General features: G+C 58.0%; 4 protein-coding genes, 1 long non-coding RNA gene and 1 other non-coding gene across 8 annotated transcripts; 2 read left to right on the top strand and 4 right to left on the bottom strand.

Moving 5' to 3' along the window:
* Positions 1-415: 415 nt before the first annotated feature.
* ZFR2 (zinc finger RNA binding protein 2) lies at positions 416-37,165 on the bottom strand. Of its 2 annotated transcripts, none has more exons than XM_044254558.1 (19): positions 37,087-37,165; positions 21,652-21,865; positions 20,595-20,712; positions 19,951-20,175; positions 19,558-19,847; positions 16,528-16,710; positions 15,203-15,431; positions 13,988-14,145; positions 13,028-13,147; positions 11,617-11,741; positions 10,866-10,998; positions 9,997-10,187; positions 7,496-7,667; positions 5,049-5,187; positions 4,066-4,163; positions 3,537-3,632; positions 2,815-2,926; positions 2,201-2,298; positions 416-1,427 (listed from the first exon to the last, which is right to left on the bottom strand). In XM_044254558.1, the coding sequence occupies exons 1-19, from the start codon at positions 37,137-37,139 to the stop codon at positions 1,248-1,250; spliced, it is 2,934 nt and encodes a 977-aa protein (XP_044110493.1). In that variant the 5' UTR covers positions 37,140-37,165; the 3' UTR covers positions 416-1,247. The 2 variants fall into 2 exon arrangements, with proteins under 2 accessions (XP_044110493.1, XP_044110494.1); XM_044254559.1 differs by lacking the exon at positions 37,087-37,165 and adding an exon at positions 36,915-36,997.
* On the top strand, positions 18,614-20,410 carry LOC122909878. The gene is made up of 2 exons (XR_006385187.1): positions 18,614-18,918; positions 20,229-20,410. It is a non-coding gene; the product is annotated as an uncharacterized LOC122909878 (long non-coding RNA).
* Positions 37,166-43,739: 6,574 nt separating the features above from the next.
* ATCAY (ATCAY kinesin light chain interacting caytaxin) lies at positions 43,740-71,070 on the top strand. Its single transcript, XM_044254557.1, has 13 exons — positions 43,740-43,859; positions 46,444-46,561; positions 56,312-56,370; positions 58,880-59,101; positions 60,310-60,495; positions 60,797-60,899; positions 61,732-61,863; positions 62,148-62,234; positions 64,683-64,781; positions 65,420-65,455; positions 66,643-66,711; positions 67,634-67,666; positions 69,927-71,070. The coding sequence occupies exons 2-13, from the start codon at positions 46,485-46,487 to the stop codon at positions 69,934-69,936; spliced, it is 1,113 nt and encodes a 370-aa protein (XP_044110492.1). The 5' UTR covers positions 43,740-43,859; positions 46,444-46,484; the 3' UTR covers positions 69,937-71,070.
* A 5,675-nt stretch (positions 71,071-76,745) lies between these two features.
* On the bottom strand, positions 76,746-90,149 carry DAPK3 (death associated protein kinase 3). 2 transcript variants are annotated; one of them, XM_044254556.1, is made up of 9 exons: positions 90,086-90,149; positions 88,135-88,291; positions 82,964-83,324; positions 82,677-82,806; positions 82,377-82,425; positions 81,541-81,567; positions 79,457-79,609; positions 78,713-78,758; positions 76,746-78,356 (listed from the first exon to the last, which is right to left on the bottom strand). In XM_044254556.1, the coding sequence occupies exons 2-9, from the start codon at positions 88,194-88,196 to the stop codon at positions 77,820-77,822; spliced, it is 1,365 nt and encodes a 454-aa protein (XP_044110491.1). In that variant the 5' UTR covers positions 88,197-88,291; positions 90,086-90,149; the 3' UTR covers positions 76,746-77,819. The 2 variants fall into 2 exon arrangements, with proteins under 2 accessions (XP_044110491.1, XP_044110490.1); XM_044254555.1 differs by lacking the exon at positions 90,086-90,149 and adding an exon at positions 89,167-89,267.
* A 3,097-nt stretch (positions 90,150-93,246) lies between these two features.
* EEF2 (eukaryotic translation elongation factor 2) lies at positions 93,247-102,712 on the bottom strand. Its single transcript, XM_044254554.1, has 15 exons — positions 102,615-102,712; positions 101,461-101,675; positions 100,445-100,626; positions 100,158-100,369; positions 99,516-99,694; positions 99,235-99,340; positions 98,665-98,778; positions 98,379-98,517; positions 98,045-98,240; positions 97,174-97,432; positions 96,407-96,514; positions 95,642-95,995; positions 95,164-95,346; positions 94,950-95,082; positions 93,247-93,984 (listed from the first exon to the last, which is right to left on the bottom strand). Exons 1-15 carry the CDS (start codon positions 102,615-102,617, stop codon positions 93,791-93,793), a joined length of 2,577 nt encoding a protein of 858 aa, XP_044110489.1. The 5' UTR covers positions 102,618-102,712; the 3' UTR covers positions 93,247-93,790.
* Positions 99,766-99,830, bottom strand: LOC122911067. The gene has a single exon (XR_006385392.1). It is a non-coding gene; the product is annotated as a small nucleolar RNA SNORD37 (small nucleolar RNA).
* Positions 102,713-119,662: the final 16,950 nt, after the last annotated feature.

Raw genomic sequence — 119,662 nt, 5'->3', positions numbered from 1 at the left:
CTCCCTCCTGAGGTTTGCAATGAGCATTTGGGAAAACTCCAAGGAACCCTCCATAGGGGCCCTGCTGGTGGAAAACCCCCAACCCCAATTCAGCTAAACCACCACCTCCTCCTCCGGGAAGCCCTCCAGGCCCCCCACCTTCCCACTCAGGGGCCCACTGTTCATTTCAGGGACCAGGCCAAAATGGGTTCCTTGAGCAGCCGTGGGGCACTTGCGAGATGACTGCTTCTCGGGTGGGGTCCCCAGGGCACACTGGTGTGGGGAGGGCCCGAGGGACCCACATGTCGGGGTGCAGCCTCCGGGCAGCCCAGCTCCTCGGCCTTCTCCTCAATGCTCACACCTGTGGCCCCGAGGCTCAGAGAGAGAGGCGGGAGGGCCTGCAGGGGTACCTGCACCCTGAGGGAAGAGAGCACAGTCCACGCCAACAGACACGATTTATTTGCCCCCGCCCCTGCGAGCTCTCGGGCGGCTCCAGCAGCACATGAGACGCGGAGCCACGCTCCCGCCATCCCCTAAACACAGAAATGGAACCGAAGGGATCGATGGAGCCCAGATGGGCTCTTCTTCAGGGTCACCCGGCAGCTGGGCAAAACACCGCGGCAGAGAGGGAGTCTGGCCGCATCGGGGCGGAGGCTGGGGGTGCCCCCACGCCCATCAGGCCCAGCCCTGGGCCTGCATCGGCCGCACCCGAGTGGGAACGAGGGCAGAGCCCAGGCCTGAATGCAAAGTGGCAGACAGCGGTGTTAGAAGGCGCTCGTCGGTACGGGGTCAGGGCAGGCTGTGGGTCACGGACATCTCTGGGGGGCGAGGGGAGCGCCCAGCCCGCGGCCTCACCACCGCTGGGCTCCAGCACCCTCCCTGAGGGTCCAAGAGCGGGAGAGACACCACCCAGCTCAGGCCCTGCAGACCTCTGGCAGCTGGGGGGGTCTCTAGGCTGGGGGCCTGGCTGTGCCCTCAGGGTGGGCCCCCAGCCCCCTGCTCTCCCTGGCCTGCCTCCCCAGCCAGAAAGGCCCTTCGGCAGGATTTCAAGGGCATGAACAGTGCGGGATCCAAAGGAAACACTTCGGAAACCCACACAGGCAGGGGCTGCGGGGTGGGGAGGGGGCGGCCCCCCGTGGCTCTCACGCCCTGATAACAGGGTTTCACCGAGGACTGAAACACAAGTGTTTTTAAAGAAACCCATGGAGAAAACACGACGGTCCGACGTCAGGATGAATCCAGGGACTCACACGCAGGGGTGAGGCTGCTCACGCGGGCCCCTCTTCGCCCGGCCGGCCCTGCTTCCTCTGGACGTCACCCTCGGGGGCCGCACTCGCCTCCCGCAGCCTCTTGCGGAAACGCGGCCCCGGCCGGCTTCTGGGGGGCGGCAGAGGCTCCGTGCCCAGGACCGCGTGGATCTGCCGGAAGGCCAGCAAGCGCAGGGCGTGCTGGGGGCAGACAGCGGGTCAGCAACCCCCACCCCTTGGCACCCCACATCGCCGCCTGGGCTCTGGGCGCTTCCCACGACCGCAGAAGAGAGGTAGGGGGCTTCCCTGGGGTCAGCGGAGGGCAGGACACTGCCAGGTCACCCCTCGGGGCATCAGCCCCTGCCCGCCCCTCTACGGGGACCCCAAACCCTGCATCTTCCGTTTGCCTCAGAGCCCAGTCAGATCCCAAGCAACCTGGTGCTTCCGGTCTGGGGCGCGTCGTGAGCGTCAGGCCCGCTCTGGGTTCCGGGCCGCTGGGAGAGCTAACACCCCCGCAACAAAAGGGACCCCACAGCCGGGCGCTCGGGGCTGGCGGGCCAGTCGCGCTGGAGGCCACGGCTGGGTGTTGGCACAGCACGGGCAGGTGGGCCTCGGGGGGCGCCTCGGGGGGGCACAGGGGAAAAGTGCCAGCCAGCGGGGCCCCGGGTGCGCGGCCCTGAGCTGGGCCCCCCACCCCCTGAGCTGGGCCCCCCCCCCCGCCCCCTGAGCTGGGCCCCCCCGCCCCCTGAGCTGGGCCCCCCCCCCCCGCCCCCGAGCTGGGCCCCCCGCCCCCTGATCTGGGCCCCCCGCCTCCTGATCTGGGCCCCCCCGCCCCCTGAGCTGGGCCCCCCCCCCCCGCCCCCAGGAGTAGTCGTGTCACCCACAGGCTGCCCAATGCTGCAGGGGGGCGGGGGGGGGACAGGGGGCCACCCCCCGCGCCCACTCCTGCAGAGTCACCGGGGCTGCTGTCCCACCTGGGCACTGGCCGTGAGGTCCTCGCGCTGCTGCCGTGTCATGGCCCCAAGGGCGTCCCTCTGGTCTCTCTCGCAGGGATCCTGGAGCCCGGGCCCGTCTTGGCCAGGGGCGGTGGGAGCAGCAAAGGAGAGAGCAGCCCGTGAGAGGCGGCCGCGACCGCGGGGTCCCTGCACCCCTGACACTGTGTGACCACACGGATGGGTCACTGCTTCGCTTCCACTCTCTTAGCCTGCTACCATCCTGCGTCACTGAAACAACCCGGGAACTCCCTTTCTGCATCGAACATTTCAACCGCGGGGCGGTGTGGGGTCTCCCCTTGGCGGTGGAAAATACACGGCGTGAACACCCCTGCCTGCGGCCCTTTATCCGCATTACCCCGGCCCTTTCCTTCGCCAAGATTCCCGGGGCGCTCCAGAAAGGACAGGAGGGCCCCCCGAAAACCAGGGCCGTGCTGCCCCAGGGCGGGCCCCTGCCCACGCCCCGCTCTCCTCCGTGGGTGCGTCCACGTGCCTCCCCTGGAGCCTGTGGGTCTGTCCGCCAGTCCTCCTGTCTGCCTTGAACGGGGCTCCCAAGTGCGCTCTCGTGCTCTGGGCTCCCCGGCCGGGGGACTGACCTGCCAGGAGTGTCCCTGAGGCCACACACTCCAGGACACGCCTCATGCCGTCCCCAGGACTGAGGGGCCCCGACGCACTGCTCAGAGCCTTCTCCGCCAGCAGCTCCATGGCCTGGGCAGTGTGGGGACAGGAGAGACACCGTGACTTGGGGGAGAGCTGAACCGGAGTGAGAGCAGCAAGGATGGGCTGGGCAGGGTCTCCAGGGGACCCCGAGCTCCTTCCCTCACGGCCACTCCCCCTTGAATTTCTGCAACAAAGGGGGACCCTTGGAGCCTCCCCTCCCCGGGGCCTGGCTGAGCACAGATGACCTCGCTCTCCACTTCTCCGACTCCTCAGCTAATCCCAGGCATGCAAACACCGCGGGCCAGCATCCCAAGGGTTAAAAGAACCGCTCTCTGGGACCCTCGTGCATTTAGCTGGGGATCCCAATGACCCACCGAGCTGCTCTGGTGTGCCCCCCGCCCCAGGGAGCCGCCCTGCCTGGAGGGGTCCTGCAGGGACACGCATGGTCTTGGGGGCGCTTCTAGACTTAGAGGGAAACCACTCCTCTCGGTGTCAGCATGGACCTCGTGTCAAGACCCTGTCCCCGCTGCACACGGGGCAGGGAGTGGAGGCTGGGAGGGGGGCACTAGGAGCCGCTGCTCAGGCGCTTGGACAGCCCAGCCATGGGAAGCGGGGGGCATGTGTCTCGGGCTAAACAAGGCCCGCGTTGGTGCCTTACCCAGTGCGGAAGGGCCCCCCAGGCGGGCACACGCCGGCAGAGGTCACGGAGGACCCTGAGCACAATCACGCACGGCTGCAGGCCGCTGGCACGAGCCTTTGGGAGAAAAAGTACAGCATCGGGTCAGGGAATCACGTGTACGGGGCCCCGGGCACAAGGGCGGACGCTCAGGGCTGTGAGCCAGGCCCAGGAGGGACTCCGGTGGGTGGGGGGGGCACCGACCGGCTGGCCTCCAGCGTGGCAGCTGGGAGCCGAGTCCTTTCCCCAAGAGACCCCACACCGACCGAACGGGCCCCATCGGAGCCCCCAGTAGCCGCCATCGGGTGGATCCGGGGCCGCGGAAGCCCCAGCCCCGAGCCGCGAGCTCTCTGGCCACGCTCCTGACACGAGTGTCGGTTCATGCTGGGCAGGGCGACACAGGCCAGCCGGGGACATGCCGTGCAGATGGCTGCCCTTCCCGGCTGTATGCCGAGCCCACTCCCCTGAGCAACAGGGCAGAGCCCCCATGCCACCGCCCCTGTCCCCTGACCTGGAACCACTTGGCGTGGCGGAGGGCGGCCAGCGCCCGGAGGCTCTTCTCCCGGCTCAGGACGTCGCCTGGGTCGGGCGGAGGCACCTGCATTCCCTCTAGGAGGAAAGAGGATGTGGGCACGGCGCCCTTCCCCCCTCCTCCTCCCGCCTCACTGGGCCGTGTGGCCCCAGCCCTTGGGTCTCTGGAAGGTCCAGGGCTCCGGACTGCCTTTCCTCCAGGACACCGCAAGGACCAGAGAAGTTATTTCTCTGCAAATCCTCTCCCTCTGCCGTCCCGTGGTGAGCAAGTTACGGTTCAGGTGGAAAGCTATGGATGAAGCCAGGTTTCCAGGCACTTCCAAGTGCATCACGGCAAGGGAGAAAGTGGGTCAGATGCTAACAGGTGTCATCGTTGACGGAGAAGGCCCCAAGTCTGGGAGCGACTCACGCACCTTCTCCTGCCTCCTTACCATGACCGCACACCCACCTCCTTGCTCCAGGAGGCCCTGGAGCACAGACAGAGGTCAGGCGATGGAACGGAGTGGCCCTTGTGCATAAATGTCCCGGACCAACCCCTCCTTCAGGCTGAGATGGGGCCAGCAGGGGTGTGTCTGCGAGAAGGGGCTTTCGAAGCTCCCTTCCAGTGACAGCCAGCCCTGGACCCTCCCGGGGGAGGGACACAGCGGGGGTTCCCTCCGGCCAGCCCCGTTCAGCGGCCTCGGACCACTCACATTTCCCCACGTGCCCAGTCTGCCCCTTGTTCATGTGTCTGAGCAAAGCCTAACGGGGCTTTCAACTAGAATTTAACAATGTTTTTCTATCCCCGGTATTTTTTTTTTTATATATAACTATGACAACTGGTAACCTTTTCCACCAATGGTTCAAGGGTGCTCCTCTTGAAAAATTTAAGTGACAAAAATGAACTGACTTAAAGAATGTTAGACAAAACAATCGTGAAGAAAGTTCGAGAATGACAAGTTTGGAAGACAGGCCTGGCTGCACCTTGTTCCATGGAAGGGTCCTCCCGCATCAGGGGCGAGGTGACTGACACAGAGACCCTCATTCCAGGCTCCTCACAGGAGGAAATGATGATGTTGTCTTCGGAGTCAGAGGAGACCTCGTACTTGTCTTCTGTCACCATCTGTGAAGGGCGAATGCAACCTGAGTCCATGTCACCCCAGCTGAGAACCACGGGTAAACGAGCAAGGATACAGTCGAGGGCTGGGCCCTGTGCTGGGGGCCTGGAACTGGCAAAGGATTTACATGTAGCCCCGACCCTGCAGGAGCACACCTACACAGCAACGTGCACAGATAACAAACCCAGTATGTAGGGGCCTTCATATGTAAAGTACGCCCACAGATCAACAACAAGGCCAGCAATCCAATTAAAAAAATAAACTGGTGTGCGACATAACAGGTAGCTTGAGGAAAAGAAATAGAAATGACCCTCTTTATGCAACAACACAAATTTCTCCCATGGTAAGAGAGAACCAATTAAAACTATAACGAGGTACCACTGTCCCCTGGGAGAACAGACATCAGCAGTCTGGGGGCACAGCTGGGCTGGCGAACCCAGCCATCTATAATCTGCTGGTGGAGGCTGATCTGGCAACATTTACCAGAAGCATCTGGCCTCAGGTCTTTGGCCAGCAATTCTGCTCCTGGAATAAGCTCTCACATGTGTACAAGGTTACCTGCTCACTGGAAATGACCTGAATGTCCAACTACACAGAGGGGTGCCTCAAGTTCTGGATGGACAGCAATGAAATGTTCGTCAGTCACATAACGCAATGAGGCTCCTTAAATATGCACAGGGGGTTGAACCCTAGAGACGCTAAGTGAAAACAGCAAGGTGACTTTGCCAGTGGAACAAGCTATTATTTGGGCACAGCAGGGGAGAATGGGGAAAACCCATTCAGCGATTGGCCTCCAGGCAAGACCCAGGCCCCCTCCATCACCTGCCACAGGGGCCCAGGAACACCCCGGCCCTCACTGGGGGTACCCTTCAGGGGTCACCCTCACAGGCAGGCCCTTCCAGGAGACTTTAGAACCAAGGCACATGGTCCAGTGCCCACTGCTCAGAGAGGCCTTATGGCGTACCTTGCCTTATTTTGAAGTCTCTGAGATGCCTGGCCAGGGCGCCCCCGAGCTGCGTGGAGCTCTAGGCAGCTGTCGCTACACCCCTAGAAATGCTCTCTGCCCTGGCTAAGCCATCTTTCCCCACCTGGCCGGCATGGGGGTGCCTAAGTCAGACTCTGGGGTGAAATGCTTCCTGCCACTGGGGGGGTGGGGCACTGGCAGCTCAGCCACAGCCTGGCCTGCCTTTGTGAGGCTGCGTCTGAGCCACACACAGAGCCCTGCCGTAGCTAGCGGAAACCACCGTGCCATGCGTGCGAAGGAAACAGGTGCTTACTGATTTATTTAAATCGATTTTTAGTGATTTTTCTCTCAAATAAATAAAGAGCTGATGCACACATCTGCGAGCGTGGGGGTGGGAGGAGCAGCAGGGGCGGGAGAGGAAGTGAGCCTCAAGCTGTCTCCCCATTGAGCATGGAGCCCGTCGTGGCGCTCCATCCCCTGACCCCAAGATCATGACCTGAACCAATATCAAGAGTCCAGGGTTAACCAACTGAGCCATGAAAAGGGGTATTTAAATCAGCCAAGTGGGGGTGTGTCACTCCTCTGCTCAAAACCCTCCTGCCTTCCCACTTCCCTGAGAAACGCAGGCCTACCTGCCTATATGGCCTTCAGGCCTGGTGTGATCCAGGCCCCCACAAATGCAGGTCCTTCTACATGGACCACTGCTCCCCCATCTTTCAAGGCCTCCCCCAGTCTCTAGCTCCCACCTAGAGGGCCCCATTCCTATCAGGACACGCGGCTCCCCCCATCCTGTCTGATGTGCCTCCCCTGTCCCTGCCAGTGCTCCTGTCTTGGCATCTGACTTCCATTTCTTCACTAGTGGCACATTGGATGTCAGCTTGCTCGTGACCAGAGTGGGGGCCCTGGGGGGGGGGGACTTGGGTCTGTGCGGCCCCCAGTGCTGGATTTTCTGGGGATGCAGAAAAAGACTCACCAGGAAGGAGAACGCACGGCCACCCCCCCTGCCCCAGGAAACTGCCAATCACGGTCTCTGCTGAGATCGTCCCAGAACAGTCCAGAGAAAAGGAGCCCAGGTCTCTCCCACAGTCCCCAAACGGGTCTTCACAGGGCTGGGCTCAGCTCCACTCACCCCTGTAACGACTGGTAAGTCGGCATCTGCAGAGACGGGAAAGTTTCCTCCTTTCTTTTACCCTAGACTCGCTTTATAAAGGAACCCCGGAGTTCGCTATCTCGGGAACTTTTCTATAAAACAACCCAGTCTGGGTCCAACAGCCCAACTCTTGTTTCTTCGAGTCACCTGGAAACAAGGCCATCCCATCTGGCGGCCGCCTGGGCCACGCGGCTCTTACCGGGAGCTGCTGGGGCAGGTGCTCCGAGATTCTCTGCAGCAGGGCACGCGTGGGCTTCTGCGAGCACAGCAGGGTCAGCCGCACCTTCCTGTCCCCCCGCAGCAGAAGGCCCTTTGCCAGAAGGCCAACCCGCATCACGCCCTTCAGGACCCGCGCAGAGGGGGAGCCACCACTGTCAAGACAAGCAAATGTGTGAGACTCGTAGGGGAAAGGGGTCGGGAGAAGGGGCCGCCACCAGGGTCCCCCTGCTCCTGCGCTCACAGGCTCCTTGCGGGGCCTCTGCCTCAGTTTCCCCATCTGTGAAATGGGCCTACGCCCCTGGGGACAAGCCCACCAAGTTGCACATGCCCAGTAAGGACTGCTGGTTTTTACTCCTTCCTGATAATCTACATTCTGAGGAAGGCCACCAATGGCCATCCCCGTGGCCCCTGGTCTCAGCCAGCTGGGGCCCTGGGCTCTGTGTCCTCCTTAGCGTCTCCAAGGTCACTGTGCCCCGCACCTCAGCTCCTTGGCCGGGAACCTGCCCGCTCCCCTCAGGCCCTGCCCCACAGCACCCTGACCCGGGCCCCTGCTTGCCCTTCTGAAGCCCAGGCCAGCTCGCCGCAGTGGGAGCCTGAGCTTGCCTCTGCCCCATGGCCCCTCCCGGTGCTGCCCCTCTGCAGGGGGGAGGTGGGGGCCACCCCAGCTTCTCTCAACCTGACCCCCAGTCTCCCTTGGTCCCTGTGCTCCAGCCCCATGAGGCTGCTCCCTCGCTGGGCCCTCTGCCTGGGGACGTTCACCCTGCGGCTCCAGGAGTGGCTGCTGCTCGCTTTGTGACACTCCTGGGGAGAGGAGGAGCTGTTTTTGGTTTGGGGTTTTTTTTGTTTTAAAATTCATTTATGTATTTCTCTTTCTTTTTTCTTTTTAGGTAGGCTGCACGTGAGGAGCTTTGGGGTTTGAACCCACGACCCTGAAATGATCAAGACTCAGATGCTTAACCCACGGAGCCCCCGAAGAGCCCCCATTTATGCATTTCTTGTCGGCCTCTGCACCATGTGTGCTGGAGCCCAGTGCCCCCCCAGAGGACCGGGCCAGGAGGTCACCGGCATCACGCAGACGGGAGACGGCTGGACTGGGGCAAGGACCAGGGAGGGCAGAGGGCAGGGGGCGGGAGTGGGGGGCGGGCTGCCGACGGGACACTCAGAGGCTATCGATCAACCTGGATCTCAATTCACACCCACTGTGAAACCAAACAGCCCCGAACCCACAGTCTGATCCTGGTGGAGCCTGCTTTCCTGGCGCCGGTGCGGGCTGCTCCAGCGTGACCGTGCCGCGGTTCTCTCATGTCAGAACAGGGGCCCGCGCTCTCTGGGGCCAGCTCCTGGCCTCTGGGCCGCCACCACACACGTGATGGGATGGAAACGTCACGGGAAAGCTGGGGGAAGGAGGCCGGTTTTGTTTCTCCGAGCACACGGCATTCGGGAGGTTTTGGGGAGGGGCCGTGTGGGGCCGTGAAGGGGCGGCTCTGGGATGCGCCTCGTGGAGGCCGACCTGTGGTCACCGGACCGCAGGAGTCTGCAGGGGCTGGGCTGAGCGCCGTGGGCGTGCACACACAACACCCGCGACTGGCTGGCACGGGACCCTGCACCTTGCGCGAGGGCGCCGGTGGGGGCTGGGTGCACCCCCGCTTCTATGACCGCGCAGGTGGAGGAGGGGCCCTCTCCCAGGGAAGGCCAGGGGAGCTCGCACCCGAGGGCACACGTGCGCTCCCCCAGGGCGCAGACACTGTGCTAACAAGAAGGAGCTGAGTGGCACCAGCCGGCTGCGAAAGGAGGGTCGTAGCAGGACCCCTCTGGCCTACGCGTGCGCTGTCCAGCACAGGTGGGGCCCCGGGGACGGGCAGTGCGGGATGGGGGTGCCAGGCAGGGGCAGGGGCGCACGGACTGTAGCAGGACGGATCTCCGCCAGCAGCGGAGGCCGACCGGGGTGATGGGCACACAAGGTCGTCCGTGCCCCAGAACGGTCCCCACCAGCGTGGCTGAGACGTAAGCTGCACAGCGTGTTCGAGCATCATACAAGGGCGGCCACCCAGAGAGAAAGGACTTGGAAAACAGACTTTGTCCAGATCCCAGGTGGAGAGGCCTCCGCGCCCCAACAGCCACAGTGACTGTAACAGTGACTCACGCGGGCGCTCAGGGGCTCTCCCACTCGGGGACCTCACTGACCCTCAGAAGAAGAGAATCACCCTCGGTCTCCCATTCGCAGATGAGAAACAGCCCGGTTCCCCCTTCACAAGGAACATTTCTAGATGCACCTTCGATAGGAAGCGTCCATTTGGGGAATGTTCTGCCCGCAGGCTGGGAAGTCCCAGGGACCTCGGAGAGCTCAAAGCCGATCAGAGTGAGGCGCCTCGCCCCCCGCCAGCCACGTCCTGTCCAGAACCCCAACCCTCCACCCGGGGGGCCTCCCTGCCCCGCTCAGTCGGCCTGGGGCCTGGGGAACGGAGAGTGACCCCCCAATACCTGTGCTCACCGCCCGCGTGCACTGGGCTTCCAGAGTTCTCCTCGGCCAGCACGTCGGACACCAGCTTGAGGGCGCGCTCCGAGTGGGAGACGGCCTTCTGCACGGCCAGGAGCTCTTCCTCCGTGGGGTAGATGGCCGCGTGCTTCCACAGGACGTGCCGGTCATCGCTGGACTCCGGCCGCCGTGCGGACTGCAGGAAAAGGCGGGCTGGTCGTGAGCAGGCGGCGAGGCCGCGGGCACCGGGCGCGCAGGGGACAAGGTGAGCGTCAGCCCCGCTGAGGCATGGCACATGCAGCAGGGGGCCCTGTGAAGCCCCCAGAGTCAGGCTGGCTTTGGGGGTGACAGGCAAGGGGCAGCAGAGAGCCAGGCGAAGGAAGGACGGGGACCCACGAGGCAGTGGACTGGCGAGAATGTGGGGCCGCGTGGGGCTTGCGGGCTCCCCTTTGGTGACGTCCTTCCATTTCGGAGCCAGAAGCTTTGCAGCCAATTCAACGGGGCGCCTCCCCCCAGCAAGGTGGGAACGGGAGGCTCCCATCCAGTCCCGGGCCCAGCCTGCACGGACGGATGCCGAGGGCTCCGGAGGGAAGTGGTGACCTGGGCCTGGGAGCCAAGGGAACTCCAGTGGCCGGTGACGGGGCCCGGGCCTGGGATTCCTACTGGTGACCAGTGACAGGGCTGGGCTGTGACCCTCAGGCCCCGCCAGCGCCCACCCCCGGGCACCTCTCGGGGGTCGTGGCTCAGAGCCATGTTCCTCGCTCCTGGAGGAGTCAGGGATTTGGGTCCTTCTAGGGAGGGCCCGAGAAGGCTGCTGCCCGTGGGGCCTCCACAGCGGGAGGCATTCTGGCCCGAGGACAAGGCCACCACCCACCAGAGGTGAGCCGGGCGGTGCCCCCGGCCTGCTGGCGAGGGAAGGAGAGTGCTGGTCGGGCGAAGAGGGTCCAGGCTGCTCATCGGGGGCCTGAGGCCCCTCCTCCAGTCGCCTCCTGCACAGCTCCTGGCGCCTGCAGGGACCCAGGGGGAAAAGCTGCTCGAAGCGGCTGCGGGACCCCTGGGCTTGTCGCATCAGAAGCGTGCCTCGTCCAGAGGCTGAGCGAGGCTGGGGCTCCAGGACCACCAGAGAGCGCTGCCTCCACCTGACGGGGCCCCCAGGGCCCATGACACGGGCCTGCCCCAACACCCACCATGGCCCAGGGAGACTGAGGCGATGCGGGCCCGGGGGACAGAGGCCAAGGGCAACAGGTGGGGAAGGAGCGGGTGACGGCAGCCCCAGGTCTGTCCTGAGCTTTGTTCCCCAGCTCAGACGCTGCCCAGGTCTTCCGTCGATCAGACACGGCATCGGAAAACGCTTTCCAACTGCTCCAGAGGGTGGAGGAAGGCGTGACAGATATGCCGGTGGTCAGGGGACGCCGGGGTCAGGGCGCACAGACACCCGGGGCTTCCCTGTGAACGGGAGCCCAGAGCCCTGCTCCACGGCTGCGGGCTTGTGCTGTCCTGCGTGACCGTCTCCCCCGAGGGCGGTGTCCCTGCCCACACTGCAGGGGCGAGCTCCTGGGTCCTCAAGCCCGAAAGCGAGCGGAGGGTGGGGGCAGCCCGGCAGGGACCCCTAATTCCCCGCATACCAGCGCCGCATCTCCTCCAGCTGCTGCCTGCTCAGCTGCCTCTGCTTCCTCAGCCTGGCTTCCAGAAGCTTCCGAGCTCTGTGGCTGGGCTTCACTGCGATCGGGAGGTCTGGGTTCACTTTTTTCTGGAAAGGGCAGGAAGGGCTGTGAGATGGGAGACCTTCCTTTCGACAAGTGCCAGGAGCCTCAGGAGCCCCCAGCGCCCACGGCCTCCTGCCGGCTGACTCCACAACGGGGCTCCATCCCCCAGAGCCTGGCCGCTCCAGGGACCCACGAAACAGGGAGCTCCCGCGGGGGGGCGCGGCCGCAACACAGCAGCCCGGAAAGAAGGAAATCCAGCCCCACTGTGGACGCCCTCGCTGGCCACGGATGGGTCGCTGTAGAGCCAACGTCAAGCGCGTATTTCGAATCAAGCCAACTCAGCGGAAACGCGGTGAGACCCAGCGATCCACATTTTCAAGGGCGTCGCAGATTCTCCCGTGGAACGTAGTTTACGGTGAGTCCCTCATCGTTCCCGAACGCAGCGCTGTCTAGGGGGCCTTTGCTCTTGCCAACGGCCCACGTGTCCATCGATGGAAGGACCAATACACAGTGTGCCCCCACGCACAGGAGTGTCCCTCGGCCATGAGCAGGAGCGAGGCCCCCACGCGCTCCCCAGGGGACAGACACGCAGGAAGGGAACCAGACACAGAAGGCCACACAGGGTGTGAGTCCATGCGGGTGACACGCCCAGAACAGACTGGTCTGCGGACTGGGAAGGGGGCTCGTGGGGGCCGGGGGCTGGGGGTGACTGCGAATGGGGATGAGGCTTCTCTCTGGGGTAATGGAATGTTCTGGAACTCGAGAGACGTGGGTGAACTGTGTAGCGCGTGAGTGACACCCCAACGGAGTAGCTAGAAGAGGGGTGTGCACGCGACAACTCGTCCCACCGCCCCGCGAGCCTGAGACGGGGCCGGGGGAGGCGGCTCTCAGCCCCTCCTCCGGTGCAGCCCACGGGGCCGAAGGGCCCACAGCCAACCCCGGCTGGGGAGTAGAGCAGCCCAGCCAAGGTCCTGTTGGTGCTGGGGGTCTCAGCACCCGTCTCCCGGGCCCCTCGCAGGAACAGCTCCCAGAGGACGGTCACCCTGCTGCAGCAGGGGCCCCTGGGGCATGACCTCTGGCCCCCAGGCTCCCCTGTTGCCCCCATACCCCATCTCGGCTGCATCTGTGAGCCTGTTCCGTGTGCTTAGGGACCCTCCGGCAACAGGTGGGTCCGGAGGCGAGAGACGCCATGGGGATCCCAGGCGGGGCCGGGTCTGCCACGGTCTCCAGGGAATATGGGGGCAGGCCCCCAGCACCCGGAGCTCCTGTTAGGGGCGTGGGACGGGGTGCAGGAAACCTGGCGGTCAGATCCCCCCCCAGCCCTGCACACCTTGTACTGCAGCCGGTGCCGCCGGCCCCTCACGTGCGTGTCCCTGGCGGTGGCGTTCCCGACACTGCACTCGCACAGGCTGCACTGGAACCGGACCACTTTGCCTTCCTCGTTGCGCACCTGAGACACAGCGCCCTGCTGAGCCGGCCGCCACCCACGCAGAGCGCCCGGTTCCCCAGGCAGGGGCACAGCCCCCGTCCCGTTGGGGACACCGGACCGTCCCGGGAGGCCTGCGCGCTGGTGTCCCGCCTACCAAGCGGGCTTTGGGGGAGCCAAAAGCATGTCACCAACACACCCTCCGGTGCCCCAGCTGCCCTCGGCCACTGTCCTGTCCCGCTCCTCCGCCCACTCCCCTCCCAGGGGTGCAGACACCCGCTGCCTGTCCACAGAGCGCCTGCCTCGGCTCTGTCCTGGGCTGCAGCCATCACAGGCCCTGCCGTGCCCCCTGAGGCTTCATCACTTCAACTACGAAATGCCAGGGCTTCCCCGGCGGGGCTCTTATCTGGGGGGGCAAAAGTGGCTGAACACAACCAGAAGAAGTGCTGACGCGCCCACTTCCTTTCAGCCAGTGAGGGGAGCCCAGGAAGCAGGGAAGTGGCCGGGGAGAAGGCTTCCAAATCTGGGTCTAGAAGCTCTTCCAGACAGGCCTTGCAGGCTCCGGGCTCCAGGGCGGTGGCCACGGAGGTCGCACACGGGCTCCTGATGCCCAGGGATACCAGGCCTCTATGTATCTCAGGCCTGCCTTCTAGGATCTGAAACCCAGTGCCTGGACCTTCCAGTGAGTTCCGTAAGACACCGTGGCTCACCGCGGACGGCGCGTGGACAGGTGCGTACATCTCAGATGGAGACCCGGGGCGCGATCTTGAAGCCTGACCCCTGCTGCAGTCCCTCACCACAGCCCAGAGGGGGAGTGGGGGCACGCCGACGGCCCGGGACATAGCGGAAGCCTGGCACGGTTACCTCTTCCACGTAGCCGGGGCCCACTGGCTGCGCGGCACAGCTTCCAGAAGCTTCTGCGGAGTCTCCTCGGGCAGGTGGACCTCCAAGCCCATCTGGTGCGGGGTGTGCCCGTTTGCCCTCTGGGGCCCTGCTGCCCACTGCCTGCGGCTTGGAAGGCCCTGGAAGGAAGAGCGGGGCTGCCCACAACCTGCGCCAGCCAGAAACCAGGGCCGGCTTCCCGCCCGCCTGCATGAAGGGTGGAATGAGATGCAAACCGAGGTCTCCTGCTCCCCGTTTAGTCCCTCGTGATGTCAGGCGGTCGGATCCCCTGTCCTGAAAGGCCCCTTTCACGCCAGCCTGGGTCTCAGCTGAGAGCTCCAGCCCACCACGCAGCTTTTGGTGCCCGTCTGAACGCGGCCACAGGGAGGCCCAGGTGGCAGGCCTCTCGCGGAGGAGCCTGTGGCCGCCCCACTCCTCCAGCTGGACCCAGAGTCATGGTCAAGCTAGCCCCCTTGGCAGGCCCCCCAGGGGAGACGGGTCTCTGTTACCACACCGCTCTTCGGTTTGCGGTTCGTGTCGTGTGGTGATTCCAAACACAGGGCCACTGAGACTTAAAATAAATCCTCCTCCCCCTTCCTGGGCAAAGCTGGTGGTGGAGAGCAGAGCCTGGGGCGGCCCTGGGTCTGAATCCCACCTCCACTGTGCGTGAGGTGGCCCAGCACCAGGTACGTGACCTTGCCTCACCTCTGTTTGTCCCTCTGCAAATGGGGAACCTACTTTCCAGAGTGGCGGAGGGCAAACGGGCAATGCCCTGAAGCAGTCGGCAGAGTGTATGTCTACATGGGGCCTAGCTGCTGCCCCTCGATCCGCGCCCCCAGGGCAGGCCACCCCCAGGGGAGGTGGGGCCACAGGTGGGGGACCCAGGAGCCCGCCTCAATTTCCTGAGACCCACATAATTCATCGGAGCCCACTCTGTTCACCCTGAGCACCGGGATGTGAATCCTGCCCCCACCGCCCCACGGGCTCTGTCCACGCTTCCTAAGGGTATGGCCCAAAGGCAGCCAGAATGTGGCAGAGAGGGGCTGCCTCTCCCCACCCCGGCCTCCATCCAGGGCCTGGGCCCTCTGGAGAGAGGGGATGGTTAGCACACATGCCACAAGGGAAGGGGACCAGCGCTTCTTTGAAATCCCAGCGTGAGGAGTGAGCCCGGGCGTGGCGCTGGGCTGTGACCCGTACCCGCACTCGTGGCCTTCCAAGCCGCCGGTCTCTTGGTCAGTGCTGGCTTGCTCGGGGTGCACGCGCTGGGACCGGCAGGGGCTGTGGGCTTGGCAGAGCCCGCGGGGGGACTCTCCGCGGTGAGCGGGGCCGGCTGGCTGGTGCGGGTGGCCTGGGCCGAGCTGGAGTCCCCGGGCACGGGTTCTATGGCAGGGATGGGCTTGCCCAACTTCGTGTGTAGCTTCAAGACCTGGAACAGACCCCCCCCCCCCGCAGTCAGGGCCCGATCACACCTCCGCGAGGGGCAGGAAGAGCATCTGGTGGCTGGACAGGCGGCAACGTGCGGGAGGGAGCGCGCAGGTCCCGTCCCAGGCCCCAGCAGCCCGCCCTTGGCTCGCAGGCATGGCTCCTGCTAGAACACCCTCCCTGCCTCCAGGCCCCGTTCGCTGCGCTGCGCTCCCGGAAGGACCACCTCACGGCCGCAGCATCTTCATCTTCACGGACAGCCGCCTCAGAACGGTCTCCCGGCTCCAAGTCTCTGACGCTCACAGCCCAGACCTGCCCCCGCCCAGGGCTGGCCGCAGGTTCTCCCCGGGCCCCAGAACCCCAGAACGCCCCGCGTCCTGGGTCCCAGCTCTCCTGTCGGCACCCCTGAATAGCCAGGCCCGGCCGTGCCTCCCCTTCCTCCACTTCTCCTCCTCCTGCTTGCTTCCCCTCCTCTGGGCGCCGCTCTCGCCCCTGCAGGCTCTGAGTTTGCTCAGGCTTTTGAGAGCCTGCTCTGGCTGGGCCGAAGGAGGGGACAAGACAGGCCCTTAGGAAGGTGATCTGAGGGTGGCCCAGCTCTGCAGTGGGGAGATGGAGGAGGGCCAGCCACGGGGGAGGGGGGAGCAAAGGCCTAGGGGGGGAGGGGGGAGCAAAGGCGGGGGGGGGGGGAGCAAAGGCCTGGGGGGTAGGAAGGAGCGTGGCAGGTTCTGTGTGGGGCCCTGAGACAGGGCCCTTCCTAATCCTTCTGCCATTAACTACGTGGCTTAAAGCTGGTGTCCCACCAGGCTTTCCTCCTGCCGCCAACACACACCCCTTAAGCAAGCAGTCCCTTGCAGGTTACCAATACCCTTTGGGAAGGCTGCTGCTTTTTACGAAGTTCCCGCGGGAGCGTGGCAAGGGCAGACCCTGGGCAGAGATGGAGTCTCCCTGCCTTTTCTCAGGCCATCACGCCGCTCCACACCATGGTCCAGGGGGCAGGGGGACACCCTTCGGAGGAAAGCAATGGCCCGGCGCCCCGTAGGAACAGCTTCCTGTCATTGGCGGTGGCCCCCTCGTGGCTGTGGGGCCCCGAGGGCTCCTACCTTCTGGTGCCTGGCTCCCCGGATGTGAGCGGCGTAGGCATCTGCCCCTGTGCACGACACGGCACAGAGCCCGCAGCGCGGCCTCCCCTGCACCCCGCCCAGGCCGCCACTGGCCTGGGTGCCCGACTTCTGGGCCGCCGCTTTCTTCTTGTGCTTCTGCCCCTCCAGGTGCTCACGGTAGGTCTGCAGGCAGAGCGAGAGACGCACGGGTGTGTGTGTGTGTGTGTGTGTGTGTGTGTGTGTGTACGTACGTGCCTGCACGGTTCACTCACAGGGACACCCAAACCGCCCCTGCCTCCCATCACCGGCCGCGCAGACGCTCGAGTGCCCCTTTGTTAAACCCAGTCACCGGGCCAGACGCTCAGCCTGGACCACAGGTTTCTTTTTCCTCTAAAAATGGGTGAGCTGCTTTGACTTCAGGGCCTCCCTGGAAGGAAAATGCTGGCGTTTCAGGATCTGACCTCAGAAACCACACGAGGACATCCGCTGCCTGAATCGCACGGGGCACGTTTGTCAGAAGGCGGCTGACACACGGAGGGGCCAGGCCAGAGCAGGTGCGTGCATTGCAGGCCCCGTGGGCTGCACCGCCATGCCCGAAATACCGGGTGGCATCCGGCAGGTGACCAAGCTCTTAGTGGCACCCATGCTCCTCTCCGGGAACCCTCAAGACGAGGCCAGCTGCAGTGAACACGCTCCAAGCGGGTCAGCTCAACCCACGCGCCCTGACTATGCCAAGACTCGGGCCAACACGGTGACACGGGCCAGTGACACGGGCTGGTTCTAGAGCAGACCGGGGGCGGAGACAGTACTTACTGGAACTCAGGAAACTTCTGAACATTGACCTGAGCCACAGAATGTGCGCGCGCGCACACACACACACACACACAGACCGGGTAAGAGCCCGCGGGGCAGAGAAAAGCCTGGCAGGACGGACCAGTGACGCTCACGGGAAGCTGCCGCTAGAGCCGCGAGGGAGGCAGCCCGCATCCTACACGCGCACCCATTCGACCCCACGGCTTTGACCAACCACAGTCTCATTTCGAGTCCCAGGTCCCATGTTCCGTGCTCCAGGCCTTCCCCTGACACCGGAGGCCACAGCAAGTGGCAGGGGATAACCTACGGTACGTGCAGCAGAGGGTCCTAAGCTCACAGTAAGAGGAACCGTTTGCGACGGTCTTCCTGCCCCGGGACTCCCCGCCGCCAACACGTGTTCAGCGTGTGAGAGGGAGACCAAGAGGGCGCGTTGGGAAGAGGCCCGTCTGGTGCTCCTGCAGCTCCGAGGGCTCCCCCTGGCCCCACAGGGCTGGCCTGGAGGCTACATGATCAACCGGGCTGTCCTGAGAGAGGCCACCTACACAGATAGCTCGAGAACAGGCACCAGGACTGCCAGGGGCCACGGGGAGCCCGGGGACGGACACCCTCGCACGCAGCGGGCGCAGGGCAGGGGGTGGGTGGGTCAGTGCTCGAAAGTCTCAGGGTCCCGGCGGTGGTGGCACAGTGGCAGCATCAGCAGGAGCCCGCCCGGGGGGTGAGTGCACACCGAACCAGACACACGTGCACGTGGGGACAAGTGAAACCGCACACTTGAGGGTAAGAAGGAGCCTCGATCAAGGTCAACACCCTGGCTGGGAGACTGGCTGCCACGGGGGAAGCCGGGCTGGGGACACAGGGACGTGTCTGAGTCGTGACTTCCATCTGCCCGCAACCTACAACATCCTCCACCAAAATTCCAATCTGGGGACGCCTGGGTGGCTCAGTGGGTTAAAGCCTCTGCCTTCGGCTCGGATCATGATCTCAGGGTCCTGGGATCGAGCCCCGCATCGGGCTCTCTGCTCAGCGGGGAGCCTGCTTCCTCCTCTCTCCCTGCCTGCCTCTCTGCCTACCTGTGATCTCTCTGTCTCTGCCAAATAAATAAATAAAATTTTTTTTAAAATTCCAATCTGAAGAGTGCTACAGACCTCAGCAAAAAGCTGGGAATAAGAGGTCACATTTCTGTGGTGCACTGCAGGCGTGGGGACATGCTCGGGCAAAGCCTGTCACTGCAGCTGTCCCCGAGGAGACCAGCTCAGACACCTGCTCCGGTGACAGGGAGCGCAGGGCTGGGCTCCGGCCTCTCCCACAGCACTCACGTGTCCCCTTCCTGGGGAGCATCCCGCACGCACGCAACACAGTGTTGTGAAGGCTCTAGAATCAGCAGAGGCTGGTGTTGGACCCGTGAGAGGAACCGAGAACCCAAGATGCAGCATAAAAGCCACGCAGAGAAGCCAAGACGGGAGCAGAGAAAACTAACCCCCTTTAACGAGCGCAGCCTCACTGCGGAGAAGCGCGCGTGAGGCTCAGTCAAGAGGCCTGTAGAGACGGCAGGAGACAGGAAAGGCCCTGGCCGCCTGGGTAAGTGGGGGCCGGATGGGGGCTTCCAGGGTCTCCCCACGCACCCCGATGGCCTGCGATCCTGGGGTCTAGGCACCCCTCCGGGTTCCAGCTTTCTCTCAGAAAGACGACAAAACCAGCACGTGATTCCTGTGAAGACAGGCCCTAGTGTCCTGCACCTCGTGTCCTTTCCGGAGGACGAGCTGAGTTACCTGGGAGGGTGGCTGGGGGATCTCCCTTAGCCAATTACACACGCGCGCGCACACACGCTGGCTTCCATCCACCCGGGGCACTGCATCGAGGCGCCCCCCCCCCCCAGGCACCTCCTGGAACTGTATAAGCTGTGCCTGCACCCGTCACGAGCCGAGGAAGAGGCTCAGCCCACCGCCACCCGCTCAGGCAAGGGGAGCCCCAAGACCCCGCTCCTGCCACCAGCAGGCAGTGTCGTGCCTGCCCCTCTGCCCTCCGCGAGCACGCAGGAAAGGCAAACCTGACGTGCCCTGGACGCTGCTAGTTTACTAACAGGCCTTTGGGGACAGGCAATGCCCCTGATGTCTGGTTAGCCAGGTCAGGGAAGGGGGCTCTCCCAGCCTAGGGCGGGCAGCACAGTCCCCAGGAAGGTCGTCTGGGCCTGCTCAGCAGGTGTGGAGGGCAGCTGACCTGGGGACCAGCACAGCTGATCTTACAGATGTCACAGTAGTGAAGTGGGGGCTCCCTGGGGCCACCCTTGGCTTTCTGCGCCTTGGGAGGCGCCAGAAGCTTTCCAGAGAGGCTGCCGGTGGCAGAGCTGGCCCTGAGACTGCTTCCGGGGCTGCCCCACAGGGAGCCTGGGGGTGTGGGGAGTGGGAAGGGCAGCTGGGGAGGCGGTGGCAGCTGGAGGGACAGCGGTGGGGGACCCTGAGGACCGGCTGCCGAGTGCACTGCTGCTTCATAGCTCGGGTAGGCAGGTCCTAGGAGGCAGAGAGAAAAACCAGACATAGGGAGACGGGTTGGTTCGGAGGACGTCGCGAGAGGCACGGCCTGTGCCTGCTGGTACACAGTGATGCCTCTTACCCGTGTCCGGGGCAGAGGTGGGGCTGTAGGAGGTCGGGGCACAGGAAGGCAGCGGGGAGACAGAGGCCATGGGCAGAGCGGCGGTCGCCAGCGGGTAGGTGTAGTTCCCGGCGTAGCTCAAGGCTGGGGCGTCGGGTGGCTGCCCTGCCGAGGCGGTGGCCGCGGGCTGTAGGGGCTGCGCTTGGCTGCACCCTCCACTGGGCTGGACAGAAGGTCCTTTAGTCCCTGGAGGGCAAGCAGAACCTCTCTGCAAAGCCACCCTTTACCACAACCCGCAGGCGGACAGCGGGAGCCACGCCTGCCCCATAACTGTGCCCGGGGCCTCCCCAGACCCCTGCTGGCCACGACCGCCTGCAAGTCCAGAACCCCAGGCTCTGCCATCCGGAAACTCCAGGCGCTCAGCAGAACTCACCTCCTTCCAGTGGGGAAAGCCTTCCCGGAATAAACCTGGTTAGCTCGCCTTTTCGTTCTGCTTCTTTCCTTCCCGCCCTCTCTCCCCCACCCCCACCCCCACCCAAGCCTTCCAGGCACAGTGAAGAGACCCCCAGCCCGTCTGCCGATCTGCAAACTTTGGAGTGTGACCTTGCGGGGAGGGGGGCCCTCCCTGCCCCCTGTAAAGCCCGTGGCTCCTTGCAGAAACACACCTGGCTGGCAGGCCGTGGCCGTGAGCTGAGGCTGGCTGGCAGCGGGCAGGTAATACTGTTTGTTCTCGAAGCTACTGTAGCTTCCAGCATCTGTCGGAGGTCCGTAGCTGTAACTGTCCTGCGAGGGGGTTACCAGAGCGACACGAGGGGGGGGGAGAGCCTCTCAGAGCAGGGTGTGCCCTCGCTCACCCCACGCGTGTGTGTCCCCAGGGTTCCTGGGCTCCTGCTCTGAACCGGGCCGTTCAGGAGCTGGGGACAGAGTGACCAGTGACACAGATGTGGCCGCTCTCGTGGAAATGTTACCATCTGAGAGCAGAAGCGCTCTGTGGAATGCCTAGCTCGGAGACCGCTCCTCGGAGGAGCAGTGCAGGGACCGGCGGCAGGTGCGGACGTGGGGGCGGGGCTCCGGGCAGGGACAGCGGGAGGCAGGGGCCGCCACACGGAGCTGGTTGGCGGGCTTGCGGGAGGAGCAGAGGGCTGTGAGCACAGCGGCTGCAGCCAGGAGAGGGGGCCGGGGGGGACAAATGGGGCCAGGGGCTCAGGGAGGGTCTGGGTGCCGTGCCAAGGGGCACACAGGGCGTTGCGTGGAATAGGACGACGACCGGCAGGTGAGGACAAAAGCAGAGGCCAGCCCTGGGGATGTGCGAGAGCCTGGGGTGGGCTGGAGGGGGAGTCCCAGAAGTAAGGGGGGTAGGAAGAAGGTGGAACCAGACAGCGTGAGCTTTGCCAGCTGGGCAGCCCCTGGTACACCCACTGACATTAGGGGGTCCCAGCGGTGGGGGGCAGAGGCTCAGGAGGGGTGGACCATGTCTGGCATGGGACACGCTGGCAATTCCAAGTGGAAACGCAGCGGCCAGATCTCTAGTCCCGGAGCTCGCAGAGGGGAAGTTGGCATCATCAGCACCAGAAATGCCCGATGAGCACAAGCCCATCCCCTGCTCCCTGTCGGGGCAGGGAGATAAGCCCGTGTCCCCGTCTATGTGCCTGTACGGGGCGCCCGCTGCACATGCCCCCTCAATGTTATCCGGTGCTAGCCAAAGAAAGACCAGGCTGATACCTGGTAGGAGGGAGCCATGGTGGACGCCGGGGCGGGCTCCTGGGGCGGGCTTGAGTGGAGCTGGTATCCGCCATACCCCGCTGGGGGGACAGGCCTGGGGGGCAGGGCAGCCGTGGGAAACGGTGGGGTCACAGCGGGACCCATTCCAGCAGCGGGTCCCGTTGAGAGGCTGGCTCCCGAGGTGGGGAGGGGAAAGGCCATCGGAGGCCCGGTGCTAGAACCACAAACACACACAAACGCCGGCGACATCAGATGTGCTCAGGGGCCCCCAGCCCGCGGCCTCGGCCGCTCTGGATGCCTATGGTGCATCCATTCTTTCTGTGACTGACGTTTCTTAAGACCTTGCTACAGGAGCAGGCTGGGGTTTCAGCACTTTTCACAAAATAACACAACATCCTAACAACGCGTCAGGGACCCTCCTTGTCCCCGTTTGCAGGAGAGGAAACTGAGGCACAGGACGTGGCAAAGTCAGGGCCTGAGCCCCTTGGTCTTCTCAGTCCACCTGTGCGGGCAGCAAGCTCTTCAATGGTTCTTCAAGGTTCTTCAATGGAAGCTGGACTTGAATGGCATTTTGTGACCGAGGGATGAGGGGGTCCCCCAGTTACTAAAATGCAGATCGGTGAACATGAAACTACAAACTCGTAGTCACGAGAACCCGCTTTATTGCCAGCTTGCTCTGCACGGCACGGAGGCCTCTGTCTACACCAGCGTATTCTCCCTGTACTGCCACAGTGAAGTGGTCGCCATGTCTGTCTGTCTGTCCGTCGGTCCTGTTTCTGAATGTGGAAATTCTGCAGATCAGTGACACAGGTCAAGTGCTCGATTCAGACCCAGATCTTTGCGACCCAAGCGCCCCTCACTCTCCTAAGTGTCAGCCACCAAGGAGACGGTCCTTGGGAAAGTCCCTTTGTCTGGGAAGGTACCGTCAAAGCTTTTAGCCCCATCACGGGTCCCATGAAGGTCCCGCAAACCCGGGATGACCCCAGGTGTGTGGATGGGGTTTGGGGCAGGCAGGCCTGGGGACAAAGGGACCGCAGCCAGCGGTGCTCACACACCTGGTACCTTCACACACGTTCTGGCCCAAAGCTAGCCACACAATGACAGCCAAGCTGCCCTGTCCCTCTGAGTGGCTTGCTGCCCATCTGGGACAACAAGGGGAGCGCCCTCCAGGCTGAGCAGAATGCCGAGGGTCAACCACACAGTCAAGTGCAAACGTACCTCGCAGGAGCTGGGGGCCAGCAGAGCCCGGGGCCTACCCACCCGCTCCCTGGCATGTCCGTCCCCCTGGCAACCAGAGCACAGCATACACCTGCCCGTGTCGCCCTCCTGCTTAGAACCCTCCAAGCCTCTGAGATGGCAGCTCTGACGCCAGTGCTCCCCATCCCCTCCTGGAAGTCACTGCTCGAATGTCACCTCCTCCAACAAGCCCTGTCCGAGCCCATCTAGGACAGCAGCAGCACCCTGTCCCCCTCACCCCGCTGGAGTTTTCTTCCCAGCACCACCTGATCCTCGCCAACCTGTCTGGGCCCCAGTCATCCCCTCCCCCACAGCACAAGGCCACAGGGGCACAGGATGGCAGTGTCCCGAGGTCTTTCCGGGCGCTGCAGTAGTACCCAGCACACAGCAGGTGCGCAGTGAGTAACAGCGGTGGGACCAGGCGCGTACCGGTGTCCCCAGGGGCACGTGTTTGGGAAAGGGCGGGTGGGGCATCCCCGAAGCTCCCACCTACAGCAGCTTTCCAGATGCAATCGAAGGCAGCGTCCTGGACCCCAGGGGCCACTCCCAGGTGCAAGGCCGCCGTCCGAACAACTCGAAATCTGCAGCTCTACAGTGAAATGACGACACAAAGGGAAGCCAGCCGTCCACTCTGCAACAACCCAGGATCCTTCCTCTCCCAGGTGAGACGGAAGCGGCCTGCACACTGTGCGAGCCACGGATTTCCCCAGGGAGCAGCGCGTGCGGTCGTGGCTCTCTTCTCCCCGTCTCAGAGACTTTCTTGGCCAAAAGCAGGTGGAACAGGCGGCCGGCCGGCTCTCTGAATCCCTCGGTATTAAGGCCTCTTTACTACAAAAATATTCCGAGCCTAGAACCTAACAAGGGCACACCCTGGGGTGCCCCAAGCCTTCTTATTTTGCTGTATTTGCTTCAGAACTTCTTTAAATAATGAAAACTGAATCGTCCCCCATCAGATTCCCTTCCTTCCTTCCCCGCTGCCCCCGTCTGGGGTTGGCCGTGACTGTTACTGCCTGGGAGTAAGTCTTCATGCCACACAGTGTCGTTTGTCCGCGTCAGGTTGTGTATAAAGCTACGCCCTTACTCTGCCCCTACCCCGCCTCCTGCTTCTCCAGCCCCGACACCCCCAGGCTGCCGGAAGGCACCAGCTCCATAAAACACTTGTGTTCCCTTCATTTTTATCTCTGCTGTGCCCCATGCTGCCCTTCACTTGGGCTAGAGGGCCCCAAACCTAGCCCCACATTCTAGAGCCACGTGGTCCGATACAGTGGCACCAGCCATGTGTGGCCCCTATGCACTTACAGTGTGTGGCTCTGGTGGCTGGGGAGTGGGATTCAACATTCAGTTTCATCGTAATTAATTCAGGCTTCATGAGCCACAGGTAGCTAGTGGTGACCGCGGTGGAAAGCACAGAGGGAGCATTTCCACCATCACAGAAAGACCTATGAGCCGCACGAGAAGTCCCCACCCCCCTCTCTCTCTCTCTCTCTCTCTCACACACACACACACACATTTACTGAGAAGCATACAAGCATGTAGGCCCCCTCCCTGTCTTGTGACTAAAGGGCCTCCTGCTCAGGCCCTGGAGAGACCCTTCTCCCCACCTCTTGCTCTAGAACATGACAGCGAAGTATGGTCTACACTCATACACGCATACACAATGGATTATCCGCCCTTAGAAAGAATCCGGACCCTGCCATGCTGCGGAGGGACCCGAGGACAACGGGCTGTGAGCGGAGCCGGACCCAGAAGGACACATCATGCACAGACCCCAGTGCCAGGAGGTCCCCAGAGGAGTCCCGTCCGCACAGAGAGGTGGTGGGAGCCAGGGCTGGAGCAGAAGGTGGGGAGTCCATGCTTTGTGGGGATGGAGACTCCTTTTGGGGAGATGGAAAGTTCTGGAAACAGAGGGTGGGGGTGTTCGCAGGACAGGGTGAGTGTGCTTCATGCCGCTGAGCTGTGTGTTTGGAGACGGTACATTTTATGTCCATTTTGCTATAATAAGAAGAAACCTCACAACCACTACCAGTCCCTCCCCACGCCCCCATTTTGTCTTACCGTTTGACAGACAGGTTTTAATATTTTAAGAAAGAAACTTTTAAAGATTTTATTTATTTGAGAGAGAGAATGAGAGAGAGAGAGAGCGCGCGTGAGCAGGGGGAGGGGCAGAGGGAGAAGCAGACTCCCCGCCGAGCAGGGAGCCTGGTGTGGGGCTCCGTCCGTCCCAGGACTCCAGGATCAGGACCTGAGCCGAAGGCAGTCGCTTAACCCACTGAGCCACCCAGGCGCCCAAGAAAAGAAACTTTTTAGAAACACATGAAAAATTATGTTGATTTTTCCATGTTTTACATTTGCTCAGTGTTTTTGATGCAAATACACCTGCTTTGGACACTCCAGCTGTAACTGCATTTTAAGGCAGGATCTTTTAGCTCAGCCCTGCTCAGCCTTTCTCAACAGAGAGTCGAGCAGAAAGGAAGGCCTCGCGCCCCCAGGCGTCTGTGTAGGTAAGAATTCACGTCCCTCTGAGGATCCCGGGATGGCGCCGGCTGTGGCCTGTCCCTCTAGGGACTCGGGCTCTCTGACCATCTCCTGCATTCTGCAGCTCTGAGGTGGAACCCCGATCGGGAAAGGGGCTGTGCTGGTCGGCTCCGGCTGCCGTTACAAAGTCCCGCGACGGAGCAGCGCCAACAACAGTGCTGTGCAGGCCGGAGGTCCAGGATCAGGCAGTCGGTAGGGCCGGTTCCTTCCCAGTCGTCTCTCCTGGGTGTGTAGACACCGTCATCTCCCGTGTCCTCTCAGGGTTGTCCCTGGACGCGTGTCTGTGTCCCCATCCCCCGGTTACAGGGGTGCCAGTCATACCGGATCAGGGCCCACCTTTGTGACCACATGTTAACTTCATCGCCTCTTTAAAGACCCCGTCTCCAAGCACAGTCCTATTCCGAGTGAGGTCTTGGGGGTGAGCACACCTACAGTTAAGCCTTAGGGAGGACGCAAGTCAGCCCACTGATGTCACCTGCTTCAGGTCATTATAGGAGCCAAACTCAAATGACATAGGAAAATCTTGGTCACACAAACAGCATTCACGCTGAAATAAAATAATATAAATAAATTAAAAATAAAGTTTACAGCATATACAATCATTTATGAATTTATTTTATTTAAGACACCAAACAGCACTAGTCCCTCAACGGAATGCCCAGACACGCACGATAATAGAGAAATTCAGTCATCGCTGATGTTTTGCCAAGCAGAAAAACCTTGGCCTCTGGGAAGGTTTATTTCTCAAGGCGGGTAAGATAAAACATATTGTATTTAACTTTCTGCCTGCTTGGTTTATGAAGTGTTGGTTTATGAAGCATATGGTACGCGGTCCACTGGCACTTCCGAGCTGGGCCTCCCGAACTTAGAGGCGGGTTTGAATGGGTCACAATTCCCTTGCCCAGCTTCCTACTGGTGGACACTAGTGGACATCGCGCACTGGTTACGTACTGCCGTCCAACATCATCCCCCTGCTGCGGCTTCGCATAGTGATGCTGACCATCGCGGTTTCTGCGGGTCAGGAACACAGGGGTGGCTTGGCTGGGCTCTGGGCTCCCGCTCTTCCCGAGGTCACCAGCAAGGCGGGGGCCAGGCCGGCAGCATCCGAAGGCTTGACTGGGGTGGTGGGCTGTGCTTCCTGCTCACTCCCTCAGCCAGAAGGCAGTTTGGTGCTGGTTGTTTGCAAGGGGCCTTGGAGCCTCCTAGACGGGCTATTCCCAGCACGGCTTGCGTGTTCTCAGACACAGCAACTGGCTTCTCCCAGGGGGAGAAGCGAGGAGTCGGGTGCAGAAGCCGGACTTGACCCAAACTCTGACACCAGTCACCAGGCAGAACTTTAGCCACGCGCCATTAGTTAGAAGCGAATTACCGAATCTAACCCACACCCCAGGGCAGAGGATTGGGCCTCGACTTTTGAAGGGAGGGAAGGGTCCGTGGCATCTCTTTAAACCACCAAACGTTACTGGCGAAGCTGCAAGGTACCGGCCACGTACGTTCCACACACACCTCCTGGTGCCGGCCTCCTTTCACGGCTTCCTGCCCAGCCTGGCTCCCCCAGCACTGACCACAGACCAAGCACAGCCCACAGAACGGGGCCAGGATGGCTGTCTCACCCACCGCTGTGTCCTCATGGAACCGGAATGACTTTGTTGGAGGCCCTACCTCCAGTCCCAATGGGGGCTGGGGGGGCATAATTCAGCCCAAAGCACCTTAGCATACTAAAACAGGACAAATCTTATGAGCAGGTATCTTGGTGACTCCCCATGGCTTACAGCGTAAACCCCAGCTTCTGCCTTACATCTGAGAGCCGCGACCCACCGCCTAGCCTCCTGCCACCCCCCGAATCCTCTGTCCCTCAGGACACGGCACCATTTCCTGGTCACCCCTGGGCTTTGCTCCCATGTCAATGTCCACACCAGCCCTTCTCTCGGGGCTGGGGCCGCCACAACCCAGCCCCAGCCGCCATAATCCCAGGTGCCCTTCACTGCAAGGCCTCTTCTGGCCTTGGGAGGTGGGGAAGGGCTGCTCCTCACCGTCACATCTCTTCTTTCCTCCTCAGGGCTCTCCAGACACTTAAGATAGGGCTTTGCAGGGCAGTCGAGGGCAGTCAACGCGTGATGAACAACGATCAAAGTGGTGGCGGCCCAGAAAGGGACCGCGAGACCCACCGCACCCTGACCGGCGGCTCGGGACACCATGAAAAGCACCTGCTGGTGTTTATCGTCTGGGACGGTAGAGCACTGCCTCCCTTTAAGTCAGCTAAGGGAGCTCCAGGAGGACATGGAGCGTGGGATGCCCCTCGGACTCGGGGAGGGCATGTGCTGTGCATCTCACACCCGCTCTCAAGAGAGACCTGGCACAGCAGTGCCCAGGTGGGGAGGAAAGGGGAGAAATGGGAGGGTTTTAAGCAGGGTTTGGCAAGGGACAGCCACATCTGCCCACTGCCTCCTTTTGTAAGGCCCACAGCAAAAAAATGGTTTTCCCATTTTCAAATGGCTGGAGAAAATTAAAGAACTATTTCATGACACATGAAAATTATTTGACATTCACAGATCAGAGTCAAAAACGAAGGCTTCGATGGCACATAGCCACGCCCACTTGTTTGGGTACCATTCCTGGCTGACTTTGCCCTAGCGGCAGCCCTAGCGTGGGGGAGCTCAGACGCCATATGGCCTGGTGTTAGGGAACCAATGTCCGCGTCTCCCAGAATCCAATGTTGAAGCCTTACAGCTCAGTGCGACAGTGTTAGGAGGTGGAACCTCTGGGAGGGATTAGGATTAGATGACGTCAGGAGGTCGGAGCCTTCAGGAGTGCCCTTGAGTCAAGAGGGGATTGCTCCCCTCCCCCTCCTCCACGCAAGGACACAGCGGGGAGGCGGTCAGTCTACGACCCGCCAGGGGGCTCTCACCAGAACCCACCCCCTCCACCAGCACCCTCCGCACTGTGGGGGGTATGTTCCTACTGTTGACAAGCCGCCCCCAACTACACGATACACACAAAGCTGCAAGTATTTACTCTGGCCCGTTACTGAAGAGGTTTGCAGATTCCTGGTTAAAGCAGCACTTAAAGCAGTCGGTTCCCTCAAGATTCTGCAGGCGGGGCTGCGCTGCCTCTGAAGTCGCCGGCTGGAGGAGGCTGGCGAGCAGACGGACAACTCCAGCCACCTCCCTGTGGCATCTCCTCCTCCACGGCCAGCCTGGGATCCTTCATGTGGCAGCGTTCCCGAAGGCTCTAGAGGCTGCAAGTCCAAGCTCAAGGTGCCGGCAGGCGCCGTGCCTGGTGAGGGACGGGGTGGAGGACAGGGTGACAGAGCTCTGTTGCAGGGGGAGGGGGGCTCTCTCATAAGGGGACTCATCCATTTCATGAGGGCTGTACCCTCATAACCTAAGCCCCTCCCAGAGGCCCCACCTTCCGCTACCATCATCTGCAGGACTAGGTTAGAAATTCTGGGGGGCCCCGACTGCAGTCTACGGCGGCATCACTTCCACAGTAGTCTGTCGGCAAGACACAGCACAAGGAAGCCCAGACTCAAGGGCCAAGGAAACAGATGTCACTTCCAGATGGGAAACGCTGCAAGGTCACAGCGCAAACGGTGAGGACACAAGGAAGGAAGGACAGGGACATTTTGGCAACTGACCTGCCACACTGAGGTTTTAGGAGTTGACTGAGCCAAAACACAGCTCGTGGCAAAGACCTCCCACAGGCATGGCCCATACGGTTGCCAAAACCTAGGAAATCTGGCATAGGGTTCTCACCTGGGGTGACGTTGCCCCTAGCGAACACTGGGTGCTGCTGGCGCTGGGTCAGCAGCCACAGATGCTGCTCCACCCCCCACGGGGCCCACCCCAGAGTGACCTGCCCCTGTGTCAAACGTGCCGCTGAGACACTCAGACCTGCGAAAACAGGCGAGGACACCAGCGTTTGGAGTGGGGGATCGAGCCTTGCGTTTGGGGGAAAAGCAGCCCAGGCCAGGAGAGGCAGCTTCTCCTTCCCAGGCTCGCTGCCACACGTCCAGAGGGAGACCACCCCGCCCAGCTCAGGCTCCCCTTGATGGGAGGTCACTGGTCCCCTCGCCTTCTCTCAGTTTCCAATCAGGCGCAAGCTGAGACTTCCTTCCCTCCGAGCCCTTGGAAACGGCAGTTTCGCCTGCAGTCACCCTGGCTTCGCAGGCCCCGGGTTCAGAATCCCTGCTGGAACAGCAGGTGCCAAAAAGCAGTCGCCAAGGTTATACGGCAGGTTTACGCTGGCCCCGTGCGACGCGGCATTTCTCTCGGGAAAGTGATCGATCCTTCCTGCACGCGGTGGCACGGACCTTCCCGCGTCCGCACTCGGGCACCTCCAGGGCTTAAAATCCCGCAGGCTCAAGGGAGACATTCCTTTCAGCAAGATGGCAGAGAGCAGAGCCGAAGCCCGAGAGGGCTGTGCGGGAGCACGGAGCTGGCGTCACAGAGGTCTCAAGCCTGGAACCAGGGGGAGAGCCACGGGCCAGCGGGGTGGCTTCAGTCCTGCTCCGCTCACTGGGCCTTGAGCGAGCCCCTCACTCTTCCTTGCCCGCGGTGTACTGGCCTGCAGAACGCCAGGTCTTCTCTTGAGACAGCCGGACAATTCGGCAGGAGCTCTCGCGGCCCAGCAGCGCGCACAGGCCGGGACTGCCAGATCTCCCGACGTTGAGTAAGGCTGGAAATCGGGGTTTTCCGCTGAGTGTGGGTATCAGATTCCCCGCACGCCGTCTGAACTCTCCCATTTTTAATTTTACTTTATTTATGGGTTCGTCGGAGAGCACGCGCGTGCAGGAGCGGGGGAGCGGCAGCCCGAGGGGGCAGCAGACTTCCCGCCGAGCAGGGAGCCGACATGGGGCTCATCATGGCCTCAGCTGAAGGCAGACACTTACCCGACTCAGCCACCCAGGCACCCCTATTTTTTTAAGGTTTTTTATTTAAGTAATTTCTACACCCAACATGGGGCTCGAACTCATGACCCCCAAATCAAGAGTCACATGCTCCTCCGACTGAGCCAGCCATGCCCCCCAAAGTCTCCCGATTTTTTTTTTTTTAAGATTTTATTTATTTATTTGTCAGAGAGGGAACGAGCAAGAGAGAGCACAGGCAGACAGAGTGGCAGGCAGAGTCAGAGGGAGAAGCAGGTTCCCCGCGGAGCAAGGAGCCCGATGTGGGACTCGATCCCAGGACACCGGGACCATGACCTGAGCCGAAGGCAGCTGCTTAAAGTCTCCCGATTTTTAAATGCCGGCAAGCTATAGCGAATAAAGCAAGCAACGAGCCTACCGCCCAGGCCGAAGAAGGCAGGTGTGAGACTCAAACACGGTGGGCAGGCTGCCAACTTCCGACCCGGGACGGACGGGAACAGGAATGAAAAGCCCCAAACCCGCTCCCGGTGCAGACTGCCGACTCGCCGGCCGCCGCAGCCCTGCGCTAACAGAGCTGGAAGCTGCTGCTCAGAGGGAGGGCGCGCCGCCGCGCTGCAAGGCTGAGGGCCACCGTCCCAACAGTGAGGTTTCTTGGTCTAAGTGTTTGGTTCGGGGCGGCAGGGTGTCAGGGAGCACATCGTCTAGATCAGATTTTAGAATGCAAGGTTGGCAAGACCCGCTGATACCGTTTCGCTCAGTCACCTGACAGACCGGGCCAGCGAGGGCTAGAGACGGAAGGGACTGGGCAGAGGAGGGCCGGTTCCCACCAGGGCTCTCCTGAGCGACATGCTGTCGCTTGTCCCCGCAGGCTCACCATGAAAGGACACGTGGACCCGGGACGTGGCCCTCGCTTCAGAAGGTCTGTCTGAGCAACCTACAGCAGGTAACGACGCATTCAGAGAGCTCCACCACACACCGCTGCCCGCGGCTCACACGCGGCAGAAAAACGTACACACACACGCACACGCACACACACACACACAACCAAACACATTCAGTGTCTAAGGGGAAAAAATTATTTTCCCACAATCACAGTGGGTGCGAAACCTCACTCGGTATCATTTCTCTCCCGGATCCTTCCTAGAACAAAGCTCTTCGCCTATCCGTGGACCTGCCCTTGTCTTGGCACTGCCCCCGTGGCACAAGCTAAGCCCGACTGTCGCTCCCGCCGAGCACCCCGCAGCCGGAACTCTCTCGTCAAGGGTCCCCTGCGCTGCGGCGCACCCGGACCTCGGCGCGGTTCTCCAGGCGCGTGCGACGGTTCACAGGGCCGAGGAACACTCGGCGTTCAGCCGGCGTGCGGGGATCTGATGCCCACTGCTGCTGTGGTCGCTGGAGACATTCATCGGGAAGGACGCGCCTAAATCTGTCGGTAAGATCGCGTGACCTCACGGCTACACACTCACACGATCAGCCGGTGATGGTCTCGTTTGGCACTTTGGTTCACGAGCTTTTTATATTCAAAATATACATTTCACATACACTCATACTCATAACAATTCAGATTTTAAAAAACGTTTTATTTTTTTTTAAGTTTATTTATTTAAGGGGCACCTGGGTGGTTCAGTGGGTTAAAGCCTCTGCCTTCGGCTCAGGTCATGTTCCCAGGATCCTGAGATCAAGCCCCGCATCAGACTCCCTGCTCAGTGGGGAGCCTGCTTCTTCCGCTCCCTCTGCCTCTCCCCCTACTTGTACTCTCTGGTTCTCCCTCTCTGTTAAATTAATAAAAAAAATCTTTTAAAAATGACAATAAGTGAATTATGAAAGTCTTACTACCTTCTCCATGAGAAATGCTCATTTCAGATCCAGAAACCCACAGAAAACATTCCAACGTACTGGAAAAGGGTTTGATAAACTAAACCCTTGGGTCTTGAGAAGATGACAGAGACTTTCACTCCCCAGCCCCATCTGCAACCTCCTTTAAGCTGTAGTCAAGAGCCTCCAGCTCTCAATCGGGGCCGGCCTGGCTCCTCAAGGCAGAGCCAACTGGGCGGCGCCACGTTCCGAGGCAGGGATTCCCGAAGCTGGTGACGGCCATTTCCTGAGCCTCCAGGGTGAGCTGGATTCTGCGCCTGGCAACTCTTGCATCTTTCTGCAAAGGACCGTGGTCGCCACATGGAGGGTGGCCACAAGGTTAGCCTGTCAGGCAGATGCTTCAAAATGCTATCTTGATGACATTACGCCAGCTAAGCCAAAGAGAAAGCATTCTGTGTGCGCCCCCCAGAAGCAGTGCGAGCCAAAGAATTTCCAACCAGGGCGACGATGGCCACGCCCGTCTACTGCTGTGAATCCAGTGGATGAAAGCCAATGTTTGGGGACTGGCGCAGGGTCATGTGTGGTTCCAGCCCTCTCCTGCTGCTTTCAGAGGTAGAGAAACCCCCACTGTCACCTGGTCCAACACATGAACCTCTTGTGTTGACAGAGGGAGGCAGGACTCGACAGCCAACGTGAGGCTCTCATGAGCAAGTACGACAGACGTCCAGTTACCAACGCTCGGTTCAACCAACGACGTTCCAATGAGAAAGGAGCCGCTGGCGGGGCGTCTGGCTGGCACAGTCAGTTAAGAGTCCCCACTTGCCGTTTCGGCTCAGGTCATGAACTCATGGGTCCTGAGACAGAGCCCGCGTTGTGTTCCGTGCTCCATGGGGCATCCGCTAGCGATTCTCTCTTCCCTCTTCCTGTGTCCCTCCCCCACTCTCTCTCTCTAGTAAATGAATCTTTAAAAAGAGAGAGCGTCTCAAAAGCTTATTAGAAGAGAGCTTCACCTGACGGGAAATCAAGCATTACCCCAAAGCCAGCCGCTGCCTCACTCAGACTTCACCAGAGTGCGAAGGCAGAAGCAGCCAGATGTCCCATGCAGGTGGACCCTCACAGAACTGCTGAACCAAGAGGGAAGGAAACGGAACGGGGGAGGCCAGATTGTCCTGTTCCACACTCCAGCATACAGCTCCGAGTTCTAGATGCTTCCATCACCTAAGTGATTTAAACACATACAGAACCGTGCTGGAGTTCCCCAACTGCTCACACTGAAAACTGCACTTGGGACTCATGAGAAGCACTGCCCAATTCAATTTTTCTCATGGGATTAATCCCTCATTCTGGATATCTGCAGCACTAACTCTACCTCTGAAAAAGCCCAAGGAGATTTAATTCAAAGACCACATAATATACAATAATTGCAACTCATCATACCAACAAGTAATCATAAACTTTGCTTATACCTTCAAGAGTGAATGTGCATCCAATTCCGACCAACAATTCAAAAAGTTCAGAACCCCACACTAACAGAGGACAGTGATATAAGGAATATTCCTAACCGAGGCTGTGGTTATAAGTTTAAAAGCCAAGGGGTGCCAGTCGGTTGGGTGTCTGCCTTCGGCTCAGGTGGTGATCCCGGATCATGGGATCGAGTCCCCCACCCGGCTCCTTGCTCAGCAGGGTGCCCGCTTCTCCCACTACTCGTGGTCTCTCCCTCTCTTTCTGACAAATAAATGGAATCTTAAAAAAAAAAAAAAAAGTTTAAAAGCCAAGAGAACCGGGGTGCCTGGGTGGCTCAGTGGGTCAAAGCCTCTGCCTTTGGCTCAGGTCATGGTCTCAGGGTCCTGGGATCGAGCTCCACATTGGGCTCTCTGCTCAGTGGGGAGCCTGCTTCCCCCTCTCTCTCTGCCTACTTGTGATCTCTGTCTGTCAAATAAATAAAATCTTAAAAAAAAAAAAAAAGCCAAGAAAACCTACTCCAAATTCCTCTAAGAAAAAACCTGTTGTCTTCACTTTGACGATTTCTGAAATGGGCTTTGTAAATACTATTATTCAAATGCTACCAAAAAGTTGGCATGCAGTCCCAAACTCTGTCATCTAATTAGTCTTCCCATGGCACATTATATAAGAATACACCCTAGGGCACCTGGGTGGCTCAGTGGGTTGAGCCGCTGCCTTCGGCTCAGGTCATGATCTCAGGGTCCTGGGATTGAGTCCCACATCGGGCTCTCTGCTCAGCAGGGAGCCTGCTTCCCTTCCTCTCTCTCTGCCTGCCTCTCCATCTACTTGTGATTTCTCTCTGTCAAATAAATAAATAAAATCTTTAAAAAAAAAAAAAGAATACACCCTAAAGGCAGCTGAAGGTTCCAAGCAAAGTCACTTACCCCAGAAGAAAATGTCTATTTAAAGTCATTCAGATAATGCAGAGGATCTCTTTTCACGGTTTTGTGAGACTGTAATTTATTTTACTATGATACCTATGTTTCAGTTTCCCCTAAATTTACTTCATTTTTTTAATATTTTATTTTTTTAAGTAGTCTTTACAACCAACATAGGGCTTGAACGTAGGACCCTGAGATCAAGAGTCCCATCTTCCGACGGAGCCAGCCGGACGCCCCTACTCATTTCTTTCTTTCTTTCTTTTTTTTTTTTTAAGATTTTATTTATTTGACAGAGATCACAAGTAGGCAGAGGCAGGCAGAGAGAGAGGAAGGAAGCAGGCCCCCCGCCGACTGGAGAGCCCAGTGTGGGGCTTCATCCCAGGACCCTGGGACCATGACCTGAGCAGAAGGCAGAGGCTTAACCCACTGAGCCACCCAGGCACCCTCCCCCACTCCTTTCTTAAGAACCTGTGTTCCTGGGGACCCTCCCGAAGCACAGACTAGTCTGGCACTTCATTCAGGGTAGTTTCACGTCCTTCGCTCCACGTGAGTACGCGGTGTCACCCGACATCAGCACACAGACAGCAGCGAGGCTGAAGTGTGTACGTAATTACTGCAAATAATGGTCCGATGCACCTGCTGAAGCCCAGGAATTACCTACTCCAGAGTGCAAGTACACCATTCCTCCTCCGGAAGATCATTTAAAAAAAAAAAAAGATTTAACTTATTTATCTGAGAGAGAGCGCATGAGCAGGGGCAGAAGCTGAGGGGGAGGAAGAGGAACAAGCAGATCCTGCGCTGAGTGTGGCCCCCACTCGAGGGGCAACTCCAGGCCCCTGGGAGCACAACCTGAGAACACACCGAAAAGTCTGACACTTGACTGACTGAGCCCCCCCCGGCACCCTTCCCCGGGAAGGTAATCTTTTTTTTTTTTTTAAAGATTTTATTTATTTATTTGACAGACAGAAATCACAAGTAGGCAGAGAGAGAGAGGAGGAAGCAGGCTCCCTGCTGAGCAGAGAGCCCGATGTGGGGCTCGATCCCAGGACCCTGAGATCATGACCTGAGCCACCCAGGCGCCCCCCCCCCCCGAAGGTAATCTTACTACACAGTGACATCCAAGTGACTTTCCAATGGGGACTGAAGAATGCACCGGGAAAGAAAAAGGAAGAAAGACGCACTTGCCAGCGGACAGAAGGTAAAGCCCTCCCGAGAGTGCACGCCTCTCAGCCTCCACCCAGTGGATTCCGCTGCAACCAAGCACCAGCAGCAGAGTAACCCCAAGGACAAACAAAGAAGGCTAAATAAAAACACTGTGTTGCTGAAAGGGCAGGCCCGCTCCAAAAATCCATGACTAGCCAAACACCCCACCTCGGAAGCCACTCCAAGCGCAGAAAACACGAGGAGCCCTCCTCCCGTCCACAGCCCTCCTTCCCAAGCCCTGCTCTGTCCCCTTGCGACCCCGGAGGAAAGAACACGAAGATCACACCGCCCCGGGGCTGAGAGCTCGGCCCTAACTGTCCACGCATCTGTCTTCTACGAGCTGAAATCGAAACGTGCAGCAGAGGTGCCTAGGGCGGTCCACACTCGTGTCTCGGCGGTGCAATGGGCAGTCTGCATCCTCGTGTCCTCGCGGCCTGTGAGAAACCGGCCCGAGAGGTTCAGCCCGACTACAGCTGGAGAAGGACGGGTTCAGGATGGCGCTCCCCGCCCCACCCCACCCCCGCCCCGCCCCGGACGCCAGCCCTGCAGCCCTGCCCCGGACTTGCACTAGAGTGTCGGGCGGAAGGACGGAGATGGCAGAGATGCTCCAAGGACAGGCCCTGGAGAACAGCGTGGGGGTATTTGTACATTGGGGGTACAGCACACCCCACGTGCTTCCACCCGGTGATCCCTCCTTCCCTCGGCGGCTTCCTATCTCTGCCCCCATCGCCCTCCCCGGGAAGCCTCTAGTGCCCACCACCCTCCTATAGGGTGCCAGGACTCTCCCCCAGCAACGGCGAGTCTGGAACCCCCCCACCAAGTCCCCGCCTGACCCCCATCAAGCCTCCTCCCCCTCGCCAACGTCCCTGAGTTCCTTCGCCAACCCCGCTGCCGTCAGGGGTCAGTACCCCCGACCCCACCTCCCCCTGCCCTGCCAGGTCCCCTCCCGGGCCTGTCTGTCCTCCAAATAAGGATCAAGTCCCCTCCCACTCCCCCCTCCGCCGCCTCGGCCTCCGCTCCACGCGCTGCGCAGTCAGGCGCCCTCCGGAACCGCCCCGCGGCCCCGGTCTCTCCATCCGCCACCTCGGCCCCTCCGCGGCCCCCTGCGGCCAAGCGTCCCCCCGCCCCAGGCTCGGGCTGGTGTGCCCGCCTCGGGGGCCGCTGCCCTCCCCTCAGGCCTGAGCGCCCCGTCTCCTATGGACCCCCCCGCCCGGCCAGCTCACCCTCCGACACACAGTCCGAGCCGCGGCCTCCCGGCTGCGCGGCCATCTTGGCTGGCGCAGGCCTCCCAGCCGGTGTCCCGCCTGGTTCCGGCCAACACGCCGGCCCGCGGCTTCCCCGGGGCCGGAGCGGGCCCGCGTCGGGCCGGCGGCGCGGCGGCGCGGAGGCCGTTACCTGTACTGTGGGCCGGCGCCCCACGCGAAGCCGGAGCAGTCGCTTGTCGCCATCTTGGCGTCTCCACAGAGCGCGCGCCGACCCGAGGCGCGAAGGGGCGGGGCCGCCAGCGGTGACGTCCCTGAGCCCCGCCCCCGAGCCGCGTGCCGCTCGCGCCCCGCCACGCGCCCCAGGCCCCGCCCACCCCGCGCGAAGCTCGGGCCCTCTCGCTTCCCACTGCACATCTGCCGGCCGACTCAGCCTCGAGCCCCGCCCCCGCCTCAAGCCCCGCCCCTTCCTGTAGTCCCTCTTTCCCTCCGGCCGCTCAACATCCGGCGTGTCGGCCTCGAGCCCCGCCCCTTCCCGGAGCCCCGCCCAGCCTTCAACCCCTGGAGCTGGAGGCGGAGATCCTTCTGGTTTGTGTCCTACTTGGGTAGGTTGGGGGTTGCGCTGACCGCTCTTGCTGGGTGCAGGTGGCCCTCCTGATGCGGCTACGCCCTGCTTGTCCCTTGGGCACCCTCTAAGAGCCCACTCAGCTCCTAAAACTTGCTGGCCCTAAATTAGTGGTCGTGCGGGGCAGTGGTTTGCCACTGGGCGGGCAGGGTCTAGGCGCCTTTGTGACTCCTGGCAGGAGTGGGTGGGGGCCCGGGACGCCCTACAGAGAACGCCCCGGCTCCCGTGGCAGGCGGAGAAACCACAGCCAAGTGTGAGTCACTTGGAGAGTTCGTTTTTGACCCAGACAGCATTCGCGGGCCGTGCGGTTCACCCACCTGCGGTGCGCGGTTCAGTGCAATGGTTCGCACTCTGGACTCGAAAGCGTGCGGCTCAGTGGTCTTAGTCCCTGGGCACAGTTGCACGCCCATCGCCACTGCGTGACTCCAGAGCATGTGCATGGCCCGGCTAGAAACCGTCTGCATCAGCCGTCACCCTTCAGTCTCCCGGCCACCGGCAGCCACCAGTTGCTTTTCGTCTGCACGGGCTTACCTGATCTGCACATTTCAGATGAAGAGACCGCTACTTAGCAAGAAAAAGGAGTCCACTCCTGACGCACACGGCTTGTATGAAGCCCTGGAGAATTATGCGGAAAGGCCGGTGCAACAAGGTTACGCGCTTTACATACTCTCGTGATTCCATTTACATAAAAGTCTTGAAACGTGAAATTACAGAAATGGAGACCATATTTGTGATTGGTAGGGAAGGAGAGAATGGGGAGTGGAAGCGCCATACAAGGGCAACGTGAGGGACCTCGTGCTGAGGACATCTGGCTTCCACGGTATGGAAAGCAAGGGTGAGACTGTGCTATAATTGTGTAAGACCTTACCATTGAGTAGATGGGGGGACAGGGTACACAGGATCTCTGTTATTTCTTAGTGCATGTGAATTTATAATTACTTCCAATTTTAAAAAAATTAATTAAAAAAAAACAGTACATGTACCGACTGTAGAGGAGTGCTATTCCTTTCCTCCTTGATGTGAAGCGGGCACAGGGCTAGTTACTTCTTGGACAGAAACCATGGCAAGCCCAGGGTACCAAGGAAAGCCGTATGGGTGGTTTAGTGGATGGCATTCTTCCACCTGAGTCTTCATGACCGTGTGTGGTCACCAGGAACAATCGAGTGGGTCTGGCAACTGCCACTCTCCCACCATGCCCTGGCTAGAGTTCAGAGTGGTAATTACACAGGGCGTCCCTCCAAATCCCTGCAGCTCTGAGGAGCGAAGGACGGCTACATGCTTTATACAAAAGCAAGTTTCAGTGTTTTCTCTGGATTACATAATATCTTTCCCTCCCTCCCCCCTACCATGTTATTTACTAAAAGTGTTAAATTCTTTGCATGCACGATCTTATCTGGTCCTTACAGTAGCCCTTAGAAGTAGATACAGTTGATTCTCATTATTGGCAGCAGCTCTGTCTTATAAAGTTGCAGCAAACCCAGCGAGAATGAATGCTGAAGCATGGCCCCTGGGGAAAAGCCTGGGGTAGGTTCCTGCGAGCCTCTGGTCACAATATTTTCATCAACTCATCAACACATAATCTGGTGCTCTGTATGCTTCTGTCTAAAGACACCTTATTTAATACACATGGTCGATTCGTTAACAGCCAACAGCAGTATAATTCATGCCTGAATAAAGTGTAACTAACACATATATTTTCTCTGTAAGCTGCACCCCAGCCTTCTTGTGCTCAGAAACACCAGACAGCACTGCATGCGGGGGCCACTGGAAACAGCAAAACCACCAACTAAAGGGCAAAAATGCAAAAATCGTGGTAATAAATGGATCCCGAAAGGGGCCATTTACAACCTGGGCTGGAATAAGTTGGCAAAATGGTGCTTTGTTCAAGCCCAGCTGGGAACATGTACGGCCAGAACTCGAAGTTTTCACCACTCTGCGTTGTGTGCAATGACCCTGAAAACACCGGGAGTATTGATTTGGAGGTTACAAACATGACAGATTAATTTCAGGCAGTAGGCAGATTTACAAATACAGAAGCAACTAATAATGGGGCGTGAATGTCCTTGTATTAATCCCCTTTGCAAATCAGGAAAAGGACAGTCAAGGAGCTTCAGCAATTTCATTGCCTCAACCTCGTTCAGTGAGAACAGACTATGATTCACGTGTTTCTCTAGCACAGGGATGCTCAACCCATGCTGTTGATATTTGGAGCCAGAGAATTCTCCGTTGTGGGGGGCCTGTCGTGTGCATCGTAGGATGTGGAGCAGCATCTCTGGTCTGTACCCACCCAACGCCAGCATCGTCTCCATCCCCTAAGTCATGATAACCAAAAATGTTCCCAGACACCACCAAATGTCCCTTAGGGGCAGAATCCCTGCCCTACAGTGAGAACCACTGGTCTAGGGACTTGAGACACAACAACCACAAAGTGCAACATCTCTGATCTCAAGAAACTTACAGGGGCACCTGCGGGGCGGCTCAGTTGTTAAGCGTCTGCCTTTGGCTCAGGTCATGATCCGGGGGTCCTGGGATCGAGCTCTGCGTTGGGCTCAGTGGGAAGTCTGCTTCTCCCTCTCCCACTCCCCCTGCTTGAGTTCTCTCTGTGTCAAATAAATAAATAAATAAATCAAATCTTTTTTTAAAAGGAAAAGAAAAGAAAGAAACTTATGAGAGAATGGCGAACCGCGGGTGCGGGGCAGTTTGTGTTTCATGGCGACAGAGTTTCGATTTGGAAAAGTGAAAAAGTTCTGGAGCTGGTTGGTGGGGATGGTTGCACACTGTGAATGTAATTGATGCCACTGAATTTGACACTTAAAAGTGATCAGAAAGGCAAGTTTTATGTTATGTATGTGTATTTTAACCACCATTAAAAATAAACCTTACCAGAAGAGCCAAGCCTGGTTTCTGCAACGGCTGCTCGGCCGTGGCCACAGCACCACGGACAGCTCCCTGTGCTCTCTCGCAGGGTCGGACCGCTGCTTTGTAAATCTGTCCAGAATGCCTTTCTCCTGCTTCTTCATCCCTCCCACTCCTGTCCACTCCTCAGGGCCCAACCCACGTCATTACTGCCCACCCTCCACCCCGAGAAGTCTTCCCATGCACCCTTCCCTGAGCCACTCTGCTCCAAACTAAACCTCTAAATCAGCCCAGACTCCTTTGCCCATCTGGTTCTCCCAAATGGGAGTTCTGCAAAAGCAAAGTCTTTCTGATTCACACACTGGACCCTAGTGCCCAGCACAAAGACTGGCCTGGATTTCCCATTCAACTGACATTAAAGTGTCTCTTCCCAGAGCTCCACTTCCTCAGGCAGGAGGCTCTGGCTCTCCTCCCCTGCTCTGGGGCAACACCTTTCTGCCTTGGGCTTGGAGAGCACAGACCCTGATGCAGTGAGTGAGGCAGCAACGTGAGCAGAACTGTCTTACCTCCATGAGGGGAGCCAGCATCCACACATTCCACCTGCATCTCCTAGAAGTCTCCTCTATGCTGGGTGTTGCTGCCCTCTGCAGAGAACATGGCTGTGCACGAGATCAACCGAGTCAGGGGCACCTGGGTGGCTTAGTCGGTTAAGTGTCTGCCTTCGGATCAGTCATGTTCCCCAGGGTCTTGGGATCCCGGGGTCCTGCTCAGTGGGGAGTCTGCTTCTCCTTTTGCCGGCAACTCCCCCTGCTTGTTCTCTCTCTCTCAAATAAATAAATTAAATATATTTTTTAAAAGACCAACCAAGTCTCTTTTATCTTGAATTTTATAATCTAGCTGGGGGTCAGAGAATAAACAAAGAAAATAAGTAAATAATCTCAAATACCGGTAAGTGCTGTTGGCGGGGTGGGAGGAATTAGGTTCCTCAGTAACTGAAACACAGACCTACTCTATATCCTGGTAATTCCACTCCCAGGCACGTACCTGAGGAACTGAAAACAGGGACCCAGATAAGTCTGTGTACGCCCCGTTCACACCAGCACTACTCACAACGGCCAAACAGTGGAAACAGCCCCGATGTCCATCAGCTGGTGAACGGATAAACAAAATGTGACTCATGTATACAGTGGAATATACTCTTCAGCCATCCAAAGGAACAGAGCACTGACGCTGCAATGCAGGTGACCCTCGAAAAATTATGCTCAACCAAAGAGGTCAGACATAAAGAAAGAACATAGTGTATGGCTCCATTTATGTGATATGTCCAGAACCGGCAAATCCACAGAGATAGAAAGTGGGTTAGAGGTTGTGGGGGTTTGGGGCCAGGAGATGGGGAGTTAGTGTAATGGGGACAGAGTTTCAGTTCGGGAAGATGAAGAAGTTCTCAAAATAGATAGTGGGGATAGTTGCACAGCCACGGGGGTGTGCTTAATGTCCTGAACTACACACTTCCCAACGGTTAAAATGGTCAATTTTATGAGTATTCTACCACAATTTAAAAATGTATATACTTGGGGCGCCTGGGTGGCTCAGTGGCTTAAGCTCCTGCCTTCAGCTCAGGTCATAATCTCAGGGTCCTGGGATCAGGCCCCACATTGAGGGGGAGTCTCTGCTCAGCCGGGAGCCTGCTTCCCCCCCCCCCCGCCTGCCTCTCTGTCTCCTTGTGATCTCTCTCTCTCTGTCAAATAAATAAATAAAAATCTTTTTAAAAATGTATATATACTAAAATCAGACTGGGCAATAGAATGGGGTAAGGGAGTAAAGGGCAAGATAGTAGTGGTTGGGGAAGTCCTCTCTGAGGAGATTAATTCTGAGCAGACACCTGAATAATGTAAGATGAGTGTTCCTGGCAGTAGGAACAGCCTATTCAAAGGCCCTGTGGTGGGATGTGTTTACAGAACAGGTGAAAAACCACTGAAGTGAAAAAGCAATAGGCATGGGCTCCAGGCAATAGGCTGGGGTGGGGGGATTGTTTCATTTCCTGGGGCTGTTGTAACAAAGTATCAGAAACCAAGTGGAGGTCCCCCCCCCAAAAAAAAAACCCACCACAGAAATCTATTCTCTGGCAGTTCTGGAGGCCAGAAGTTGAAACTCAAGGTACTGACAGGGTTGGTTGCTTTTGGAGACTGTGAGGGAGAATCCATTCTATGCCTGTCCAGGTTCTGGGGGTTGCTGGCGATCCTTGGCATTCCTTGGTTTGCAGTTGTAAAGACAATTGTGGTTGGATTTGGGATTCACCGTAAATCTACGGGACCTCATCTCCAGATGAGAGTCCTGGATTCCTAATTCTGTCTGCAAAGACCCTTTTTTCCGAATAAGGTCAGATTCACGGGTTCCAGAGATTAGGATATGGCCACGTCTTGTGGGGGCCACCATTCAACTCAACCCGCTATGGGTCTAAAAATAGACGCAGCAACACAAACCACGTAGAGAAGCTCTCTCAGGTGCCCTGCGAAGCGCTCTCCTACATCATCTCATGACATGCCCAAACGCCAGTACCATGATGTTTCAGTTTCAGAGATGGGGAAACTGAGACCCGGCAGGTAAGATCACTCACCCCGTGTTGTGTCCCAGCTCGTTAGCCTCCCAGCCAGGGTTCGAACCCCCTTCTGATCGGATTTCAGAGGTTGCACTCTTCATGGGTCCGCCAAGGCAGGGCCCCTGCGGCGCACAACTGCAGGGGGCGCCTTTCCCTCGGTGCCCACCCCCGCCCCAGTAAGTGTGTCTCGGAGGATTCGGCCTCCCCAGCACGCAGCTGGGTCCTCGGCACGCGCGGCTCGGTCCACAGGGAGCGGCCGGCTAGAGACCCAGGGAATGGGGTCCTAAAGCTATTTCCCCTCCTTCTCTCCCTCCCTCCTAATCTAGGGAATGAGGCCATCGCCGTCATTTATTTATTTGTTTGTTTGTTCCTTGTTTTGTTTTTAAACCTGTGATGCGCCATCGGGAAATCATTTCCGCTTCTGCCCCTGGTGAGGCTCTTGGAAATACTCCCCTTTCAGCCAATGGGGAGCACCGGATTCTGGCAGGGGCTGTGCTTTTCGGTCGGCCCTGCCCCCACTCACCCACCCTGCACACAAAAGCAGCATAATTAACTGTCTCAAGGCAGCCGAGCCTCCGCCAGCTGCGAGCTGGCGAGGAGAAAACACCTCGGAGGCACGGTCCGCGGCGGCCGCAGGGGCCTCGAGCGCGGCCGGCCGAGGGGCCGCCGCCCGCTCGCTGCAGCCGTCCCCCACCTCCGGACGAAAGCGCCCACCTGCGCCGCCACGTTGCTCGGGTGACCTTCCCCGGGTGCGGAGTCCGCCCCTGCGCGCGTCCTCCTCGGATGCTCTGAAGGCCCGCGGACTGCGCTCCGAAGGCGAGGGGTGTCCGGCTGCCTCCGCGCCGGGCTCGCCTTTGTTTGCGCGTAACCGGCGGAGGCCTCCGAGGTGAGTCCCCTTTCCTTTCTCGCAGCCCTGCCGGGCGAGGTCTGTCCCGAGGTATCCGCGGCCGCAAAGCCCCTTCTGGCGGGTGGGGCGGGTGGGAGCGGGCGGGGAGCCGCGGTCTTGTGATTCTCCGGGTGGCCACACAGCCATGTCTCCCGGTGCCGGGGAAAAGCAGCCGCAGGCAACACACCCACAGTCCGCCTGCCGTGCCCACCGTGCACCTGCTCGGCGCAGGACTGCACCATTTTCAGGACGTGCTTAGAGATTAGGCTGATAAAACCCTCAGCCTCTCTCTGGGACGCTTCCTAAGAGACCGAGATGTACACGTCCCATCTCTGTGCGTTCCCTATTTATAACACCGTGAGCGGATTTGGAGGCAAAAAAAAAAAAAAAAAAGACTTGCTAGATGTGTACACAGAGGCTTGCCTATGGTGTGGGGAGGAAGGGAGAAGGCTGAGCCCTGATTCCTCCTTCCCCGTCTGAATTTGAATGTGACACACCGGTAATTCAACAGGCCCGAGCCGAGCCTCCTTCTCCATCCTCAAACGTGAAGTCGGGATCTTAGGACAGGCGTGTGCAGGGCCCACGGGGACCTACCACACCCCACATTGAGAGGATCGTGGGGCCGGCATGTGTGGCTCCAGGGTCCCGGCCGTGGGTGGGATTGGGGAGGGGGGGGGTTATGCTTCCTGGGGGCTGAGGTCACACCCGGCTCAGGATAAGGAAAACAGATGCAGAGACCTCGCTCTCCCCCGAAAGGAAATGAATTTCCATTGACCCGAACTTTCCCCTGCAGCAAGGTTCTGGGCGGCTGTTCTCGCCCCAGGCATAAGAAGAGATTTTTATTTTTCGTTTATTTATTTATTTATTTGATTTTTTTGGCGTATTGCGTCTTACTGTCCCTCCTCCATGAATGAATGACGACATTCAGAACGGTGACAAGAATCCAGTGGGAAACTCTCACCCAAGTGTGTGCGGCGGGGGGAGGGGGGCTGTCTAATTTTAGTTACCCCTCCCCCCCTGCCGGGCCTTCCCTCTTCCCTCTCCGGACCCCAACCCGGACCCGCAACCGCGAATGCAGACCCCGCCCACGGGGGCTGCTATCCGCGCCCAAACCCTTAGCCATGCACCGGCTCTGCAGGGGGGTAGGCTCTGCAGGGGGGTAGCCTCGGCAACTGGAAGTGGGGGGGCAGGGACGGGGCGGGGGAGGGGGGAAGGCTTAGGTGCTGGTGTGTGCGAGTAAGAACCCAGGAGCTGCTTGGAGGATGGGCGGCAAGGACACCGCGAGCCCTCTGTAGTGACTGTCAAGCCCAGCCCGAGTTCCCTTCCCGAACGTGCAATTAAGACAGGGCTTCTCCATCTCAGATCTACGGGCGGTTGGGACTGGATCATTCTTGGTCCTGAGGGGGGTGCATCTTGAGCCCCATGCGGTGTTGAGCAGCATCCCTGGGCTCCGGGCACTTGATCCAGTAACCCCCTCCCCAGGCTGGGACACCAAAATGCCTGTAAACATTGGCAAGTGTCTCCTGGGGGAAGGGGCGAGGGCAACATTATCTGCAATTGGAAGCCACTGGTTTCAAAGCGTGGAACCCATGGAGTTGACCAAGTTTAAGATCCTGGAATGTTATGTTCAAAAAGGTATTACATAAAGCTCCTTTCTAGTGCAACTTTTCGGTTTGCAGATGGGGCTGCTGAAGCTGGGAGGGGTGACCGGGGGAGTCACCATTCAGGGTGCTGCCTGTCTCCCCACCCGGTCCCCAGCTCCTCAGAAAAATAAAAAACAAAACTGTGTCTTGTGCTTAGTAAGAATTACGACCCCAGCTTCCAGCCCCAGTCTCTTTCCACGCTGCAGGCCCTAGTCCTGAGGTCGTGGGGTCGAGACCTGCTTCTTTGTTGGGGGTAAAGGAGCAGGGCAGGTAGCCTGGAGAAGGTAGAAGGGGGAGCTGGGGTCAACCCGGTCCTATTTGAAAGCATCTGCCCCAGGCCCCAGGGTGGTTCAGTCGGTTCAGCACTTGCCTTCGGCTCAGGTCATGATGCTGGAGTCCCAGGATGAGCCCCGCATCAGGCTCCCCGCTCGGTGGGGGGTCCGTTTCTCCCTCTGCCTCTCACCCCGCTTGTGCTCTCTCGCTCTTACGCTCGATCTCTCTCAAATAAATAAATAAAATTTTTAAAAAATCTTTAAAAAGACACAAAAAAAGAGTCCCCGCGAGGAAGTTTAAGTATATTAGTCACTAACACTTTAGTATAAATGATTTTAGTTGGATTTATTGCTTCCCAGTTTAAATCCACGGTAAGGGAGGGATGATGAGCCCTAAGGAGAACGGACTTCCGAGCTTCATAGCGAGGTGGGCTGACACCTGGTGACTCAGCCCCTCACCTGGGTTCAAATGCCAGACGCACGTGGTGGCCGTCAGCTCTCTACATCTCTGTTTTCTCACCTGGGACCTGGGGAAACCTCCTGGGGCTGGTCGGTGATTCAGTGTAATGAAGAATGCAACATTCTGCATGTTGATCGGACGGGCCGCATGTGGGTGGGGGTTGTCAGTACGATGACCGTCCAGTAAGGCTTCCGTTTGGCCGCCTTCAGGGTTCATCTCTGCTTCACGTCAGCGCCTCTCCTCGGTTCTCATGGGGACCACCGAAGCCACGCTCCGGATGGAAAACGTGGATGTGAAGGAAGAATGGCAGGACGAAGGTCTTCCCAGGTACGGCTTCTCTGTCTCCACATCCCACCTGTCGCATTTGGTGGGGGGATGCCCACCGCTGCTCTGAGCTGGGGTGCGGAGGACGCCGCCGGTGGATGGGGCCAGGCACATAACAAATATTTCCTGAATTTTTTAAGATTGATTCCTCACCCCGCCACCTCCACCAAAGCCCCCCAAAACCTCCCCATTCCCACGCTGTTTTAAGAGCTCTGAACATTCTTCGACAACCTTCTCACGACTGTTATATTCTCATACGTGTTCCCATGAATCCAGGTGTTACCACATTTTTTTTACCTGCGGCAGGCAGAGGGAGCTCATCCTACTCCTGCTTAAAACCCCTGCGGGCAGGGGCACCTGGGTGGCTCAGTGGGTTAAAGCCTCTGCCTTCAGCTCCGGTCATGATCCCAGGGTCCTGGGATCGAGTCCCGCATCGGGCTCTCTGCTCAGCAGGGAGCCTGCTTTCCCCTCTCTCTCTCTGCCTGCCTCTCTGCCTACTTGTGATCTCTCTCTGTCAAATAAATAAATAAAATCTTTAAAAAACAAAAAAACCCTGCGGGCAGAGGCCCTCCCCAGGGAAAATCCACGTTCAGCCCCCCTCCTTTTTCCATCTCCCCCACCACATCCCCTTCACGCCCCTCCAGTTCCAGAAGCTCCTTCCCATTCCTTCCTGGTGCTGACTATCAGACTTCGCACTGGCTGGTCCCTCTGCCTGGAATGCCCTTCCCAGACACCATGCTTCCCTTGCTTCCTTCAGATCTCGGCGCACAAGCCTCCCTCTTGGAGGGGACCCCTTGGGGCCATTCATCACCCAGTGGCTCCGTCCCTGAATGGTTTCCTTCCTAAACAGCAGCCCCCAAAGACATCCACACCCTAATCCCTGTGCCCTGGGAATGTTCCCTTGCACGGCAAAGTCACTCTGCAAACGTGATGAAGCTAAGGACCTCAAAGTGGGGACACGACCCTGAGCTGTCCCCATGTCATCGCGAGGGTGCTTCCGGAAGCTCGAAGGGAGAGCCTGTTTTCAAACCTTTCCCAGATTCTCCCTTCGAGCTTCCGGAAGGAACCGGCCCTGCCCACACCTTGCCTTCAGCCCCGTGAAGCAGATTTCGGACTCCCTCCACCCTCTGGAATCGTTCGAGAACGAATGTGTGCTGCCGTAAGCCACTAAGCACACATGGTGCTTCTTAGCCACAGGACGCTCGGCAAGTCTAATACCTTAAACACGTCACATAATTATCTTGTTGGTAGTGTTTCCCCCACCAGACACCCCCCCCACAGCTGGGGCGTTGGGTTGGATCGCCGTTGTAGGGCAGCAAGAGGACAGACCCCGGCGCACGGTGGGCGCTCAGTAGTTATCGCGCAAGTGGGGGACGGTCACGGGCAGGAATAAGACGCCGTGCGGGAAGGGAGCGGAGACACGTGAGCCACCAGGCCTCGTGTCCCTCTGTTTGCTCCTCGGGGCGGCGTGGGGTAACGTGCTTGGCACAGGCTCCCTTAATCCGATGGCGGGACCCTCGGCCCGCCTCCGTCCTTCCGTGACAGTGCACCGCAGGGGCTGATGCCCAGGAGCTCGTAATGTAACCCTCCCTCTGGGAAGGACGAGCCCAAGAGATGCCCGCGCGCACCCTGCAAAAGCACATGGGAAGAAGGTCTCCAGCTCCAGAAAATCCCAGCCGCTGAGGGGCTGAAGGCTTCCTTGTGCCTCAGTTTCCCTGTCTGTGAAGCAGGGACGTTAATCCCTCGCTCGCAGAGCCGTTGGGGGACCTGGCTGAGGCGCGCGGCACGAGGCGGCAGGGGTGGGCTCTCCACGTGAGGCAGGCCAGGGAGCGCACAGTCCCCCCTCGGACGGGGCCATCTCAGGGGGGCCTTGTTCATCCCGCTCCCTGCCCCTCCCCCCATGTAAAAGCCAGCCCCCCCCCAAGCCTTGCTAGAGGAATGGGGCAGCTGCGGATGTGAATTTCAAGTGAGTTTCTCCAGCTGCAGAGGGTCCCTCTCGGGCTTCAGTGGGCCAGTGTCTGCGACACAGTGGCCCCGCTGTGCAGCCCGGGGCGGGAGCCAGTCCTCAGCCGGGGCATCTGCCTTCCTCGCTCTGCAAGACGGGAGCGCGGCTCCTTGCTGGGGCAGCCGGGTGCCCGACCACAGAAGCTCTTCTGTCTGGTGCCCGACAGCCCGCAGTTCTGTTCCTTCCAGCTCAGTGATCCCTCCCCGGAGGCGTCATCCAGCTCGGGGTGGCTGAGGGCTGGCCCCGTGCCCACAGCCCCTCCTGCCACCATGACCTTGTACCATCTTTCTTCACCTCTGCCCCGGAGGGCAGCCCGGAGAGGATGCAGCTCGCTGCTTTGTATCTCCATTCTCTGTAAGGCTCTGCACCCACTGTGTGCCAGGCCCTGGGCAGGACACTGGGGACACACAGCAAACAAGACAAGACAGCCTTGTGGGGCATTCAGTCTGGGGCAGAAGCATGCTTTTCCCTTGTGAACTTATAAACTTATAAAACCAATATAAAACTGAAGCTGGGATCCTGGTAGCTGGGGGAATGCCTAGACCTGGGGGCCAGGGGTGTCTGACCAGGCTGGAGAGAGTAGAGAGGTGGGGGAGGGCACTGGTCCTAAGCTGTGAAGGATGAAGAAGGCTAGGGGTAGGGGCTGAGCATTCGAAGCTTAGAGAGCAGTGTGTGCAAAGGCCCTGAGGCCAGTGGAAGCAGGTTGAGGGATAGACGGAAAGCTGAGGGGGCATCTTGGCCAGCATCTCACAGCTAAGGAGAGGCAGGGACAGGGGTGGACAGATGCCTGACTGGTGCCTCAGTCTGCCCTTCCCTCCACAAGCAAGTGGCCATGGGTTTTGTTTGTAATTTTTTATTCTGATACAGTTCTAAACTTAGAATAAAAAATTACAAGAATGGTGTAAGGCATATCTGTAGACTCTTCCCCAGATTTGCCAATTAGAATTACACTCCCTTTGCTTTCTCCTTCCCTCCTATCTCTCTCCCCTTTCTGCGTCTCTCTCTGTCTCTCCCTCCCTCCTTGGTCTCTCTGCCCCTCTTCCTGTTTGTATCTCTCTGTCCCTGCCCGGGGCCATGCCAGAGCATTCTCTGTCCCCCAGCCCGACACACACAGACACACACACCCCAACCGTCCCAAACGTGTGTGGCCACTGTAGGTTCAGGGCATGAAGTGGTAGAGGTCTCTGAGCACCTCTGCGCCCTCCTCAGCTCTGCCCTTCTCTGTCCTGGGCTCCAGCCGAGCCGGCTCATGGCTTCTGGTCTCCTCCTCTGTCCCAGTCTGCTTAGGCCGACAAAACAGCGTTCCACTGATAATTACGGTCGCACCTTGCTGGAGGCAGGAAGTCAGGTCAGGGGGCCCGGCAGGGTTGGGCTCAGTGAGGGCTCTTTTCCGGGCTTGTAGACGGCTGCCCTCTGGCCGTGGCCTTTCCTCTGTGCTCACTCCTGTGCAGAGAGATCACTCCTGTCGCTCCCCCTTCTTATAAAGCACAGCCTGATGGCATCAAGGCCCCCTTTGTGAGCTCCTTTAACCTGACTGCCTCTTAAAGGCCTGACTCCAAATGAATCACATTGGGGTTTGGTCCTTCAGTAGGTGAATTTGGGTGTGGGGGCGGGGAACGTGATTTAGTCTGTTACCTCCTCTTTGCAAAGACACAGCCCGACTGCGGGGTGTGAGTTGGGTGGGGGCGGGGCTGTGGTGCCCCCCCAAGGCCTGGGGATCCTCCCTGAGGCTGTGGTGTGTGTGGGGGGAACTGGAGAGGGACGAAGAGACAAGAGTGTTGGACCTTACAGAGAAGGCACAATGGCACATCTGTCCGGACATCTAGAAACCACCAAAGTGGCCAACGAGTAACCTTTTAGACCTCTCTGTTTCCCTGCGCTGGGCTTTGGGGGTGTCGTGCTGTGAGACCCCAACATTGTCAGCCCAGTCTCGAGCCTCGGAAAAGCCTCCCTCCACCCAGGAAGAGACTGTGTGTTTGTTGCGCACCAGAAACGGCCTCGGGCCGGCAGAGACGGAGGCTCACCAGCCCCCGAGGGGAGACTGAGGCAGCAGTGCCCAAGCGTGATGCCCTCCAAGTCCTGGAGCACAGGCAGGGCGGGGGGCGTGGTCAAAGTTCATCTCCAATTCCCTTGTCTCACGCCATGAAAATCCAAAGCCAGAAGCTGGAATGTGAGGGTGGACTTGAGCCAGGAACCGCCTGTGAGGTCTGCACTGTTGAGCCACAGAGACGCTCCAAATTGCTGGTGCTCCCGCTGGTCCTCCCCAGTACTCACAGATGTACCCTCACCCAGTGTGTCTGGGTGCTTCTCTGAGGGCCGGGCCCGTGACTCCCCAAAGCAAGATAGGAAGAGGCACGGCACGTCCTTGCAGGAGGCCAACAGAGAAAGCAGGACGCAGCACTCTGGACCGAGGGGTGAGAGGTGCAAAGGCACTGGGGCATAGGAGGCCTTGGTGTGGTAGGGCATGCCACGCCGGAGCCCAGCTAGGTGGCAGGAATGGGGTGGAGGGCTCCCAGATGTCGTGGGCTGGAGGGGTGCCGGTCAGAGATCTGGATTCCACGCTGCGGGATGCATGGGACAACAGAGCTGGGTCCTAGAGGCTAGAAATCCAAAGTCAAGGTGTCACCAAGGCCCTGCTCCCTCTTAAAGGCCTCCTTTAAGGGGACGCTCCTTCCCGCCTCTCTCAGCTTCTGGGCGGCCTACAATCCTGGGCCTTCCCCGCAGTCTGTCTCGTCCTCACATGGCCCCATCCCTGCGTCTGCGTCCAAATTCCCTGGTTCTCATCCACACGCCGCTCACCAGATTTAGGGCCCCGGTAATCCAGGATGACCTCTTTGTACCATAATTACGTCTGGAGCGGGCCGCCCTCCATCCCCTCCCCTCCCCTTTATCCCCTCCCCCCATGACCCCTCCCCCTCCCCCATCCTCCAGCCCCTCCCCCCCCACCCCACTGGCCCCTTTCTGATCTGTTCCTTGTTCTCTCCAAGCTCATTCCCACCTCAGAACCTCTGCCCAAATGGAGTGTCCTTGTCCCGGGCTTCCAACGCTGCCAGCCTCCTGCTTTCAGGGCCCGTTCAAGTCACCTCCTCAAAGATGCCTTCCCTGACTGCCCACCACTGCACCTCCTTTCCTCCCCCCTTCTTCTCGCTTATTTGTGTCGAATATCACCCTCGGCTTCCTTCATCTATTGGTTTACTCCATCGTTCTCTTTCTTTCCTCCAGTATCTGTCAGCGTCCCTGCAAAGTTTTTCATTTTCTACATATATGATATACATTACTACATATATGATCTATATTACTCATCATATTTATGTTAAAAGTTATACAATAATTACATAACATGTCATATTATATATTTATATAGAAACTACTTGGGGCACCTCGGTGGCTCAGTGAAGCATCTGCCTTCGGCTCAGGTCGTGATCTCGGGGTCCTGGGATCAAGTCCTGCATCAGGCTCCCGACTCGGTGGGGAGCCTACTTCTCCCTCTGCCTCTGCCTGCCTCTCTGCCTACTTGTGGCTTTCTCTCTGTCAAATCAATAAGTTAAACACCTTAAAAAAAAAAAAAACAGAAATTATTTATATTTGTGTTACTGCATTTGTTAATTTACCATTCTTTGTTAACATATACTATTATTGTATTTTTATGTTACATGTACAATTATGTGCAATACATATAATCATATATATAATTATATGTATATTTTATATGTAATATATAGGATGTATTATACATTTTCTATATTATTTTGCACATGAATATGTATCTTTATCTTTATTTTGAAAGAGGGAGCAGGGCGAGGGCAGAGGGAGAGAGAGAGACCCCCCGCTGAGCACGGAGGCCCCCGCGGGACTCCATCTCAGGGCCCCCGGATCATGACCTGAGTCGAAATCAAGAGCCGGACGCTTCACCAACTGAGCTGCCCCGGCGCCCTGAGGACATATATTTTCCATGCCATGACTTACTCCAAGGCAGCGGCTCACAGCTTGCGGGGACCGGTGTGTCTGAAATGCCCAGGGCAGGCTGGGGTCGCCGGTGGTAGTGAGGTCAAAGCTGCTACTTCCTCAGGGAGACTTTGACGTCTTTCGGTGGCAGGAGACCCGCCTTGTCCAGCGTAGTGTCTTTCCCTTGGCGTCCCAGGATGGGGGATGTCCGTCTACCGGGCGTCTTGACAGCAGCCCCTGGGGTGGTCCATTGACTCACTGTTCCTGCAGCCTGGCCGGGGTGTCTGTCCTCGCTCTGCTCGGGATGGGGATGTAGCCCGGAGCCCCGACACCCAACATGCCTTTGTTAGTTGAGTGGAAAGGAAGGGCTAGTTCCGTTCCCATTTTACAGATGCAGAAAACCGGCTCAGCGGAAAGGGTGCCACCCACACGCGTCACCCTGGAGAGTGGCAGAGCGGGAGTGTGCTTCCAGGCTCTCTCAGACACCTGCTCCGCCTCCCTGGGGCCTCAGTTTCCCCGTCTGCACGAAGCAGCTAGATGCTTTCCCCACCTTGACCTTTCCGCTGTCACCGGGCCACCTTCTGCTAGGTTGTGGCCGACGTGTGGTTTACAGTGGACCTGTCCAGGGTGGGGTGGCTGCATCACATCCGGATAGGAAACGGACAGCCCGGGCTGCAAAACTGTGCCGCTTCCCTCCGGCAGGGGGAGACGGGGGACAGGACGAGGGCTCCCAGGCTGGTGGATTTTTTCCCTGACGTCCCCACTGGGGTCGGTGCACGTGCGCCGAACAAGCACCAGAGGGCGGTAGAGAGCAACGACTGGCACCAGCTCCGCCCGCGGGTTGTAACTCCTCCCCTCCCCCCGGGGAGGGGTCGGGGAGGGGTCGGGGAGGTCAGAGGCCAGCCTCAGTTTCCTCCTCTGCGCAGTGGGCTCCTCCGTGCCTCCTAGGGGTGCTGTGAGGAGCGGGTGTGAACATCCCCAGCCGGCCCGCCGCGGGCGCCCTGCCCGCGCGGTAAGTTCGAGTCCAGCTCGCCCCGCACGGGGGTCGCAGCCCGAGACGGCGGTGGGCGCCCGGCCGGCGGTGGACAGGCCCGTAGGGAGCCGGAACCACATGCCAGCACCCAGGGGCGCTGCCCGCCATCCCCTCCCGGCGCGTGGTTACCACTCACAGACGGCAGGGCCGTGGCTGAAAAAAGACAGAAATCCCAAATGTGTGTGGCTCGTCTCTGATCCGACAGCAAAGTCAAGTGTCTTCCAGGGCGGCGGGGCCTCCGCCGTCAGTGCGCCGTCTGGGGAAAGCTGGCAGGTGGCAGGTGTGTTTCTGGGCTCTGGGGTCCTGGGCTCCGTGGGTCACTCCCGTGGAGCTGCAGACCAGCCAGAGCGGCAGGGACTCGCCTCGGGCGTGTCTGCTTTGTCGGCCTCTTCTGACCTCATTCCAAGCTTGTTCTTCTTTTTTTAAAATTTTATTTAATATTTGACAGAGAGAGCGAGCGAGCGTGAGCAGAAGCAGGGGGAGGGGCAGAGAGAGAAGCAGGTGCCCCGCTGAGCAGCAGTTGTGCGCACACAACTCAGTTGCCTTTGGTACATTTACGATGTTCAGCGGCTCTCACCTCTGCTGAGTTCCCGAACATTCCACCTCCCCAGAATGAAACCTTGTCCCCCTTGGGAGCCACTTGTCACCCCCCAGCCCCCAGCCCCCACAAGCCCCCTTCACGTCCCATCTGTGGAGGAGCCTGGTCTGGGCGTGTCACACGCATGGGCTCAGACCCCGCGTGGCCTCCTGTGTCTGGTTCCCTCCCTGTGCGTCGTGGGCTCGGGGTCGGGTCCCAGGGCCGCGCGTGGGGGCGCCTCGCTCCTGCTGGGGCCCGGTGACCTGCCCGCGCGTGGGGGACCCACCACGTGTATCTGTGCATCTGTCAGTGGACATTTGGGGTGCTTCCACGTTTTGGCTGCTGTGACTCCCGTCGCTGTGAACACTGGGGTGTGAGCCTTCGTGTGGTCGCGTGTCGTCCCTTCCTGCGGGACTTTCCAGTGCGGCCGTTTGACCTGCGTGCGAACAGAGCGAGGTCCCATCTGTCCCTTACCCCCTAGACCCCCTGCACCTGGGGGGGTAGTGTTTGCTCAAGGAACCCTAGATGTTTGAGGAGTGGGAGGAAGGCGAGCAGAAGAGGGAGAAGCAAACCAACCCCGTGCCCAGAGGAACAGGTTCTCCAAAGGGAAGGAACTCTCCTGCTGAGTGTCCCAGGTGAGGCAGCGCTTCCCCGGGCCAGCACGGCCTGCTGGAGCCGCTGGGCTTTGCAAAAGTCCTGCCTCCAACCCAGTATTTCCCAGGAGCAAAGGACCCGCAGCGTGTGGGTCAAACTCCGGCAGCACGGGAGCTGTTGCTCCCCAAAGGGGCCCGGGTATCAGACAGGAAAAAAAAAAGGTCTTATTTTGGGGCACCTGCGTGGCTCAGTCGGGTGAGCGGCCGACCTCTGCTTTCGGCTCAGGTCATGGTCTCAGGGAAGTGAGACTGAGCCCCCCGTCGGGCTCCCTGCTCAGTGCAGGGTCTGCTTGTCCCTCGCCTCTGCTCACGCCCCTGCTCGCTCGCTCTGCCTCTCTCTCAAATAAATAAATAAATAAATAAAATCTTTAAAAAAGGTCTTCTTTTGCAAATCCACACTCAGCCGAGGATTAAAGGGATACAAATGCATAGTTGGTGGCATTATTTAAAAAAGAAAAACACTTGCCCTTTTAGGGGTCTTAGATTTACAGGGACACCTGGGTGGCTCAGTCTAACTCGATCTTGGTTTAAATTATCGTCTCCGGGTTCAGAAGGTCGAGCCCGGCGTCAGGCTCCACGCGTAGCGGGCGCTCTGCTTCCCTCCCTCTGCCCCTCCCCCGAACCCTAGTGTCTCTCTAAATAAATGAATAAAGGGAAGAAGTTTTGGAATTACAGAAAAGTTGCAAAAATATTACAGAAAGTTTCCATATATTCTGTATTTGGCTTGTCCTGGGATTCACGTCTTGCGTTAGAAGGCTGCCTCTGTTACAAGTAATAGAGCCACATGGATGCGTTCTCAGTAAGCAAACTCCACAATTTATTCCGATTTCCTCAGTTTCCCCCAGCGTCCCTTTTCCGTCTCAGGACCCTGTCCCCGGCTCCCACGTGACAGAGTCGTCACGTCTCCTTGGGCTCCTCCGGGCTGGGACTGTTTCTCAGACTTCCCTGGTTTTTGGGCGCCCCTTGATGGTGGCGCGGGGGACGGGGCAGGGGTTTGGTAGGAAGCCCCTTCCCTGGATTTGTCTGGGGCTTTTCTCATGGTGGGACCTGGGTGGGGGGATGGGTTTGGGGAGGAAGATCCCCGAGTCCAGTGTCCTTCTCCTGACGCCATCTGTCGGATCTGACAGATGTATTCTGTCGCTCCAACCGTTCCGGCGCTGACCACGGCGAGCTCTTTTGGCTGATGGTCGTGTTTCCTCGACAGCTTTTTGCCGCATTTAGTAGCCAAAATTCGTCGGAGACCCAACTCGGCAGGGTGCCCCCCCCCCCGGAAAGCGCTGCGTCTGTTCCAAAGAGACATTGTGACCCTGCATGAGACCCTCTTTCTTTCTGGGTTTTGGCTTTCTGCCTCCAAAAGGAGGACAGAACAGCCTGATGTCCACGAGACGACCTGAAGGGAGCCCTCCGGCTCTCATGTGTTACGATCTTCCGGCCGATGACCAGTACGTTCCGTCCCCGTGACTCCCCAGAACTAACCGAGTCTTCGCTGTTTGCTCCCTGTGCTCCGGTGGCGGATGTCTGCGCTCGGCGGGGTCTGCAGGCCACTCCCAGAAGAGACAGGGATGGACCCTCTCGGCAGCCCCACGGAAGACACGTCCCGTAAGTGTCCCCCCAAGCGTGCGGCAGCGGGCGCGCTATTTCCAGATCTCGCTCTGCCTGAGGCTGAGACTATAGCCGGTCAGAGGCCATGCCTCCCAGGCAGAGTGTCAGGGAGGGGGGCGGCTTCTGCTCAGAGGCCTGGAGGGAAAACAGCCAGTGTGGGTGAGAGACGTGTGGGCCCGGTCACGAAGCTGGCACGTGGTGTTGCTGTGTGTCCTTGAGCTGGTTGCTCAGCCTCTCTGTGCCTCTGAGTGCTTATCTGTTAAATTCAGGTAGTGAGCTTCCTGCAGAAAGGGGCATGTAAGGATTTAAGGAGATGACATGTATAAAGTGCCTAGGGGTTACCCAGCACAGTCAGTCTTGGGAAGGCTCTGTTGCCCTAAGCACTCAGGAAGGCTCAGGGCTCTGAGGTTCCAGACCCCAGAATTCGGAGATAGGGGGTCCAGGGTAGCGAGAGGAACTTCCCTGAACATGTGTTCTCCTCCGTGCCATCTGTTCAGAGTCTTGCTGGAGGCCCCCCTTCTGCCTGCATCTCCCCTGTGTGGCTCACCATGGCGCCCAACTTTTCAGAGGAAAGACTGACCAGAGAGGGACAGCCACATCCCCAACAGCACACAGCACTAAGAGCCAGATCTGCCTATGAACCAGAGACAGGGACCAGCTTGTCCTAGTTCTCTGGGGCACCCTAGAGGACCAGTCCTCCTTCTGACCTGAGCACCAGGCTCTGCCTGCTGTTGTCATATCCCCAGATCTTGGGTTCATCCCCTTTCGACCCTGTCTCCTACTTCTGTACAGTGAGGGCTGCGTCATAACATACCCCCCTTCCTAGGTATGGCTGGCTGAATAAGAGCCTCCAAAGATATCCAGATCCTAATCCTGGAATCTGCGAATGTGCCCTCGCATGGCTAAAGGGACTTTGCCGATGAGATTTATTTAGTACAGGAGATGGAGAGGACGTGCTGGTTAATTTTATGTGTCCAATTTTATGTGGCTGGGCCACAGTACCCAGAGATGTGGTCAAGCATTATTCTAGATGTTTCCCCAGAGAGTCACTTTTTTCATGAGATTAACACATAGATGAGTGAATGCTGAGTAAAGCAGATTGCACCATAATGTGGGTGGGCTGCATCTAATCAGTTGAGGGATGTTAAGAGGCAGAAGACTCAGGTGTGATTCATCCCGGGACAAAATCCCTCTTCAGCTGTGAACGTGCAACACCCAACAGCTTCTCTACTTCCAAAATACGATGATGGGACAGGTCAGGCATAAATAGCCTCATTCCAAAAAGGAGAAATGGGAAGGAAGAAAAGGATCATCCGTACCAGCGAGTCCGAAGCTTGGCAGGACATACTTTGTTAGGCTTTTTTTTTTTTTTTTTAAGTGCAAATTCTATTGGATTTTAAGGCTGGAGTACAACGCTCTTTGGCTCAGTGCTCTTTCCTGCAGGCCCGCGGGGGGCATCGCCACTGCCTAGCTTCCCTGCTGGGGGAGAGTGTTGTGTGGACACCCCAGGCTCCCTGCCACCGGGCTGTGACCCGCAGCTCTACCCGCTCAGGGAGCAGGAGCCCCGTTTCCAGCTTAGGGCTGGAGAAATTGAAAGAAAAAAGAAAAGCGAGGAAGCTCGTGCATTTACTCACGGACCGCTGAACGTGGGCTCTCCCACAGGCTCCTTTACCTCGTGCTCGCTGTCCACCAGTGAAGCTGGGGGTGACTTCCCAAGGTCTCTGGGAAGGTAGACTCTTTCCCTCTGGCTGGCTTGGGGACTGCGGGTCGGGGGCCCTGTCCTCGAACAGAAGGTAACCTCCATCCCCCCCGTGGGGCCAGCTCTCCGCAGCTCGCTGTGGGATCCGCTCTAACCCCTGGGAGGCAGCCAGGGTGGAGAGGGACGTCATTTTCACAAGGAGACCAGAGTCCCAGCTAGGACTGTCCAGGAGAAAGCAGCTCAAACCACTCATGGTGACCATCCTGACCAGCTCCGGAGAGATCTGGAAGGACCCGCCCCCTCCGGGCCTCAGTTTGCTCACCTGCTAAAGGGGGTAATAACAGAACTCCCCTCACATGGGTCTTGCCAAGTTGCAACCTGAGAGCACTTCGCAGAGGGCCTGGCCCACGTGGCGTGGTCCGTGTTGGTCATTAAAAAGATGAACATCATGGGGAGGTAACAGGTAGCACAGGGGGCGCTCTCTGCTGCCGTATCCAGAGGCAACAGCGCTCGTGGATACTGGTGGGTCCAGAGCGGGGAAGGCTGCCCCGGGGGCTGGTCCGCGGCCGTCCACGTGACCCTGACCCGACTCCCCCCGCATTGAGTCCCATCCGGCAGCCAGAGAGGCGACGTGTGTGCAGGGTAGAATGTTGCAGCCTTGAACCCTGCCTGCCCCCAAGGATGGCCTCTGACTTCTCACCATTCCACACGATGGGGCGGAGCTCTCGCCAGGTCAGGAGACGGGGAGGGGGACAAAGAAAGAAGAAGCGACAATGATTTCATCTCATTTTCCTGTTTTCCCAACAGCCCCTCCCAACACGTTGAACTTCAACGGAGCTCATCGGAAGCGGAAGACGCTGGTCGCCCCGGAGATCAACATCTCCCTGGACCAGAGCGAGGGCTCCCTGCTGTCTGACGACTTCCTGGACACCCCTGACGACCTGGACATCAACGTGGACGACATCGAGACCCCGGACGAGACGGACTCGCTGGAGTTTCTGGGGAACGGCAACGAGCTGGAGTGGGAAGGTGAGGCCCGGGCCGCTTCCTCCATGCCCTCGGGTTGGGCCGGGGCCACCAACCGCGGCTCCCCGAGCAGAGCCCAGAGCGTGCGTCCCCTGCTGCGACGCCCCACGCATTTCTCTGGTGGACTTGCGGGGTTTTCGTGGCTTTCGCGTGGTTCTCAAATGTGACCGAGGACCTTCACTTCGAGGACCGAGTCCGAAGTGAAGGGTTTCCCACCGATGGCACAGGTGTGTGGGGGGACAATTTGTGCAGGAGCAGGTCCCGACGGAGGGGCCGGGAGGGTGGCGGGGATGTGGCGGGAGAGGTGGCGTCCGGCTGGCAGGAGGACAGTCGCTAGACAACACGTGCATGAGCTCGTCGCTGTGGGTCGCCGACGCTAAGAGGGAAGTACGGTGAGGGGCTGGGACAGGGCGAGGGGTGCGGGGGTCTCGCCTGAGGGGCGGTCCTGCCCCAGGGGTCACGGGGCCATGTCTGGGAATGTCTGGGGCTGTCACACTGGGAATGCCCCGGCATTGAGTGGGGGGTCCAGGAGACCCGCTCAGCAGCCAGGATGCCCCGAGTTTTCTGCAGTGCCAAGAGGGAGAAGAATTAGTGTTACCAGTTTGTTTGTTTATTTTTAAAAGATTTTATTTATTTCTTTGATGGGGGCGGGGCAGTGGGGAGAGAGAAAGCAGGAGCAGGAAGGAGGGGCGGAGGCAGAGGGAGAAGCAGGCTCCCCGCTAAGCAGGGAGCCCGATACGGGGCTTGATCCCAGGACCTTGGGATCATGACCCGAGCTGAAGGCAGACGCTTCACTGACGGAGCCCCCCGGGCGCCCCCAGTGTTACCTCTTTAGGTGTTTACTGGAATTCAGCCACGCCCAGCACAGGGCTTCCCGTGCTGGGGGTTTCCATCACTGCTCCCACCTCCCTGTGCATTACGGGTGTTCGGAGGCTCTGAGTTCAAAACCAAGAGAGTATTCTGCAAGGCCAGCCAAGGGGGAGCCCCAGAGGGCTTCCTGGAGGAGGCAGCATTCGGGCTGAGCCATGGAGGGAGAGTAGGAGGGGCAAACGGACAAGCAGGGCCTCTGGGCAGGGAGAAGCACATGGCCTAGTGTCACGGGAGAAAGATGAGGGTCACACGTCCACCGGCAGCAGGGGAGAGGGAACCAGGCAGGAGGACAAAAGGTCTGGACTCAGGCATCCCTTATGCTCACCCTGGCCTCCTTCCAGATGACACCCCCGTGGCTGCCGCCAAGAACATGCCCGGGGACAGCGCAGACCTGTTTGGGGACGGTGCAGCGGAGGACGGCAGTGCCGCCAATGGGCGCCTGTGGAGGACGGTGATCATCGGAGAACAGGAACACCGAATCGACCTGCACATGATCCGGCCCTACATGAGGGTAGTGACCCACGGAGGTGAGAGCGCAGCCCTCGGGCTCCTCCCGGCTCCTGCCAGCCAACTGCAGGTCATCAGAGGCCCTCTGTGGACCTCAGTCTCTTCATCTGAGCCGTAGGGATGTTAAGTCTCTGGGGCGGGGACTCGGGGCAGGCAGGGACAGGCTGGGTGCACTCAGGGGTTTGCTGGCTCCCCCAGCCAAGGTGCTGAGACTCGGAGCTGTACCCTCTGGGAAGGGGTCTGGCTGGCGAGGAGGTGGGGGCCTGGCTAGAGCAGGGTCCAGCTCAGAGCGCCAGCCACACCCTGGCCGCCTCTCCCCAGGGTACTACGGCGAAGGTCTCAACGCCATCATCGTGTTTGCCGCCTGCTTCCTCCCGGACAGCAGCTCCCCCGACTACCACTACATCATGGAGAACCTCTTCTTGTAAGTGGCCCCCAACCCCGCTCCGGCCCACGCCCACGGTTCCCTCAGCAGCCGGAATGGGCCATCATCACCCCCAGCCTCGGGGGCCCAGCGCTTCCTACGGGAACACAGAATCCATGCTCAGCAGGGCCTGGGGGGAGGGGCTGTGGCTGCTCAGGCTACAGGGGCAGCACCTGAGATCACCGGGCCAGGGACCCCCGGGTGAAACTGCGGGATGACAGACACCAACACCAGTCCTGGCCGGTCACAGAAGGGGCTCCGTGATCACGATCACTTCTATGTGCGTTCTTAGGAAGATTCCCTTCTTACCCGGTGGGGCTGGGGTGCCGGCTGGTTCAGAGGATGACCGGTCAGAGCAGGAAGAGGCCCCAGGAACCAGGGAGCCCTCCCCTCCCCCCACCCCACCCCACCCCATCTGGCTTACAGGTGGGGAGGTAGACCCTGAGCCAGAGGAAAGGATTTTTCTAAAATCACTCAGGGAGGGTGGAGGCAGGGACAGGCCGGAGACCCCTCCCATCTGTGCACTGGGCTGTCCAGTGGGGGGTGCGCGTTCCCTGGGCTGTACCCAGGACTGTGAGACCCCTCCCCACTGTCCGGATTCCCAGAGATACTGATGAGCTCATGCCTGTTAAACACGTGGTGCCTAATAAGCGTGCCATAGGGTAGAGAGTGGTTCTATGCGCTATGGTTCTGCACACGGACACTGATGTTGGGGGCAGGGTCTAGGATGGCCAGGCGCATGCAAGCATGTGCCCCAGGGGTTGCGTTGTGGGGGGCGGGGGCTCCCTAACTCTGCCCCCGTCTCCGTGCCCCCCCCAACCCCCGTGAGCAGGTACGTCATCAGCAGCCTAGAGCTGCTGGTGGCCGAGGATTACATGATCGTCTACCTGAACGGCGCCACGCCCCGCCGCAGGATGCCGGGCATCGGCTGGCTGAAGAAGTGTTACCAGATGATCGACAGGAGGTCCGTGCGCGCCGGGCTGCGGGGCGCCCCGGGGTCCCCTGGGAGGCGGCGCGGTCCTCCCCCCGCCCGCGGAGGACCACAGTGGGTGGTGGGAACCGGGAGATGGTTCGGGAGTGGGAGGTGGATGGGGACTAGACGTCAGGGCGGCCGTCCACAGGCGGGGCGCAGGGCCGCGGTCACAGCCCGCGACCCCCCACCCGGAAAACCTGCAGTCAGCGGGGAGCACCGGGGAGGCAGCACCTGTTAGCTCCGCCCTCCCCGGGGCCTTTCCTCTGCCCCCCCAGATTGCGGAAAAACCTGAAGTCGCTCATCATCGTGCACCCGTCCTGGTTCATCCGCACCGTGCTGGCCATCTCCCGCCCCTTCATCAGGTAACCGCCGCCCCCGCACCGGCCCCTCCGGGTCGTGCGCGTCCCCTGTTGTCATCTGTGTTGGGCAGCTGCTCTGCGCCGACTGTATTATTGCTTTTTTGTTTCAAGATTTTATTTATCAGAAAGAGCGCGTGCGCACAAGCAGGGGGAGCATCAGGCAGAGGGAAGGAGAAGCGGGCTCCCCGCTGAGCCGGCATCCCTCCCCCAATCCGGACCCTGGGAATAGGACCTGGCGCTTTAACCGCCTGAGCTACCCAGGCGCCCCTGTGCTGTTGCTGTAAACCGTTTCCAGTCCCATGTGTTGTTATTAAGGGAGGAACACAGGAAAAACACTAGCAGGCAGCCCTCCCCTAGTAAGTGCCGGAAACCTTTTCACGTTTACAACCACCCCCTGAGGGGCTGATGCTGTCGCGATCCCATGGCACGGGCGAGGGAACTGGGGCTCAGAAGGGTCACAGGACCCAGCCAGGGTCGTGCAGCTAGGTCACTAGCCCACCCCAGCCGCCCAGAAGTGAGTCCCTCTCCGTCCACCCCAACGTCTGCGCGGGGATCCTGAGGACGCCAGGAGGGTCCGAGCCCCTCCCGACAATAATGTCACCAACGGGATATGCTGGGTGGCCCTCGAGAGCACCTCAGCTGTGACGATTCCCTGCAAGGACTCACAGAACGCAGAGCTGTTACCGTTTGCCACCGAGACAGGACACAGAGGGAAGGTGGCCAAGGACAAAGGTGTCCCCTCCCACCGGCGGGTCGCCAAAGCCCTCAATCGTCCCTGTGATGATGTGTGACGATAACAGAGGAAGGACCTTGCTCTCCTAGGTTTTCACCAGGGTTTAGCCCCCTGCCCCACGGTGGAGTCTCGTGGAATCTCGCTTCCTTCTTTGCAGCGGGTGGGGCTTGAGCGCCCCAGCGGGCCAGTTGACCCTTTATCGCACCATGTAAAGCCCCCGATGTGCACATCCAGTAAAACAAAATCAGTGTGAAACGCCCCCAGTTAATCACATAAACCCGATATTTAACTTACCATGATTCAAAGCATTGAATCAAACTGAGATCCTTTAAGGAGCGCCCGGCTGGCGTGAGCCGTGGAGCACGGGTCCAGCTCTCGACCTCACGGTTGTGAGTTCGAGCCCCACCTGGGGCGCAGAGATCGCTTACGTAAATAAACCTAAAAAGAAAGAAAAAGACCCTTCACGTCCACATTCCCAGGCAGTGACGTGTGATGAGCTTGAGGGAGGGTCCACCCTCGGGAAGCCTCTCCCTCTCAGCGTAAACACTTTGCCCCTCGCCCCGGTGTGGAGTTCTGCCTTCTGGGGGTCCCCCCGCCCCCACCTGTGAGACAGGAGGCTGGCCCCATAGGCCGACAGAGCCTTGTCACCACGGGGAGTCGGACATCCGTGTCCGAGGAGCGCGGCACCAGGTGGCCGCAGCCGGACTTTCTGCCCTTATTCCTAGCCTGGCGCTTGGAGCAGCAGGTGCGGGCTCTGCACACCCTAAAACCCTTACTCACAAATCAGCTCGGTCCACCCTAGGGGAGGGCTGCCTGCTAGTGTTTTTCCTGTGTTCCTCCCTTAATAACAACACATGGGACTGGAAACGGTTTACAGCAACAGCACAGGGGCGCCTGGGTAGCTCAGGCGGTTAAAGCGCCAGGTCCTAGACCCAGGGTCCGGATTGGGGGCGGGGTGCCCGGGCCGGGCAGTGTGGACACGATTCTTGCCTGTCTGAGGCTCAGTCCCTGCCTGCGGGCCCTTCTTGTGACAACAGGAGAGAGACCCCGGGCTCCAAAAATAACCGGGTTGGTTTCTCTTTTTATTAAAAAGTGTTTAGAACTGCACGAAAGCAGTTGCTGCTGCTCCCCCCACCGCACACGGCCACGTGGTGACTCTCCGTGGGGAACGTCTGTCGCGCCTAATCAGTCACCAGCGGCCTTCCCCTGACCGACACCATGAACGGTGTAATTCATCACGTGCCTCCCTTCGCATCGGCCGCGGGAAAGCCAAGCCGAAGTTTTATCTCATCCCTACAAATAGATAGGAAGCTCCGTAGCACACTTTGGTAGATGCTGGGCTCTGTCTTACGTTTCTTTTTATACTGTTGCTCGATGACTTTTATTTTCTGTAGGGCTGTATTCTCCAAGTCTTCTGAGAGAAATTGTTTGACCTTGAAAAAAAAAAAAAGCATATACTGCATCGTACCAAACTTGGGTTTAATTAAATCTTTAAAAAATAATAGTAACCGGGAGTTCAAAGCAGCAGCTGGTGACAAAGCTCAGCAGGGACCCTGCCCTTGACCCTGGGTGCTGCTCTGTCCATCCCACAAGGGCCGGGGGTAGAGGCTAGCCTGGGCAGGGACAGAGGTTTGATGGAAGGTGCTGGGGCACCCCTGCCGGCCGGCGCTCCTTCCGGGCCTGGGCTGCAGACCTCTCCCTCCTCCTCCTCCTGCCAGCGTCAAATTCATCAACAAGATCCAGTACGTGCACAGCCTAGAAGATCTGGAACAGCTCATCCCCATGGAACACGTGCAAATCCCGGAGTGCGTGCTACAGTGAGTGTCCCATCTGTCGTGTGAGTGTCCCTGCCCCCACGCCCCACGCCCCTCCCCCTGGGGTCCCGCACGTGAGCGGCCACGTGGTCCCTTGAGCCACGGCCCACAGTTTGTTTTACCAATAAAGTTTTATCGGCACAGCCACACCCATCCATGGACAGATCTGCTGTGGCTGCTTCTGAGCTACATCTGAATGAGTAGTCGTGGCTGAAACTGGCCTTCAAACTGGAGAATATCGACTCTCCACCCTTTTATAAGAGGACGGCCCTGCCGCGGGGTCATGTGAGCGATGGTGCTGCTCTCTAATGGCGCCGTGTAGTTGCTGGGGCTGAATCAGGGCAAAAAAATAAAACATAAAAATCTGCTGAGTTATTTCTACCAGATGTTGGAATATGCCAGCAAGACAGGTACTCCCTGCTCCGTGGGGGTGGGGGGCTGGGGGCTTGTCCAGCTGCTGCAGGAGACGGAACAAAGACCATCAGACTGTCCTCTGTGGCCGTCTCTCGGCTCCGACGCCCGGCATGTAGTTCAGTCCTGAGATTGTTTCTCCGTTCCCGAGAGGAAAGGGAGTCCCCGGGCAGCACGTCGAGGGGGGGAGGAGGGCCGCGTCTGATGCATTTTTACGTTCTCTCTTCCAGGTACGAGGAGGAGAGGCTCAAGGCCAGGAGAGAGAGGTCTGTGCGGGGGGGGGGGGGGGGGGGGGGGGGGGGCAGTCATGTCGGGGGCGGGGTCAGGGCTGGGGCTGGGCCCACAGTGAGGGGGCAGCTGGTGGCCTTGTCTCAACGGGGACCAGTGGGGTCAGGGCTGGGGCTGGGCCCACAGTGAGGGGGCAGCTGGTGGCCTTGTCTCAACGGGGACCAATCACACACACACGCGCGCGCATGCGCGCACGTCCTTGTTGGGGGCTTTGAATCAGACCGGGGTTCCAATCCAGCCTCCCCCACTGGTTTCCCGGGTCCGTTTTCCTCCGTAGCATAACCGTGAATGGTGGTCTCAGGACCTCCGGGTTATTGCACCCCCACCCCCCAGAGCAGGGCCGGGCCGGGCCAGGATTCCGGACAGCATCTTACAGCCTGAGGATCCAAGGCTCAGAGAGGGCAAGGCACCTGCCCAAGGCCACACAGCAAGTCTCGGAGAGGGTTGGGGCTCTCTCTCATGGCTAGGCCCTTGCCTGCCTCGGGGAAGCAGGTGGCTAAGACAGAGTCCCGGTCCAGAGGGTCCTCGAAAGGCCAAGGAGAGGGACACCTCAGCGGGTAAGGAGAGCGGGCCCTGCGGCGGGGTGAGTGAGGCGGGCGAACGAGCCCCGCCAGGAGGAGAGGCGTGGTGGCCTCCCGCGGGGTCGTTTGATAAGGACAAGCCGTGGGGCTGCACGGAGGGAGGCCGGCCGGCCGAGGGCAGGCGGGACGCCCCAGCCGCACCAGCCCGAGCCCTCTCCTCCTCTCCCCTCCCCCGCCCGCCGCCCTTCGGTCGCTCTCAGGGCTTCGCTGTAGTAAAATACACAGCACAGGAAGCTCCCCGTCTCCGGCTCTCTCTGTCCCTGTCTCCCCGAGGGCTGCCCCCTGGCCTCCCACGCCTTAGCCAAGGAGGGAGCAGAGGCCAGCCCCGCAAGCCGGAGTCCGGGCACAGGGCGACCGCGTCCGCGGTACGAGGGTGCGAGGTGTCTGGGACGGCGAGCTGGGACCCACGTTCGGGGTCTCTCCTGCCCGTCGTGCCCCCACTTGCACCCCCTTCCCCAGGGCTGCCTCTGCCGTCAGCAACCCGCGGGGGATCCCTGCACCCTCGGGGGCCTTCCACGCCTGCCCTCAGGGGCCTCGGTGGGCCACGCAGGCTGGTCACCCTCGCGGTCTCCCTGTGTCCCCAGCGCCCGGCCGCCCGAGGTCGTCCTGCCCGGGTCCGAGGAGAAGCCCGAGGCCGCTTCGGCAGAGGACAGGTGAGTGAGCGGGTGACCGCGGGCGAGGCGGCCGGTGAGAGTGACTACAGCACGGTCGTGACCGACACTGAGAACGCCGCGGCGGTGGCCGGCATGAGTGGGTGCTCGGAGGCGGGGTCCCTCCCCCGTCCAGCCCGGGCCGGCCCCACAGGGACACCCACAGAGGCCAGCAGTTCCACTGAAACGAACAGTCGCGGCGCTGGGCGGGCTCCGTCCCACCCTGGGACTCTTGATCTCGGGGCTGTGAGTTCGAGCCTCATGTTAGGCGTAGAGAAAACCTAAAATAAAATCTTTAAAAATAAATAAACAGGGACGCCTGGGTGGCTCAGTGGGTTGGGCCTCTGCCTTCGGCTCAGGTCATGATCTCAGGGTCCTGGGATCGAGCCCCGCATCGGGCTCTCTGCTCAGCAGGGAGCCTGCTTCCCCCTCTCTCTGCCTGCCTCTCTGCCTGCTTGTGATCTCTCTCTGTCAAATAAATAAAATCTTTTAAAAATAAATAAATTAAGTAAACTCACTAACTAACTAACAGCTGGTAAGATGTAAAAGCCTTCTCCCGGGGCTTCTTCCGTTTTTTAAGTGCACATTCCGGGGACCTTTGGGGCACGGGCAAAGCTGTGCACCCGCACCCGTGTCTATGTCCAGAATGTCCCGTCACTGCAGAGGGGACCCCACACCCATTAAGCTGTTGCTCCCATGCCCCCCTTTTCTTTTTTCACACCCAGCAAATGCCCCTGCAAATCCTCTGGCACCTCGCCCTGGCGCGGTGGAAAGCCCAGCCTGGCTCGGGGCCCTCCCTCTCCCCACCACCCAGCTCTGCCCCGGCCGGCATCTGGCCCTCCGTGTCCTGCTCTCGTGGGGCTCACGGCCGGATGCCGAGGCTCCCCAGATGGGCAAATCGTGCTAAGACGTCTCTCTTCCACAGGTCTGCTCCGGGCACAGAAGACCAGGAGACCAGGTGAGTGGGAAGCAAAGCTTTCTTGGTGTCTGCTTGTCCCGATGTCCCGGTGGAGATGTCCCCACTGCGGGAGAATGGCCCCACGATTCACTGGGGCCGAGGGCCGCTGTACCAGGGAGCCAGAGAGGCATCGGCTCCCGGGACTCTGGGGTCTCCGCTGCAGCAGGCAGCCTGTCCCTGCACACCTCCAGGGGACACCATCACCATGAGGCCCCAGAGCTAAGCCACGTGCGCCCTGACTGAGACCCCCACCTGCAACCAGGTCCCGTAAAGCCTGGGCTACTTTTTTTTTTTTTTTAATTTTTTTATTTATTTACTTGATAGACAGAGAGAGATCACAAGTAGGCAGAGAGGCAGGCAGAGAGAGAGGGGGAAGCAGGCTCCCCGCTGAGCAGAGAGCCCGATGTGGGGCTCGATCCCAGGACCCTGAGATCATGACCTGAGCCGAAGGCAGCGGCTTAAACCACTGAGCCACCCAGGCGCCCCCCTGGGCTACTTATTTTTAATTTTAATTTTAATTTTAAGCAGGCTCCAATGAGCCCACCATGGAGCTTGAACCCCCAACCCTGAGACCGAGCGTCCTGTGCTCTACGGACTGAGCCAGCTGGGCACCCCAAGCCCAGGCTTTCCTACTCCGCCACGGGGACACCGTTGGCCCGCGGCCTGTCCCAGGGTCCCCACCAGCTCCAGCTCCTGCATGGGGGGGTCATGGAGACCACCCCCAGGTTCAGCTTTGCTGGATGGACCCACAGAACTCGGCGAAGCTGTAGTACTTAAAATTGTGGTTGGTTGGGGATTTTAGAAAATTTTTTTTAAAGATTTTACTCATTTATTTGAGAGAGAGAGGAGCATGTGCACACAAGCAGGGGGAGCGGCAGGCAGAGGCAGAGGGGGAAGCAGGCTCCCCGCCGAGCAGGGAGTCCGATTCCAGGACCCCAGGATCTGACCTGAGCCGAGGACAGACGCTTCACCGACGGAACCCCCCAGGTGCCCCACAATTGTGGTTTAATGCAGTGGAGGGAGCATCAGCAGTGAGCGACGGTGTGTGACGCCAGGGCCCGGAGACACTAGGGGTGAACCTCCGGCTGTCGCCTGCCGGGGACTTACCAGACAGACCCCGGTTCTCCCAGCAGCCTGTGGCGATACGCAGGACATGCTTCCAATCAGAGACTCCCCCACGTCTTGGTGTCCAGGGCATTTGTGGGGGCAGTCCCTTAGGCATGGCTAATCACCCCCCAGAGGTCGGGCTGATCCCCACCCCCCCAAATCACACTGTCAGCACGGACTCTCTCCCACGACCCAAGGTCCCCAGGTAAACAGAGACCCTCTTGCCTGGCTGGGCACTCCAAGGACTGGGTTACCTCCCAGGATCTGGGACTCAGCCGGCTACCCCTTCCTTTGGAATGTGCAGTGTTAAGGGCTAATCCTTGACCACACCCTCTCCCCCAAATCTGGGACATGGCCGAACCATCCACCTTAATACCCCCAACTCGACCCAGGAAGCCCCAAGCGGAGAGAGAAACATCGAACATGGTCTTCGACCAGCACCGCCCTGGGCAGGCTGAGTGGAAACGTGTTCTCAGTGCATCCCCGAGACCGTCTCAAGCCCTGTCCTCCGGGGTGGGGGCTCCGTCCACACTCACAGAACAGGCAAGGAAGTCACGCACCATGAGAGAAAGCCAGCGGATACAGCAAACGGCAGAGTCAGGCCCTCCTGGGAAGCATCAGGAAGGGTTGGTGAACTAAAGATGTGTAAACCTATTAAAGACAGGAGCACCAGGGTGGCCGGGTCGGGGAAGCGTCCGACTCTTGATCTCGGCTCAGGTCATGATCTTGGGGTCAGGAGATCGAGCCCCGCATCGGGCTCCTTGCTCGGCACAGGGTCTGCGTGTCCCTCTCCTTCCCCCTCTGGCGCTCCCCTTCCCCTTTCTCTCTCTGCAAATGAATAAATAAAATCTTCAAACATAAAATAAAGACACAAAAGAAGAAACTGTAGGAAACAACGGATGGATGGACAGACGGACAGAGGGTAGGTGCGCAGATGGCGGATGGAGGTTTGAAGGACAAAGGGCTGCTTTGAAACCTCCCTCTGGTCTGACCAGAGGCGCCGGCCCCAGGCCCGTTCTGCTACGGGGCGGAGAGAGTCGGGGGCAGGCAGCAGTACCGCTCTTTGCGCCGAGGACCCCAACGCCGGGTTCCACGCACGGCCGCGGCTTGAAAAGCAGTAATAATGACCTGACCTGTGTTTATCCTTCTCTAGCCTGTCCTGAGGTGACAAGAACACAGAGAAGGACAAGAAAGAAGATTCCAGATGCCAAGAAACCTCTGTCAGACGCCCTCTGGCCCTGGACCTCATCCCCGCCTCGTCCCACGTCCCCGTCTTGGGAGGATGTCCGTCTCCTCCGCCCGTCTCTGAAACCCAGCATCCTTTTTAGCTGCTTGAAATTTTTTTTTTTTTAAACAACGCAGTATTCGTGTGTTCCAGAAAGGACCTGGCTCTCAGCCCTCCGCCCTTCCACGCCCGTGAGCTCACAGCCGAGGGCAAGCAGCTCAGGGCGCAGCCCGGGTGTCCTGGACGGCTTCAGAGTCCCCTCCCACTGCACACAGTCCCAACTCGAGACCCTTCTCTTGCTTGTCAGCGGGCCCACGTTGGAGCCACCGATGCCCACCAGCTCCCTGGCCGGATCTGGACTCGTTCTTGTGCCTTTTCTCCTAGAACAGCCCCTGCCACTCTGGGCATCAGGCTTGGAAGCTCCGCCCCCAGCAGTGCCGTGCCCCGGGGACCTCCCGTCATTCCACCTCGTGGGTTTTCATCTGACCGGCTTCCCCCCCTCCGTCTCATACAGCACTCCCCTTCTTTGGGAGCATCAGAGCCTGCAGCAGCAATGAGCTGTTAGTAATTATCACCCCTCCCTTTCTAGAACATTCTCAAGCCCATCTAACATGGATGCCACACCCCAGGGCAGTCCTGGTCAATACCTCCTACTGAGGGAGTGGTATCCCCACTTGCCTGGTCCCCCCCAGTGCAGGGTTGGGATGTACCCCTCAGGCTCCCGCCAAAGGCAATGGGCTCTGAACTGCAGGAAGGAAGATACAGGGTATTACAGGTTTGGGTAGTTGGAAGTGCACTTGGGAAAGGAAGTCCCTGTGGCCTGGAAGCTGTGGGGACTCGTGTCAAAGGAGGACAATTCACCTTGGACAAAAGACAGACTTTTCTGACGTAGCCCAAACAACGGTCAGGCGGCTGGTTGAGGTAGTGAGTTCCCCATCCGTGGAGGCATTTAAGAGGACGGTGGGAAGTGCTTGCAAACTGTGGTCCTGTGCAGTCCCCTCCGATCTTTGAGTCTCTATTTATATAAATCTCAGTGATCGTCGACGGGGAACCTTCTCCAGGCCCCTCCTGGCTCTGTAGCCGGCTTCTTAGCAGCCAAGATTGTGCTGAGTGTGAGGTTCTCGGCCTCAGTGGCCAACTCAAATGCTTCTCGACCTGGGACGCTGGTGTTTGGGGGTAATTCCAAGGACGGGAGGGAGCCAGTGGTGGTTGGTGCTGAGGGAAAAGAATGCCCAGCGTTTTGCTGCACGGGAGAGGGTCCTGCCCTGCGCATCCAGGAACTGACCCACTGCGAACCCCGGGGAACACTGGGGAACTGCCCCCCGTGTTGGAAAATGCCGAGTTTCTGGGCAAGATTAGGCCTGCATCTTCTGGGTCACAGCCCTGCCCGCGGAAGGCGGGGACGCTGGGGGCCTGAGTTGGGGGGCAGGATTAAATGTGTGTTTCTGCCATGTGTCCCGACCAGAGGACAGGACCACGTTCCAGGCCCAGGGGTGTCACCCGCAGCCCGAGGCAGCAGAGGCTGGCGGGGGCTCTCCAGGCTGCCCTCCGAGAGGCCCCCACCACCCGTCCGCCTGTGGCCCGGCCCAGACCCGGGCCTGGTGGCTGTCCCTCCCCAGATCAACACGTGCACCCCAGAGCTGGAGCCTGGCTGCATGCTAAGGGACAGGAACTGAGGCGTCCCACCCCATGCCGCGGTTACTGAGCACCCAGGGAGGCGACAGAAGGACAGGAAGCGGCAGACCCCAGCCCCCCACCCCCACCCCAGAGGAGCCTGCGGCCACGCACAAAACCACTACGGGCCCAGCGTGGCCGGCCCGCCGCCCCTCCGGACCACCAGCAGCCACAGACGACGGGCAAGTGGGACCCAGGACCCCAGCTCGGCCGCAGCAGCCCCTCTGGGATCAAGAGAGACGCCGGGGTGGGGGGGGACTGTCCCCAGGCTTGAGATGTCTCAGCACACAGCTCCATGCAGACCGGGGCCACCGCGTCCGGGCCGCCTGCTGCCCGCGTGTCAGAAGTGGCTTTGCGAGCGGCAGTCGTCTCCGGGGCGGTCGTGGTCAAAACGCCAGCGGGCCCCGGACCTCGTCGGAAAGGGACGCCGGCTTTCCTCCTGGGACACGTGGGATGCGTCCTAAGTCGTGGGTCACACGCCCATAACGACGGCCAGTTTTGTGGTTTTTAGAAACAGTCCGTTATGATTACTGTCGTGATGTTCAAACGTCATCTCCATGAGCTTCGGGGATTTTTATGTGGAAATAAAGAGGGGATAACTGACAAGGGGGGGTTCATGTCATCGGTCCGCTTCCCTGAGCTGTGGCGCTGGCCTTGGGCCGGGCGCAGGCGAACCGGCCTGAACTCCCACCTGGCGACCTCGGGCGGGCGGCCTCAGGTGACCTTGGGCAGCCTCGGGCGACCGTGGGCGACCGGCAGGTGCCTCGGGTGACGTGCCAGTCCTCCCTGGAGTCAAACGTAGTCCGCAGGTAGTAGTAGTAATAATTCAATGGTCTGTCTAGGTTACTGCCACTACCACGGAACGAGAAGACTGTCCACACTCGCACCAACACTTCCCACACCAGGCCGGGGGGAGGGGTCCCCACGAGCCACTCTCCGGTCACACGGCCCTCACAGGGGGAGGGCTCGGCCCCCGCCTCAGGTGCCAGTCCCCAGGAGCGGGTCCCAAGTGGCCAAAAATCAGGAGTTCCCTCAACCTTTCCCCAGCAGCTCGCAGAACTCTAGAAGGTTTCTGTGCTTTTTACCTGACCCAGGAACAGCCCGCCCAGAGATGGGGGCGGGGCACGGGTGCCGGGAGTGTGCAAGGGGCGCGTCCCCGTCACCCACCAGCGGCGTCCTCTCGCAGGCGCAGGCGTGAGGACTGGCGTGACCGGTTAACCGCCGACCGTCGGTGATGAACCCCGCCCCCAGCCTGTGGCCGTGGCCTCCCAAGGTCCCCCCACGTGCAGAAACGCAGGTGTGGGTAAAGGGCGTGTCACAAATAGCAAAAAAGACGCCGCCTTCTCCTAGAGCACTCTGGACCCGACTCAGGAACCGAGGACAACTGTTCTCCCTCTTCTCACTAGGAAGCGGTGTGGCGGCAGCTGGGACGCAGATCCAGGGGCGCCTCCTTCCTGCCCTGCCAGCCCTGCTGAGGCCCGAGGTCCTTGGCTCCCCACCCCCCACCCCCAGCTGCAGACGCGGGCACAGCTCCCCGCTCCGTCCCACTCTCCCACGATCGCCTTCACAGGGCCTCCTTAGGACGCCTGTCACTGCTTCACAGGGCCTCCTTAGGACGCCTGTCACTGCTGTCCGACCTCGTCTCTGCCCATGACCACTGTGAACACCCCGCTCTCAAATGAGGTGCCGTCCCCAGGTCCCAGGGTTTAGGAGCTGCCATCTTTGTTTGCAACACACTTCGACCCCCAGGAGCCACCCTGCATCTCCATCCACCCCCCATTACCCTTCGGTCACCTGCACCCGGGGTCCCTCCGGCTCCCTCCGCGGCTGACCCAGATCCAACAGAACGTTCTATTCTCTCCTCCCACGACGCCCCTGACACCAAGTGTGGGGCTGCCTGGGGTCAGGGCTGACCCCGCAGGCTCGGGGTTCTGCCCCACACACCTGCCCCCATCGCAAGTCCAAGCCTCCTACACTTCCGACTGACTGGTTTTCAAACGGGGGCTCCCAGCAGCCCTCCTTGGGGTCAATAATTGGATAGAACAGCTCATGGGTTATCTAATTCCTAGATTATCCGCTGAGTATAAAGGACCTCACTCGGGAACAGCCAAGCAGAAGTGGAGTGCAGGGCAAGGTGTGGGGCAGGGGTTAACAAACTTACCCATTTCCAGCGGCGGGAAGCACACTCACCCTGTCCTGAGACCACACCCACCCTCTATCTCCAGAACTTTCCATCTCCCCACACGGAGACTCTGTCCCTGTGAAGCACGGACTCCCTACCCCCTGCCCCAGCCCTGGCTCCCACCCTCTCCTCTCTGTCTGTGTGGACAGGACTCCTCCTGGGAGTGGGGTCCCGCGGAATGTGTCCTTCTGGTCTGGCTGGTCTGAGCCATGTCCTCGGAGTCCCTGTGAATCACGGCAGGGGTCAGTGTCCCCTCCTTCCTAAGGCGGAACACTACCAGGGTGTGGACGGACCACCCCTTCTTTATCCATCCATCTGCTGGTGGCCACTGGTTGCGTCCACCTTTTGGCTACCGTGCCCAGCGTTGTTTTAAGCACTTTACGTCTCTCAATGCGTTTCATCTTCCAAACCAACCCCTGGGGCAGCTGATGCTGTTCTGCCCATTTCACGGACGGGGACAGCGAGCCACGGAGACGTGAAATGACTCGTGCGCAGCCGCAGGGCGCTGGGTGAGAGCTGCGGTTCCGGAACCCAGCAGCGAGGCTCTCGTCCCAGCTGTGATGCCCGTGCCCGGCCCCCGCTCCCTCTGCAGCTGGTGTCGGGGAAATCGCACTGGGAGAACCGAGCCGCCCTGGGGACCCGCGGTGGTGGCCTCGTCCAGCTCTCACCCAGCTTCCAGCAGCTTCCATGCCTACACTAACGCCACACGTCGTGACCACAGGGCCCTCCCTAGCTCCCGCCACATCCTCATGGTGTTGGCGGTGGGAAAGGAGGAATCCCCGCCATGCCACGCCTGGCCGCCTTCTGCAGGAGGCCGTGACCTGCCCGAGGTCGCTCAGCAATCAGAGCTTTGCTTGGAGTTAAACACGAGCTAGAAACTCCCCTCCCGCGAGCTTCACACACTGCAGCCAAAACCCAAGCCAACCGTGGGCAAGTCTGGCCCACTCCTGCCTGGTGGAGGAAGGCCATCCGTGGCTCCCGCGGTCCAGCCCCCAACCCACACCAACAAACAGGCACAGTGACCCCCCCACTCCGTACAAGGCCCAACCAGATGGCAGGGAGCCCTGTGTGCGCAGTTGCCCAGGGGGCCACTCTCCTCGGGGTAGAAGGAAGAGGGCGGCCCAGCATCCCAATCACAGCCCTTAAAGAAGAGGGAACAGAGAATCAGCAAGCAGACTGCACGGCCTCCAAGGGCAGGAGCAGGTGAATTGTTCAGTAAACCCACCGGGGCCTGTAGCCCCCTCTCCTCAGTGTGTCTGTCAGCTACGGCCGTGTGATCCGGGACGACCCACGCTGGCTGGAAACAGCGCCCCTGCTGTCCGGTCCCTGTGGTCAGGAGTCCAGGCGTGGCTCACCCGGGTCGTCTGCTCAGCGGGTCCGGGAGGTCGCGATCCAGGGGCCCCCAGAGCAGAGTCCTATCCCACAGCTCTGCCGGGGGAGGGGCTGCTTCTGGGACGGCTCACGTGGGTGCTGGGCTTTACTCCTTGCTGGCCGCTCCAGGCCTCCGACCTGGCAGTTCCTTCCACGAGTGCCAGCCACGGAGAGCCTGCTGGCAGGACGGAAGCCACAGTCTTACAGAGCCTGATGAGGGAAGTGACCTCCGTCCACCTCGGCGGCGCTCTGTTGGCTAGAACCCACCACTGGGTCAGCCCGGTCTCCAGGGGCGACAGCAAGGGGCAAAGATCCATGGGGGCATCTCCGAGTCTGCGGGCCCAAGTCAGGATAAGTAACAGTATCAGCCCCACAGGCTCTGCGAAATGACACCAGCACCTGCCGAGGACTGGTGCGGGCCAGAGCTCTGACGACGTGCCCTGTGACCCGCGAGTGGCTCCCCACGCCCCCGAATCCTGGAATGAGGGACCCAGGGCCGGGCTGGGCGGAGCCGCCTGGATAACCCAGGTAGGAGGGGCAGGGCTGAGCGGTTTCCAAGGCAAGGACACCCGCTGATCCCCGGAGCAGGGGACGGCAACCTAGGCCTGCAGCATGGCGGACCCCGCATACTGAGAGGGTAGGTGCAGGTCCCAAGTGAATTTCATTTTCCACCCAGTCTTAGACCAGCTGGACGGACAAGCAGTCCCTCCCCTCCAGTACCAGGACAGACACTGCCTCAGCCTCCCGCCAGTGCCACCCAGTGCCCGCCACAGTGCCCAGAATGTGCGAGGCCAGCTCCGCACCGGCTGGGTGGAGCCGACTACCCATCCCTGGGGGCCCCCGGGGTCTGAGGCCAGCTGATCCCACACACTGCGCCTAGCCGGGCGCCCCCTCCCACGGCCAGCCCGCTGCTCTCTGCGGCGTGACCCAGGCGGACTTGCTGCTCAGTCATCCTAAAGGACCTGAAGGCCAGATGCCGCTTGCGGGGCAAACCAGGTCCTGGGCAGACAGACCAGCTGCAAAGGACCATCAGGGACATGGAGAAGCCCTGAGAGCTGAAATCTACTGAAATGCTAAAACCTGATGTTATGAACCAGGAAGAGAGTAAAAGGAGTAAATGTCATGGGAAGTCAGCTGTTTTTTTTTTAAATAAAGTAAAAACAAATGACAGGGAGAAACAGAGTGTACGGAACGAGACAATCAAAGGACGGCTGGCGGCTGCAGGGGCGACAAGGGCACCGTCCCCGCCCCTTCTGAGCAGACGGGGTGGCCCCTGTGCCGGGGCCCGAAGACGGCCGCGGAGCCCGTGTGCGGCCTGGCAGCACCAGAGGCAGCACAAAGGGGCAAAAAACCCTCTGACTTCACCCTGGCTGCCTGGAAACTTCTGGTTCCTCACAAGGAAGTGAGACCAGCCGAACCCCAAGATCAGGGCAGCCCGCACAGCCCTCCACGATGCCCTCTTCTGCCCCACGAGCCCAGAGGCAGGAGCAGAGGGACAGACACAGTCAGACACAGCCACGTCCATGGGCACACGAAGAGCCTCGTGTGGGGAGCGGGGCTTTATTTCCCTTCGGCTCGCAGCAGACACATGCAGTAGAGCACAGCAGAGCTGGCGGAGCGGGGACGGAGGCTCCCGGCCCAGCCCCCGGGCCAGGCCGAGGCAGTCAGGACAGCTCCGCCAGACCCCACAGCCGGGTCCTCCGGTCCTGGCCGGTCCCCCTGCCTGGCCCCTCCCTGCACTCGGCCCAGGACGGCCTGTCTGGAGAAGGCCCTCCGGTCTAGAGAGGTTGCACCGGTTGCTTGCGTAACCTGACCGCCGCCCAGACGCCGGACGTGCTGAAGCCTGAACTCAGGCCCTTCCCTGGGGCTCGACCCTGCTCAAGGGCGGCACCTAGTGGCGACGATAGCACTGCCCGCTGCAACTCTTCAGCCCCTCTGGGGTCCAGGGCCACTGGGCTTTCTCCACCCGCAGGGCAGCGGGGGCTGCCCGGGCACTCAGCGGACACTGAGCCTTCACAGAGCGTCCCGGGGACGATGAGCCCTGACAGCCCAAAAGGCAGCACGGGAACGGGGATGGGAGCCAGACGGGTGCGGGGTGCGTCATCCGCGTGCACGTGGCCGTGGGCGCTTCAGAAAGGAGCGTGGGGATGCGCAGTGCCTCACCCTGTGCCCAAGGCTCCACGGGCTTCTGCACCAGGGCTCGGTGCCCGGCCACAGACACCCTCAGCCGCCCCTCCATGGGCCCTGGTGCCAGCTCAGGGCCGAGGGAACACAAAGAGGATAGGGGATGGAGACAGCAGGGCCAGAACCCGCCACCCCCGCAGTCCCCGGGGGAGCTGCCTCCCGCCTGGTGTCCGGCAGAGGCAAATGAGGCCCCTCCGACTCTAAGCCGGCACAGGCCGGGCCCACGGAGGCCGCCCCCCACCGGCCAAGCGCTCGCAGAGCCCAGAGCTCCCCCCGTGAGGCCGCCCCAGAAGCCCCCCAAGGTGCCAGAGCCTCGGGACAGAGGAGCCAAGTGGCCTCGGGTTCCCGACCCCCCCGGAGCGCGTCCCAGCCCAACGCCACCAGCTCCCCCCCCACCCCGCCCCACGGCCCTAGCGGAGGCCGCACTCCACGCCCTGCAGCTTCTCCTGCTCCATGGCCCGCACCAGATCCTGCACGAAGCGCATCTCGGAGGCCACCTGCTTCGCCAGGGCCTCGTAGCGGTTCTCGAGGCGGCTGAAGCGGCGCTTGAGCCCGCTGGCCCCCAGCAGGGCGCCCTTGGCCTCCTCCTGGGCCTGCCGCTGGAGCGCCTCGGTTTTGTGCAGCTCCTGCCGCAGCCGCCGCAGGTCCTGGCCGATGCTCTCGTTCTCCTCCCGGTACCAGGCCTCCTTCTCCTCGTAGATGGCCGTCAGCGCCTCGATGTCCTCGTGGCAGAGGCGCCGGCTGCGCTCCAGCCCCCGCAGGCCCTCCTCGGCCGCCGCCACCTCCTCCAACACCTTGGAGAAGCGCTCGAAGTTGACGTAGGTGTTGTTGGGGGGCATGCTGGAGTGCGACTTGATGGTGTACTCCTTGAGCCGAGCGGTCTTCAGGCGCCGCCGCTCGGGCTTCCGGCCGCTGTCCTCGCGCCGCACGTTCCGCCGCCGGATCGCCTGCGGGGAGAGGGACGGGCGCCTGGAGTGGGGCCTCCGGGCCGGGCGGCCTCCGAGGGTCCCCCAGCCTCCCGCTAGGACGGCAGAGCTCCGTGGTCATGCCAGAGCCGGACCCTCTGGCCCTTTACGGGAAGTGCCACTCCTGCCCATTCTGGAAGTTTCTGTGGGAGGGAGCCCAGCGGTGTGCAGAGGGGGTAAAGAGCCAACCTGGGCCTCCTAGAGGGGAGGGCTCCAATACACCTCGGCACACAGTGCACACCTGCTACCACCCAGGCCATGCACCCTGGGGACCTTCCCGGGACAGAGACCTTGTCACACACACTGTCCTTGAGTGGGAGCTGCCCCAGCCACCTCACCTTGATCCAGGAATGCTCCAGGCTCTGGGCGATGGTCATTCTTCTCCTGGAAGAGCCCCCCGCCCCATGCCCTGATTAGTGCCACACAAGCCATGTGCCCTACCCTCCCACGAGGCTGATGGGGAGACGGGAACAGGAAAGGGGTTTTCCAGATTCTCCTCCACATCGCTGTTTTCCATCCCCACCTCAGACGACTCCCTACACACGGACCCCCCGGGACTCATCTCCAGCCTAGGGGCATGTCCCCCAAATGCCCTTGAAACAACCTGTGCCCTCCAGCATGTCTGTTCTGCTCAGCCAGCAAGGAGCCCACGAAGGGACCAGTGGGGGCACAGCCCTGGGGTCTCCCATGCTCTCTGAGGGGTTTTGCGAACGGCGGCGAGACCGAACGCTGGGTCTCGCCAACTCAGGCGCCCACAGGAGAGACCAGGCAGATGCCAGGAATGAGCGCCCGTGCCAGGGGGGCAACATGAGCCCCTCACCATGAACGAGAGCTCCGTGACACCCCATGTTTTAGAATTCCCTGGGAGAAGTACCCAGGAATCTGGACTGTCACATGAAAACTATCTTAAACGTCAGCAAGGAATGAACTGCTCTGAAAGACACACGGGAGCCCGGCTAACCGTCTGTGCCGTCCCCAAGTCCCAGTTACACAGAGGGGACAGCACGGAGAGACGTGCTCTCGGGGGACCAGGTGGCCTCTCCTGCCAGCCCCGTCCCTCCTCCCCTGCCTGGCGTTCCTACTTGGGGTCTTTGACGAGCAGCCGGCGGATGAAGTCCTTGGCCAGCTCGCTGGTGTTGCTGAAGTATTCCTCGTCAAAGTCGTAGTTCACGGCCGAGATGTTGGTCAGGGTCTCCTGCTTCGTCTCACCCAGGAACGGGGAGGCGCCGCTCAGACTGGAAGGCACACACAGGGCTCAGCCTCCCCGGCGCTCGCTCCCTGCCACCTCGGGGGCCAGACGCAGAGGCAAGCGGATGCTGGGCCCTGGGCTCCCCGACGCACCCGCATCCCCCCGGAACCTGCCCCAATCAGCCTCCAGCCTCCCACCAGAAAGCACGAGGACGTCACACCCAGCCACTGATGGACACAGAAGAGGGGATCAAAGTCTCTAACGAAGCTGGAAGCATCTGGCCTAAACGTTTAGCGATTCCAGAAGGAAAGCCGGCAACTTCCCAGGAGGGTGTCCAGGCCGACGGCACGCCAGCCCCCGGGCAGGGTGCACAGTCCCCAGCAGGACACGAGGACATCGTGTGTCGCCCGGAGCCGCTGCGCTGGCAGGGCCTGACACGTAGTGGGGAACACACTTCTGGTTCTCACCCCGTCCTTGGACACGGAGCGCCCACAGGCCTCGTACTTTCTTAAACGCTAAAAACTCCGAAAGCGGGAGCGTCCGTAAGGGTATCTGGTCTCTAGCCTCGGTTTTTCAGCACCGTGCTAAGGTGAGAAGAGCCCTTTGCCGTCCATCATGAGGCCCTTTCAACCTCTCGGAACGGCGCTAGATGCCCCAGGCTGGGGCTGGTGGTGGGAAGCAGCCCTGGGGCTAGCGGGGTGCATCCGCCCACCCCACACCTGACCTCTGGGGCAGCGGAGGGGCTGGAGACAGAGCTCATCGCCCAGAATTCAATCACTCGGGCCTACAGCACAGAACCTGTGTGAAATCCCTCCATGAAAGGGCTCGGAGTTTCCAGGCGGGGAACGCCTCCGCGTGTGGAGAAGAGAGCGCACCCCCAGGTCCATGGAGACAGAAGCTGCTGCCCTCGGAGCCCCCCTAGACCTCGCCCTACACGCCTCATCAGGCCGTCCGACCCGATCTACAAGCTTCATAACCGACTGCTGCCAGTAAGCGGTTCTGAGTTCTAAGAGCCCCTCCAGCAGCTCTCTTGGCTAGGAGGGTCACGGGGGCCTCTGCACGGACAACCCGGCCTGTGGCTGGCAGCTGAAGCGGGACAAGCCCTGAGCCACCTCCAGGCAGACAGGACCAGAACCGAGCGAAGATGGGCGCCTCGGTCCTGCGTGGGGTCCTGGACCATGAAGAGACGAGAACGGGACAACTCCGGGACTCTGCCTGCTGGGGGTGTCCTGGGCACATTTCTTGGTGTTGACAAATGCTCTTTAAGATGCAAACGTCGGGGGGAAGCGGGTGAGGGGCACGGAAACTCCAGCAGGGTCTCTGCAGCTCCTCCCTAAGTCTAAACTTAACTCTGATCTTTAAAAACAAAAACTAACCAGAAACTACTTTAAAAATCCAGCTCAAGAAACCTTCAGGGTGCATCGCTGGGCCACATGACCTTGACAAGGGAAGAAAAAGCAGTGGGGAGGGGCGCCTGGGTGGCTCAGTGGGTTAAAGCCTCTGCCTTCCACTCAGGTCATGATCTCAGGGTCCTGGGATCGAGCCCTGCATCAGGCTCTCTGCTCAGCAGGGACCCTGCATCCCCCTCTCTCTCTGCCTGCCTCCGCCTGCTTGTGATCTCTGTCAAATAAATAAATAAAATCTTAAAAGAAAAAAAAAAAAAGCAGTGGGGGCTTATCTGACGCCGGGACTGGGGTGAGGAACAGTCCAACCACGGCGGTCCAGGGAATGAGGCCAGAGAAACCCCCACCGCACAGGGCAGGGCTCTCCAGGAGACAGGAACCATCTTTCCCCTCCTCCAGGAATTCATCCATCCCCCACCCATCCCCCCACCCATCCCCCACCCATCCACCCACCCAGCCACCAAGTTCACTGAGCACTGAGGAGGGTCAGAGCTCCTGGTCGCTGTCCCTGCCCAGAAGACGTCCTGCCCCAGCAGGCCCCAGCACACACAGGAAGCACCAAGCAGGCACTCACAGGATGTAAGTGATGACGCCGATGCTCCTGGAGGGGACACACAAGAACAGAACAGTCAGCTCCACGGTGTGGGAGGGGAGCACCCCAATTCCCAGAACCTCTAACTGGCCGGGGGTCTGGAGCCCGGGTGGGGAACCCAGAGGCCACGGCCTGCTCTCCTTCCAGGGCCCGCACGGCCTCCACACTAAGGGCCTCCCTGCCTCGCTCCGGGGGTCTCAGGCTGGGGCACTCGCACTGGTCAGGCCTGTCACCCACCACCATCGAGGCTCCAACCAGAGGGGGTGGGGCAGGGGCCGCTGCGGGGCTCTGATGCCCCCTGCGCTCGAAGGGAGGCTGACGAACCCTTTCTACAAAGGGTGAGAAGGTGACTGTTTCTTGCTTTGTGGGTGCCAGTCTCTGTTACTTGTCTGTGTTACCAACACCTTCAAAGGGGCACCTGGGGGGCTCAGTTAAATGTCTGCCTTCGTCAGGTCGTGATCCCAGCGTCGGGCTCCCTGCTCAGCGGGGAGTCTGCTTCTCCCTCTGCCGCTCCCCCTGCTTATGCTCCCCCTCTCTCCCTCCCTCTCTCTGTCAAATAATAAATAAAATCTTTAAAACAAGCACAGACCACCTGAAAACCAGAATGCCATTCCGAGCTCACGAAGCGGCTCTGGCTGGCGGGTCCCTGTTCTCAGGCAATGAAGGGTCCTGCCCACACCCAGCAGCACCCAACCAGGCGGATGGACCACATCCCAGCCCGCAGCTGTGGCCTGGCAGCTCCCACGATGGCCAGGGGACGCCCTAAGGAGTAACAGGGCTACATGCCAGGCAGCCTGCCCCCCCCCCCCGCCACTCACCACATGTCCGCCTCCAGACCCAGGGGCTCATAGTTGACAATCTCCGGAGCTGCAGGGACAGGGAGACGGAGGGGCAGGGTCAGACGCTGGTACATGGGAGACAGCGCGGGGGACACAGTCACGGGGAGAGGCACAGCCCGCCCCGGGGGAGGGGCAGGGTGGCTCCAGGGCAGGAAGGCCTGGCCGCCACGGGACACCAGGACTCAAGAGAGGACACCGGGGCGCGTGGGCCAGACACCCAGGGGCCTGGGATCCTCAAACACCCCACAAACCCCGCCTGAGGGCTGCGCAGAGCCGCACCCACAAACTCGGGGGTGCCGAAGATGTTCTTGAACTCATTCCCCGCCTCGATCTTGTGGGCGATGCCGAAGTCGATGAGCTTGATCCGCGGGTTGGGCACGTTCTTGTCCAGCAGCATGATGTTTTCCGGCTGCGGGCAAAGCGGGACTCGGTGGCTCTGCCAGCCCAGCGTCCCCGGGGCAGCCCCGGATCGCCCCCGGGACCCCCCACAGGCCACCGGCCCTCGCTCGGCGCCGTAAGGGCCGGAGCGGCTCCCGGGACCCTCTGCCCCGCCGGGGCTCGCCCACCTTGAGGTCGAAGTGGGCGATGCGCTTGGAGTGCAGGTAGTGGACGCCGTCCAGGATCTGCTTGAGGAACTGCGTGGCCTCGTCCTCCGTCAGCGACTCCTTCTCGGCCAGGAAGTCGAAGAGCTCCCCGCCCGAGACCAGCTCCAGGATGAGCACCACGTCCGTCTTGTTCTCGAAGATGTCGTGCAGCGTGATGATGTTGGGGTGCCGGATCTCCCGCAGGATGTTCACCTCCCGCTCGATCTCCTCCCGGCTGACCCCCCGGCGGCTGGACGACAGGCGGCGCTTCTTGATGAACTTGGCCGCGTACTCCCTGCCGGTGCCCTTCTGCCGGCACTTCCGCACGATGGCAAACTGGCCGCTGCGGGGACAGAGTGGAGAGCCCGGCTTGGCAGGGGCCGCGGCTTCTGGGACAGCACCTCCCAGCACCCACCCCACCCCCGGGAGGTCAGGCAGCAGCTGAGCCGCTGGGTGGGTCCAAAGCAGCCCTGACAGCTCTGCCTGGCCGAGAGCAGGAAAGCGGCCGCCTGTTCACAGACGGGAACCGAGTCCCTCCGGGGCTGGTGGGACCCCAGGCAGCCCGCAGCCCGCAGCCGACAAGAGGTGTTGCTCGTGTGCCGCGGGCCGGGGGCCCAAGGGCGGGGCACCCCACTCGCCATCTGCCATCTGCATCGGAGGAGGGGGCTGAGGTGTGAGGCGTAATTCTACACGGATTCGGTTTCCCACAGTCTATTTCATCATATTTAAAAACCTAAGAGGGGCACCTGGGTGGCGCCAGTGGGTTAAAGCCTCTGCCTTCGGCTCAGGTCGTGATCTCAGGGTCCTGCTTCCTCCCTCTCTCTCTGCCTGCCTCTCTGTCTACTTGTGATCTCTGTCAAATAAATAAAAATCTTTTTTAAAAAATAAAATAAAATCCTAAGAAAAAAATTAAAAAGCCGCTAACTTCAAAGGGGCTTCTCATGCAACTGGCCGTGTAAGAGCAACACACGTTTTCGAACTGACAGGGGCCAGAGCCCGCGCCCATGGAAACAGAAGCTTAGACACTGTTTCCGCGCGCCTCTGCACGTCCTTCCAGCGTCCGCGCAAGAGAAATGGCAACAGAAATCCACAGGGAAGCTTCTCCAAAAATCCTCAGTCAGCACGATCCCCAGCAGCCTCATGGGGAAACAACCAGATGGCCACCGACAGACAAATACAACGTGTCCCCCGTGTGCGGGAGCATCCCTCAGCCACAGACAGGAGCGAGGCCCCCACGCGCTGCCCTGGGGATGGTCCCCAAGCCCACCACATGCAAGGAGGGAACCAGACACAGGGGGCCACACGGGGTGTGAGTCCATGCGTGTGACACCCCCAGAGGAAGCTCCTCCAGGGATGGGAAGGGGCTCGTGGAGGCCGGGGGGTTGGGGGAGGGGAGGTGACAGCTAATGGGGATGGACTGCTTTTGGGTGATGGAATGTTCTGGAATTGTTCAGGGTGACAAGAGCAAAACCCCGTACACACACTCAAGATCACTGACTTGCAGGCTGTAAATGGGTGAACCGTGCAGCAAGTGGACGAGGGCTCAAGACGACGGTTATTGAAGAGAAATCCTATTTACTGCGCTCTAGGGAGCTGTCCATGGCCAAATTACGCTGCTGTCCAGGAACTTAGTTGTATTAACTGATTGTAACTCAAGAGCTGGCTGAAAAAGGCCAGACAGTAAATATTTTTAGCCTTACGGGCCATGTGGTTTCTGTCACAATTTTTGTGTTTTTACAACCTTTAAAAAAAATAAAAAACCATTCGAGGTTCAGAGGCAGACAGGACCACACTGGGCTGGGGCCGGATGTGCCCACAGGCCGCAGTCTGCTGACTCCACGGGGACCAAGAGTAAGATAAGGCACAGGCTACTGACAGAGACCTCAAGGTGCCACGGGGGGTCCAGAGAAGAGAGACGTGACATCTCGGGGAAACGAGGGGGAGGGCGCAGAGGAAGGGCAGAGATGGGCGGTCGGCAGAGGGACCCAGCGGGGTTTGCAGCTAAGTGGACGGACCCACATGCCCACGGAGATGTGCTCTACCCATGCTCGGTCGGAAGACGGGGCACACTCAAGCTGGGCGGGTGGGAGGCACCAAATCATCACTAACAGCATGGGCTCAGCGAAGTCCCCTCCAAGATGCCCTTCGGGGAACCCAGAACCTGCCCACAGACCACCCCTCCTGGTAAAAGGGCCCTTGTAGCTAGATGAAGTCAGGCCCCGAAGTGGGGGTGACCCTGGGTTCCCAGGGGCCCCAGCATCCTCACGAGGTCGTCACGAGAGGGAGGCAAAGGGTGGGGGTCCCAGAGACGGGCAGACCCCACACTGCTGGCGGGAAGGACGGAGGGGCGCTGTGGGGCAGGAAAGGCAGGAGCAGGGTCTTCCTGGGGCCCTGGGGGACCAGCCCTACAGGTCTGTTTTAGACTCCGGGCTCCCAGACCTTTCACATAATTCCCAGCCCTCTGGGCCGCGGATCAGGGACAGCAGCGACAGGAGACTCAAACGCTAATCCGAAAGCCAAGCGCACACAGGTCCGCGGAGAAGGGCAGCGCCCCTGGTCAGGCCCAGCCCCCCGCCTCCTGAACCTGCCACCACAGTCCCCCGGACACGTTACGCTCCTGCCCCCTCCGCGTCTCCACGAACTCTCCCCCACCCGAAACGCCTTCCCCTCTCTTGGGCCTGCACCAGCCAAGCTCCTTCTTCCAGGCCCACGTCCAGTCCCACAACAAACCCCCGACGGGAATGACACCGAATTCCGAACGTTCACCTCGTGCCGACGGCGCTGAGCTAAGTGCTGACGTGGGGCCTCGTTTTCAAACGGAAGGACTGGTTTTCCCGGCTTGATTCCAAGCTGAACTCACAGACGAAGAGGAGTGAGGCAGGGCTCACAGAACAGGCAAAAAGATGCCATTACAGGGCGCCCGGGTGGCTCAGTGGGTTAAGCCGCTGCCTTCGGCTCAGTGGGTTAAGCCACTGCCTGCCCTGATCTCAGGGTCCTGGGATCGAGTCCCACCTCGGGCTCTCTGCTCAGCAGGGAGCCTGCTTCCTCCTCTCTCTCTACCTGCCTCTCTGCCTACTTGTGATCTCTCTCTGTCAAATAAATAAATAAAATCTTTAAAAAAAAAAAAAGATGCCATTACAGGCTGAACTGGGTGCCCCCAAAATCTGTGCCGAAGTCAAACCCCAGCCCTCAGAGCGGACTATCCGGAGACAGGGCCCTCGAGAGGTGATTCCGTCCAAGCTCACAGGCGTGGGTCGGATCCAATCTGACCAGTGTCCTCAGAACAGCAGAGTAGGACACACAGACACAGACAGACGGCCTTGTAAGGCCACGGGGAGAGGATGGTTATCATCCGCACGCCAAGGACACGCACCTCAGGAGAAGTCAGCCCCGCCGACACCTTGAGCTTGGACCTCCCGCCTCAGCCAGGGAGAACAAGCACTTATGCCGTTCAAAGCCGCCTCGCACCCCCCACCCCTACCCCCCCGCCCCCCCCACAGTTCTCAGCTGTGGCAGCCCCAGTCTACACAGAGGCACACGCCACTCCGTGAAGCAGAAGCCAGAGTGAAGCCCACCCTTGCCGACCCACAGACCGACATTTCCCGACACCATCGGTGCGAAGCTGAACCGGAAGAAAGAATCCTGCACCTCTGGGTCCCAGCACACCCGGCTTCGCGGCCAGCAGGGCTTGGTGTCAAGGCCGGAATCCCACGCGGCCGTGGGGCAAGCTGCTTCCCTCCTCTCGGCCTCTGCTTCTCTGTAAGGCTGAGGGCCAGCGCACCTGCCTCGCAGGTTCCTTCGCAAGTGAACGGAAGTTACAGAAAGAAGTCGGGACGTCCGAACCAAATCTCTAACTCATGCAAACTGCGGTCCGGTGCGCAGTGTCCTCAGACCTCCCCGCGCACTGAGGGTCGTCGGATGGAGCCGTGCCGTCCAAGACGACAGCCACCGGCCACGCCGCGGCCCGCACGCCAGCCCGAACCAAGTTGTGCTGGGCGTGTGTATCCCAAGCAGGTTAAAGAGGCTTCCTATCCAGAAAAGGCGGTGAAATTTTCCAGCTGTAATTTTTGTTATGATTACAAGCAAGGTGGTAACTGTCCAATCTACTGGATTAAATTAAACATATTAATTATTAAAACAGACCCAGCTACTTCCGAGGTGGTAAACATTATACGGGCTGCGGCCTGGCCCGTTGGGACGCGTGATACTCCAGAGAGGCAGTGGGGCCGGGAGGACCACTGACGAGGCTTCCCGAATGTTCCTTACAGTGATTACAGCACCGCACCCTCAGGTCACCGAGTCTGCCCGGGGACACGTTCCCACGGAATCAATTCCTAACAGTGGGATCGGGGGATGAAGGAGAACATACAGGGGACACTCGGCTGGCTGACTCTGGCCAAGCCACTCTCAGCAGGAGGACCTAACGCATTTCCAACAATAAAACGCGAGGCTGGGGGAGGGAGGTTGGGGAGAAGGGGGGGTGGTACATTCTCTACCACTCTATGAAGGAAATTCCTGAAGGAGGGACTTCAGAATCCCAAATGAGCCTGAAACACTTTCTCAGCCCAGGCGTGAGGCACGACTCAGTTACTTACATTCCCTTTTGGTGACATCATGGGGCTGGTAGCCTCGAACTCAACCAAATAAGGTCTGAGGCTGGGGGGGGGCGGGAGGGGAAGGATGGCGCCCGGCTAATCTGAGCTAATCTGAGCCCCGCGGTTCTTGGGGGACACTCCGAGGCCCCGCCAGACAGGAAATCAGCTGCCGGGCTGGAACGGGAAACCTCTGCTCTTTCCCACAAGAATGCTAAACTGTTGGCAGGGACGTGGGCCCGGCCAGGAGGCTTCTCCTGCAAACGTGCCCAAAAACCCATCCCCTTCCCTGCGAGAGGGTTAAACAGAAGGACAGACCAACAGACACCGCCACCACCGCTGCGCTCACACCACAGGGCAGGAACTCTGGCAGGTGCTCTGAGCACTCAATTCGACTCTGCCCCAAAGGAAATGCGCAGAGAAGGTCAGAGTCACAATGCGGGGACAGGGCCACCTGACCCCAATGCCTAGGACTCCTTCCCTCCTGGAGAAGGACACTCTCCAGAAACCCCCCAGTGCCCCTCTCCCACCCCCAGAGCCCCGGCGGCCAGCCCCGCTCACCTGCCCAGCTCCTCCCCCATCTCATAGTAGTCCTCCACGTCTTCCTGCCTGAACGTGGACATGGTGGGCGATCGGCCTTCTGAGGCCTTCCCTCGCTCAAGGCTGGAGACAGGACCTCAGGGCGTCCCCTCGCTGTGACCCTGGAGGAGAAAGGGAACTAGGGAAGAAGTGAGACGTCAGCTACTACTCTTAGCTGCGTGGCGTGACCTCCCCACCCCCACCCTGCCCCCCGACGAAGTTCCAGCTCCTCATAAAGGGCACATGCATGCGGCTGGAGGGCTGCGTTCCTGTTATCTCCCCTGGAAATCACACCACCGGAAAGGTCACTGCCAGCCCCACTGGGCGGGCTGGGCCCCGAAACTGCCCCAGGCCCACACCTCTGACTCCCCACGCACTGCCCCAGCCCTTCTCTGCCTCTCCCGACCCACCATCCTGCAAGTCACCCCCCCCCCGACCCGCTCTGCACACCCCCAAACCCCCGGGCTCCCTCAGGCCTATCCAACTTGCGAAGTCGCTGCACCCACACCCCCACCTCCCTGCCCACCGGCGACCTGAACGCCTCCTGTCCTCACCCATCCCCCCACAACAAGCCCCGGACCTCCGCAGATCTCTTAACACCTTCCTCAGCGCTGCGCTGAATTCCTCGGGAGCTGAACAATGGCTTCCACGCGCCGGCCAGCCCCCTACCCACGGCCGCCTCCCCCTGACCTCCGCCGTCCCGCAACACTACCCGCTTCCCCGCTCCTCGACGGCACCCCTGCAGAGGCCCGCACCCCGTCTCCCCCACCCGCAAAGGGCCGCATCTCAGAGGCCCCTCCATTGCCCTCTCCCCGACTTCGGACAAGCTCCAGGGTGCACCCCGATGCCCCCTCACAGGCCCCTCCAGGGACCTCCAAGCCCCAGAGTTCGGGTTGGAGCGTCCCCAAGGCCGCCACGCCCCTCGCAAGCCCCGACCCAGCCCCTTCTCCTGACGGCTCGTCCCAGGGGTCTCCGAGCGTCCCCCCGCGCCCCCAAGTCGCCGCCTCTGCCTACCCCGCCCGCCGTCGGCCAAGGGTCCAGCCCGCTTCGCACCGTCCGCTGCCCCGCGCCCCCGCCGGCCCTCTGCCGTGCTGGCCACCGCCGCCCTCTCCCGCCTCGCCGCCTCGGCCGCCGGGACGCGCCGACCTGCGTCGACGTCACCGCGTCATCAAGAGCCCGCCCCTGGAAGGTGTGTCCCGCCGCCCATTGGTCTGCGCCCCCGCCGCTCGCGACGCCCCGCCCCCGGCCTGCTCCAGGCCCAGCCCGCTGGCGTCCGGTCCTCCGAATCCGGATGACGTGTCGCCACTGGCCGGCAGGCTCGCCTTCATGCCGCCGATTGGGTGGAACGGACGTCACTTAGGGCGACACTTAAGAAGTCGGAAGACCGACTTCCGGCCCCTGGACTGCGCAGCGGCTCTCAGCGGGCCCGGGTCCTGGGGGTTCGGGGTGCGGTGCCGAACTGCGGCGTCCCTCTTCCTGCCCTCCCTGAGCGGCGAGCTACGGCCGCTCCCTGCGGTGGAGCCGGGACCAGTGTAGTCCCCGAACTGCAGTTTCCCCCTCTAAAATGTTACCCGCATTCCCAGTGCATCAGTAAAAATGCAGGTGAGGTCAGGTGTTGCCATGCGGGCTTGATTCCTCCGACTCGTGTCGTCTCGGGACACCGGCTCAAACAGCTGGTCAGTGTGGTCAGACCAGCCCGCCGTCGCAGGGGAGCTGTGACCGTTCCTCCGGTTCTGCAGATGGGACGCTGAGACCCAGAGAGGTTAAGCAGCCCCCCCGAAGTCACACAGCCAGTAAATGACGCAGCTGAGGTTCATTCCTAGGAAGCCGCGAACCCAAAGCCAGTGCTGAACCACTGCAGATACCATCGGACGGCAGACCCGGCTTGACTTTCGCCACCTCCCCTGACCTCTCGCCGTTCTCCCGAGCTCACCTGCCTGCCTTCCGACTTCGAACATTGCACTCCCACCCAGGTGTTTGCACGAGCTGTCCCTTCAGCCTAGAGATCGCCTTCCTCCGTTCTTGCTTCAGGGACCTCCCCCGGGAGCCGTGGCACGGGTGGGTACATCTTACATTAGATGGCATCATCCCGTCTGACGTCGGTATGGAAAACTCGTCACAACTAACGAACCCACAGTGATGCACCAGCACGACCAAGTCCATTCTTCATTCCGATTTGTTCTCCCCAACATCCTTTTCCTGCCCCACAATTCCATCCAGAATCCCCTCTATTTAGTCCTTGTGGTCCTCTTGGTTGGTTCGCAGCCTTTCCTTTTTTGATGACCTTGACAGGGTCAAGGAGGACTGGTCAAGTATTTTGTATAATGTCTCTCAACTGCTTGTCTCTTTTTTTCCCCCATAGACTGGGGTGATGGGTTTTAGGGAGGAAGGCCAAAGCCCTTCTCAAGACACCATAACACAGGTCCAGACTATGAACATGACATTGTCGTTCACACTGACCTTGGTCACCTGGTTCTAGGTAGGATCTGCTGTCAGGTTTCTCCAGAATACTTTTCCCTCCCCTTCCCATACGACATTTTTTGGAAAAAGTCACTTGTGCATAGCCCATACTTAGGGAGTTGGAAAATCATTTTTCTTGGGGGGAAATAAAACCTGACAAACTAACATTAGACTTGAGTATATGGCATTTTCTCAGAAACAAATCCAATCTGTCACTTCAAGGAAAACAATTGACAGGATTTGTTGACAATGGTAAATTTTAGCTTTTAAGGGAAAAAAAAAGTTTAAATACTTCACTTCCTTGTTGAAATTGTTAACAAATGGGAGTTTTCGATGTTTTTTTTAATGAGATGTGTCACCATCTGAAAGAGCACCAAACTTGATATACCGGTATTTCCAAGGGACCAATACAGGTTACAAAAAGGACGCCTTCAAAGTGCAAGAGGGGCCAAGGGAGTTTAATAAAAAGTTCATTAACATGGTCTCAGATCCCACATTATAATTATTCTTTAAAAAATAAAATCTAAAAAAAAAAAGATTTATTAAAAAAATTACTTGTCGAGGGGTGCCTGGGTGGCTCAGTGGGTTAAAGCCTCTGCCTTCGGCTCGGGTCATGATCCCAGGGTCCTGGGATGGAGCCCCACATCTGGATCTCTGCTTAGCGAGGAATCTGCTTCCCTCTCTCTCTGCCTGCCTCTCTGCCTACTTATGATCTGTCAAATAAATAAATCTTAAAAAAAAAAATTGGGGCGCCTGAGTGGCTCAGAGAGTTAAGCCTCTGCCTTCGGCTCAGGTCATGATCTCAGGGTCTTGGGATCGGGCTCTCTGCTCAGTGGGGAGCCTGCTTCCTCCTCTCTCTCTGCCTGTTTGTGATCTCTGTCAAATAAATAAAATCTTTTTTTTTTAAATTAAATAAATAAAAATTACTTGTCGAGTTTTAGTGTTCTATCAAACACAGCAGGTACGTGAATCTGGCTGTCTCATATTAAGATTGACATTTCGGAGATTTACAAAAAGCCTTCTATTCTTCTAATTTTTGTTGCACTTTTCTTCATAAAGATGTTAACGCATAGGGGGCCTGGGTGGCTCAGTTGGTTAAGTGCCTGCCTTCAGCTCAGGTCATGACCTCAGGGTCCTGACCCCCACATTGGGCTCCTCCCACTCTGTGGGGAGCCTGATTCTCCCTCTCTGCCTGCTACTCCCCTTGCTTGTACTGCCAAGTAAATTCAAAAAATCCTTTAAAAAATGTTAACACATAATGGGTTTACCATTAAAACATTTTTAAATCTCTCAATTTTATTTTCTAAACATGGCAGATATCAGTAGATAAAAGCCATTTAAACAAAAAGGGTCTTTCTGGGGTCCTTGATGATTAAGAATGTACCGGTGTCCAGAGACGAAAAAAGGTGAGTATTGGCCTAGAGAGACGAGGCTAACACAATCAGTCAGAGTAAACAAATTATGTGTGGAGCATGACACACACACGGGTATTTGTAACACACCGCTGCTGGGAGTAGGCAGAGACTGACGTTCCGGACAGCCCTGACCAATGGTACCTTTTGAATTTTACAACTGAAAATGCACACAGAGATGCTGTTATAAGCCAAATTCCCCAAATGACTATGAATTCAGAATTGAAAACAGAATAGTTCCATCTTCATCTTCCCAATTTATACTTTAACAAAATTACTAGACTTTAAAAATGCACTAAACTAAACGCAGTGTGGCATCCTGGACTGGCCCCTTGACACCGTGAGGACTTTAATGCGAAAAAGCAAGTCAACAGTCGGGCGCCTGGGTGGCTCAGTGGGTTAAGCAAGTCAACAGTCACTTAGCCAATAGTGCTTATAAAAGTGCAAAAAATGCATACGCATGTCAAGCAATGCCAGGTTTTGAAATAAGAATATTTTCCAACGTGAAAAACACAGGGGATGGTAGACTTCGCAGAGGGCAACCTGCAGGTGGGCGGAGCCATCCAGTGCCTCTGGGACACCCATCACCCAGGCTCCTGCCTTCTCAATGCGAACCGGCTTCCTTAAGCTGGTGAACACCCAGTCCCCCCACGAATTTTCCAAACCACTTCCACCGCAGCACGTCACTGTTGAAGCCACGCATTCTGGCGGGTCACTTAACCAAGGAAGACAAAGACAGACTGAGTTCAGAGGTTTTGTCCTACGTGAGGTCTAGGGTTAAATGTTTAAGGTTAAAATAAAAATCTACTAGGTGTATGTGCCACTTTTAATTTTTCTGAATAACCCATCTGGCTGGCGAAGACAACTTGCCCGGCAGGTGGCTTTCTTCTGCGGTTTTCCCTCACTGGGCAGCTAAGTCCACAGGAGCAGACCGGGCAGAACCGTCCAGCCTGCAGCGCTCACGTGGCGGCCCCAGCAGACCGGAAGCGCACTCACACGCGAGCTTACACACGCGGTCCCGGGCTGCAGAGAGCTCGCTTCGAGCACTGAGCAGCCCCACAGCCCAGTCTGGGGAAGAGGCCTCATGGCATCCGAGGATACTTCAAGATTGAGTTAAACCAGTATTTTTGCATTTCCAGTATCACGAACAGTGGTGACACTGGCCCGGGGGGCCCACTGCAGCCTGACCGGACCAAGGACAAAGTCACATGGACACACAAAGTCACCACTGTATCAAATTTATTATTCCAATGGCACGAATACAGCTGGAGGTGCTCATGGTGACACCGCACCAAGTTTCCTGCCTTCTAGCTTCTGTCCAAAGAGAAGGTCTACCCACCTGTTCCTTCCCCCTTTCTTTGGGAAAATCCACTACGGGCCATTTACCCAAATAAACCTCTTAATGCGTTTTTTTGTATGTGTGTCGGTTCTTTTTTTTTGGACATTTAAGTTTCTGAAATGGAAAAAAAAGTGTTGAATGTCCCATCCCGCCTCCCCCACCCACACCGGCCAAGTAAGTCCCTGCTGCCAGGGCATTTCTGCTGCCTCTGAAATCTTTAAATAAATATCTAGAGGAACGGCATCAAGTGTTCACGCTGAGTGATGGCACTGGGTGGGCCCCAGAACCTGTCAGGTGGAGCGTCCCCGTCTGGACAGTCTCGAGGTGTCATGGAGAATGCGAGGGCTTGTTGCTGTGGTTGGTCGTCAGCCGGTGCAGGGGCTGTGCTGAGTCCCACCCGGGGTGGTGGGTTGCAGGAAAGGGCTGCCTACAATTTGTCCAGGAAGTTGTCCAGGGCCGGGATGCCTTCCTTCAGGCCTTTGCGCTTGCGTGTTTCGGCCACCACCTGGCTGGGGCGGCTGGTGTTGTCGAAAGGATCCCCAGGAAGGATCTGCCAGTGGTCAAAAACGCACTGGGGGAAGGCCTGGCCGCCAGTGTTAGACCTCAGGTCAGCAGTGAAGCCTGTGGGGAGGCACAGGGCTCATGAGCCAGATCAGGAGACGTGTCCCCACCCCCACCACGGCCACATCCAGAAAAGGTGGGGACAACGCAGGCACACAGATCACAGAGATCTTTGTCAACCCAGACTGGATCACACATTAAACCTAACTCTGGGGCGCCTGGGTGGCTCAGTGGGTTAAGCCACTGCCTTCGGCTCAGGTCATGATCTCAGGGTCCTGGGATCGAGTCCCGCATCAGGCTCTCTGCTCAGCAGGGAGCGTGCTTCCTCCTCTCTCTCTCTGCCTGCCTCTCTGCCTGCTTGTGATCTCTCTCTGTCAAATAAATAAATAAAATCTTAAAAAAAAAAAAAAAACTAACTCTGGGGCACCTGGGTGGCTCAGTGGGTTAAGCCTCTGCCTTCGGCTCAGGTCATGACCTTAGGATCCTGGGACAGAGCCCCGCATCGGGCTCTCTACTCAGCAGGGAGCCTGGTTTGCTGCCTGCCTCTCTGCCTACTTGTGATCTCTATCAAATAAATAAATAAAATCTTAAAAAAGAAAGAAACTCTGTGGTGTACCAAAGCTTTGCTCATCTGTAAGGCCATGCTGGCCATTCTTGGGCTCACCCACAGCATAAACCTGGGCTACAAACCAACTGCTCTGCTGGCCTTGGCCTTAATGTTTCGCCAAGTTACACGTCCAAAGGTTTTCTTCCCCTGCAGAGTCACCACCTCAGGGATCTGCACGCTAGGCGGACCAATTCGTCCACGACCATGCGGCCCCCACTGCCCAGCTGGGGGCGGTCCAAGCCAGCACTCTGCAGATCCCACCCATGGCTCTCATTAGACCAGCTCCAGGCCTTGCTAGAGCAGAAGTCCAGGCGTATCCTGGACCAGGTTTAACCGCCTGTCAGACTACCACTCTGTCCCGGGGCCCACCAGCCACAAGCAGCAGGTGTCTGAGGGGGGCCCCCGAGGCCCCACTTACCGAAGGACTCATTGACAGGCAGATAGGCCTTCACAACAAACATGGGGGTGCCGGCCACCTGGGACTCCTCAAAGACGTGACCCCGCTTCCTGTTCAGGACACCATAGATGCCACCAACCACTTGTTCCGGACACTGTGAGGTAAGAACGACTATTATACACCGCTACTAAACAAAACAGGACCAATAAAAATTAAGAGAACCCGAACTCCCTACCTGAATCTCCACCAGGTAGATGGGCTCCATAAGCCGGGGCTGGGCGGTCAGCACGCTGGCGTAGAGGCAGCGGCGGGCAGTGGGGATGATCTGGCCACCCCCGCGGTGGATGGCGTCCGCGTGCAGGGTCACATCATGGACATCAAAGCGCACACCACGCATGTTCTCCTCGCACAGAGCCCCCTGCAAAAGGAGCCAAGACCACCGTCAAGGTCCTGCAACTACTGTAGCCCCGACTTCCAGGACAGATCCCAATGCCACACCAATGCCTCCAGGTCTCCTCCCGGATGGACCTGCTGGGTCTCCTGCCCACCTCCACCGCCCTAGGACCCCCCTTTCAGAAAGCAGGTCCACTGCCTCGCTCCGCCAAGGACAGGTGACCCCAAGATACACCCAAAAGACTGCGAGCCTCCCTGCTCTTCTGAGAACCCACAGCCACCTGTCCCATCCTCCACGGGACACCCACGCAGCTCCTCACCTCTTTGGTGGCCCACTGGAAGCCAGCTACCACGCTGTCCTTGATCTCGTTGAGGTACTGCACACCCTTGGTGATGTCAGTGAGGACGTTGGGGCCGGTGCCGTCGGGCCCAAAGCACCAGATCTTACGGGCTTCAGCCACATCCCACTCATACTTCTCGGCCAGATAGCGGGCCCGCTGCTTGAGTTCCTGGCGGGCGGACACTTCGCCCTTGTCAATGTCCTCGGCCAGGCCATCAGGGAAGGGTCGTGCCTTCATGTACAGCCGGTTGTGCTTGTTGGGGGACTTGGACAGGCAGAGCACATTGGACTCCTCACTGACAGTCTCGCGGTAGGAGACTACGGGGTCCGATTTCTGCAAAGGAAGTGTGCAAGTCAGGCCTGGCAGGGACCTCCCAGGGAAACGCAGGGTCCTGATCAGAATGCACGGGCGGGGCATCATCTACAAATGACAAACCCAACTCCTTGTGAAAGCAGGGAAGAGCAGGGCAGCCAACAGACCTAAGGGTGGCTACGGAAACCTAAACGGTATGTTAACTTTAGAAACTTGCCTTGCCCGTTTTTATCACCTGGAATGCAACAAATCCTTCATGATACAACCTCAATGATTCTGAAAACCAACATGAACTGTTCCTAAATAATGTTTTATCTGAAGAAATACATCAAGGAACGACAAAAAACCCCTTGACTGTGCCATCTCTACACGCCCGGCTCTATAGTGGGGAGCGCAGGCCTCCCACCACCTGAGCCCAGACCCAGACCTCACCTTGATGGGAATGCACGCGTGGTCCTCCTCCAGGTCCTTCAGACAGATCTCCAGGTGCAGCTCCCCAGCACCCGCGATGATGTGCTCCCCGGACTCCTCAATGATGCACTGCAACGGGCCCAAAAGTTAGCCCCCGGGCCCTGACCCCAGGACACTCAGGGATCCCAGGAAATTTTAGGAAATGGGTGGAAAGCAGACTCCAGGCTTCCCTACTGTTGGGAGAACACAAACTTCCTCAAAACAGGGATTTCTGGGGGCGCCTGGGTGGCTCAGTGGGTTAAGCCGCTGCCTTCGGCTCAGGTCATGATCTCAGGGTCCTGGGATCGAGCCCCGCATCGGGCTCTCTGCTCAGCAGGGAGCCTGCTTCCCTCTCTCTCTCTGCCTGCCTCTCTACTTGTGATTTCTCTCTGTTAAATAAATAAAATATTTAAAAAAAAAAAAACAAAAAAAAACAGGGATTTCTGGCAACTCAGGGGTCACGCAAAATAGCAAGAGCTCCCACGGGTGTGTGTTGTGCTGGTTCTCAGCATTACATCCCAGAGCAACCCGCTCTACAGAGAGCCCACAAGAATCTAACTATGAAAGAAAACTTGAGGATTCCCGGGCAAGAAACCCCCCTCGTCGCACAGCTGCTCTGCCAAGAGACGTGCCCACCACACACCCGGCTTTCCGAGTATCTGACTCCCCCTAACTGTCGGAGAGGCTGCCCGTAGGCCCCCCGGTAAGCGCGCCTACAGGCAGCCTTCCCCGGGCCCGCACCCACCCACCTGCACCATGGGGTCGGACTTGGCCAGCCGCTTCAGACCCTCCACGAGCTTGGGAAGGTCAGCCGGGTTCTTGGCCTCCACAGCCACGCGGACAACCGGGCTCACGCTGAACTTCATCACCCGCATGTTGTGCGCGTGCTCGAACGTGGTGATGGTGCCGGTCTTCACCAGGAACTGGTCCACGCCCACCAGCCCCACAATGTTCCCACAAGGCACATCTTCGATGGGCTCCACGTAACGGCCCATCATCAGGATTGTCCTGGGGGGACGAGACAAGCACCCATACACCAGAGATCCCCAACGGGCCAAACATGGCCTCCCTCGCTTCTGGAGCCTGTGGCCGTCCCCGACCGCCTGAAACGGCAGTGTGGACCCAGCCCCTGAGCCGCAGGCCCTGGCCTCACCTTGCAGCCCAGGCCCCGTGACCAGGAGTCCCAGTCCTTGCACACCAAAGCAGAAAGCTACCTGCCAGATTCCCACCTCCCCTATGGAGCCCCACACCCAATTCAAGGCTGACAGGAATGTCACGGGAACCTGACAGCTGACGGACATCAAGGACGCAGGGAGCTAGAGGTCGGTCTTTCCCCCACCCCCACCCAGACTCGGGACTGGCACCGGCAGACAGGGCCTCTGGAGTCACACGACCAAGTTGCTGCTAGCACCTCGAGCTTAGGGACATGTGTCCAAACCCAAACTAGGGCTCCAACCCCTGCTTCTGGGAGTGCGTCATCCAGACAAGTCCCTCCCTCACCTGAGTTCCTCCCTGCTGTCTGGGCCACTCTACACACTGCCACCCTCCCTGTGGAGGGAGCTCGGGACTGGTGTGGGACACAGAGCAGCCTGGCTCCCCCAGGAGCCCCAAGCACCTCACCTCTGGATAGGTTTCAGGTACAGGTCCTCCTTCTTCCCAGGGGTGTAGTTGGGCCCCATGATCCTGACCTTCAAGCCAGTGGACACCAGCCCCGAGAACACACGACCGAAGGCATAGAAGCGACCTTTGTCGGAAGTCGGCACCATTTTGGAAATGTACATCATGAGAGGACCTTTGGGATCACAGCTTTTAATTCCTGAGAAGAAAGAAATCCCCAAAGGGAACTGTGTGACTCCCTTGCAGCTGGGCAGTGAGCATTGCCTTCTGGCCACCGCTGCAGACTGCTCTTAGGACCCAGCGCTCTGTAGCCGGGGTGCAGATGAACCCCACATACCCATGGCTGCCTCGTCGTCCGGGGGCCCCTCATATAAGAGCTCACAGCGGTACTTCTGGGCCGTCACGGGGGAAGGCAGGTGGATGGTGATCATCTGCAGCAAAGCGTCCCCGGCCGGGAGCCAGCGGCGCATCACAGCCTGCAGCAGGAAACGCAAAACTCAGGCAAGGCCCATGGCCTTCAGAATCCCAGCCTGCTCCTGCGGTGGAGCCTCGATAGCCAGTCACTGACGCACCAGACAGAGGGCAGGGCCAGCAGCATCCCCAAGGGGCCCACCCACACTCACCTTCAGAAGCGGTTTGCCTTCTTTGTCTTTGTCTTCACTGTCCAGCTTGATGTCCAGCTTTTCAATCAGCTTTGCTGTCTCCTCTTTCTTGAAATTCATGATCGCATCAAACACCTGAGGAGTTACACAAACAGCACGGTGGGTTTGGGAACAAAATGGAAACCTGTGGCTGCCTCCTGCCCAGCAATCCTAACAGAGCCACGGGCAAAGCGAGGACAGTGCTCCAAAAGTTTTTAACAGCACGGCTCTAAGGGACCCAGACAAGCTGGGAGAAACAGGATAAGCTCTCAGGACAGGCGCCTGTTCTATCCCCTAAACCACAAAGGTGCCCGATTTACAAACGCTGAACACTCGCTAACAAAGCTCCCGCTTTTAGTCTCCCCTCCGCCCACGTACCTCAGTACGTCAGAGTGGAGACCTGGGGGGCTGAACCTACCTCACCCTCCCCCAGCACCCACTTTTCAACCCAGCTCTACCCAGCCACAGGAGATAGGAACAGATCCGGGAGCCATCAGGACCAAGGACAGAGAGCCCAGGGGAGGCCCATCTGCAACAAACTCATTAGCTCACCTTGAAAATGGGGTCTAAGATGAGCTGACAGAACGTCCGTGGTAGCTTCTTCCCATCGGGGCTGGTGGCCGACTTGCTGAATTTGCCATTGGCGGGATCAAAATACCTGGCAAGAAGAACCCACCAAGTCAACGACAGCAGGCCATGGGGAGACCCAGGTGGGCAGGAGGCGCCGACAGACCGCTGCCGTTCCCCAGCCACATCGCCACCACTGGCCCCGGATCCCTGCTGAGGTTCGGGAGCACCAGGGAGCGCCCCTCCACCTCCCCTGCAGTGCTCACCGGTCACCCCACAGCTTCTTCATCATGTCCTCCACTTTCTTGGCCCGCTCAGCAGGCCCCAGCTGGCCCTCGCCCTTGGCAGCAAATTTGGCCACATACATCTCTGCAAACTGCTTCAAGGTAAAGGCCCAACCGTGGAGCCCAGACCCAAAGCCGACAGTCCCAAGTACAGGGTCGATCTGCAAGGGCGAGAAAATGCTATGAGCGGAAACAGCTGCACAGAAAGCACAAAGGCCCTGGGTACTGTGGGCCTCAGACATCCGATTTCTTCAACAGCCATCAGGTCAAAGTGAAGAAATGTTAGTCATCATTTTTAAGGCCCAACTCTGCTCCAGGCCCTCTGGCGGCAGGGTGTGTGAGCGCGGACGTCAGCAGGCGGGACCGCCCACCAGCCCGCAGCCCCTCAACAGTGCAGGTCAGACCCGCTTAAAAACGGCCCAGGCTCCACGGTAAACCTGCCTGTGCAACCACCCAGAGTCCCCAGGAGAGCCTCGACTCACGGCCTCCGGCCCAGAGAGGTCCCAGCCCTTCCAGTGTGGCCAAGAACTAAGGCCCCTCCAAGGGAAACGAACAAAGCACTGGAATCGGGGGACAAACAGCAAGCCAGCGGAGACCCTCAACCGCAAAAGGCAAAGGACCTACCATGATGTTGCCCATCGGTCCGCTCTCGCCCTCCCCGTAGGTGGAAATGATGACGTTGACGTTCTCCACGATGCGCTGGAAGGTCTGGTAGAGCTCCTCCGGCTCCAGCTGCAGCTCCAGCAGAGCCCGGTCCATCTTGTTCATCATCAGCACAGGCTTGATGCGCTCGGCGATGGCCTGCCGCAGCACCGTCTCCGTCTGCACGCACACACCTGGGAACGGGCGTCTCCATCAGTGGGGGGCGGGGGCAGGATCCCAAACCACACGTGCAGGGACCTACCGCTTACCAGACACACAGTCCACCACCACCAAGGCACCGTCGGTGACACGGAGGGCGGCAGTCACCTCCGAGGAGAAGTCCACGTGCCCAGGGGAGTCGATGAGGTTGATAAGAAAGCCGGAGCCGTCCTTGCTCTGCTTGATAAAGTTCAAGTCGTTCTCCGAGAGCTCATAGAAGAGGGAGATAGCCCTGAGGAGATCGGGGCAAGTTGGGGGGATGGAAGCCACATCTCCACTGTCCTCCCTGGACGCGGGAATACACGCAGACCTGCCCTAGGAGTCAGCACGCCCTTTTCCTACCTCTCAGTGAGGTGCTGCTTCCTCTCCTTGCTGATCACTCTGCCCTACAGACGGGATGCGACTTCCCAAGCAGAGAAGCCCACCCACCCGAGAGGCTCTGCCCTCAGCCCGGAGGCCCACCTCCCTGCCACGAGTACCAGCTGCAAATGCCCACCTGTCCAGCCCCTCGTCCTTATTCCTCTCAGGCCCAACACACCTGACCCCAAATACTGACCAGGTGACAAAACAAGGCCTGAAAACCGTGGACAATCTTCCACTCCTCCCCCGCCCACCACTGACAGCCTCGGAACCACCCAGAGAACCTCCCCAACTGCCAGCTAAGAGCCACAGCCGCGCAGTCCCCTCTCCAGGTGCTCCTTCTGCCGACACCTAAGACCATACACAGTCACTGAAGGGACAGACACACGGCAGGATGATACGAAGTGGCTCGATGTCAGTGGCACTAGCCCAGACTTATCCTGACGGCGCCAAGAGCCCCGCAGTCCTGAAACCGGGAGGCCACCCGGCTAAGCCCCTTCCTCTCCGAAGCGCCCCAAGCCCCAACACGAAGCCTCCTGGGCCTCGCTGGCTGCACTTTCCCTCGCGGGACTGCTCCGCCTCCTCCCTCCCACCGCCCGGGCGCACAGGTCCTCTCCCTGGCCCCCCTGGAAGGTGGCAGGACTGCCTGCTGCGGACTCCCCAGGGGCTCCGACCCACCCCGCCCCGGGGACAGCGGCGTGCTCACGTGGATTTGATGGTGATGCAGCGCTCCTGCTCGTCCTTCCGCGTGTCGGTGAAGCGGGTCTCCCCAGCGCGGGCGGAGGCGATGATGCCAGCCTTGCACACCAGCGAGTCCGTCAGCGTGGACTTGCCGTGGTCCACGTGGGCGATGACGGACATGTTGCGGATGTTGGCCTTCTTGTCCATGATGGCCCGGATCTGGTCTACCGTGAAGTTCACCTGGGCGGGGGAGGGGGAGCTCAGGCCAGCGCCCCGCCGTGGGACCTGGGTCTGGGACTCCCCCGGTGGGGGCTGCCGAGGCAGGAACAGGAGCGCGGCCGCTGGGACACCGCGCCCGGCGTCTGCACACCCCGTCTGCTGGCTGACACCCCCGTGAAGATGTCACTCGCCCGACTCCAGGAGACCGCGGTGGAGCCTCCCGCACGGACACCAGGTCCCCGGCGGAACAGCGCACCCCGAGCGCTGCGGAAACCCACTGGCCACCGCGGGACCGAGGACGCCCGGAAAAGCCCATCCCCGCGGCCGCTCCCCACCCCCCCAGCGAAGGTCCTCCGTGCAGTCCAAGGTCACCCCTCCAGCCGGGGGCCAGACGGCGACGCGGGCGGGCGGGGAGCTGGTGCGGTCCCCGCGGTCGCCCGCCCCGGCCTGCGGCCCCGCTGTCAGCCGCGCGTAGGGGGACGCGCAGGGAGGGCGGCAAGCGGCCCCGCCGGCCCAGCGCCGGCGCGGCAAACCCGTGTCCGCGCCGCGCGCCCACCCCAACCCTGCCACCTCCCTGCCCCCGGCGACCCCGGCAGAAAGCCGAGCCCTGCTCGCGACCCGCGGGTTACATAAGGCGGCTCGCCCTCGCCCCGCTCCCCGCACAGCGCCCGCCATGACGACGTCTGCCACATCAGCACAAGCTCCCCCTGCCCCGCCACGGCCCCAGCTCCGGCCCGGGGTCCCTCGAGGCGCCGGCGCCCCCGGAAGCGGGGAAGGGGCTCGGCGAACGGCACGACGCGCAGACATGGCGGCGGCCGCTTCCTCCCCACCCCCCCGGGCCCGCCGGCGCCGCCATGTCTCTTCCATGTCCGGGCGGCCCCAGCGCTCCAAACCCGCGAGCGCCGGTCCCGCGGGAACCCCGCCGCCCTCCCAGGCCTCCAGCCGGACGCCGCTCCTCACCATGGTGGCGGATGGCGGTGGATTCTCCCAGGCAGATCCGAGCGAGGCGAGTCGCGCCGAGGATGGCGGCGACGACGGCGGAAGAGAACGTTGACGTCAACACCTGACCTTTTATAGGCAGAAGCCGGTTGGGCGGGTCATCTGCCGGCGCTGCGGGGGCGGGGCGACAAGGAACGCCCCGCGCAGGCGCAAGGAGGGGCTCCTCCGGTTAACCCTTCCGGCGACGGCGCGGCCGTGGGATTTCCCGGGAGCGGTGGTCGACCCAGAGCTGGGGGCAGGCCTCCGGAATGCAGTACTGAGGAGCCTTGGGCGAAAAGCGCCGCTTTAGCTGAGAATAATAATCGTGGCGGCTATCGCAGCTTGCGCAATGCCGAGCACGTCTGCTAAAAGCACTTTACAGTGTGAAAAGGGTCTGTGGATTGCACGCCAGCCAATTTTCTGGTTTTGCTATTATGTAAGATGAAACCACCGGGAAAAGTGGAGCGAGAATCCTCGAGACCTCTCTGTACTATTTTTGTAACTGTCTGCCATATAATTATTTCAGAATAAAAACGTTTTTTAAAAGCAGGTATTAATCATTTATCCCAGAAAGACAGATGGGCCAGCCACTGCACCAGGAATCCTGTAAGCGTCGTCGCTGTGACAACCCACAGAACAACCTGACCATCTCTCCCACTTCACCTGTGCTTACACCAGGTCCTTGGATTTCTCGTGCCTCAGTTTCTTCATCTGTAAAATGGGGTCATCGGTGCTACTTTACGGCGGGAGGGTGAGATGACAGACATTCAAAGGGATAAGCTCTGCGCCTGACACAGCGCTGAGTACACACCAGCTATTTTAATTAGCTGTCTGTGCTCTTAGTACAACATTTATTTCAGAGACGCGGTTTGCCATGTCTCAGGCACCAGGCTCAGCGCTTTCCAGGCGCAACCTCATTTTCTATTTCATTTCCTCCCTAACCAAAGGTTCACAAGTCTATTTTGCATTTGTGTCCTAATCTGACCCTAACAAACTATTGTATCTCAGATCTTTGGCTCGAGGGAGCAAATTGACATTCCATTCAGCATCTTTATTCTTTATAATGAGCCAAGTTCAATGCTTGGTACATAGTGACTTGTAGAAAGTCTTTCTTGTATCATCCACGAATGATATTCTTATTAGCACACAAACAAAAAATCACCCCCAAGATAAATCTTCCCCTACACTCACGCTGTCAAAAAGAGAGGGACTGCACTACTTCCCTCCCTCCTTCCCCACCTCCGGGAGAAGGGACGCTGTGCGTCCTCAGAAAACAACGCACTTTGGAATCTGAACTCAAAGCCTTGCACCCCTCCTTGCACATTTGGTGTTGTAAAGCACTGTCCAGCCCTGACAGCCTTTACACTGGGGGTTAATTCGGAGGCTCTAAGCACCAGCATCTGTGTTCATGACACATCTGATGTTAATCTTTACAAGGCAAATGTATGTGCCATTTGAAGCACACGGGGGCTTTTTGTGTTTGTTTGTTTGTTTTTTTAAGATTTTATTTATTTAGGGCGCCTGGGTGGCTCAGTGGGTTAAGCCGCTGCCTTCGGCTCAGGTCATGATCTCAGGGTCCTGGGATGGAGTCCCGCATCCGGCTCCCTGCTCAGCAGGGAGCCTGCTTCCTCCTCTCTCTCTCTGCCTGCCTCTCTGCCTATTTGTGATCTCTCTCTGTCAAATAAATAAATAAAATCTTTAAAAAAAAAAAGATTTTATTTATTTATTTGACAGAGAGAGAGACAGAGCACAAGCAGGGGGAGCAGCAGAGAGAGAGGGAGAGGGAGAAGCAGTCTCCTCCCTGGCCACAGGGCTCAATCCCCAGACCCCTGGACCATGACCTGAGCTGAAGGCAGACACTAAACTGACTGAGCCACCCAGGTGCCCTCGAAGGACACATTTTCAGTGTACACTTTCCCATTCTCAATAAATTTTAATCTTTAAATGGATTGACGACCTACTGCGCGCTGGGCTCCGTATCAGGCACTTCACAGCACTTCCTTGCAGATTGGGGCATTTCATTGTCAAAAAGCAAAGGTTTTCATTAAAAGGGGGGTCAATTCTCTCTCAAGTGAATGAAATGCTTAAGACGAAAATTGAATTTAGTGTAACTTAAACGAGCGGGGTTGACTTTTAAAGAATAATGAGATTAAAGTCCTTCCGTCCACAGCGACCCTCCACGGAGAGGTTTTCTGTCCCACAGCTGCAGAGAGGGGACCAGGCGTTGGCGGGCTACCTGTCCCCATCGCTATTCCCAGACCCACATTCAGCAGAAGCCTGGGGAAGGAATTGGGCTTCAGCAGACAGGGAAAGCAGCCACCGCCAGGTTCAGGGTCTGCAGTAATAAATACAGGCCGAGGTAAAGGGTGGGGAAGAACCCGGAGGAAAAAAAAAAAAAAATCACCTCTGCAGGGAGGCTCAGCTGCGCATGCGCGAGCCCAGAGGTTGGAGCGTCCAGGAGGCGACGGCAGCGGCCCCTACTGAGCAGGAGCCGCCATTGCACGCTCCTCGGATCTGCCTTTTGATGCGCTTTGAGTGCCTACAGGATGTCGGCCACCGCCCTTTCTATCAATTAATTAACTTAATCCTCCTTCCACCCTGAGCTTTGGCTAAGCTCCTTTGTGCTGAAGAAAACTGAGGCTCAGAGAAGTTAAGTGATTTAAGGAAAGTCTCCTCCGATTAGAGCAGAACCGAGTGACTCAAGCATGGTTTACCAGTGTCTACACGTAATGAAGGGTTCAGCCCTGGGAAGGACGCGCATTCCTGCACCTGCCAGGACGCGAAGGGACCCCGAGGATACGGAGCTCAGTGAGGTCCAGAAGGACACATCCCGCAGGACCCCCTCCCAGGAGGTCCCCAGAGGAGTCCCATCTGCACAGACAGGAGATGGTGGGAGCTAGGGGTGGGGCAGGGCTTCGTGGGGGCAGAGTCTCTGTTCGGGGAATGGAAAGTTCTGGAGACAGAGGGTGGGGGTCGTTGCACAAGAGTGAGTATGTGGGGCGCCTGGGTGGCTCAATCGCCCCACTGAGTGTCTGACTCATGATTTCAGCTCAGGTCGTGATCTCAGGGTTGTGCAATGGAGCCCAGCATCAGGCTCTAAGCTCAGTACAGAGTTAGCTTGAGACTCTTCCTTGCTTTTGGGCTGCTGATTGGCTTAGCGGGTTAAGCCTTTGCCTTGGGCTCAGGTCATGATCTCAGAGTCCTGGGATCAAGTCCTGCATCAGGTTCCTTGCTCCTCAGAGAGCCTGCTTCTCCCTTTGCCTGCTGCTCCCCGGCTTGTATGCTCTTCCCACCCTCAACATTTTATCTATTTAAATAAAGTGTTTTAAAAAAATAAATTTTGGTCCTTCTCTCACTGGCTGTGTGACCTTTGGCATGTTACTTAACCTCTCTGAGCTCCAGATTTTGCATGTAAAATATCGAATAATTACAGAACCTATTTTATTATGGGACTCTTGTGAGGCTTGAAGAAACTACCCAGTATACAGTATTCCCTTCTTAAGGGTTTACTCCTGTTTGGGGCGCCTGGGTGGCTCAGTGGGTTAAAACCTCTGCTTCGGCTTAGGTCATGATCCCAGGGTTCTGGGATCGAGCCCCACATCAGGCTTGCTGCTCAGAGGGGAGCCTGCTTCCTCCTCTGTCTCTTCCTGTCTCTCTGTCTACTTGTGATTTCTGTCAAATAGATTTTTAAAATCTTTAAAAAAAAAAAAGAGTTTACTCCTGTTTAAAACAAAAAAGGATTTACTCCTGTTATAGGCTGAATTGTGTCCCCCCCCACACCACCAAAATAATATACTTAAGTCCTAATCCCCAGTACCTAGGAATTGGATTGTATTTGGAGATAAGGTTTTTAATGGGGTAATGTTGTGATGAGGTCATAGTGGGAGGCCTGCTTCTCCCTCCGCCTCTGCTCCTCTGCCCACTTGTGCCCCTCCTAATAAATAAATAAAACCTTTTTAGAAAAAGAAACTTCAATCACAGGTTAACGTTTTAACACTACTTTCTGTTAACACCGCTTTAAAAAACCAAAACGAGGGGCACCTGGGTGGCTCAGTGGGTTAAAGCTTCTGCCTTCGGCTCAGGTTCATGATCCCAGGGTCCTAGCATCGAGCCCCACATCGGGCTCTCTGCTCAGCGGGGAGCCTGCTTCCTCCTCTCTCTCTGCCTGCCTCTCTGCCTACTAGTGATCTCTGTCTGTCAAATAAATAAATAAAATCTTAAAAAAAAAAAAAAGATTTTATTTATTTATTTGAGAGAGAGAGAGAGAGAGAGCGCAAGAGAACACGAGCAGGAGGTCATGACCGGAGCCGAAGGCAGATGGTTAACCAACTGAGCCACCCAGGTGCCCCAAGACATCAAGTTTATACACCAAGACAGAACCCGTAGTCTGGATTTTTCTCTTTGCCCCGGGTCCAGCATGGCTAGCAAATAGGCCTTCAGCGTTGCCCTTGGGCAAGACGGCACAGGTTGCCTTCAAGTCCCAAGAAAGTAGTGTTGCGCTGCATTCTCCCCAAGCAGCCTTAGGGGCAGACATACTGCACCCCAGGGACAGACATACTGCACTCCAGGGAGGGTCGGGTAAGCCAGTTTAGGGAAATCTGGCAAAGCTAAGTGGTAAGAACAGCCATTCCAGGGCAAAGCCCGTGTGCAGGGTCACTGAACTCTGCAGAGGCTTTAAGGAAAAAAGATGGCCTTGTTTCTAACCCTCCGGAGGGGTTTTGCCCATGGGTGACGCCCCGGGTTACAGAGGCTTACAGTGAGAGTCCGGGAGGACGAGTTAAGATGACTGCCTCCTCCTCTTCCGGGCCCCACTTCTGTGAGGACACCCACCAGGCCCTTGGGGCTTTGATTAGAGCCCTTGGCCAACTGTTTTGCATTTCTTTGTCTTTAACCTGCCCCTAGGACCTCCAGCCCGGGGAATTTCCAGGGCCCCCAATCCATCCATCCATTGTGCAGCCATATTTTTGCCTCGAATTCTTCACAACCCTCGGACCAGGAGCTCCAAGGTATTTTTCAGTTATCTTCTGGGAGAGTCCCTCCCTGCCCTCGGGGAGCTGACTAGCTGGAGGAAACAGTCAATCAAATATTTCCCCAAATTGAAGTTTTCAGACTGGACTTGGAGGGAGAGATAGACTGGGCAAAGGAGACAGCAGAACAGGACAGGAGTAGGATCTAGCCTGGAGGGATCAGGGAGGGCTACCTGGAGGAGGTGACTCTTTTTTTTTTTTTTTTTTTTAGATTTTATTTACTTATTTGACAGACAGAGATCACAAGTAGGTGGAGAGGCAGGGAGGGAGAGAGGAGGAAGCCGGCTCCCCGCTGAGCAGAGAGCCAGATGTGGGGCTCGATCCCAGGACCCTGGGACCATGACCTGAGCCAAAGGCAGAAGCTTAATTCACTGAACCACCCAGGCACCCCGAGGAGATGGCTCTTAAAACTGTTTCCTGCAGGATGCTTGGGTGGCTCAGGTTGGTGAAGCCTCTGCCTGCAGCATGGGTTGTGATCCCAGGGTCCTGGAATCAAGTCCCGCATCAGTCTCCATCCTTTGCCTGCTGCTTTCCCCCCAGCCCCCACATTTGTGCTCTCTCTGACAAATAAATAAATGAAATATTTACAAAAACAAAAAACAAAAAACTGTTACCCATAAGATGAGAAAGCTTTCAATGAGCAAAAGTGGTTTTATTTATTTATTTGAGAGAGAGAGGGGGCAGGAGCAGAGGGGAGGAGCAGAGGGAGAGGGAGAAGAAGGGTTCCCTGACCAGCAAGAAGGCAGACGCTTCCCCAACTGAGCCACCCAGGTGCCCTTGTTGAATTTTTCTTAAAGGGCCAAGTAGAAAGCATTTCAGCCTTGTGGGCCACACAATTTCAGCCATAGCTTCTTAGCTCTGCCATGGTAGCATGTAAGCAACCACAGACGACTACGCAAGTGGGCGTGGCTGTGTGCCAATAAAACTTTATTGATGGACGCTAACATTGGCCTCTAATGCAATTTTCACAAGACGTGAAATATTCCTGCCCCCAACCATTTAAAAATGTAATAAACCAGGGGCTCCTATGGCTCAGTCGGTTGAACCCCCAACTCTTGGTTTCAGGTCATGATCTCAGGGTAGTGAGATCGAGTCCGCGTGGAACTCCGCAATCGGCACACAGTTTGCTTGAGATTCTTTGTCCTTCTCCCCCTGCCCCTCCTCCCCTCCTCCCGTCACCCTTTCGTGTCTTTCTCTAGCTCGCTCAAAATAAATAGATCTTTTTAAACATGTAAAAACCACTTTTAGCTCCTGGGGCATACAAAAACAGACAGTAGGGTGGGTCTGGGCTTGGGGTGTCAGTTTGCCATCCCCCGCTCCGGGAGAAGGGTGTCCCTATGATTTATCATCCAAATGGGAACACTTGATGTTGGCAAAGCTGTGACTGAAGTTTAACCAATATACAAAAGGGGCATAAGTCGAATGTAAAAACATCTGACGGCTTTCAGACACTAAGCACAGCATGGTAACCAATGAAAATTAATTAAAATGAATCAATTAATGAGTTAAAATTAATGAAATTAAAATACAGACTGTGGGGGTCAGTGGGTTAAGCATCTGACTCTCGATTTCTGCTAAGGTCATGATCTCAGGGTCCTGGGATAGAACCCCGCAGGCTTGGTGGGGAGACTGCTCGCTCACTTTCTCAAAATAAATAAATAAGGAAATAAATGAATCCTTAAAATACAGACTGTGAACACCCTTCCGAAACCCTAGAAACGCCCCCGTGTCTCTTCCAGTTGCTACCACCCCAAATCAACCACCATTTTGTCTTCTAATGACATTAGATTAACGTGATGCTCCTTGTGAATTTTGTATATGTTCCAACATGCTGCATGGGCTCTTCTCAATGCTGAATTTTCCTTTCGAGACCCGGACACAACGCATCTGCCCGTTTTAGAGTTGGTGGGTATTCGGGCGTTTTCAGTTGGTGTGGTTATGACTAACGCTGCTGTGGAACATTCTAGCACACGTCCCAGCAGCATTTCTGTTGGGTGCATACCTCGGAGGGGAATTGCTGAGTCATACACTGTGCCTGATTCCAGCTCCTTTGGATGCCTCCATCTACCAGAGTGCAAACCAGGATGGTTGGGAAAGCAAAATGCATGTTAATTTCACGATAGCAGCATGATTGTAACTCAGGGTTGCCCCAGGCCCCTGGGATGTGTGATGTCCCCCGGCAGACAGGGGAGGATAGGAGTAGAGACCCCCGTGAGAAGAACCTTATGTACAACATGCTGCCTTTATTGAGGTGGAATGGGGAAGTCACATGCCGCTTCAGCAGGTAGCCTCCAGGAGCAATATTGTCCCCCATGGGGCACTGGGCCGTGTCTGGGGACATCTGTAGTTGTCACAACTGGGCGCGCCTGGCATCAAGTGGGTAGGGACTGGGGATGCCACTTAACACCCCCGGTGCCCAGGACACCCCAAAGTGCCTAACATCACCCCATTTTAGAGCATGATCGGGTTCTGAATGTTCACAGTGCTAATGGAGTAAAAACCTACAATGTGATCATTAAAAAAAAAAAAGTGCTCTAGGAGCTGGCTCAGTCAGCAGAATATGTAAGTCTTGATCTCAGAATCATGAGTTCGAGCCCCACGTTTGAGGTAGAGATTATTAAAAGTAAATAAATAACTTTAGATTTTTAGAAGGTGTATGATATTCATCTGTCCCACAGGTATCTCGTGAGCAGTCTGCCAGACATTGATTGAGGGGCTGGGGACACAGAACAATCGTCCCTGTCCTGGTGGGGCTAGCCAGGGAAAGCATGAATACAGTATGTCAGATGGCAAGACGTGTTGTGGAGAAAGATGAAATGGGATTAGGGGCTGGGAGCATTGGGGTGCAAATGGTAGCACAGATTTCATATGTATAAGGACGCAGCAGAGCAGAGACCTTAAGATCGGGGGCAGAGGGATGTGGTTGTCCAGAGGAAGGGCATTCCAGCTGGGGAAAATAGTATGAGCAAAGGTCCTGGGGCAGGACCATGCCTGGAGTGTTGAAGGAACAGCATGGAGGCTCTGTGCCTGGAACAGAGTGAGGGAGAGGGAGAGAGGAAGGAGGAAAGGGCAGGAAGAGGATGGGGCACGTCTGGCAGGGCCACTCCCCGGTGTTTACCCCCAGGGAGGTGGGAGTCCTGGAGGGCTGTGGGTAGAGGGCAGGAATCTGACTCTGGTGCTCGCTCGTGCCCTCTGGCGGCTGCTGCGGGGAGAACAGACTGGTGGTGGCAGAGGGCCGTGAGTGGCAATATTTCTGGTTCAGGCAGGAGACCATGGGGCTTAGGAATAAACGAATGTGCCCCCAGCCCAGCACACTGGACTATTATTATGCCATAAAAGGGAGGGGAGTACTGACACGCTACAATGTGGATGGACCTTGAAAACATGATGCTCAGGGAGAGAAGCGGCATACAGGTCATATAGCACGTAAACGTCCAGAACAGACAAATCCAGAGAGACAGGACAGTGGGTAAACGGGTAACAGGGGTTGGCGGAGGAGGAATGGGGAGCCATGGCTAAGGACTATTGGATTTCTTTTTAGGGTGATAGAAATATTTTAAAATTCGAATATAGAGATATAAAAATTCATTACACACATTGTTTATGGATGGAGTGCCTGGGTGGTTCCGTTGGTAAAGCATCGGACATTGGCTCAGGTCATGATCCTGGGGTGCTGGGATCAACCCTCATATCAGGCTCCCTGCTCAGTGGGGAGCCTGCTTCTCCCTTTTCCTCTGCCGCGCTGCCTGCTTGTGCGCATGCGCTCTCTCTCAATAAATAAAACGTCTTTTAAAAAAGCGCTTTAGAATGAAATTAACACTTAAGTCAGTGGACTGTTAAGTAAAGTAGGTAGCTCTCCCTGATGAGAGCAATGATTGGGCCTCGTCCAATCAGTTGAAGACCTGAATAAAACAAAAAGACCGACATTCCCCCAGCAAGAAGGAATTCCACTTCACATCAGAATCGCGGTGGCGGCTCTTCCTTGGGTCCCCAGCCTGCAGATTTGGGGACTTGCACTTCCACAGTGGCCTTAGCAAATTCCTTAAAGGAAACCTTCCTCCCTTCCTCTCTCGCTCCCCCTTCCTCTCTACGGATGCATATGCATGTATGAATCTATAAATGCAGAGACACCCCCAATATGTGTGTGTGCACGCACACACGTGTGTGTGTTTATTCTATACTGCACCGTGCTGTTTCTATGTAACACACACTGTACTACGCGTACCCAGTGTCTCGGTAAAATGCACGCATTTATAACAAACTTATTGCAGTCAACATCTCCAAGATCCTACTATCTTGGGGCACCTGGGCAGCTCAGTCCTTAAGTGTCTGCCTTGTGCTCAGGTCATGGTCCCAGGGTGCTGGGATCAAGCCCCACATCAGGCTCCCTGCTCAGCAGGGGGCCTGCATCTCCCTCTCCCACTGCTGCTCCCCCTGCTTGTGTTCCCTCTGCCACTGTGTCTCTGTCAAATAAATAAAAATCTTTGAAGAAGCAAGAAGAATGAGGAGAAGAAGAAGAAGAGGAAGAAGAAGAAGGAGAAGAAGAAGAAGAAGAGGAAGAAGAAGAAGAAGGGGCTTCTATCTTTTTCCTTCACTCTCCCTAGAGGGCTCCCCTGGTGGCCCAGGATAGTACACCACATGGTCATATTGCAGCCAATAGGAAGAAGAAAAGAGGAAAAGGAACAGGAGTGTACAATCACTACCCTCGTTGGCCAGAATTTAGTCACATGACCACACCTAGTTGCAAGGGAATCTGGGAAATGTAGTCTATATTCTACGAGGCCGTGCCCAGCTTACAATAGGAAGTCTTATTTTTTCTTTTTTAAGATTTTCTTTATTTATTTGACACAGAGAAAGGGATAATGAGAGAGAGGGAGAGGGAGAGAGTGCAAGCAGGGGGAGTGGAAGGCAGGCAGAGGGAGAGGGAGAAGCAGGCTCCCTGCCAAGCAAGGAGCCCAACTTGGGGCTGGATCCCAGGACTCTGGGATCATAACCTGAGCTGAAGGCAGACACTTAACTGACTGAGCCACCCAGGCGCCCCAATAGGAAGTCTTATCACTGGCAGAGGGACAGATATGAGGGAACGATTCATCTTTACCACCCTATGATAATGCTAAGGATTTTGTGAGGCTTGCCACTTCTTGGAACACCCAGCATAAATTTTCCCACAAATCACACACTTCCGAATTTACCTGGCTGAGCTTGGGACTTATATAAGAATATATTTCTGGGGCGCCTGGGTGGCTCAGTGGGTTAAGCCGCTGCCTTCGGCTCAGGTCATGATCTCAGGATCCTGGGATGGAGTCCCGCATCAGGCTCTCTGCTCAGCGGGGAGCCTGCTTCCTCCTCTCTCTCTGCCTGCCTCTCTGCCTACTTGTAATCTCTCTCTGTCAAATAAATAAATAAAATCTTTAAAAAAAAAAAGAATATATTTCTATGGAATAAGTTTCTTAGAGTGAAATTGCCAAGCCAAGTTATATGGCTACTTTTAATTCTTTTTAAAGATTTTATTTATTCATTTTGTTTTAATTTTTTTAAATTTATTTGACAGAGAGAGATCACAAGTAGGCAGAGAGGGAGGCAGAGAGAGAGAGAAGCAGGCTCCCCGATGAGCAGAGAGCCCGATGTGGGGCTGGATCCCAGGACCCTGGGATCATGACCTGAGCCAAAGGGAGAGGCTTTAACCCACTGAGCCACCCAGGCACCCCATTATTTATTCATTTGACACAGAGATCACAAGTAGGCAGAGAGAGAAGGGGGTAAGCAGGCTCCCCGCTGAGCAGAGAGCCTGATGCGGGGCATGATCCCAGGACCCTGAGATTGATGTGGGGCTCAATCCCAGGACCAGGCAGAGGCTTAACCCACTGAGCCGCTCAGGCGCCCCCCTACTTTTAATTTTTTATAATGATGTGAATGTGTCATGCATGTGAAACATGTGCCTGGATGGCTCAGTCAGTTAGGCATCCGCCTCTTCGTTTCGGCTCAGGTCATGATCTCGTACATCATGAAATCGAGTCCTGTGTTGGGCTCTGTGCTCAGCAGGGAGTCTGCTTGCAGATTCTCTCTCTGTCCCTACCCCTACTTGTGCTCTCTCATGCTCTCCTTATCTCTTTAAAATGAATAAATCTTGGGGCACCTGGGTGACCCAGTGGGTTGAAGTCTCTGCCTTCAGCTTGGGTCGTGATCACAGGGTCCTGAGATCAAGCCCTGTATCGGGCTCTCTGCTCGGTGGGTAGCCTGCTTCTCTTCCTCTCTCTCTGCCTGCCTCTGCCTACTTGTGATCTATATCTGTTAAATAAATAAATAAATAATTTTTTTAAAAAAATGAATACATCTTAAAAAAAATAATAACACGAATGTCAGGGCACCTGGCTGGCTTAGTCAGTGGAGCACTGGACTATTTATCTCAGGGTTGTGAGTTCAAGCCCTCTGTTAGGTGTAGGAACTACTCGAAAACACAATAACACACACACACAAACACAATAACACGAATGTCTAATATTATACATGAGATCAGATTGCACATACTATTTTAAGATGCTTCTTGTACTTTTGTAAGAGCATTTATAAATGCTCCTGGTGGACAGACTCTTAGGTTGGCCCTCCAAATCCCCACCTCCTGGTACTTACACTCTTGTGTCATCTCCTCCCCTTGAGTGTGTGTGGGATCTGTGACTTGCTTCTAACAGAACACAGAAGTGGTGGATGTCATTCCCATGAATCGGTTACATAGGATTTCAATCTCTAGCCAAGTTGTCTCATTCACTTGTTGGTGGGGATGGAGTGAACATCCACGCTGGGAAGCTTCCCATGACAAGTCCTGGAGGGTGGCTTCTACCTCACAGCCAGTGAGGAGCTGGGTCCCTCTGTCCTACAATCACAAGGAAGGGAATTCTGCCGGTGACCACAGCACATGTGGAAACATTTCCTTCCTCGATCGGGCCTTTGGATGAGACCGTTGCCCGGCACACATGTAGATTTCAGCTCAGACTCTAAGAAGCAGAGCCACCTGAGCTGTGCATTGGATGCCTGAACTACAGGAACTGTTAGCTGATAAACAGGTGTTGTTTTAAGCTGCTAAATGAGTGGTTATTATGTTACACAGCAATATGTACAGTCAAGTTAAAGGGACTGGTATAGGGGTGCCTGAGTGGCTCGGTGGGTTAAGCTTCTGCCTTTGGCTCGGGTCATGATCTCAGGGTCCTGGAATCGAGCCCCACATCGGGCTCTCTGCTTGGCGGGGGGCATGCTTCTCCCCGCCCTGCCTGCCTCTCTGTCTACTTGTGATCTCTTTCTGTCAAATAAATAAATAAAATCTTTAAAAAAAAATAAAGGGACTGGTATAAAGAACCATCATGTACCAGTTGCAATTATACAACAACAATCAAGATGATTTTTTTTTTAAAGATTTTATTTGTTTATTTGACAGACAGAGATCACAAGCAGACAGAGAGGCAGGCAGAGAGAGAGAGAGGGAAGCAGGCTTCCTGCTGAGCAGAGAGCCCGATGCGGGACTCGATCCCAGGACCCTGGGATCATGACCTGAGCCGAAGGCAGCGGCTTAACCCACTGAGCCACCCAGGCGCCCAACAATCAAGATTTTACAAGCTTGTAATAAGTCCTACATGCAATATATTCAAAATTTATGGAATTTTCCAAAAATGTCATTTTAGGGGCACCTGGGTGGCTCAGGTGGTTGAGCATCTGCCTTTAGCTCAAGTCATGATCTCCGGGTCCTGGGGTCCTGGGATTGAGCCCCACATCAGGCTCCCTGCTCAGTAGGGTGTCTGCTTCTTTCCCTCTGCTTGCCCCCCCCCACTCGTGCTTTTTCTCTCTCTCAAATGAATAAATTAAAAATGTCATTTTAGTATTTTTCTCCTTCCTTTGAACAATGTATCAATTTCCTAGGATTGCTGTAACAACAGATCACAAACTGGGTGTCTTAACTGCCAGGAGCTTGTTGTCTCCCAGCTCTGGGGACCAGAAGTCCAAGATCAAGGTGTCCGTGGCACTGGATCTTCTGAGGCCATAAGAAGGGATCTGTCTCATGCCTCTCCCTCAGTTCTGGTAGCCTCAGGTGTTCCTTGTCTAGGAGAGGGGCTTCTCCTTGTGTCCTCACATTGTCTTCCTTCTGTACATGTCCAAATCTCCCATTTCTACAAGGACACTAGTCATATTGGATTTGAGCCCATGGTAATGACTTGATCTTCTCTCGATCATTTGCAAAGACAGTTTCCTTTTTTTTTTTTTTTTTTAAAGATTTTATTTATTTGTTTTGGAGAGAGAGGCAGCAGCAGAGTCCCCACCAAGCGGGGAGCCCGATGCGGGACTCCATCCTGGGACTCCAAGATGATGACCTGAGCCAAAGGTGGTCACTTAACCGACTGAGCCACCCAGGTGCCCACAAAGACATTATTTCCAAACGAACTCCTTTCGCAGGTGCTGGGGGTCAGGACTCCCAACATCTTTTTGGGAGACACAATTCAACCCATAACAAACAGGACCCCACAACAAAGTCTATGGTCATATTCAGTTGCTATGTCTCTCTCTCTCTCTCTCTTTTTTTTCCAGTTGCTATGTCCCTTGAGTCTCTCTTCCCTAGAACTGTTCTCCCTCCCCAGCTCGCTTTTCTAAATATTACCCCATTGAAGAAACCGGGTCGGTGGTGCCAAAAAAGTGCTGCACATTCTTCAATGTGTTAATGTGCTTCTTGGGGTGTCCATTTCCATTAGCCATCTGGTCTAGCCTTGATAAAATGGCAGTTAGGGCTGGAGTCTTGGTTGAGTTCAGGTTCAACTTTTGGGGCAAAAAAATGCTTCCTAGGTGGTGCTATTTTCTTCCTATTGCATTCCACCAGAAGTCTCAGAATGCCACGTGTCCCAGGCAGTGTGATTCTAAGACGGATGCGAATGTCCAGGTGATGGTAACTGGACCCCTCCAGGGCCAAGTCATCCTTCCATCGACGGCTTTGACCAGGAATCCTCTTTGCTGGAATCAGTAATTTCTTCAGCAGTTACAAAATGGCAGCTTTCTAATTCCACCAAACTATAGGTTTTCCCTTTCGTTCCTTTTTCAAAAATTGAGCTATAATTGACATATAGGTTAGTTTCAGGTGCATAATACAGATTTGATATTCGTGTTAAACGTAGACTTTCTAGTTCCTGTATTGATTGGCTGGAAATCTCTTTCTAGTTCCTGTATTGATTGGCTGGAAATCTCTTTCTAGTTCCTGTATTGATTGGCTGGAAATCTGTAAAAAGAAAAAAAAAATCTTCCCTTTATCAGCTAGAGCTACTCAAGTCCACTGAAATAGAGCTTGTGGGATAAAGACTGATTAAATGCTTAACGCTCGCTCTTTGAAAGGCTGCTGTGAGAGCAATGGGCGCCCTAGTTACCTCCAAGGGTGACCAGGGGTAGCTTAGTTTTCTTCTTCCTCTTTCTGCTTTTATGAAGTGGCATTAGGAACTCCTGGTTTTGGGTACTGGCGGTGTGCCTGGCCAGTTGTGGTCACCTCATTGTTTTTTGAAAGCTGCCCCCCCCCACGTAAAATCAGGTCGTGAAGACCTCCATTATTCCACCGAATCCAAGACGTCATCCACGGTAAGCACGACATTATTCCCACGCCTTACAAATCAATGAGAAAGGAATTACCTCGTCCATCCATCTACGTCACACAATTGATGGCAAGGGGCACCTTAATTTCAGCGACATTCAAACAGGAAGACATGCACACACGTGAATTTCTTTTAAAAGTCATGTAGTGTAACAGTCTATTTTGCTCCTCTTTTAATTTTAATTTTTATTTATTTTTAAAAGATTTTATTTATTTGATAGAGAGAGAGAGATCACAAGTAGGCAGAGAGGCAGATAGAGAGAGAGGGGGAAGCAGGCTCCCTGCTGAGCAGAGAACCCGATGCAGGCTCAACCCACTGAGCCACCCAGGCACCCCTTAAATAAATAAAATCTTTAAAAAAAATCGTATTGGCTATTGGGGTCCCTTGAGATTCAATATGAATTTTAGGATGGATATTTCTAACTCTGCAAAAAAAAAAAGTGATTGGGATTTTAATGGGAATTGCATTAAATCTGTTGACCCATTACTTTGGGTAGTTTTTGACATCTGAATAATATTAAGTCAGGCACTCAGGGAATAGGAGAAAATATTTGCAAATCATATAACTGATGTGGGGTTAAGGGCCACAGTATATAAAGAACTCCAAGAGTTCAACAACACAAAACACAAACGACCTAATTAAAAGAAAGGGGGGGAGCGCAAAAGACTTGAATAGACTTTTTTCTTTTGAAAGATTTTATTTATTTATTTATTTATTTGACAGAGATCACAAGAAGGCAAAAAGGCAGGCCGAGAGAGAGGAGGAAGCAGGCTCGCTGCTGAGCAGAGAGCCCGGTGTGGGGCTTGATCCCAGGACCCTGGGATCATGACCTTGAGCCAAAGGCAGAGGCTTTAACCCATTGAGCCACCCAGGTGCCCCTTGAATAAACATTTTTTAAAAAGATTTTATTTATTTATCTGACAGAGTTAATAAAGAGAGTATAAGCAGCGGAGCAGCAGGCAGAGGGAGAGGGAGAAGCAGGCTCCCCTCTGAACAGGGAGCCCAACGCAGAACTCAATCCCAGCACCCTGGTATGAAGACCGGAGCTCAAGGTGGAGGCCCAACCCTCTGAGCCACCCAGGGGACCCTGAGCATGATTCCTTAGGAAATGCAAATAAACCCCCAAAGAGATACTAATGACTTCACACCCAGGAAGATGGCTATTATTAAAACAAAAGACCTGGGGGGCTCAGTGAGTTAAAGCCTCTGCCTGGCTCAGGTCATGATCCCAGGGTCCTAGCATCGAGCCCCACATCGGGCTCTCTGCTCAGCAGGGAGCCTGCTTCCCTCTCTGCCTGCCTCTCTGCCTACTTGTGATCTGTCTGTCAAATAAATAAAATCTTAAAAAAAAAAAAATGAGACAAACAAAAAAAACACGGAAAATAACAAGTGTTGTTGAGAACGTGGAGAAATCAGAACCCTTGCCCATGGTCGGTGGGAATGGAAACTGGGCCAGCCCCCGTCCAGAACAATAGGGCAGTTCCTTAACAACTTAAACACAGAACTACCACGTGATCCGGCAACCCCACTTCTGGGTATTTACCCAAAAGAGCTGAAAGCACGTTCTCAAAGAGCTATCTGTACCCCCAGTGTTCACAGCAGAATTATTCAGCACAGCCCAGCGATGGTAGCACCGCAAGTATCCGTCCGTGGGCGAACGGAGAAACGGAACGTGGCCCCTCCGCACGGCAGAATGGGATGCAGCTTGAAAAAGGGCGGACACGGGCACTGGCTGCAACACGGATGGACCGAGGACATCACGCTCGTCCAAAGAAGCCAGACTCAAGAGAACAAATTCTGTATGAATCCACTTAGATGAGGTCCCCAGAGGAGCCGGTGGGAGCCGGGGCGCCCCTTTACGGAGCCTTCTAAGAACACAGCGGTCATACCGCGATCGCACCTTAAACCAGTAGTGGCAAGAATCTACACATGGGATCGGCTTTCACCACCACCAAAAAGTACATATGAAAACCGGAGAAATGGAAACATCTGTACCAGAGGGCACTGTATGGTACCAGCATCACTTTCCTGGTTTTGACAACACTCGGTGTTTCTGGTAGACTAGACGTTATCGCTGGGGGAAGGGTTGATAAGACTCTGTGCTATCTTTGGGATTTCTTGCAAGTCTGAAAATGGTTCCAAAAACTTAAATATGGTAGTAATAATAAAACAAACCCTGTAGGGTGCCTGGGTGGCTCAGTCGGTGAAGCTTCTGCCTTCAGCTCAGGTCCTGATCCCCAGCTCCTAGGACCGAGTCCCAGGTGGGGCTCCTTCCTCAGCAAGGAGCCTGCTTCTTCCTCTGCCTGCTGCTCCCCCTGCTTGCGCTCACACTTTCTCTCCCTCTGACAAATAAATAAAATCTTTTATTTTTAATCCTGTAAAATTAGGT

This window comes from Neovison vison, chromosome 6 (assembly GCF_020171115.1).
Source record: "Neovison vison isolate M4711 chromosome 6, ASM_NN_V1, whole genome shotgun sequence".
NCBI lineage: Eukaryota > Metazoa > Chordata > Mammalia > Carnivora > Mustelidae > Neogale > Neogale vison.
This window is presented reverse-complemented; position numbering and strand designations above follow the sequence as displayed.

What these genes read in the sequence shown, in the direction of transcription:
- ATCAY (XM_044254557.1), top strand. Translation starts at nt 46,485, where the DNA reads ATGGGGACCACCGAAGCCACGCTCCGGATGGAAAACGTGGATGTGAAG. An exon ending in ATCATGGAGAACCTCTTCTT is followed by an intron (nt 60,900 to 61,731) that starts GTAAGTGGCCCC and finishes CCCCGTGAGCAG; the next exon opens with GTACGTCATCAGCAGCCTAG. An exon ending in ATCCCGGAGTGCGTGCTACA is followed by an intron (nt 64,782 to 65,419) that starts GTGAGTGTCCCA and finishes TCTCTCTTCCAG; the next exon opens with GTACGAGGAGGAGAGGCTCA.
- DAPK3 (XM_044254556.1), bottom strand. Translation starts at nt 88,196, where the DNA reads ATGTCCACGTTCAGGCAGGAAGACGTGGAGGACTACTATGAGATGGGG. An exon ending in GGCGTCATCACTTACATCCT is followed by an intron (nt 79,610 to 81,540) that starts GTGAGTGCCTGC and finishes TGTGCCTTCCAG; the next exon opens with TCTGAGCGGCGCCTCCCCGT. An exon ending in TGGAGCATTCCTGGATCAAG is followed by an intron (nt 78,357 to 78,712) that starts GTGAGGTGGCTG and finishes CTCTCCCCGCAG; the next exon opens with GCGATCCGGCGGCGGAACGT.
- ZFR2 (XM_044254558.1), bottom strand. Translation starts at nt 37,139, where the DNA reads ATGGCGACAAGCGACTGCTCCGGCTTCGCGTGGGGCGCCGGCCCACAG. An exon ending in ACCTGCCCCAGCAGCTCCCG is followed by an intron (nt 5,188 to 7,495) that starts GTAAGAGCCGCG and finishes CGCCCTTCACAG; the next exon opens with ATGGTGACAGAAGACAAGTA. An exon ending in ACCTCACGGCCAGTGCCCAG is followed by an intron (nt 1,428 to 2,200) that starts GTGGGACAGCAG and finishes GTCTGCCCCCAG; the next exon opens with CACGCCCTGCGCTTGCTGGC.
- EEF2 (XM_044254554.1), bottom strand. An exon ending in TGCATCACCATCAAATCCAC is followed by an intron (nt 100,627 to 101,460) that starts GTGAGCACGCCG and finishes CGATCTCCTCAG; the next exon opens with GGCTATCTCCCTCTTCTATG. An exon ending in GGACGACGAGGCAGCCATGG is followed by an intron (nt 98,241 to 98,378) that starts GTATGTGGGGTT and finishes CTTTCTTCTCAG; the next exon opens with GAATTAAAAGCTGTGATCCC.